We start from the raw sequence: 107,799 nt of genomic DNA on the forward strand, positions 1-107,799 counted from the left end.
TCCTCCAGGATAGCCTCTACAGATTTCCTGTTACCTTTTGACCCCTCAGAGAGCACATCAGACTCACTTCCTACTTTTTGGAAAAGAGTTCTGTTTGCCAAGGTACCAGGAGACTGCTCTGGTAGTAAGACTAACAGCCGGATCGTATTCCCGTGTCGATCCAACAGTTTCCACAAGAGTGAGTCAGTGAAAGGAACCTGATGATCGGTCAACTCAGAGCTCTCAACAAAAACCTGGTGAAAAACAATGGGCAACAAACAAATTAGCAAATTTAATGTAATAATTACATATATATTAACTTTGTGAAATTTAAAACAAAACTGTAACACAATAACACACAAGACAGAACAACTGTCAAAGTTGGAAGAAAACAAAAGAGACCTTGTTGCTCCTGAAGAATCCCTCAGCCTTCAGTGTCTTGTTTGGGACATAGAGAAGCCGGAGGTCATTATAGCAGCGCTCCAGAACCACACGCATGGTCTCTGCAGAAAGCCCTGTAGCCTGGAAAGAAATACACACAAAAACAGGCTTGCATTAATATAACCGACACCACTATATTTGAGAGTTTCCTGGGTAAATGGTTAAAACAAAATAATGTGAAGAGGCTGAGAAGAGTAAGAAACCTGTGCAATAAGCTGTTTGAATTCAGTGATCGTCTGGTTCAAGTACGCCCGAACGCTGACGGGAGACGCGATGGTCTCACTCTTCAGATCAACAACATGAACCTTCACCATCACCTCTGCGAACAAAAGAAGAATCATAAACACACCCACGCAGATAAACAGCAACCAAGTTGCTTGATACACACATTTACACCAGTCACTGTTGTGCATTTGTTTCTGATCCTCACAGACTCTGGTAACTCAGCTTTTATCATGCTGAAAACAGCACTATGTACAACAAGCAGTCAAGAGTAGAAGATTTCTGACCTCCAGGTTTGTAAGGCTGGAACACTTGATCTGGCCTGCGGGTTTCTAGAAGCAAGTCAAACATGTATGAAGACTTGACTCCTCCAAGGAGGAGGCCCATTGGTGTGTCCTCCTCGCCTTCATAAGAGCGCTCCAGGTACTCATGGAACTCATCATATTTTACCAAGCGACAGCAGTCCAGAGGGACGACTCCCTCAAGCTCCATCATCTGACATACAGAACACCCAGTAAAGAAATTAGAAGCAAGTTTTAAAATATAAACTCTAAAGTGAGTCTCTTTTCTTTTGTTATAGTCACAGTAATGTTGTGTTGCAAAGGTAATGAAAGAAGGAAAGCTGAATGCACCACATGTCCTTCAAGATTCCTCCAAAAGCAACTGAAACAAATCTAACAAACCTTGTAGGCCATTTCTGTTGCTTCTCTGAGAGTTTTGTCTTTGTGCACTTCCAACTTGCTCTCCATCATCATCTTCACAGGATGCATGCAGAAGAGCTTGATCTAAAAAGTAAAGAGCATAAGACTACAAAAAAAAGAAACAGGGTATTAAATTATCCTTATAAATTAGGCAAATGGCCCAGCACCTTGCAAGTGTTGCGTTCAATCTCCCTCTGTCTCTTTTCTTGCTCTTCAGACTCTTTCTCCTTCTGAACCAAACGCTTTATGTGCTCTGGGAAGTCCTCCACGGCTAAAAACTCTGCAGACAATTCAGAGAATACACATTAAATCCAGTGGCATGAGAAAACCTACAGAGCTCAGTCTGTTGTATCAGAGTAGGAATAATGGGAAAATTATGACCACAAGATAAAGGCAAGAGGGCAAGCTGGTTCCTTTGCGACTGGTGCAACACAAAGCTTTAAAAATAAGTTACAAATACAGGGAGTGCAGAATTATTAGGCAAATGAGTATTTTGTCCACATCATCCTCTTCATGCATGTTGTCTTACTCCAAGCTGTATAGGCTCGAAAGCCTACTACCAATTAAGCATATTAGGTGATGTGCATCTCTGTAATGAGAAGGGGTGTGGTCTAATGACATCAACACCCTATATCAGGTGTGCATAATTATTAGGCAACTTCCTTTCCTTTGGCAAAATGGGTCAAAAGAAGGACTTGACAGGCTCAGAAAAGTCAAAAATAGTGAGATATCTTGCAGAGGGATGCAGCAGTCTTAAAATTGCAAAGCTTCTGAAGCGTGATCATCGAACAATCAAGCGTTTCATTCAAAATAGTCAACAGGGTCGCAAGAAGCGTGTGGAAAACCAAGGCGCAAAATAACTGCCCATGAACTGAGAAAGTCAAGCGTGCAGCTGCCAAGATGCCACTTGCCACCAGTTTGGCCATATTTCAGAGCTGCAACATCACTGAGTGCCCAAAAGCACAAGGTGTGCAATACTCAAGAGACATGGCCAAGGTAAGAAAGGCTGAAAGACGACCACCACTGAACAAGACACACAAGCTGAAACGTCAAGACTGGGCCAAGAAATATCTCAAGACTGATTTTTCTAAGGTTTTATGGACTGATGAAATGAGAGTGAGTCTTGATGGGCCAGATGGATGGGCCAGTGGCTGGATTGGTAAAGGGCAGAGAGCTCCAGTCCGACTCAGACGCCAGCAAGGTGGAGGTGGAGTACTGGTTTGGGCTGGTATCATCAAAGATGAGCTTGTGGGGCCTTTTCGGGTTGAGGATGGAGTCAAGCTCAACTCCCAGTCCTACTGCCAGTTTCTGGAAGACACCTTCTTCAAGCAGTGGTACAGGAAGAAGTCTGCATCCTTCAAGAAAAACATGATTTTCATGCAGGACAATGCTCCATCACGCGCGTCCAAGTACTCCACACAGCGGCTGGCAAGAAAGGGTATAAAAGAAGAAAAACTAATGACATGGCCTCCTTGTTCACCTGATCTGAACCCCATTGAGAACCTGTGGCCCATCATCAAATGTGAGATTTACAAGGAGGGAAAACAGTACACCTCTCTGAACAGTGTCTGGGAGGCTGTGGTTGCTGCTGCACGCAATGTTGATGGTGAACAGATCAAAACACTGACAGAATCCATGGATGGCAGCCTTTTGAGTGTCCTTGCAAAGAAAGGTGGCTATATTGGTCGCTGATTTGTTTTTGTTTTGTTTTTGAATGTCAGAAATGTATATTTGTGAATGTGGAGATGTTATATTGGTTTCACTGGTAAAATAAATAATTGAAATGGGTATATATTTGTTTTTGTTAAGTTGCCTAATAATTATGCACAGTAATAGTCACCTGCACACACAGATATCCCCTAAAATAGCTAAAACTAAAACAAACTAAAACTACTTCCAAAAACATTCAGCTTTGATATTAATGAGTTTTTTGGGTTCATTGAAAACATGGTTGTTGTTCAATAATAAAATTATTCCTCAAAAATACAACTTGCCTAATAATTCTGCACTCCCTGTACAGGCAAAAGCCTGGACAAGTTTAGTTCAGGTGGATGGCAGATAGGGCACAGTGGAAACTTGTGTAAAGGATCTTCTTACGTATAGTAGGTATCAGAGAAGACAAGTGAACTTGTTTTATTTAAACATTTTCCTTGCAAAAAACAGGTTAACAAAAGGCCAAACACATTCAATAGGTTACAATGAAAAGACAAAAACCTATTACTTTTACGGTTTTTGTGGAAAACCTGTCACTCTTGTTCTAATTTTTACATTTTCCTTAGCAAGATTTAATAGAATGAATTTCTTACTTGCATTCCTTGAAGGATCTTTCAGTCTATAAATCAGCATATATGCGTTTGTAGAGCTGTTGGGAAGAAAAATAAATGTTGAAGGTAAGAGGAAGGCGAAACCTATTACTTCAATAAAAACAAAATTATAAACACAAAACGGGGGAAAAAAGGTTTCACATTTAGAAACAGATGTGAATAACAAGATAAACACCATTTGTTTTCGTCAGTGTATTAGAAGCATTTGATGGGAGTGAGTCCTCAGTCACAAAGTCAGCGACCCCTGGAAAAAACGTGTATTCCCTGACTAGTGGAAAGTGGTTGCTGCCATCCATAAGATGAAACGAATCACATGGAGATACACGGTGCTGCATGAAAATCATCTCAAGATTGCTTTCTGCACAATTCGCCATGCACAATATGAGCAACCAACGCGATCACATGGAGGTTTTTGGTACAGCACTTTATACCAGCCTCCAGCAATCACTCACTAACTAGCCAAGAAACAGACATTTTCCCCTGCAGGCAAATGGGGGTTGCCAACCGGTCTCAAAGCCTGTGACTGCTGTGGAACACAACTGACCTTGCAAAGGCACCGGAGTAATAGCCCCTGCTCCCTGAGGATCCCCCATATGTTTTCCTGATATCATCCTGGGTGATCTGTTGACAGAAATGAACGCAATGAAACAAACAAATGACTCAGTGGTTTCCACCATGAGAATAAGCAGCATGTTAAATGGCAGTCGCATGGCATGCTTTTTTGGTCTAGTATATAGAAATGGCAAGCACTGCCTGACATTTACTTTCAGTAGGGAGCCAAAACGTGCCACTTAAGAGCAGAGGCTGACCTTGCTAACGTGCTGATCGTTGAAACTGTACCACTGGCCATCACTGAAGGACTTGATACAGGCATAATAGTGCCCGCCTGCAGCGCTCCCAGAATGGACCATAACAGAAAACAGCTCAAAGGTCAGCAAACTCTGAGAAGAAATAGGGGAACACTGTTCAGTTAAAACCAATAACTATGTTGCAGATTTCACTGTTGACATACTATATTTTTAGAGATACACACGTTCCCATATTTTGTCACTTTAAAGCAAAAACACTGTAGAGAATAATCACACATTTTTAGAACACTGTAAATGAAAGACAAATATATCATCTAACAAGAACAAATAAGTATGACATTTTTATCTGACACTTACGCAGAATAACAATCCCTCTTATCACTACACTGTTGGCAAATCAGGTACTTCCTTTTATCTGTTGTCAGATACATTCTCACACACAAACTAAGGACACCAAATCCATCTAAGGGAGGATGATCACCTTTGGCTTTAACACCCTCTCTGTGCTGCTGGTGCTGTCCAAGCAGATGCCCTCATCCACACAATCATCGGTGGAAAAATCATTGCTCATCTGGTCGCTGTGGCAACTGCCTTCATTCTCTGCTCCGCTGTCAGTGCAGCTCTCGGTCTGAGGGGACTTCTACAGAGTAGGCAATTTGAAAAACAACACCAGAGTTAAAGGTGACTTCGAAAGATCAATTAGATAAGAATTAATCCAGCATAAAAATGTAGGACATTAAGAAACCAGCAAGTTGGTTAACATCTCGGTTGGTCTATGTACACAAAGCATGGTTTATGGCTTGTCATGGCACAAGATTACACACAGGGCACCTTTACCCTCAACACCTGGAAAAATGTTTTGTGGACTGACGTAACTAAGGTTGTACTGTTTGGGAAAACATACAGCCCTACAATGAAGGCGCCACATGATAACACAAAAATCCTAATCCTAAGGTAATGCAGATGGAGCGTCGCTGGTTCTGCATTACGACTGCCAACAGAGGAAGCAAAGGAGAAGATGAATTCCCAGATTGACTAAAGGGATCCATAGGATGAATCCAAATCACCAATGACAATGACACACAGGTGAATTCAATGGTGCTCTCACCTCATCTTCCACATCAATGAATGGACTCATGTCAAGTTCCTCTGGGAAGGTCATGCGGTCATTAAGTTTGATGCGATGCATAGTGGTGTAGTCAAAATCAAACCTTTTCAACTGTAACGTCAGCAGATAAGGAAAGTGCAGAAATCTCAGCCCCTGCGTAAGATGTCAGAAAATGAGACATTAGGACATTAGCAAAACACTGTACTCTCTAATCATGACTTCCATGTTACATTTTCAGCATACTTACCTTACGGGCATCACATTTCTTTTTACAGCGTTCACAGAAATACTGGTTGGGCCCATCGAGTGTTTCTGGTTGTATGAATGCCTGTAATGCTTCCTCCTGTGGCATTAAAAAAAAAAATAATAATAATTAAAAATAATAATAAAAACAGAAAAATATCATACTTTCAAATCAATTTAGAATGACAATTTAATATCAAATGGTTTGAAACTGTACCAAGTACTGAATTTAAAGTAGCCTTTAAGCAACACTGAATTGCAAAGAGTGAACAAATGTTAAGTGCTGCTGTGATAAAGTATATGCTTAGAAGAACAAAGGGTGAGAAACACACCACACTGCCATAGGCTTGGCTGGCTCCAAAGGGTCTGATCACAAGAGGGATGTCCAGGTAAGTATCAATCCTCCAGCTCTCATAGCCACACTCCAGACAACGGACATAATCCTTCAGCTTTCCCTGGTACAACTGGTTGATCAGGTCAGCCTGAAGATGGGGAGACAGGACAGTCAGGTTTCTCTGCTACATTTCACTTTAAACTAAATCGGCTCAGGATACAAAATGGTCTGCTACCAATGTGCAATATTAGCTGTGAGACAACTTCTCTGTACTTCTGGGGAAGTAAGTGGCAGTTTTTGCCAGTTGCCATCTGTAGCTTTCTCCAGACAGCTAAAATGGCAGACACTGGAAGAACCAGCATAACTGTGTAAACACTGCACAACAAGCCCTCAACTTATTCATTCAGAGAAAGAAAAAAATGCTCAAACAGAGAGTGACAGAAACCTAAAGTAAAGCAAGAATGAACCCAAGAGCTGCAGGAATGATTTTTATTTGATTAAAAGCTTTGCTGTGGAACCAAAAATGTATGTCATTATTTATAAAATTCATTAGGTCATTCTGGTCATGATGGTTTTGTCCCATTATTGAATCTGTCCATTTAGAAACAGTAAAAACACTTGTGTTGTATATTTAATATACACTTTTTCTACTGAGATTAATACATATTTTTTTTCTTGTTTCCATTTGTGTTATTATTTTTATTTATTTCCTAAAAACATTAAATGTTAGGTGTTTTTTTTTTGTTTTTTTTAATTAGTTTCAGTCTTTTCCTGTTCTATGCTTCTTAAATTGCACATTTTAATAAAGCGTCACATGGACATCCCAGCCTCTATAAACTGCACCATAGCCTCATTATGCTGTGTTAACAAATTTATCCAAACTAATCCATCCATCCATCTTCTATTTATCATCTTCGTGGGTTCACTGTAAGCAAAGGTGGCCAGACTTCCGTCTTTTCAGGCATCTCTTTCAACTCATCCAGGGGGACAAAAAAGCATCCCCAAGCCAGCAAAGAGATGCAATCTCTCCAGGGTGGCCTCCTGGTGGGACTTACCCCAAACGCCTCACCTAGGAGGTACCCAGGAGGTATTCCCAGTCCGATGCCTAAACCACCTCAATTAGCTCCTTTTGATGAAAGGGAAGCGGCTCTATTCCGAGTTCCTCACTGTATAGGTGAGGGTAAGATCGCAGATCCAGCAGTTAATTACACAGCCCATTTGTCATTCTCAGCTCTCTTCTCCACAACATATCGGTACAGCCTCCAAATCATCACCACATCAATCCGTCTCCCCTCATTCATGAATAAGACCCCAAGATACCCAATGGGGGCAGCAATTTCCCTCCCCCCAACCACCCGGGGCATGCTACTTTTTTCCAGCTGTTCAAACTGAGACTTACCCATTTTCTGTATCTTTTAAATACGTTTTTATTAGTTTTGCAGGTACTTTTTTTTAATTAAAATGTGTTTTCCAGCCAATTCTAGTTTTTAGTTTAGTTTTAGTTAACTATAATAACTGTGTTAGGATGCCAATGCAAAAAACGTAACTGTTTTCAGATATTTATGAATATACAAACTGCAGATTAGTAGTTGAAGAAAACTGAAGCTCGAAAGAAAAAATGTACGGTTTGTAGTATGAGATTTTTTTCTTTTTTTTAAATAGCGTTCACATGCACTTATGCTTGCGTTTACAGACCACATGGCTGCACATTCGTACACTGGTCTAAGTGTTTGCAGTTTATAACCTATTCCCGAGATAAGAAACAGCTAACCCCAGGGCTTACTGGCACATTTCACTTTTCCCACAGTAGGCCTTTTGTTTCCATTCTGGGGGGAGCATGAGCTTGGATGCAGATTTTTTTTGTTGTTGTTGTTAATAGTCTGAGAAAACTACTTGTTTTCTCCTACCTGCTCTGTTTGCTTCCACTTCTGCTCTAGGGCATCGAACATGACCCTGCACAGCTCCTGGACGTCATGTTGTTGCCAAGCTAAAAGTAAAAGCACAAAGAAAAAAAAAAGTATAATTAAGTGTACAGACAGGGGCACATGGTCTTGTCCTCCATGAACATGCAAACCAGCCATGTGAGCCTACTCACAGGCAAGTACATAAGCTCACCCTCACTGCTGTCCCAGCCAAAGCTTCGCGTCACATCAGTAGTCTCAATTGCCCGTTTCTTACTAGTTTGCAACAGAACAAACAGTCTTTGCAGCTGGTAGGGAATACTGGTGACAGGATCCTCCTCCTGCTCCTCAAACTCCCAACTGAAGTTGGACAGCAGATATTTGAGAATTTTAAATCTATTATATGTGACAAGAAAATCTTCACAAAGTGATCCATAACCATGATTTCTTACTTGTAGAGTGCATTCCTAAACTCTGGGGTCATGAACAATGTTTGCAGCAGACTGTTCAAATAGCAAGTCATCGCTTGGTTGACCAAGCCCACATAACCTGTAAAGGCAGCAAGAGACAAGACGTAAGTGATCGGTTGGAGATGTATAAAAGGAAAGGTGTCACATATTCAACAGGTAACCAAACCTCACCCGTCTCAGATTTGCTAAGGATGGACGAGTAAGAGTAAGATGGACTGCTGTAGTCACCACTGTAGCCAGGAGTCCCATCTCTCAGTAGGGGTCCAATAAATCGTTCCTGGGAACTGTCATCTAGTCCACTGCTATCTGCTGTTCCTGACTCATCCTACAAACACAAACATGCCTTGTAATAACATGTCTTTCTTTTCCAATTAGAGTGTTAAGCATGTTAGTAGATTCTGTAGGGAAATAATTGTAGATTTTTTAAGATTATTTAAGAAATTATGAATCATTATCTTAATTTATTCTTAAACACTCACAGATGCAATCTGGGGCTGCTCTCCATCTTTATCTGTAAGCTGGAGGAAATTCCTCTTACCACCAGGTTCAAACCCAGACTCTGAGAGGGACATCTCACTACTATGGTCAAGCGGTGCCTAGAGAAAGCAAATAAACACAATATGAACAGACAAGTTTCACAGAGGTCAACAACGCCTGGACAACAGTAAACACATGCAGTTTTTTTTATTCAATATTTAGTTTGAGCAAAATGTCAACTTAAGTCAACTCAGTCTACTATACATAAAAAGACCTTACAATATTAAAAAAGACCAAATAAACGACTCCCTTTGCATGAGCAGTGGAGCAGAAAACCTTCCTTTTAGCACAAAGAAAACTCCAGTAGAACCACGCTACGGGCTAGCAGCCATCTGGTTTGAACGGTCAAAGCAGATGGCTGCAGGCTAGCTGTTTACAAACTATAAAGTGGATGAACTTACCAGAAGAGTTAAAGTCCTACTGAATTCATTTTCAGCTAATTCCATGTATTATTGTTAACAAGGAAAGCCTCTGAAGCCAACATGTGAACAACACTACCTAGGTTTCTCCGGGCCAAGCTGAGGATGAGCAAGCAAAGTGCTGCAGTGGGAACAAGCAGTGGCTTAATCCACTGACCTACTCAGTGAGATAACAACAGGCAGCACCTGGGCTTTGGCCTGGGTCAGCAACAGGATTAGCATGGGCTCATTTAAGAAAAGGGAATAATGTGTACACACAGATCCAACAGTACAAACCCATCACTGATTAAACATATTAGGAAAATCAGCTTTAGCAACAGTATTTTTACTTGTTTGTATTTTGTAGCAGTTGTAAAATGGACATTTTCGTGTAATGACAGGGTACAAAAATCTATTATCAGCTGATGTTGTGGTACTGTCCTAGCAATAAAGAAGGTAAAAGAGCTACACTGTGTCTCAAATGAACCATGCGTGAGCATAAACTATAAACAAAGGCTGGGAGTTTATGAATTTATTTTTATGAATCACATCAACGTTCACCAGAATTACTCAAACTCAGCTACACTAAAGCTGCAGCTGATATTTTCTTTTTGGCCAACTGGGGGGCAACAGAGGTTGAAAAGAAAAAGAAAACCCTGTCACAATAAACCATGATATAAAATTGTTTTTACCCAACAAACTGCCAGTTTTCTGCATGTTGCACCACTGCCTAATTTTTTTTTTTTTTTTTACTTGTTTCATTAAAGCCGTTTTTAGTCAAGTGACAAATGATAAGTAAGACTAATAAGTCTTACTATAATTTCTTACTCACTCATATTTTATCTCTTTTGTTTTAACTCTGTCATTGTACCCATTGTACCCAAACAGTAGAGAAGCACTGTGGGATACCTACAATTACCCAAACTAATTTTTTGTGTGTCACTGACTGAAAATCAGGTGCAACAGTAAAAGTTAATGAGAGGAGTGAAACTAATGGCGTTTTGTTTGGTCTGTTTAAACTGATCTCTGGTTCATTTCCCCTCTTGGTGCAGTTAGTTGGTGCAGATGCGAGCACAATAATCGCACTCGATGGAGAAGAAGTGACCATTAGAAGGAGGTGGTTCTTGGTCTGATTTCAAATGAACTCCATCCAGGGAGACTCATTTATGGTGAGAATGTCAATCAACCCAACTACCACTGCAAGTTTGAGCGAAACATCTTCCTGTAGCGATGTAGGCACCAGGGTACCATAGATATCCAGAGACCACAAACTATGGTTACCCAAGATAAACATGATAAACATGAATGAGTAAATATCCAATGTTATACACTAGTTCCAAACACAGCAACTTAATCCTGCATTTACTTTTATTTCTCCTTTTTCCAGACACATCTGCTAATGTCTGCTGATGCTAAACCCACGTTACTCTCCATAGCAAAACAAAGCTAAACTGATGAATTACTAACCATGTCTTGCGTATTTCCCCATGCAAGTCCAAAAGTGCCATTTACATATCCTGCTTTGTGAGCGACATCTTCATAAAGTTTGGAGAGGGTGGTGGAAGCAGGCAGGTTGAGAGTCAGCCGTTCGTTCACCGTCTTCGCGCTGGTGATGTCCTGAATTATACACAGCGCTCTGGGCTCCTCGGCTGCATTTTGGATCTGCAAGTAAATAAAGAAAACGATATAAACATTATTTTCTTACTTGTTTGTTTTCCAATGAAGAGCTAAACATTAACAAAAAAACAAACAAACAAACAAAAAAAAAAACTGTTAAAGCTGTGCTACAAAGGGCATTAGTAACATGCCAGTTAATGCTGGGTGGTATTGTTGGTTGTAATTTCATGCACAATATTAATTTTTTTAACACAACCAAAGCACCCTGCTGTGGATTTTCAAAGGATTTCCATTCCCATATTTTCACCACACCTGGATCACCATGTAGTGTATTGAGAAGGGACCTCTAGTACCCCTCCAACTCACCTTTCTACCAAAGTATAATGGATTCACTCAAATCATAAAAAGAAAAAATAATTTCTTTTTCAAATTAATAATATAATTATCGGGCATATATTAGGAAAAGAAGAAGATATTTAAAATGTAAAAATATATTTTTTCTGTACCTTAAGTAAAATGTATTTATATAGCGCTTTTTAAAACAGGACGTTTCTTCAAAGTGCTTCACATGGGAATAAAAGCATATTAAACGAAACAGTAAAAATGGTATAAAAGAGTTATAAAAGCATATCAATCGATACAATAAAACACTATAAATAGGGTATAATAGCATATCCAATAAAACAGTTTGCTACACATGAATATTACCTAAATGCCTGTCTAAACAGATGTGTTTTGAGTTGTTTTTTAAAAGTAGCTACAGAGTTGATGGTGCGTAGCAGGGGAGGTAAACTGTTCCACAATATTGGAGCCAAGGTTTGAAAAGCGCGATCCCCCTTTGTTTTCAAACGGATCAGTGGAATGGTTAGAAGATCACTATCAGTGGATCTAAGGATCCGGTTTGGAGAGTAGGCCACTTTAACACTGGTGCTTTGAGTTATACACGTTATTATTACAACCAGTATAAAACATGTTTCAAACCTAAACTAAAAGCAATTAAACTAACCACAGTTGGAATATCAGTCTGTTAAAAGCTCCGAGTTTCTTCTTCAAAATTATTTTGTACAACAAAATAACAAAACTGATGTGGTAGACATGCAGTAATTTGGCTTCAAGTATAACAGACTTGCAAAAGTAGCTCTTGTTCTCTTTTTTGCAATTGTGGTTTATCGGGGCTCGATACTGAAACCGCTTTACTGAAACCTCTTTTCAAACAGTGTTTACGACACATGACTGGCTGATGTTTCCTACACTAAAACTTCCAACACATGACTAGATAAGGTGGGCAGTTGGTTGATTCCGGTGGACAGAACAACCACTTGTCAGATTTCTCCTACATTCTCCACAATCTGCTTCAGCAACATGCCATGCAATCGGTCACTCATGCTTAATTTTAAAGCAAAAAAAAAAAAAAAAAAAAAAAAGTCAGGTGGAACAGGAGTTTCAAGAAGCGCTGAGTCACTTCAACTAAACACTCCTCATAGTTTGCTTTGTGACTGGTCTGGTATGTAGTGTTCCCAGTCAGGGACAAATCACCTGCAGACTAAAAGCCAACCTTTCTTAAGAACTTGAGCAGCAAAATCTGGCAGAAAAGGTCACTCACCAAGCAAGAAAAGGTCTAGGCACTGAAGAGTAATGATAAAGTGTTTTAGTTTAGCTTACTTACCTGTTAAGTATCAAATGAAATAAAACAACTAGGTTAAAATAACATATAAACCCCTTAAAGTTTCAGATATGTTAACTAGGAGTGCAGACTGTAACTGTTACATTTTAAACAGTAAAAGCTGCCAAGTACCACCCCGCCCAAAATGACAGTTTTCATTTCTATTACCAGATATTGTTTACAGTTTTCTTTAATTCTACGTTACATAAAACAAGACAAAAATAATGCACTCATTTATATTTCAGAAAAGTATTTACCAGTAGATAAAAGTGACACCAAATTATGATTAGAATGCAACACGAAAATATTTAGTTTTCCCGTAAATGTGCACCATGCTAATAAATTATTTGTCTGCTAATCATTATTTAATTCCCTTTCTCTTTGATTATTGATAAAGGTGGTACTTGTTGAAGCTGGTTTCTAGTTTAACAACATGCTTTGAGCTTTGTTCGAGCATAATAGTCATCATGGCTACTGCTTCATGCATCTATTTACCACCATGCTCGATTGTGTACACGCTCTCCTATATCAAACACACCTGAGAAATCCTCTTCATTTCATCAAAAATACTTTGTCTGCAACTCCAAAATACACCCTGATAATATGTGGAGATAGTTGAGGGTGAAGAACAATTTAAAACACATAGAACAAGTAAATTAAGTTGTAAAACATGTCAGTTGATTGGAAAAAAATTGAGCTAAATTAAGCTTATTTATAAAAACCTACAAATGCAATAATAATAATATATATTCAAATAATTGCACTTTTTGCAGCCTTTTTGTATTTGTGATCTTAGCAAAATGTGACTGCCAGCGCCTACAAAGACACTGCAGCAGCTGACAACACACAAGTGTATTATGAGATTAAAGGTTATTTTTACCATGGATATAATCACATGAAGCCACAGGTACAGCATAACACAGGCGGCATATTACAGAAATATTTAAAAGACACATAAATGAGACATTTGAAAAATGAGAAAATCAGTACCTATGAACTAATTCAGTAACTACAAATGAAGGTTACTTAAATAAAATATAAAGTCTTCACTGAAATAAACAAAGACAAATGAATTTAAATCCACATTTCTAGTAGACTTTAACAAGTAACCATAAAGTTAGACTACAGTGATAAGATATTAGAAGTGATCCATGTGGAGCACTAGTGCGAGAAAAAAAGGTGGGGGGGGGGGGGGTCACATGAGGTGATGCCAATAAACATTTGATGTCACTAGAAATACATGGTGGACAAATACATGAGCTATATCAGCAATCTGCTAAATAAAGTTCCTAGTTGCTTTTTTTGGTTCAACTGTTATTGAAGAGCTATGTCAACTGCCAATTTATAAATCATATTTGAGAACTGCACCACAAAAAAGAAAAAAAGAAAAGAAAAAGGCTTGGTTGTCTACCTTCATCATTTAAATGCATGTATTATACCCACTGTTTATTGTAACGGCAAAGGGATCATTGGGACAGTGCTTTTTGTCATAAGTCTACACAGCAGAACTATTAAATACCCCAAGCCATTCACTTAACATTTACCACAGTTGACGTAGAGCTGCATGTGAGTGTCATTACATGAAAGAGGTTGTTAATTAGCCTTTTCTCCTCACTCGTGTTTTATTTAACTCGAAACAACATATAAATAGAGTTCCCTGTGACTTCCTTTATCCCAGGATATCCCACCTCAACTTCCACCTATTCTCAACACCAGCTGCAGTTTACATTACCTTCACCACAACAGGCCAACATACATCTCAAACATATCTTAATATTTTTATGGGCAGGATGCAAGTTTTAGATGCAAAATGCTCTTTAGATCCAAAATGCACAAAGCTGGTTATCAATTCACTAATGAAGGAAGATAGAACTATAATATTTGAAAACTATGAACAGATTAAACGCATAATACAGACTAAAACAACACAGCAGCTGCAGAAAAAGCAGCAGTAAGTGATGAAAAGCACTGCACGGTAGTTTAGTATTAAATGTGTGAGCACTTTAAGCACTTTGGCCAACAAGACTGGAGATGAGCTACTATATTAATAAAGTTTTGCCAATTTGAAACCAGGATAGAAAGCAAGAAAAAATACCAACTGTACAAGTCAACAGCCTCATCAATATCACAGTACATAATGGTCTAGAAAAGCAAATGTTTGATTAAATTAATATTTAATACACAGTTGGAAAACCTATCCTTTCACAGAGATCCAAGGATCTTCCAGGAATGGTGACGCTATTTTCCTGAGATTTGATCAGTCAGTAGTTGGTAGTTTCATACTTGTTGATTTCTAATCTGGAATCTCATCTGTTCCCAGCACAAGTAGCCATGACGTTATACACCAGTAGGAAGTAAACCTAAACCTTCACAGTACAAAAGCCCAGCGTACATGGATAAGCAGACACCTTGCTCCATCGTACATTGCTCAGGCACCAATGAGGTATCACGGCAAAGAAATAAGTTTTTCAGTAAGAAATAATGTAATCATTATAATGATTACATTATTTCTTACTGGAAAAACTACGGTCAACCTTATTGTCAAAAGACTTGACTTTACTCCAAAAGGTGTATCATTACTATACGAGAAAATGGGCTGTAGGCTCGCTTATCAAATAGGGTCCTAATGTTAAATGGACGCCTGACAAATTGCTCTGAGCCCAATATAAAAGAAACAAAGTAAAAACACACCCTTAAAAATAATGGTGTACCGCATTAAATGAATATGACTGCTATGTTAGCAGTACAGTATATGATGTTTACCTTAACCCATCCTGTTAACATGTGAGCTAACATGTCAGTAATCAAATCTGACTACCCTCACTGCCGTTGATCAAAGAGACTATTCATTTTATTCTTGTTTGAATAAGAAGGCACTGCTAATGTTAACATTAAGACTTTGCACGTTAACTGAGCTCCAAGCTAGAAACATAACAATTCTAAGTAACTTATCTTCAGCAATAAAAAGGGTTATCGACGATGTTAAAAAAATAAACAAAGAACGATCAATTTATTCTGAGATAAACGCTAATGTTATTAAACACACATCTATCTTTCACCAGTAGCGTAGCTAGTCAATTCTGCTAACATTAGCGTTAGCTTGTCAATTTGTCTTGCTAGCATTAACATTTAAAGTAGAAGTTTTACTTAAAAACAACCTGCAAATGACTCCAAGAAGGGTTTGAAATATATATGTCTGTAAAACTATTGCTTGGGGTCGACGGTGTTTCAGCACTGCTTGCCATTTGCAATTGGTTGGGGAACTTCAAAAACATCTAGATTAGCCGGAGTTGTTGCCACTGATCAGATTTAAGAAGCTAACAGCGCTTGCTAGCTAAATCCCACAAGCTAATGTTATGCTAGTAAGCTAACTGATGTTGACAAATGCCTTCGTTTGACGGGACAACATAATGTCATTAGCAACAATGGAAAAGGTTGGGGATTTTAGTGACCAGAAAGCCAAGTCATGACTCTAAACAGTTAAATGGTAATTATGATAACGCTTTTGCTACCTAGAATGTTCTTCGTCTGAAATGCATCGAAAGTAGCCGCTAACTAACGTTAGCAGATGCGTTAGTTAGCCATGTCATGATAGGCCGTCCAAGTCATATTTGGCTAACTGTTAGCAACTCAGAGATAGTCAATTAAAGACAGGGTAAAATCGCAAACTTCAAAAGTGCTGCAAAAAGTTTTGCATCATTAATGTGCATGGTCTGCAAAGGTGACAGGTAATGCCCAGAGAGGCTGACTCTCCGACCTGGACACGGTCCATAATAACCTCACCTCTTTGGGTACGAACTGGTTCTCCTCGCTAGGCACCATTTCCATTTGTGCGACAGTTTAGACAAGCATCTATCCGGACAGGGATGTCAGCGAACAAACTTTGCAGCGGTCAACACAAACATTGTTTGTGGTCGGTTTGTTAGAAGTTTGGATGCTTAAATACCAAAATTAAACTTGCCAAAACTTGTAGGCTTATCAAAGTGAAATCGCAACACTCTCGGTTACACTACCCCCAGCACAAAGTGTCGTGCTATAAATGGAGAAAAATGGCCGGTGTTTTTACTCCGCGAGACTTCACTCAGGGAGCTCTGGCGTCACTTTCCATACAGACAAGCGTGCGTGATGCGGACAGGATGACGTCGGCGAGTGTGCGTGTTTTCGCTTGTTTTCGTTAAAGGGCAGAGATGACAGATATACAGTACAAGCGCACAGTTTGTGTATGAGAGAGATGTGTGAATTTAATATCTACAATGTAATATATTAACTGTCATGTTATTATCAGATTAAGATAAAAAAAATAGCACAAGATGGACCTACTTTCATGGTTTAATAAATTCAAAACTTTATTGATATTATTTTCACTCTAAATATAAATGATGGCGTGGGTCTGACTGTAGGCTCACTTGGCTTCTAATAATCCTCCCATGCAGAATCTTAAGCCTGTAGCCTGTTGGGCCTAAATTACTAATATAATGAGAGGATTTCACTATACAATTGTGCATACATATATATATAATGACATAGTGGGGCATCAGCGTGGTTAGCAGTGGTTCCTTCACAGCAAGAAGGTCCTTGTTTTGAATCCACCAGGCAGCTATGCATTTTTGTATGAGGTTTGCATGTTCAACCAGCTCTCTCCAGGTACTCCAGATTCCTCCCATAGTCCGAAAACATGAATAGAGTTAAGTTAATTTTTTATTCTAAATTGACCATGGGTGTGAGCGTGGGTGTGAATGTTTGTCTGTCTCTCTCTGTTGGCACTGTGATAGATTAGGCTCCAGATCTCAACCTAAATAAAACCCCAGACCTGGAGATGAAATTAATAATGAGCAGAACCGAGTTAAGATTATTGATGTGGCCCTCAGCAGTCCCTTTTTCTCATGTGGCTCCTTGGGAAAATGAACTACCCACCCCTTTGCTTTGTTCTTATGTTTCTTGCATTTTGCACACCTCTGTTGCTTGTGAAGCTTGCACACAAGAATTTCACTCATATCGCTGTACCAGTGTACCAGCACATGTGATGTGACAATAAAAGTGATTTGATTTGAGCTTGGTGGAGCTCAATGACAACAAAAATCACAAGGCGCACACTTAGTATACATGTCTGGGGATGTATTTGGCATGTATAAATTTATATTTAGCTGAATTACAGCACAGCAGCCCTGCAAAAGACTGACGAACTGTCTAGGGTATACCCTGCCTTTTACTTTACTAGCAAACTAGATAAGAAACATGCATACATCAATAAATATGATACAAATATATTATGACACACCATTCTAATCTGACATTCCATTCAGTGTTATAAAATATAAATACGATTGTGTGATTTGTATAAAATATTTGTATGCCTCGTACAGATGTTGGTCTCATGGTGTCCTCGGCAATGTTTGTGCAAAGTTTCATCAAGAATGGTCCACTTGTCTAGGAGGAGATAGAGAACACATAAGCATATATACACTACAGTCATTATAGTATGATGATAGCTGGATAAAAGGTTAGCAAAAGGGATGGATAGATGGGTTGGTACACATCAGTTTGGCCAGCACTCAGTGCACAGAAAAGGGGTGGAACAGGTGTTTAATGGGGTCCCAGCTGCTCGTTTTTGCCTGGGGCTCTCTTTTAGAAGTGTAATAAAGCTGTCTCCATATACCGCAGATGTGAATTCATCATTTTTTAATAGCTTATTGTGGGGAGGGATATAGGTGCTCATTACAGATTGAAGAGTTAGCATAAAAGGGGGAGAGAGACATAAATGTCCCTGCCTTGACCCGTGGTTAGTAGTCGCCATCTTAACCATCTCAGCTGGCTGTGACTGAAGAGCAGATGTGCTGGACAGTGACACAGTAGTTGCTGAACTCTCATCTGTACATTGTTAAACTGGTGTTTTGTAGTTAGATGACCAAAAATATTTTTCCTATAACCGGACATCTGCACTGCAGTGTGGCAGCAGCAATTCAGAGCAAACAGGGGTAAATATTTGACATTGTCACCTCACAAAGGTTCAAGGTGTGATAACAGCTCTATTCTGTGTCACTGCATGTGTCGTGCTAGTTTGAGTTTATTTTTGGCGATCCAGATATCCTCCCACGTTCCAAAGAAAGGTCAGGTGGCAAAAGTCTGTATTTTAAAGTCTGTACTACACAGATGTAGTTTGGTGGATGGGCTAGCGTTTACGGCACCAAAATAGAGGCCTATATTTTAAAAAAAAGAAAAGAAAAAAAAGATGAAGTCATGTATTATTATAGAAATAGTGGTCATTGGTGCCTGCAGTAAGTACAAAAAAACAAGACTGATACTAGGGAACAAATGATGATCTGGGGTCATTATAGCATTTAATCTGTTCTAGAGATACTAGCAAGTCTCTAATAGTTACATTGTAAAATAATACTCCATTTCAATCAAGCTGTGACAGTGAAAATGTTAGACGCTTTAGATTTTTGCATGCACAAAAAATAAATAAATAAAAAATCTGAAAAATTGAGAACAATTGAGCCTCAAGCTCCAGTTTTACCACAGCCCTGCTATGCTGCTCAGGCCTCTTATAGACTGTAGCCAGGAAATGTTTAAACGTTACTCAACATTCAGAACTGCTAGTGCTACTTTTTTTTAGTCAATACATTTTATGACTGTTGTGCAACAAGGGTCCCTCAAACTTGTTGCATTTCCCGATAAAACAAAATGTTATCATTTTGTGGGTTTTGTTGCAGTTTCACACCAATGAGTGTGAAACACAGTCAAAAATATTTCATCAGAAGTTGAAGTGTGCACCAAGGAACTTTCTCATACTTATGTATGCAGTTGCATTAATGTAAAGTGTAAAATGAAGAAATTAATAGACTAAACCTAATGTAGAAAAGTAATGGTGAAATGAAAAAATTGCCAGGAAACAACAGAAGCTTATATTGTTTATTTCAGTGAAATTTCACTCATAATTTTTAATTTCATGATCTGCTCAGTCGATGTCCGAGCCATTGGGAATTGCTTCATGTGAAGATAAAGTTCTTGTATCACAGAGAACTCATATAAAATCCACCTATAGTTACTAATTTGAATATTAGGATTGTTTTAGAACCCAATTAATAACCACAGAGACAAATTTTTTTCCTATCATAGACAACAGGTTTTTGTAAAGTTCTAGTCAAATAAACCTGCATCAAATTGTCAACATCCTTTTATTTAATTTCTTCTTTCCACTTCTGGCTTCAGGGAATGACATATTCACAGATGTACTTTTTCAGGCTGCGACACACCTCATCATACCACTTTCCTTGTGCAGCCACTGAAAGAGCAACACAGCTCTCCCTCTTCGTTCCTGTGGGCTGCTTCTTGGAGCGATCCCAGTTAAAGAAGCGGACTGGCTGGCTGTTGACATCGACATACTGGCCTTCTTTCACTATGTCTGCCACACCGATCCAGAAGTCCTTGGACCCGGGAGCACTCCTCTTTGCATAGTCTCTCAGTTCATTGTTTTCCAACATGTCCCGCGGTGTTGCAAGAGTTCCACCTTGTGCAATGCAGTCTTCATTTGCTTCATGGTAATGTTTGGGTTCCTCAATTGTAAGATAACACTTTCTATGAACTTTGATGCCCCGGAGACACACTGAAAACACAAAGCATTTACTTCATGACTTAATGAATGGTAAAGTAACACTATAAACTAGTCCCATCAAATTACATTGCAAGAACTATTCATGTAACCATCATGCAGCTTGCAAGTGAACCTGTTACTTTGCATTTAAAGGCTTCTTGGAGTGTTGCTGCCCTCTACTGATGAGCTGACACCATAAGGTTCATTCTACAATTAGGGGGTAAGTTTCATGTCCGCAGGCTGTATTTATCAATTTCATTAAATATTAATTTCAAGAAATGATCAATTTTATATTCAGGCACATTTCTCTTTAATTAATACAGAAAAAGTCAACAGTTTTCATAATTGATTTAGCAGAAAATTGGTATGCTATATCAGAATTAGCCTTTTGAGTTTGTGTATTAATTTCATTTTTATTTCTTCAAAGTCTCTTCTGACTCATTAATTTGCATTAAATCATTCACTTTGTGTTCAAGAAATCCTTGTTAACTATTTAACTCACTGACAAATCACCTACAAGTCATCAATAGTTTGCCCCAAAGTCAGTAACAGGCACCAAAAGATTTAAATTCCTTCCGTTGAGGGAATTTTAAACGGAGTGTGATAAGTTTCTTCTTCTGCATTTATTCAGTATTATTATCTGAATGCTGAGAGGGTTCATTACTCATTAACTGTGTTACCAACATGTTCTTGTGCACTTGCTTTAAATGTTATTTTTTACCAAAAACCTGGACAAAGTTTATTTGAAGATGAACTGATGTTACTGTTGGCCATGTCACACCCAGTTACACACCTGACAGGTAACACAGCTGACAAGGTTCAGCCTCATCATAGTTTAAGTTTACATTGAGGATCTTGATTTTTTTTTAAAAATTACTATTATTATTATTTTTTTATTATTAGTAGTAGCAGTAGTTCATAATTATTATTATTATACGGAAATTAAATGGTAAGAATCTGGACAATGTGCAGTTACATAGTAATTACAAGTGTATCTGATCTAAACACTAAAATAATTACACTGTAACTAGACCTCAGTAGCTGATTAAAGAATAATTTGCTCTTCAGCATCCTCAACAGCCTCTTCTCGGCCACAGAAAATCCAGTACTGTTCTCAGACTTCAGATTTTGAAATCAAATAGGTGGAAAACCTCCCAAGAGACTCGAGAACTTTCCATGACACTGCCAATATCTGACAAAATATTGAATTTAAACATTAGCACTTAAGCAGCAGTTGATGGATTTTACACACTACTGGAGTATGTTGTGAAAGCGTCTCGATTTTTTTTCTTCCTTTTTTAGTTGATGTGAAATGTGCATCAGATTACAGAATCACTCTGAATTTTAAACTCTGGCTATTAAGTTATAAATGCAGCACTGTTCACACTCTTGCTCGTCTCGTTGAAGTAACATTTATATTACTTTATCGGGAATGCAGAAAAGCTCTCACTAATACCTGTCTGCAGTGCCAGCATCTCTTTCAGAGAATTCACCTCCTGCCACAACCTCTGGATCTGTGACATCACATCCTCCTCCTCTGTAGCTGCACAAGGAGGAGACAATTAAGAAAAACACACACACACACACACACACACACACACACACACACACACACACACACACACACACACACACACACACACACACACACACACACAGGTCAGATAAAGCCATGATTTGATAGGATTTATACAATTACCTCCAGACTGGCGAGGTGAAACAGCCTTCCTGGTGCGAGACGGATCACTGTTGCAGATGTGGAGCAAGGAGAAGCTGAGGAGGAGGAAGACAGGGAGGGCCAGGCGTGCCATGTCTGCGGCCAGCGTACAGGACACAGTGGCCCACGTTGTGCTGCTGTGAAAGGAACCAAAAGCCCTGCAGGCTGCTCAATATATACAGCCCCTCTGTATGCCTTTCCCTGTATTGGCTCTAAATGTGTTTGTTTTTGCCCAAACATCAGGAGGAGGTGAGGGAGGTAAAAAAGGGTGGAGGCCAATAATGATTTCCTTGTGTTGAGTTATTTTTAGATAAATATTTACTTGGGACAAGGTGCGCTAAGCAGCATTCACTTTCATTTCACAAACAAACCTGAAATCCATTGACTGCTTCAATACTACAGAGTGTTCTTCCTCTTTTCACATGTTAAATTTGGACGTAATCAACTTGAGATACGAAAACTTCTACAATCTCTTAAGTGTCAAATGATGCAGCCTAGCAGTGCAGTGAATTATCATTGTGCTCAGGAAAGGTTTAACCAACGACTTCAATAAATTTAAGCAACTAAATATTTCTGGTACATCAATACAGCCTAGCTCTAGACCTGTTTCAATCGCAGGGACAGTTATGCAATATTTGAACATAAGGCTGCTATTAGAAGTCCAGTTTACAGCTTTAATGCAGGCGAGTTATTTTTAGAGGGAGATGTATACAGATGGGAGTGGGAGCTAAATAAGAAAAAAAAAACCCTCTTGGGCATATTTGCTCAATATAGCTATACAACTGTCAAAACCAGTTCAAGCACGTTTTCCTATTTTAGATCCACACACTGTTTTTTTAAATACATCCACCCCCTGAGTGAAATATTCTCTGGAATAATGCATTCCAATTATTTATTAAGAAATGTAATACATATAGATGCATATGTGTCAACATGATGCTGTGAACATGTGAGAAACAAGCAAGCCTACAAAATGAGCTTTTATAGGCTCATTGCTTAGTATTCAGTGGCACTGAATAAAGTTGTGTAAGCACATTAATGTATGATGTTCAAATGCAACCTCTGCTGGCACTTTTTCTTCCTCTCGAGGCACACTTAAGATGCAGATCAAACACCAAGGTAGACAGACAGCTACGTAGCAGGTTATTTCTGGTTTAACTAATAATTGCTCATTGCTCAAGGCCAAATGTGTATGAATCTTCAAATAAGCAGCAGTTTTGCCCCGAGTGCACTCCTGATTCTGACCAAACAGACTGAGGGGACATCACAGCAAAAGCCAATATGAAACTGAGTAATGTTCGACCGCCATCGTCATCAGACACAAGCACCATTGTCCTCCTCTGAGATCCATATGTTCTTTAGCAACACAACTGTGTTTCAGCTCTCTGTTTAAAGAGAAATCCCTGACTCTGTTGTCATCTGGTGCAACACTGAAGGGTTACAAAGAATCTGATTTACTTGTATGTCACGAGTTTTGTGTTTCAGATTCCTGTTAATATATTTTGATATTATGTTTTTGTTTAGTTTTGGGTTTTTTCTTGCTTTTTCTATCCAGTATATTATGAGTTTTTGTATTTTGAGTGTAGTCCCTGCTTTGATTTCATAGCCATCTCCTCATGTGTTTCCCTGTAAGTCTCTTCCCCCCTCTTGTGTACCTTTTTCTTCACCTCTCAGTCATCTGGTTACTTCCTGTTTTACTTTCAAGATGCTTTTTACCTGCATTTTTTCTTCTTCTTTGTGATTCTCAGCCCCACCCTGACTGTCTTCACTTGTCTTAATTAGTTTCAGCTGTGCCCCCATCCCCACCTGTTTCCTGATGGTGTATAACCCTGTGTTCATCTTTACTTGCAATGTTCATTCCTTTTTGAATTTCTTTCTTGGTGCATTGTTTACTTTTCTTTTCTTTTTTTTTTACTTCTGGTTTCTTGACATTTTGGACTTTTTTATCAGGCAGTAATATCCTAATTTCATCCCCTTTTGTTCTCTTGCCTGTGTTTGGGTCCTCACTCCAGCCTTCATTATAACATAATATTAAAGTTTTAAACCTATAATGTAAGCTAGACCTAAATGTTATCCTGCTGTAGACCATCAGATGGGTACACTGTCGACATTAAAAGACATGACAACAATACTCAGGCTGGCAGTGGTGTTTAAATGATGCTCAGTTGCTACTAAGAGGTCCAACATGTGCTAAGAAAATATCCCCCACACCATTACACCAGCAGCAGTCTAAACTGTTGACATGAGGCATGCTTTCATGCTGTTTACACCTAATTCTGACCTTACCCTTCAAATGTCACAGCAGAAATCAAGAGTTGTCAGACCAGGCAACATTTTTCCAATCTCACGTTGTCCAATTTTAGTGAGCCTATGTGAACTATAGCCTCATGCTCTTAGCAGACAAGAGTGGCTCCCAGTCTGTTCTTCTGCTGCTGTAGTGCGGCTGCTTTAAGTTTCAATATTATGGACATTCAGAGATGCTCTTCTTCATACTGGTTGTAATCAGTTATTCTCATCTGACATCAACTAGACATTTTCACCCAAACAAAGTATTTCTGAAATAGTCAGCCCATCTGTGACCAGATGAGTTCAAAGTCACTTAAATCACCATGTTCACCATAATAACCGTGTCTACATGCCTACATGAATGGAGTTGCTGCCATGCGATTGGCTGATTAGACATTTGCATTAATGAGCACCTGAACACCCAGTCGAAATCGCGAGAACTGCTTTGCAGATAAATTTATTCAAGTAAACAGAGCAGTGCTCAAAGAAAGTACACAACAAAAATGTGACAAAAATATATCACAGGTAAACCATAGTTTGAGGAATTTTGTGAACACACTACAGTGCTGAACAAGTTGTACACATTTTTTTCTTTTTTTCTTTTTTTTTTTTTTAAACGAGGCAATATGAATACACATACATCTGTCTCTCTCACGCACACAGACACTAACAGGGACATTGAAGGCATCGAATTTTAGATTTTCTTCCCCAAATTGTCTAAATAACGCCCTAAATTTCAAGTCTAGGATATAATTTATCTGATCACTTTAGTAAACCCATTGAACATCTTATCTTCACTGTTTATCACATTTAAAGCATGCAGTGTTTACTCATAACTTTTAAGCTACACATTTACTAGTTTCTACTTTTTTCAATTACAAAACACTGACTTCCTGTGTTGTTTTTGTAGATGAGCCTAAAATGATGAAGGATTCAAACAGCTAGCCAATACAAACACACCAAGTAAGCAAGGTAGCGTAATTAGAGAAATTGAAATAGTGTAGCAGATTTTCTCTACTTTAAAAAATAAAATCGTCTGAGTAGGTGGGTGTACTTGCAGAGTAAAAGCAGAGCTTGCCATACTTAACTAAAGCAATGCACAGTGTTCCTCAAACCTAAATCAGCCTCATACACGAGCTCACTGTAAAAATATGTCGTCATTTATGGAGTTTTACGGCACTTTTGTTGTGAGGCACCAGCAAGTAAACAACTTTGGTCAGACAGGCAAGCTAGAGACTCTAAATACCTTAAACTGCAGTCTGAGTCCGACTAACTACTTAATGCTCAAGAAAAACCAGGATTTTGACGCAGATATAAATTGAAATTTGTCCTGTTCTACTCAAGTGTTTACAAAACTGTCCATGGTTTTCTGATTGGAAACAATAAACGTTACAATCGCGGTGTTACACATTATGTAAGTTCTGAATATACAGTTCAGTGGGAAAAATAAGTCCAAATCCCTCTTATTACACGATCCAATGAGGATTTTTTTTTAAACAGATTACACTTCATTTTCCACCTAAAAATAACTTTTTGTTTGTTTGTTCAATGTGAACTGCACATAAGGAATACATTTCAAGTATTTAACACTTGTTTGTAGCTCAAAGGCACTAGTGATCCCATAATATAAGGTTGGCACATTAGCATAAAATGTCATGCAAATATCTACACTCAGTCTTTTCTGCCTCTCCTGGCTTACATATTAGTTAACACAACAAAGGGATGCACTCCCTTAATCGGAAAAATTAGAACACCGGGGTCACTTTCTCAAACCTATTTCAGCTGTTCGCTTTTAATTCTCACAGCTGGGCACAGAAAAATACTTCTTTTTTTTCCCCGTGCTGTGAAATATTTAGACGCGTTTCCTTGTTTCTATTTGACACTTAGGCGCTTTACTTAATCTATTTCAAGGGGTGCTAATCATAAAACGAGAATAGCAGGTCGGCAGGTTTAAATGCTTATGCGGTTTGCTGTCAATTTAATAAACTGTGGGCAGATGCAGTTAACTATAAAGTGAACACAAACCTATTCATATTATTGGCTAGCAGGTAATTACTTCATAGTACAGCATATAATGTAACACTGTGTTGAAAATGGCTCTTGCACATTGTGGCATCCTATCCTTTGCTTTGACTAATCAATTGACACATAATAGAAAACAGACAAGAGGCACTAAAGTATACTGCACATACATACATTCATGCATACAGCACGTGCACACAAACACACACGAGTGGGGTTGTGTTGCTCTGGTGAAACTGTGCTGCAGTGGGTTTTTGTTGGGTCTAATGGATAAAAGGCATTCGCTCCTTGCTGTCGTTGTCTCCCTCGGGCTCCTCTTCTTCCTCTCCTGCTTCACTGGTCTCCGTGCTGTCGCTGGCCATCTACAGATAAAACATTTTTTACTGCCACCATTAACCGTTTAGTGGAAACAGAGGGGGAAATAAATGCGAGCTGACATCAAATCACACAGCGAACTCTGCTAATGGGCAGAGGATGGGCTGACATGACAATGGAAATGAAGAGGACAGGAAATCCAGCTCTTACAATCCTGACATGAGAAGAAAATGTGCTGTCAACAAATTAAAGTCAAATATATATATATATATATATATTGTTTTACTGCAAATGCCACTTTGTAAGTCAGCTAGCAAATAAACTGAGAAGAATACCTTTTGCATTTCTAAAAAAAATCATTTTCATTATAGATTTTCTTAAAAATGTGGACTTGGAATTCATATTTATCCAATTTTGCATCCAGACAATCCTACATAAACTACAGTAGGCTTGAATATAAGGCCGATCCATATGGAGGAATTAAAACTCTTAACAGCCATGTCTGTTTATGTATGCAGTCTGTCACCTTTTAAAAGAGAAAAATATCTATATAGCTATAGAAAAGCCTTTCTTACCAGAGGGGTGGGAGACTTCTCAACATCCAGAATGAGTTTTCCTATGTTGCCTCTGTCATGAATTCTCTGCATCGCCTCTTTTACCTGAGAAGAAAACATAACTTTAACCTCTTCTTAAAAAGCCGCACAGATCTTATTTTCAACATGTAAAAAAAGCTGGATTAACAATAAATGATATGCTGTAAAATTAGATTAAAAAAAAACACCAGCTGATAAAATTTCAAAACCACAAAAAGATTCAATAATTTTCTGCAGATTGTAGACACGGGATCCATTTTTAGCACAGCTATATTACAGGCTTCCTGTGCGAGGAAAGTTAATGGCCTTAACGCTGACAAAATGATGCTGACTCACTCTGCTGGCTGATATTTGACATCACGCTGAACACCTCACTGATGCAAGATCTATAGCAAGAGATTGGATTGAAAATCTGGCAGGGTGGGACAGGCTCTAATAACAGATAAATTAAGAAAAACCGTTTCTGCAGTCTTATTCCAGAAATGGTTTATTCTACACTGCAAAAAATCTTAGTCACATTCTGCAAAATAAATAAAGTCTCAGACCACACCTCCTAATTACCAGGCTCACTGTTTTCCCCACATTCAATAGCTACAGTAGATAGAATTAAAAATAAAGAACAACCCATCTAGGAACTGAACCAGGGACTCCAAACTCAATTAGGCAGCTACGTCTATAGCACACATTATGCTGTCTTCAGAGATAAAATGTGATGCTGTGCACTACACTGCAGATTAAACCATAGGTGACCCATCACGTCTGTTATACTAATACAGGATATCAAGTATCAACATGATAGGGCTCTTAAACTATCTTTAAATGAAGATGAGGCTTCTGCCACTCGGCTGTGGAAAAATACCATGCCACGTTCAAATTTAGCAAAACCCCTCACTTCAGTGCTCCTGCTAGGAGAGCAAAACTGAGTAAGACAGTGAGTCAGAATCTTTTAGGTCTGTGTGATCTTTACTGCCAGCTAAAGAAAATCAGAGATAAGGTGCGTATTGTCGGTAGATTGAGGCAAGCGTGCTGGTGCATAGAAATCCCTGTGCACATCATCAGCGGCTGTAAACAAAATCCCAGCACACTAAGCACTGCGTCGTGGCAAACTCGACGACTTGCATTCAAATGAAAATAATTCAATATCCAGTCGTGACGCAGCAGCTGAGGCAACAGTTTGCCGTGCACTGACAAGGCTCCTGCAAATGTACACTGTTTTCGAAAAACCCACTCTTCATATGCCAACACGGCCTGGGAGCAATGAGAGGCACAACACGTGACAACGAGCGACGCTTTCTGGTTCTGTGTTGCAATCCAGCAGACAAAAGGAGACCAGAAACAAAGTTTATGAATGACTGCTAGGCCATCCAGTCATCATTATTTATTTTGCTGTGACAGCAACTTACTTAACCGGTTAAAGAATCAACTTTATTAGGTGCTACTGATAAAAGGGCAAAAATAAAATCAGACCCACCACAAAAGATTACCATGCCATATCATGCATTCACACAGACGCAGCTGAGTGTATGCCTTTGTCTGAAACCCGTTGTGTCACAGCCATTCAACTGTTAAACAAAAAGCAGAAATCAAGCCAAAAGGAAAACTGGGTCATAAACTTGTACAGCACCTTGCTGTTAGGTAGCAACTTTCCAGAAGAGGTTGGGTGTTGGATAAATTCCGCTTACATTTTGAGTGAATTAGGTCTCTGTACATAATGACGAATAATCATGCAACGTGGGTTCAGTTTTGTTTTTCAGGATTTTTAATAGCATTCAGCGTAGAAGCTGTACAATATTTTCCTGACTGAAACTAACAGCAATTAGAAAAACTCCCATTATTCTGTCCCAGCCATGCATATTGTCCAACTTCTCATTCCGGAAAGAAAGGTTGCCATGGTCAGCATGTAAACTAACCTCTCCTTCCAGGCATATAAACAACCGAGGCAAGCTGTGCCCCTGACACTACATCCCACGCTATCCTCCCCTCTAATGAGATTCTTCATGGGCAATGGTTCCAGTGAATAGCCTGAACAATCTGCCAAAGTAATGACAACAGTACATGGAAAGTTTCCCATGAGAAATCATTTCACAAAAATATCTCTCCGACTGTAGACAGAGTCTAGAATAACTTACAGTAAGCTTTTTGTGATTATTACTTGCACCGCCTCTGCTTTCATCTAAATTCCTGAGGTATTTTTCAGTGTGAAACAAAGTCCAAGGATAAACTTGCTGCTTCTTTTTCTAGCAACCAGGATATCAGTGGACTGGGGTGGCCATGGCTCAGGAGATAGAGCAGATTGTCTACTAATTGGAAGGTTGGTGGTTCAATCACTGCCTGCTCCACTCTGCATATTATCGTATTCTTGGGTTGCTCCCATTATGTTAGAGTGAAACTTAGATGTTGAAAAAAACGGGCCTGTTTGCTTAAAGTGCTTTGAGTAGAAATACACTATACAAAAACCAGTCCATTTAGTCTCAAGTCCCCAGCTGCAGGTTCTTCATTGGTTCTGACATTTGTTAGGTCTGAAATGGTGCCGAGGTGAAGTCAGTCAGAGCTGCAAGGCTTTGCCGAATTCATTAACCTACAAGAATATTAAAAGTGCAGCTTTTCCGCCCCACAGGTGCAGCAAAATGAATAAATCAACCACCATCTGTACAGCCCACACATTCCTTGTTTGCAAATGGTTTAATTAAGCAAATAAGAGAAAACAGCTGTGGCGATGGGCCACGGTTGTGCCCATCTTTGTGTATCATTTAACTACAGACGAAAAACACTGAACTGTTTCTGCCTTACACCGGTCCCCGTTTTACTGTATCCACTGCAGGTACACGTGGACATCAGAGGGGGGATCACAAATATAAAGCAAGAGGTTAAACTGAAGCTGTTCTCATGAAGGAGCCCAGCACTGGTCAAATGACTAAACCTGCATCACAAGCCGGAGCTTTTATGGCTAAATATGGGGATTGAGTGGATGAATAAGCACGATGGCCCTGCATACAATTAAAGTAGTGAGTGTATGTTACCTTGTTTAAAACAAATCAGTGCATTTTCTGTTATTTCGGACCATTTTAATAAACAGAAAAGATTATTATGCTTGGATAACTAAATCCCCCAATTAGCAAACTTGCTTTAAAAAAAAAGTATTTCATTATGATGCCAGTGATTTTCCTTTGGCTTGGATTTAAGCCTTTTTGGGGGGCACTAAAAATTCTTCTAGGCAGGAAAAACCCTGTAAGTAGCACAGGTACGCTCTCTTAAAGTGGTACTTTTCCATTAGGCTTATGTACCAATGGGGATGTGAGCCACAAATGCCCTTGTAAAAATATAGCAGAGCGAGTAAAGTAAAAAGAGGAAATCGAGCATAGATGTGGTAATATTCATCTGTCTGTAAAATTGCCTGTGTGATGGAAAGAGTCTGGTTTTCAATGCTTCAATATGTTCTACACACAACCAATTGTGACGGTGTATTTATGAGTCTCTCTTTTTCCACTCATGGGTCTTCATTTACTAGTGATGTTCACCTGAACTCAAATCCCTTTTAAACGTTGCACAATGCAGGAAAAGACTGATCCAGATCTCTTAATGTAAATATCAAATTATTAGAGGAAACATGCATCTACTGTACAAAGGTTCCTGAGAAACTGAATGATCACAGTTATAGGAAGACTTAAAGAGTCTGTAGAAATCGAGTGTCAAGTGATTGATGTATGGGCTGTTTGGCTTTTTGTGTTGGTGTGACATAATAGTTGAACAGGAAGATTCAACCTACCCACCATCTGTGGAAGAATGTCCAAGGACAGCTGACAACGTTCCACAGATGCAGCACGACAAACAACAGATTATATTCTGTCCAGGATGTTTAAATGAATTCTTCTTAAATTTTTTTCTGGCATCTGGGATCGCGTCGCCAGCGTGACCGGGTCATTTTTAATTTGATCCTCATCGATCTCTGTGTCTTAAACCCTCTGATTACTTCAGGTTCTTACCTCCTCCAGCGCCCAGAGGGAGTCCACTACAGGCTTGATCTTCTTCTCTTCATACAGACACAGTAGTTTGTCCATCACTGATTTCACAAGGCCACATCTCCCTTGTTTGAAGAGCAGGTTGAGGAGCGAAAATCCAGCTATGACTTTGTTCTCTTCGTATAGCTTAATAGGATTCACCTTCTCCACCTGCCACCACTGTAAAAACAAACAAACAAGCAAACTAGGGTGACGGAAGTGGGCGTTTGTTTCATTTCCTATGATTTATAATTGATTGGGCAGTTACAGGGTGTAGTTTCCGTTCAAATATTGATGATAGACTGCATCTCTGACTCACAGATTTTGCAAAGCTGAAGAAACTCTTTGTTTCCCCAGTTACCATGTTTGACGCGCCTGAAAAAACAAAAATAAAAGGATTTCTGTATACTGGACAGAAGTGACTAGTCAATAATTGGCAGCCATGAAGCATGAAGGGAGAGTGGGGGAGGATCAGCTGGCACCTTTAGCCCTTAAGATCTGCGCAAGTATGCCTTTGCACATTTTGAGTATGGCTGCAGATAATGAATTAATCTCCCTGTAATCATGTTACTTGATTCATGAGGCTTGACAGAAGCTAAAGTAATTAACGGAGACCAGATAAGACTGGTTGCTGTGAAGGACAATACATTCAATTTGCAGGCTCTGGAGTATATATTATTCAAATGACACTCACTATTTTGCGACTAGATCTGTGCCACTCTTATGGGTGTGTGTAAAAATTGAAGCTGCAGCCAGAAGACAGATAGTTTAGCATGAGAAATGTAAAACAGCTACTCAGGCTCTGTGCAAAAGTAACAAAATCCACCTAAAGTACCTCTAAAGCTTCTTTAATCCACACGCAAACTGGTATAAAAATCTCTGCGTGTTTGTGCCAGACTGCTTTTTGGGCCAAGGAATTTGACTTGAGAGTGAGACTGTACTTCTCAATATTTGAAGTAAGATTTACAATGTAGTTATTTTGACTTTGAAGCGATACATTTTTGCACAGTAAAGGAATACATATCATCCCCACCATACAGGATGTAGGTTCCCAGCGGTTTCAGCAAACTCAGGCCTTTGCCTGTGTTCTCCCCACACAGGCAGTCAAGCACAATGTCCACTCCCTCTGGAGAAATCCTAAAACACCAAGAACAAAGGAAAAGTTACAAATATTCAATTCAGCTAATAAACATGCAACATGCAGAGATTTAAACACTTCATTAGAACCAGTAAATTATTTGAATGTTGTCTCATAAATGAACAGATGATTATAAACACAGATTTAAGCTGAAACATTTAGCCTCAGTGGTATGATTAGCAGAAAAAGGATTTGGACACATTTGTGACGAATTTGAATCGATTTTAGACATAATACTTTTTTCCAGATTGCCTTCTTAATGTAGTATTCCACTTTTGACTGAGCAAACAAGTGATTTAAGGAATGGAGGCGTTTATATAAAAGGTTTCTACTCTTACCTAGCCCTCAAGAAACTTAGACGCTACAAGCCACATTCACACAGCACTATATTTTATCTGTCACCCCCACATTCATTTTGGGGTTAAGCATCTTAACATTTTGAAAGGCAGACCGGAGGAGCTGCGGATCACACTACCCACCTTTCAGCCGGCGGATAACCCACTCTACCTCCTGAGTCCCAGTCACCCAGATTTAGAAAGCTCACAAGGGTAAAAATATAACCAGTAGATTAATCTAAAATCCAAATAACAGGCAACATTCAATTACCATTAATCAGTTAAGCAAGTAATTGTTTCAGCTTTACTGAAAATGTCATGAAGAATTCGAGCAGCTGACATAAAGTACAGTGAAAGGCAGAGATATGACTGCACTGGCTTGTTTGTGTCCACAAGCACTAAATGTAAAAGTGCAAAACATACTCTGTGAGTATATATACATATATATATATATATGTATATACATATACATATATATATATTTAAAAAAAAACACCCATCTCGCCCCTGCGGGCGGTTTATCCTTCAAGCTCGGGTCCTCTACCAGAGGCCTGGGAGCTTGAGGGTCCCTGCGCAGTATCTTAGCTGTTCCCAGGACTGCGCTCTTCTGGACAGAGATCTCCGATGTTGTTCCGGGATCTGCTGGAGCCACTCGCCTAGCTTGGGAGTCACCGCACCTAGTGCTCCGATTACCACGGGGACCACCGTTACCTTCACCCTCCACATCCTCTCGAGCTCTTCTCTGAGCCCTTGGTATTTCTCCAGCTTCTCGTGTTCCTTCTTCCTGATATTGCTGTCATTCGGAACCGCTACATCGATCACTACGGCCGTCTTCTTCTGTTTGTCTACCACCACTATGTCCGGTTGGTTAGCCACCACCATTTTGTCCGTCTGTATCTGGAAGTCCCACAGGATCTTAGCTCGGTCATTCTCCATCACCCCTTGGGGCATCTCCCATTTTGACCTCGGGACTTCCAGGTTATACTCGGCACAGATGTTCCTGTACACTATGCCGGCCACTTGGTTATGGCGTTCCATGTATGCCTTGCCTGCTAGCATCTTGCACCCTGCTGTTATGTGCTGGATTGTCTCTGGGGCATCTTTACACAGCCTGCACCTGGGGTCTTGCCTGGTGTGATAGACCCCAGCCTCTATGGATCTTGTACTCAGAGCTTGTTCTTGTGCTGCCATGATTAGTGCCTCTGTGCTATCTTTCAGTCCAGCTTTGTCCAGCCACTGGTAGGATTTCTGGATATCAGCCACCTCCTCTATCTGCCGGTGGTACATACCGTGCAGGGGCCTGTCCTTCCATGATGGTTCCTCGCCTTCCTCCTCTTTCTTGGGTTTCTGCTGCCTGAGGTATTCACTGAGCACGCTGTCAGTTGGGGCCATCTTCGTGATGTATTCGTGGATGTTTCTTGTCTCATCCTGGACTGTGGTGCTGACACTCACCAGTCCCCGGCCCCCTTCCTTCCGCTTAGCGTACAGCCTCAGGGTGCTGGACTTGGGGTGAAACCCTCCATGCATGGTCAGGAGCTTTCTTGTCTTTATGTCAGTGGCTTCTATCTCCTCCTTTGGCCAGCCTATTACCCCAGCAGGGTACCTGATCACGGGCAGGGCGTAGGTGTTGATGGCCCGGATCTTGTTCTTACCATTCAGCTGACTCCTCAGGACTTGCCTGACCCTCTGCAGGTACTTGGTGGTTGCAGCTTCCCATTTGCCTGCGGGATCCCCAGGTACTTGTAACTGTCCTCTATGTCTGCAATGTTGCCTTCTGGTAGTTCAATCCCCTCAGTTCTGACTACCTTGCCTCTCTTTGTTACCATCCGACTACACTTCTCCAGACCGAACGACATTCCAATGTCATTGCTGTATAGCCTGGTGGTGTGTATCAGTGAATCGATGTCTCGTTCACTCTTGGCATACAACTTGATGTCATCCATGTACAGGAGGTGGCTGACAACCGCTCCGTTTCAGTAGTCGGTATCCGTAGCCAGTCTTGTTAATGATCTCACTGAGGGGTTCAGGCCTATGCAGAACAGCAGTGGGGACAGAGCATCTCCTTGGTAGATCCCGCACTTGATGGTGACTTGTGCTATGGGCTTGAGGTTGGCCTCTAGTGTTGTACGCCACATCCCCATTGAGTTCCTGATGAAGGCTCTTAGGGTCCTGTTGATCTTGTACAATTCTAGGCATTCCAGTATCCAGCTGTGGGGCATTGAGTCATAGGCCTTCTTGTAATCAATCCAGGCAGTGCACAGGTTGGTCAGTCTGGTCTTGCAGTCTCGGCTGACTGTTCTGTCTACCAGTAGCTGGTGTTTTGCGCCTCTGGTATTCTTGCCAATCCCTTTCTGTGCCCCGCTCATGTATTGACCCATGTGCCTGTATATATATATATATATATATATATATATATATATATATATATATATATATATATATATATATATATATAATTTATATATATATGTATATATATATAATTTATGTGTGTGTGTGTGTGTGTGTTTTCAGCCTGTGAATCATGCTGGAGCAGCTTCAAATTTTGTCTAATCATGGATTCATAAGATAAGGAGCTTGGTTCTCTGGAGTATTACTCTGAGAAAAAGTTGCAGCCCACGTTTTCTTATACAGGGATTATTGATATGTTGCAGTGCCCACGTAGCTCCTCATCGGTAACATATTTTACACTGTGTTACAAAAAGTTTCTGATCTCATCGCACACAGAATCAGCCAGTGAACAAAAATGGGGCATAATGAGACTTTTTAGTGGACGGTATATGAAAGAATGAAAGGCATGTTATTATCAAGGGGACATTAAGTCCATACTTTCTGCCTTGTGGCCCCGAACACCCGCTTGGCTGAACAGCTTGGTGGTCTTGTGATTCTCATGGTTTTTTGCCTTTTGTAAAAGGGCTAATTTAATTGTACTTTGCACTTGATCCTGAGAAGAATGTGTGGACCAGTGAGATGAAAGGCATATTAATCCACTACCACTGCTGATATGTATGCAGAAAGCACGCAAAACCATTTCCTAATCAAGCCATTTGAATCTGTAAGTATTACAACCTGCCCAATATGGATTTTCATACATCATACTACTGCGCATCTACCCTGTTTCTAGTATGGCCACAGATAATTACTGCCAGAGCTCTGTGAAGCAGAGGAAGCCGTTTGGTGATGAAATAATCAAAAGCTTTGCAACATTGTTAGAACTACATGAAACCTGCGCAGATTAATTGCAGTGGACCTGTGGCATACCGCATCCAATCCCATGAATGTTTGCAACAAGCGGTCTCTTTGTAGCGTAAACCGTCTCACAGCGCGCTCTGATGTCAGTGTAACATGTAAGAAATCGCTCCTCTGGCCTAATTGGCTCAGCTGTTCCACATTGCCGCTACAGACCTCCACCCTACACAATGCTGCTGCTTGCTGAGATGAGCTGTGAGTTGCCATGGTGACCACAGCCACACATGACCAATAAGGCAAGCGGTAACATCTGCATCCTCCAGCAGGCCTCTTACCCTCTGCTAAGTAAGCGTTGTCACATTAGTTTAAATGGGTAACCGGCAACATCATCACCTGACTACATCTCCACATTCAGTCTTGACTCAAGGAGTGAATGTTGCCAAAATTTGTCAAAAAGAATTAAAATCACTTACACGGCACACTTACTTTTTGACTTCTTGGATGTAGTCAACATTTCTGTCAAAGAGGTGAGCCACGGAGTCTCTAATGGCCGCGTGTTTGAAACACGAAGCGATCCCAAACACAGTGACGTTAGGCACGGTGGAGCACAGCTGAGCCACAGCTTGACCCTGAAAATAATAACAGTTATAATAATGTATCAGTGGCCGAGAGCACAGAGGATAAGGAAAGCAGACATAAACACAAATCATACCACAGCATAAATAGCACGATTAATAGTGGGGATTAAACAACAATTCCATATGTGTGCATTTGTTTAGAGGGTGTGCAATAGTCATATGAGAACTGGACTTACTACACCACCTCCTGCTGAGTGGACCAACACTGACATCCCCTCTCGCAGATTGGCAACCTCAAAGAGCATCATATAAGCAGCCACAAAGTTCAGGGAGAAGGCTGCTGCTTCAGCGAACGTCATTTCATCTGGCATCTTGTAGACAAAATCCACGGGTGCGCAAACCACCTCCGCCCAGGCGTCGTAATTCACAAAAGCCATGACTCTGTCGCCTATCTGAAAGAAACATGTGAGGGAAGGAGGTCAACACACGGCAGACACTAACGTGAGCCTGTCATGTGGCAGTACATGTTAGCAGATTATGAATTAACAGCAGTATATTTCTGATTGTTACGCTTACAACACTTATTGCAATCTGCATCCTTTCTAGTTTTATTGGTGTACTTCTCTGGCAGCATGTATTCATAGAACAACTGCATCAACAAGCTGTAATTACACTAACCTCAAATCCCTTTGTGTTTTCACCCACTGACTCTACTATTCCAGAGCACTCAAATCCAGGGACAAGAGGGGGTTTGGGGGGATTATCGATAGTCCCCTGACGTACCATCAGGTCCAGGAAATTCAAGCCACTGCAATAAAGAATAATTATTGTTTGTTTACACTGGAATCCATCTGATTCGATATCTGGAGGACGACCATGCCCCTGAACAGTCTGTAACAGCTTTTTAATATCAAATATTTAGCATGAGGTGTTAAGAGACGTAGGGATTACCCAGCACTGTTTATTGCATTATTATGAGCAGTGACTCACAGGCTTTTCCTCTGTGGATAAACAGTACACTTTAATTTTCCCAGTGTCACACTGCTAACACTGGCAAAAGCTCAGCTGCAACCTGGGGACAAACGACTTGCTCAATATCTTGTAAACAAGCGCTTAGAAAATAGAAAGTGTGACATAGAATGACTGGAAACTGTGGCATCACATATGCTTGTTATGAACATCAGCCACCCAACCTCCTGTACCAGAAGAGACCTGTGGATTCATGACTGCGAATTTCTGTGTAAGCCTTGTTGATCAGCGTTTAGACTTCTCAAAAGCACCATGCAACGTGGGAGTAAAAGACCAGATCAGACCGCAGCTCACAAGTACAAATAAAAAACAGTGACACCCGCATATTTACCATGTTTTCACGCGGATCTTCACTTCACCATCCTGAGGCTCGGGCATTGCCTTCTTGGTCACCCTGAGTTTGTTAAGACCCCCAAAACCTGACAATATCACCGCTCGCATTTCTTTGGCATTGCCAGACGTCTCCACGTTGTCTATTTCTTTCTTCACATTTTTGTCTATCATGTACTCGGTTTCCTCTGTCATGTCTGCTCCTTCTTTAGCCATGTCGAAGACCAGCTGCTCTGCCTCCCCGTTCCTAGTCGAGAGTGATTTGGGCGTGCAGCCGGTGCAGCCTGCACACAGGCAGGCGCTGTACGGACGGTTATCCACAGTGGAAGCTGAATCCTCATCATCTGCAAGCGACGTGCACTCACGCAGGTTTAAAGTTCCAGTATTTTAAGTCTCACAGATGGCGATTAATTCAACAAAAAACTTTGCTATTTCAAATCAGGGAAATTATTTCATCCAGGTGAATTATCCTTCCTTGCACCGGTACGACTTATAAAGTGCACCATCTGGTGGTGAAGCGCCCGCAAAACTTTTAAGTCTGATGAACTCCTTCAGATCCCTCGGCAGTACAACAAAGTAGGATATAAATATATAATCTTTAACCTCATAATAAAGATTCAACGTTTTATAGTTTAAGGGGATGTTTTTTTATTCTTCTTTATAGGGTTAAACTATAAAAATGACCAGAGGAAACAAAACAAACCTGGAAGAATTAAAGAAGAATGAACAACAATCAGTCATGGCATGCATGAATGTTTGTCCGAGTGCATCATTTCTGTTTAAAATAATGTATTCGTGACTTGTAGACTTAAAGTTTCTTCGAAGGTATAAAACATTTTTAATTTGGATACATATTAATACAGACATATAAAATACTATTTTACATCCCTCGAAATGTCTGTTTAAATTATCTATTAAACAGGGCTAAACAGTGTTTAAATGACAATATCTTAAAAAATAAATAAATAAAAGACAGATTTAAAAAAAAAAAAAAAAACGAAATATGTCAAAATTAACTTACTCATAAGTAACAATGTCAACACATTATTATTATTATTAATTTATTATTTTTAGATACATAACCCAAATTCTGAGATTAAAAACTCAAAATTTCCACTTGTCTTCTTTTTTTCTCCCATTCGTAAGTCAAGATTTTGAGATAATAACCAAAAATTTGTAGATAATATTTTTTTCCCCCAGTGATGCAAACAAGCGTCTGTATTTAAAGCTCTTGGGAAACTAAAATAATTTTCTTTATTAATTTGTATGTCAGACGGTTGCAACCTAACAATAAGACTTTTATTATGAAGGTAAAAAAAAATACTGAAAAAGATTTTCAGCATACAGAGGACACTATGGAGTCTTTATGTCTGGCTGAAAAGATTTATAGCTCTCTCTTAAATATGGATAAAAATAGATTCAACTAGATTCAACTGAAATGTAGCCTGGAGTGGTTCAATGTCAGGTGGTACAACTAATGAAAAACTAGGAAAATGTTAATTTATCATTGTGTTTATTTCCTTTAACAAATGTGTGTTTGCTACCTAACACAAAAGCTAATACATGTGTCAAAGTAAAAGCCTTTTTACAATTAAAAAAAAATAAATCAGGTGGTATAATGTTTCTTGACTTCTGATTTTCTTCGTAGAATAAACTCCTACAAGTCATGGAGAAAATAACTTCATTTAAAAAAAATGTATACTGACTTAAGCGTTTAAATTGGTAACAGACACAAGAAGCAACAACTGTTGCCAAGGTTACGGTGCAAACCTGTAACCCTGGCAACATCTTAAAAACCTGATGAAACATTCAACTTCCTGCATCATAAATTGCTACACTCGCTCCTAATTTTATCATAACTGTTTTCTGTTATGATCCCACCTCTTTGCAAAAGGTTTAAGCTAAAATTTCTCAAGCACAAAAAGAAGCCAATTATGTGTGCCAAGCATAAATAAATAATGAAATATTAATATTAAATATTAAAATAAATAAAGTTATTATAAGCGTTACTGCTTACTACACATTCTGAAGAAGCCATAAGACGCCACAATAACACTTGTCTGACATTCACTTTTTGTACTTCTTTGAATTTCTGAGCTCAAAAACATGCTGGCTGCTTCGGCGGCATCCTTGATAAATAACAAAAAACTGCGAACGGAGTGGAAAGGTCTTCAAACAGATTTGTAAAACTACAGATCAGAGCGATGAACTTTGGCATGGGCTTTGGATGTTCAGCTAAAAGCTCAGTGGGTTTTGTGTGACCCTGGGTAAAGGTCTTATTAACTATAGGCCATGTTATCATTTAGAGGGTAAACTCAGGTTTGAATAACATTAACAGAGCAGGATCTAAAGTAATTTAATCATAAACGTCCATGTTACTCCTGGAAAAAAAGACTTTCCAGGTTCCAAAAGACCCCAAAAATCATCCTTTTAACATCGGTCCTGAAGCTGACTTTTAGAGCTCTATCAACAAAATATATACATAATTTCAAGCACATTGTTATCACCAAATATAAATATGTTAAGTTACATGTCCTTATACACTGGTTCAAACTGTAATGATTTAAGCCTATTGTTTAAGGCTTCCACTTGCTTTCTGTCATCATTTTTCAGCATTCAACAGCAGCAAAAATGTTATGAAAAACTTAATATTTTCACTTTTAATCCATGTTTAATATTAGATTATAATTTAAGAGGCAGTAATAGTGAGCGCATTTTCTTTTTAACATAAATGGATATTTTATAAACTTAAGCAACAAAAAACAAAACAGTCGACAAAAGTAGCTTCCTTTTATTGCAAGGTACATTAGAAAGTAATAGGTAGCATAAACACAGGAGCAAAGTACAATCCAATGCCAGTAACCAATTTAGAAATTAATCATCTTAAGCTAGACGGTAACACAGACTGTGGTCAGAGTTAATGACATTGCAAACTAATGCTCCATAAACAGATCCATCCCCAGTTAAAAATAGAGTCTGTAGCTATTCTCCACCATTGCGAGACTGTCCATTATTACACCAGCATCACCATCAGCCCTGAGGAGACCCCACAATGGGAAGAGCCTACATGACTTGACACTTTGCTAACAATTTAGCAAGCCATTTTGTGCGTATCACAGCTTTCATTGGTTCAATATATTATCTCAGAGTACATGATAACTCACTCAGCAATCATACATGTACTACATGTTTCACACTGTCAGTGTGTAACTGCTACAGATAAGGTCCTGTGCGTTTCTGCCACTGGTACATTAACATCTATGTCACAGAATTAGTTTAGTACATATCAGCTTTTTTTCCTCCCAGGTGTGCATTCATACTAGACAGGGTGAACAAAGGAAAGGTTTGTGGGCCAGAAATAGGAGGACTTTTTCTAATGTTTTGGAACATCTGTGAATATTCGCAATCCATGCATGTTTTGAATCTCATCTTTGAGTGCCTGTGGAGGACAAGACATACGCAGTACTTGTGATTAAAATATCAACTATTGCAAATATAAACACCTACAAGTTTTTTGTTAATTGAAGCTAAGAGGACAGACTTTAAAGAGGAAATGAAACACTATATCTGTGAAGGTTAATTTACATCATGGAGTGCTTTACAAACCCAGACACTACAGCTAACAGCTGGATTTTCCTGTTTCAGTGCAGCTAGCCAAATAACGCAGAGCCAAATACTGCTAGAGACAAGACGGTAAAAGCAGACAGTATATCCTCAGCTTCTTAACATAAAACTAATTGTTACACCCAGGGGCAGCACAAAAGTGATCATGATTCTGTCACTGGTTAGCAAACATAAGACTATTAGCTGCAACCAACTCAGTGACATCACGTTCCATACTAACAGAAGATGGCGCTAAACATATTTAATCAGCTTCACAGAAAGTTACATCTATGTCAGTTTTTGAGAGCAGGGCTCCATGATGTTAATTATCCTTTATATGTGTAGCGTTTCATGTCATCCTTAAAAAAAAAAAAAAAAAAAAAAAACACAACACGAATAACAAGTACATACAATGTTCAACAGACTAAATAAAACATCAGCAATTTTAGATTTAATATATCAGTTTAGACAAGGTTTCTAGGGGTTTACCTGATTGACTAACTGGTGTTGCTGAACAGTCCTTTTTCCTTTGAACTCACTGGATTCTATGTGGATCTCATACATGGCCCCACAGCCACCTAATAACAGCACAGAAACACAGAAACAGAGAATACTATGATTCGCTTTGCTTGTTTGCTTGCTTCCTTGGCTTTCAGAATGTTTCTCAGTTCATATACACGCCTTCAAAGAAGACCTACATGTCCTACCAGGCAAATTCATCATAGCTGGGATTTCTTTGCATTAGCTGATTCTGCAAACCTAAAACCACATGAAGTGGGTGGGTATCATGAAGACAGTTAAAGACTTAACCTGGTTTTTTTACTCCAAGATATCCAAAAAGTGGTGTCTGCTGCATCATTTGAGTCATTAAGTCTTTTTGAGTGGTTCATAAACAAAACAACAATAAAAACAAACAAGGTATCAGAAAAGGGCCACACTATTGCTACGAAGAAGTTGAGAATAATACCACAGAAAACCAATTATTTTTGTGAATTTTGACTTAATATATTCATTTTATAACTCAATGTGCTCTCGGTGTTGTTCATTAGAGTTAGTTCAAAAATGATACACACATCAAAGGATAATCAATGTAATCAAGTCAGACATTGTCTCACAGCCTAATGAAGAGGGTATTAATAAGTGGGTGACTAGATCAAGGTGAAGTTAATTTTACTGACTGATTATTCTTGGTATTAAATGGGCTACAAATACTCTAATCTGTTGGATGTTTTTTGCCATCCATCAACTTAAAACAGGCTTAGCAGCAGAGTAGGACCAGGCAAAAACAATAAGCAAAAAAATAAACTAAATAGAATAAAAAAATAGCATCTTTAAGATTGAAAACGTTAAGCTCACAAATCCTTTAATCCTGCCTTGGAGTGTATCCCTCTGAGGGTCTTTTGAGTTAGCTGACTCAAAAAGCTTAAAATCAGTGATAATGGGTATCACATGATGGAAACCAGGGATAAGTATTTATCCTTTGTATGTATTCAAATAAGAGAAAAGTTATTTGACACTTTTACACAAAATTAACAAATCAAATACCGCTAACCAGAGTAAAAAGGAGCAGATTGGGCAGAGCTGTTCCTTGCAGCAAAAAGAAATAACAGTGTTGCTGATAAGGGAAGAGAGGAAAAACATGTAATCCTGTCAATCTGGGTGATGTATTTGTTTATAGCACTGTCACTGCCTGTCAGTAATTTCTCATGTGGCAGCTGCACAGTAGATGAAACCTTAAAAATTTAAACACTCAATAAGGTCTGATACTGTCCCCACTGTGTATGAACCAAAAGTTTTGTGTAGCTTCATTTCCCACGTGTCAAGCCGTGCTATCTGCTCCCGTCCCGAATAACATGTTAAGCGGATCAGGATCATTTCAGCGGATTTACCAGTGTTTACCTGATATATCCACAACTTTAAGTGACGAGGCTGCAGGGAACTTCTCCTTCAGTATCTCTGCGATGCGGACCTCTCCGTCGGTTTGCGTGGACAGAGGTCTTTGCAGCTGTCCAGTGACGGCAGTCTGAGGAGGCGGAGATGAGTTCAGCAGACAGTATCATTTCTGCAAACTGGCGGCTAGCATTAAGCTAAAGCTCGACCCTCTGAAATGCACTGCGGGTACTGCTAAAGGTGTTTTTACCTGATTACTGCGCAGAAGACGGAGTGCAGACACCACAGCGCTGTTCAAACTGCGACTACAAGCCAACATTGTGAAAACGGAGGCACAGCTTGATCAGGGGGCGTTTGTGAAACACACACCGGTCACTTAACTGTCATGTCCTCAGACAGCGCGGTCGCTCAAATATGACGTCACACATCCGGGTCACAAATCACTTGGGGGGTTTTTAACACGTTTGAGCGCCTTTGTTGCTGCTATTTCTAACATTGCCATTGGATAAATATAAAATTAATATTTTGAATGAATACAAGATTCATACATGTCATCTATCTATCTATCTATCTATCTATCTATCTATCTATCTATCTATCTATCTATCTATCTATCTATCTATCTATCGACATTTTAACTGTTTCCCCTCTCAAAGTCCCTTTACATGTTACCAATGTACATGGTTGCAAACACATTAAAAAGTAATTATTGTATTTTCACTTTTATTGCTGCTTTAATTATTCATTAAGTAAATAATAATAATAATTCCAGGTATTTTCCACAAAATACATTTTGACATGTCACAGCAGGTAGAAAAAGCAAACTTACTGTTTTGCTATGACTGTTTGCCCTTGAAGAGAAGAAAGTCATTGTCAGTGTGATTAGTAACAAATAAAAATCTCAGCTCTGAAGAATACTGAGCTTTCTGTGCAGGGGAATTCATTAGTGTAGAATTGCTCCGATAACTTTTTTGATTATCCTTAAAAGTGTGTTTTAACTTGAACGAGTCTGAACAAGATCAAGCTCACAGTGATGGGGGTTACATCAGGTCTGACTGTGAGGCTTATCTCACTGTGCAGGTTGTGAAGCTCTGCAGTAATGGAGACAGAGGAGCAGTCTGGCTGTTGACAGTGAGCTTTTAACCCTTTTCACTGCACAGCCAGGCTTTGTTTGACTCCAAGGATTATGGCCACATCACAAAGCTCTACACCCATCAAGGAAGCCATCCCTGTCAGAGCTACTGACGTCATTACTCTTTAAAAACAAGATGCTACCAGAGAGTCTGAAGAGTGTTCAGCTTCAGAGATGGACAGAACCACTTCAGCTACGCTCACTTTGGTGGTTTTCTTCCTCTGCTGGAGTTGTCACGCCAAGGACGATGCCGAAGCTCAGTCCTGCCCAGAATACCAGGAAGGTTTCGATGGCTCATGCTACGAGTTTGTGGATCTGCAGCGATCCTTTCGAAGTGCTGAGGGATGGTGTGAGCGAGGCGGAGGACACTTGGCCTTTATCCTGAACGATGAGACGCAGCAGTTCCTTCAGAAGCACCTGAAACCTGACAGGAACTGGTGGCTTGGAGTGGCACCTGCTGCTCCCAACCTCACACTTGACTCTGCTGCCACTGAGGGTGAGAGGAGGCGCTGAATGACTTCTTATGATTTTATAGACTGTTTGTGAAGCCACATGCATTTCAGTACTAATATATATAAAGAGTTAAAGGTTTTGTAAAATGTTGGTAAAATGATTGCTTCTTTATAACAGTCAAGAACTTCTTTGAAACACACTATAAATTTTAAGTATTCTGGTGCACTTATTGACAGAAAAGAGGTATAAGTGATCATTGATTGTATTACAAAATGCACCATAAATTTCAGAAATGAAGGCATTATAACCTCTACTGCTATCTCACTGGGCAGCTTGAGTGTGCATTGTAAATAATTGTGATGTGTTTGTTTACTGACATTTGCAGAGAGAGGAGCCCAGTTGGATATCTCAGCCAGCAGGTGTAATGGGAGATAATTCTCACTCTTTTGAACTATTCAATAGGGTGGCTGTCACAAGGCCTGATTTACAGTGGTGTGTTTGTTTCCCTTCACAGAGGACAAGACTTTACCCTTTATTCACCCCATCTGTTCTTTACTGCCGGAAAGAAAACAAATGGGGATGCAGGAATAACATTTCCGCCGCATTTCGCTTGATTATCTAAAGTAATTGTTGTGCTTTTTCAGGTGTTCTTGCATGGTTGGACAGCTCAGATGTCAGTTACAGTAACTGGGTTAACTTGCCAGATGATCAAGCAGCCTGCGCGTATGTCCTGAGACACTCAGGCTTTCAGTGGGAGGCTACAGGAAACTGCAGCCAGGAATTTAACTTCATTTGCCAATTTGGTACGCGCCCTTAAAAAACTTCATATATGACAATACAATTATGCTGTGTTTGTTTTTCTTATGTAATTTTCTTCTTTTTTTTTCTCCCTCCAGATTCTGGGAGATCAATTGCATGTGATGGCCAAAATGTTACACTGCAGTGTGGCTCTGGTCAAGTTATAGAGATTGATGACAGTTTTTACGGTCGTAAAACAATCCACTACTGCCGATCCCAACTCACACCCTCACCCACGTCTTCCCAGGAAGAGTGCAGCTGGATCGATGTAACGGATTATGTAACGGGTATTATGGGTCACATATTTTTAATTGACATGATCTAGCTTTTGATAGCAGCTATGATACAGAAACAGAAAAACATGTTTACAATAGGTTGGGCTACTTGTCATTTACTTACCAGTTATTTACCTTGTTACATTTTAGAATGGTAAATTCTGCGGATACGTGTAGTGTTTGTCTTTATTAAAGCAACATCATCCAAAAGCCAAGAAAAAAACTTATCGACACATATTATGTTTTTGTTTCACGATTCGTGTAAAACATAAAAGCCATCATTGCTGTGTGACTGCAGACAAAAGGGTTATATTGCCAGAAACTAAATTAGTGTAATCCCTCCCTGTTGGAGGTGAAAGATGGGGTACAGTGAATCTACATCCAGCCAGCATAACTAATAGCAGTATTAGTTATGCTGGAGGGGTTAGTAAGCTTCTCCCTCTTTAAAAAGCTATTATCCAGTCTCACCAGAAGCTTGTAGATACATAAGGAGGATGTTGAAATTTGACAGTATGAACATTAAATAGCAGCATTCTTTTTAAACATCCTTACCAAAAACAACCTGGGCAAGATTTATTTAGATTTAAATCCCATGTATGGTAGATGCAAGAAATCGGATTGGAACACTTATTCATACTTTTTTGGACTTTCCCTGTCTCCTTGAATTCTGAAGGGAGGCACTCATTGGATCAGAGACTGAATGCATTTCCTGACTTTGAAGAGATCAAGTGATAAGTTTTATAGGGTCTCGTAGCCATTTATCTTGGTGAAGAATGCCAATTTAGTGAAACATTTATTTAAAATAACAAATATTTATATCTCACTTGTTTATCTAGCTAACTCGATTTTAGCATTTATTGTTTTTATTTGCTTTTTGTCTGACTTTTTCTGTGTTCCCTGTAAAGTCTTATCATTAATGTGCAAACCCTAATAAATAAAGTGTGTTTCATTGCTGTTTGCTCAGCTTACTGTATGTGTTATTGCAGCTCACTGCCACGGACTGCAGGCTTGCCAGGCTGGAGTAGATCTGAGCACTTTTGGTGAACCATGTCCGGCGCTGGGAAGTTACCTGTCTGCAGAGTATCGCTGCAAAAATGGTCCGATGCACGATTTCTTTTTTATATACACTTTTTGCACTAAACCTATCAACATAAACTCAGTAAATCATAAAGACCAGCAGATCAAACAGATTCCATGGTGCTTGTGATGTTATGTGCAAAGATCTTTGACTGTATGTTTCCACAATTCTAATTCAGTGATGTGATTTCTTCCTAGGGCTTCAGCTGCTGATGAGTAAACTTGCAGCTGTCTTTGATAATGTCACCATCACTGTGAAGTGGCTCCTTCATCCATTCCAGGGAAACTTAACATGCACAGTGAATGCTGGGGATGGCCACACTATTGATCCGTACAGCCCAGAAGAGTGAGCAAAGATTTGCAGTTGACCAAATATGTTAGATGGATCTTAGTGCTTTATATATATCACAAACACTGCTGCTTTGTCACAGGATGGAGAGCACAATTATACACAAATTCACACATCCTGGTGTCTTCCTGGTTGGAGTGGAGTGTACTACCAGTGACTGGACTGTCGCAGCTCAGAAGTCCATAACCATTCAGGAGCCAGTTGGAGACTTCAGTGTGATCATGTGTAATGGCCAGAATATGTCAACAGGTGGCGCTAAATGCAATGCCCTCTTTAATATTCCAATTCAAATCCAACTTGCAGTGGAGGCAGGTGAGTCAGTCTGGCAGCCCAAGGGGCACGACAATACGTCTAATAAGCCATTTCTCAAAAGTAGAAGATCATTCTGTTCTTATTTTCTGTAACTAGGTACAAATGTTTCCTACACAATTCATCGTGAAGCCCATTTAGTCGGAAATCTATCAGTGGGCAGCGGAATCATACCACACAATATTACCCTGTATGCAAGCATGGTGGAGAAGCTCGGTCATGGCTGCCACAACTTCACCTTAGCTGCATCTAACAGGGTCACAACCCGCACGGTGTCTGCTCATCTAGAGCTGTGTCTGCTGCATCCCGTTGAAGGCCTGCAGGCCTCTGTGATTGCGGAGGAAGACGTATGTCCTGACTCCGGTGATCTCATCATTAACATTTCACTGGAGCGAGGAGCCCCTGTGGAGCTGCTCTTCACACTCACTGGAGCTGAGGACACTCTGTCGGAGAGCAGAGACATGCTCGCTGATGGCTTGCAAACTTACACATTCTCCAGCCCACTTAAAGGTACTTAAAGCTTGAGTCATGCTCCTGTTAAGATAAAACAAGTACCAGTTATATATGATTTGTGCCCGATTTGGTTAAACGTGATCTCTTTTGGTAAAGGATCTTTGCAAGTGAACGTAAGAGCCACCAATGGCCTTTCATCCTCTGATGTCGATGTGGACTTAGACAAGATTCTTGAGGTTTGCCAGAATTACTCTGACTTTTCACTGGACATCGATGAACATACAGTATGTAAAATATTATTTTAAACAGAAATAATGTGGGAACTTGTGCAAAATATGTAGCCTGTTGCACAAAAGACTGCAGCACAATGACTCTGTTTTTATCTCCAGGCAGATAATGTGAGTGACAGTGACTCTGATGACTTAAAAATAATTGCTACTCCTGACACTTTGGTTGACTACACTCAGAGGGTTACACTGACAGTAACTGGAACGGAATCACTGCCTAGCAAAGAACTGGCATACGAATGGGAATGCAGTAAGTACAACACTAATTCCCTGATCACTAAATTGTGATATGATGCATGGGTCGAGGGAAACCTGGTCATTCAGATCCTTGTTGAAACCACTCAAGCTCTGCCTCTGCACCATCATGTGCAGTTGGCCTCTGTTATATTAGTACCATGTAGTCCTCTACCGGCTGGTGTCTTCTGGTTATTTACTTATTTCCCAATCTGATCATAAGAACCTGTAAATGATAGCACTGATGCAATTTACCCTTATCTGTGTTTGTTCTTCAATTTGATTGAAGCATTATTGCTGTCAAAGTTTCCCTTAAATTCTACCTCAGAGATCATCTGCACATTTTCCTCATTCCACATTTTGTTTGTTTTACTGACTATCTAGCACACAGTCAAAGGTTCCACCTACACCTGCAACGCAGTGAATTATCAGAGAGTTGGATAGAACATTTACATGGCACAGAAAACACAGAACCAGGGTAATCCAGAAACTCACTGTGTCAACTCTGCAGACAGGTTGGCCTTTGTTCACCTTCAGGGGAAATTTGTTTTGGATGTATCGGGAACACACGTAGTCACACAACAGTACACGTACAATCAAACTGCACCTAACGTGCTGGACTGGAGCCAAATCTGTGGTCATTACAAGACGAGACACACCTAGAGGAGTGCATTATGCCCTAAGTCAAGACAATTTGAATGGAAAATAGTGTCAAATTGCAGTTTTAGCAAACAGAGCTGATGCTTATACAAAATGTTTTATGCTTCATCTTGCTACACTCCAGCATTATTATGACATCATTATTATTGTGGTCTTATATTGAGACTGCTTCTGCTTTTTTTCCCACACAGGAGGAGATTGCAAATGCAAAAACAAAGCAATGGATGAAACTCATGTGATTGAACGAGACTGCCTCCCAGATCCATTTGAAATGTTCAAATACATTTTAAGAGTGAAGAGAAGGACTTGGTTTAGGAAATGGGCTGAACTTGGAACAGCTTCTAAATGTGTCTCTGTTGTTCCTTCAAAAGAACTCACAGATGTCACCATCAGGTAAAATGAGTTTATTTAGAAACAAGAAAAACAGAAGCATGTTTGTGTCTATTTTTTTAATGGTATTTATACAGGATTGCAAAAAAAATGCATCAGGAACTACACCAGTATAAAAAAAACTCAACTTACTTCATCTTCTTAATTCTTGCAGCTGTGATAATTGTGCTTCAATAAATGTGAATGACCAGGCAAAGCTAAGACTGAGCTGTGTGACGACTTGCCCGCCTGTAGTTTGGTATATTGAGGACCTTAAACCTTTGACAGTAAGTCTGAAACAACAACAGGAAATGTGGCTTAATAAACCCGTGTGACAAACAAGTAATAACTAATGAGTTCTCCTCAGGGTAGCCTCAGTAGATGCTACTCCAAAGCGGGAAGACGGCCCCCTACGGAGAAGCACGATGGCAGCACTGAATATACCATTCACAGCCAATATCTAAAAGTCTCAAGGGACATGCAGCAAAACATCACTGTAATTGCTTATGGTGTGTTTTCATGTCATAGATGGACACAGAGTGTCTCTTTTAAAAGATATTTTTGATCAAAATCTAGAAAAACAAATTATACCTAATACTTACTTCTTCTTTTTTTAAAACAGACAAGAAGGAGCCCAGTTTTGTCAAGTACACACTTCCTATACCAGACCCCGAGCCAACTGAACCACCTACAAACCTAGTATTCACAACTGATGCACCGATGGATCCCTCAGTGCCCTCATGTAGCATCTCCCCACCGTCAGGAACTGTGCTCGATGCTTTTGACATTACCTGCAAAACAACTTCTTTCTGCTCTACCGGCTGTCTCTATTGCTTCAAGACCAACACAGGTGAGAGTGTGGTGGAGTGTAATTAGTGTTATTGAAGAAAGCAATCTCACAGCTTTTCTGTTTCGATAATTTTATTTAGCTTTTTGCCACAAGAGGTCGCCACAGCAGACAGCAACCACATGTTTGATTTGGCAGTTTTATATCTGGAACTAGTGACCTTTTGTTTGCCAAGTGAATATGTAAACCACAACACTATGGGGCCACTAACTCATGAGCAGAATATAAATAAAGCTTTTGTGGTATTTTTGGTCCACGTGCCAGCATCACCTGCTGCTTTATCAGCTCAAACAAATTGAACGTTAGATCGTAGAACTTTAAAATAAAAATCTCAGGATGGTGTGACTCAGGAGGTGGAGTTGTCATGATCTGGGTCAGCTGACTCAGCATTTCTCAATTTGAACTTTCTAGTGTTTATTTAAGAGTCTTTAATTCCAGGGTTGCTTAATGTTTATGGCTTTCTTGTGTTTTCCTCTTTGCGTATTCAGTTTGTTCTTAGTTCCCCATTCCTTCAGAGCTATTCCTCCTTCCTGTCTCAAGTCTGTGTCTATAGTCTTTGTCTTGAAACTTACTTACTTAGTGCGTGTTATTAGCTTTAGGTTTCAGTAGTTACGGTTTTCAGTTTCCTCAGTACAAATCCCAAACATAAAGCACAAAACTGCCAACAGCTTATAATAAATGGTTCACAGTCTGCGTTCGGGTCCTCACACTCCTCTCCACTACACATACTTGACAGGAGTGGTTCGAAAAGTTGGTAGTTGACTCTCCGGAGAAAGTAAATTAGTAGTAGTAAGTAATAATATTGATACTTTATCAACCGATGTTTCGGTATGTAATTGAGAATCGAGTGCAACTGTGCTAAACTGCTTCTTTTGTCCTTTAGGCACACATCTACGATGCAGTACTTCAAATGAGGTGAGGTCACTCTTCCTGCCTCTCGGAGATGCCAACAACAAGTACAGTTTGTCTGTTGTGGTGACTGTGAAAAATGAACGAAAAACAGCAACGTCAACTGTCGTCACTCAGGTTGGTCATCAGTCAATTATTACATTTTCTCAAATACAAAAGGAAGATTAGAGAAATGCTAATGATTAATTAAATAACGTCAGTTGTGGTTTTTCTACCTTAAGGTACGGAAAAGTGACTCCAGTGCCTCCGTTAGCACTCTCCAGTCTGCAGTGGAGGACTCTGTGAGTCAGTTAGAGCAGCAAGGTCTGCTCACTGGTGAGGCGCTTGGACAAATATTTGCTTCCGTTTCCGATATGCTGAATATAGTGAGTGGCCAACATCAGAAGGACGAGCGGTCAAAGGTAACAGAATTCAGTTAATGTTATAATTGGACCAGGTAACACTGCTGTGATGTTTACGAGGCCCACAACTTGCGAGTGGAGAACATGATAATCATCGTTTCCTTCTCTTTCAGCTGAGAGAGCAAATGCTGACCAGAATGAGTACAGTTCTGCAGGACTGCCCCAGCAACACGACTCAGGAAGTGCAAGTGACCGCCAGAGCTGTGGCTGGACTCACGCAGCGCTCAGAGGAGCTCAGTCCTGCTGCTCAAGTATAATACATTAGATATGCAATAAAGTGCAGTGCAGACCACCTGCTTTGATAAGGCTGTAACAATACCTGCTGTCTATTTGCATTATTTATTTAAGGATCAGTCTAAAGTGTTTAATCAGTCAACGCTAATTAAAGACTAAAAATGTGATGTTGGCACAGATGTGTAAAACACAGCAGGATTAAGTGAAACCAGTATTCAATCATTCTTGAGTAGGACACTTGAGAACTTTGTTTGTTTTTTGGTCAAATAACTGTTGAATTTAACTGTGCAATGAATATATTTTGCAGCAACACCAAGCTAAAAAAAAAACCTAACAAATTAAATACCCATTTAAACTCCAGGTTTAGTGTAATCATCAGCCCTTTTTTGTAGGCTGAAGGCAAATCAACACTGACCCTTTTGTGGTTTCTGCTGATGCATTTCCTCTCTCCAGGAAGAAGCGGGTTCTCTGCTGGTAGACCTCAGCTCCTCCCTCAACAGTATCAGCATCAATCAGCACAGCACAGATGATGTAGAACTGGTACAAGCAGCTGCACCCATAGTTGAAGCAGCCAGTAATATTTTGAATGTTTCATCAAATGTGAGAACAAAGTTATGACACATCATGCTGGATGTCATTCCTACGTCCACTGCGGTCTTTACCAAACAAGATGTTGTATGTTCTCCTTAGAAAAAAGTCTCAGAGTTTCTTCTGACTGGGATAAATAATGTCCAGAGTGCTCTGCTGAATAACAAAGAGCTGAACGGAGAGCCTGCCATCATTGACTCTGGTCAAATCAGTGTGTATGTGAACAGGTAAGACATAACATGCTGACTTGGACATGTGCTCAAGAATTCCTGAAGATAATTATAACACCGTCTTCTCCAGGATTTCTCCAAAAAGCATGCAAATGCTGGATATAAATGCTCAGAAGAACAGCTCCTCAAGCTTTTCCTTCCCTGCTCTTCCTCCTCATATTGTCTCTCCAGATGAGCCAGTGGACGTCAGAGTAAGTGTTTGCACACTGGAGGGAAATGGACATCATCATCAGTATATTTTTGAGAGGTGTTTTTTTCTGTTTTCTGTTCTAGTTTTCCTTTTTAGTCAGCATTTGCTTTTCCTATAGCTGAAAGTCCACAGTTTAGATTTGATGAACGCATCCTTTTAGCTCCAGCAATAAGAAATACAAACAGACCATCTTAGGGTTTTCTCTCTTTTCTGGCTTTGTAAACTACAAGATGTTGGAACCATTTAAAAGAATTACAAACAAGTAAAATCATGGAAATAAAAGCGAGAAGGAAAAGGTACGACCCAGGTTTCCAGAAAGCAAAAGCAAAGTTTTGTAGATGGAAAAAAAGGCTTCACCAAAAACATCTGAGCGTCTTTTTATTGTATTATCTACTTTCTAGATGATGAGTTTTGAGAAGAATCCATATTCTTGGAAGGAGGAGAACATCACAGGAACTGTGGGATCCGTTTCCCTCACCAGAGTGAATGGCAACGTCATACCTGTTGAGAACTTACCTGAAGAGATAGAGGTACTATTGTATAAGAGACACTTTTTATTTACTTTAGTTTAGGAAGCATTTGGGGCATGACGTCCTTTCTGGAGTTTCAGATTCTCCTACCCCGGCTTGACAGTGGACAGGAGAACAGCACAGTCCTGGACCTCGCCAATTTCAGCACATTAATAATTGACGTGCCCTCTCCGGATGTAACACTGGTGTTGAAAATTGATCCTTCTGAAGACATTTCCGTCATGCTCTTCCTGGGATATAAAGATTATCCAAGTGATAAGAATTATGTAGCCAAGACAAAGATCCCTATAGAGAACGCAAGAGAAGGTCAGTATTTTGTTTTTAGAAAAGAATATTAGGGTTGCATATAATTAATGTAAATTCTTTTTATCTGGGCTTCTTTCTGTTTCTTAAAATAACTGACATCCCTAAGTATCATGATCACACAAACACTTCTGTTGTGTGCTGCCAAGTTCAGGACAGTACAATTAGAAAAAGACTGAACAAGCTTGTTTAGCTTGTTTGGAGGGGTTTCCAATAGAAAACCTCTTCTCTCAGAAAGAACATGACAGCACAGCTTAGGTCTACAATGTTTCATCTGAACAAACCACAAGACTTCTGGAAGAATGTTTGTAGAGATGAGACCAAAGTGCAGCACCATGTTTGGTGAAAACACGCAGGATATCAGCACAAACACCTAATACCAAACCTCAGCCTGATTGAAATGCTGTGGTGGGACCTCAAAGAGCTGTGCATAAACTAATGCCTACAAATGAAATGAAGAACCATTGTAAAGAAGACTGAGCTAAAAATACGTCAGAGATTCAATCCAATCAATGAAGCCAAGCAGAAAGTGATTATTTTTTAAGTCACTGCAGCTAAAGGTGGTTCTACAAGCTCTTGCTGGGCGTGGTGATTCAATAGCTTTCTTTTTCACGTGACTGCAGAACAAACATCCTTTTCATACTTTACAGATAACAAATAACAGTAGATCCTATTCCTGTGTGGTCATGCACAGTGAATAATGTACTGTATAGTATAGTGTACATGTAAATCTGCATTTAGTTGAAGAGAGCTCTCAAATTGTGGGAACCAGAGACACATTATGAGGGCATCTCTACCTCATGGAGACAAGGATTAAGCATTAAGGTTATGCAAGCAGTAATTATGGTTAAAGTTAGAATGAGTCTTCTTAAAATTGTCTCTGTCTCTCTGTTGTAACACAGAAGAGCAATTTACTTGGGTGCTGAGTCCCAAAGACAGAACAGAAGATGTTGGTGTGCACTACCTTGTTATAAAGCCCATTGTAGAGCCAGGAATCAAATCCATCAACGCCAGTGTCACTGTCGTCTCCATTGCTGCCCAGTGCAAATACTGGAATGAAACTGGGTCTTTTTGGAGTGAGGATGGCTGCAGGGTAGGTGGAAAAAAATCACATCCAAACTGATTGCATTATTACTTCCTTAAAATGTGGAGTGTGAGGTTTGATCACCTGGCTTCCTGTTTTGTTCACAGGTTGGTCCACTCACCACACCTTTGGTCACTCAGTGTCTCTGTAACCACTTGACTTTCTTTGGCAGCTCCTTCTTTGTCATGCCTAACTTGGTGGATGTGTCACGCACCGCTGAACTTTTCGCTACATTCACAAACAACCCCGTGGTGGTGTGTTTTGTCGGAGCCATTTTTTGTGCTTATCTATTGATGGTGGTATGGGCGCGCAGGAAAGACATGCAAGATTCAGTCAAGGTAAAGTAGAGCTTCACCAGTTTACACCTTTTGCTCTGATCTTTTTCAGAATTTCCCGCTAAGCTTCAATGCTTCATCTTGATTTTAATTTCATTTTGTCTTGAAATTTAAATTTTACCATTTTTTTTTTTAAATCCCTAAACGTTGCCCCTTTGCATCCACTTCCAGGTCAAGATAACAGTTCTTGAGGACAACGACCCCTTGGCTCAGTATCGTTACCTGCTGAGTATTAACACAGGACACCGACACGGTGCATCCACTTCCTCTCAGGTCAGTGATGTTGATGCAGACTTAGATGGACTCACAGCAAAAGCAAAACCCATCTGATGTTTTTGTTGCACAACTTATTATTGTGGTGTTCTGACGGCTCTCACCATCCAAGCCCCGACTAACCATTTATTTATTTTTTTATTTCAGGTAACCATAACTCTGCTGGGTACAGAGGGAGAAAGTGAGCCCCACCACCTGACAGACTCAGAGAAGCCTGTGTTTGAGAGAGGTGGGGGGGACATGTTTCTGCTGACCACACACTTTTCTCTTGGAGAGCTGCAGAGCATAAGACTGTGGCACGACAACTCAGGAGATCACCCTGCATGGTGCGTGGGTTAAGGTGAAAAAGAATAACAATAAGCTTGAGTTGTATCATTATTTTTAAGGATCTGTACTTCAATCAATGTGCAGGTATGTTAGCAAAGTGATGGTGCAGGATCTGGAGACTGGTCAAAAGTGGCACTTTCTCTGTAACTCCTGGCTGGCTGTAGATATGGAAGAGTGCACTCTCGACAAGGTATTCCCAGTAGCAACGGAGATGGATCTGAAGAGATTTAGGTGAGATTTGTCATTTATTCATGGGAATTTGAATTCACTCTGTTTTTGCAGTTTGTTTTCTTGACTTTAACTTCTTGAATCGCTTTTCTTAAAAACTTTTTAGTAATCTGTTCTTCATGAAGACAGCCAAGGATTTCCGTGACGGCCACATCTGGTTCTCTGTCATTAGTCGACCTCCGTGCAGCACTTTCACACGTGTGCAGAGAGTGTCCTGCTGTTTTTCCCTACTGTTGTGCACCATGCTGACCAGCATCATGTTCTGGGGCATCCCCACAGACCCCTCTGAGCAGACGATGGACCTGGGTGAGTAACAAAATATACACCGTTCAAAGCTTTCACAAAGTTGAAAAACAACATTAGATGATTAATTTTGTAATGCCAAATATTTCATATTTAATACAAGAGTTTTTGATACTTCTGCATCATAAGTGTAATTTTCATTTTGTTAAAAACTTTATGAATACAATCAGACACATGCAGCAAATTATGCAAATTAAAATTCATATATGCAAATTGATGTTTAATTTCTTTTTTTTAATAATTTGTTACAAGATTCAATAAACACAACAGGTTCAAATATTTTGATTTTGATGTGATGAGAAATATCTCATGGTTGATGTGGAGTTTGATCCTCATGTTTATTGTTTATTGTGAATTTTGGATTCTTGCATTAATTTTATTATACTCTTCATGAATTCTTGTGTTTTGTTTCTTGTTTGGTTCAGTTTTTGGGGCCCTGTTCCCAGTTCAGGTTTTAGAATTGAGTGTTACGACGTGTTTCAGTTTTTTCTAACATTTTATTTCAGTTCATGGCTTGATTTTAGTCTGTATTCCAGTCTGTATTCCCATTTCTTTGTTTATGCACTTGCTCCTGCATCCCTGACTTCCTGCTTAATGGAATCCTTTATGTTTTACTATTAGTTGTATTTCCTGTTTTACTTTGAAAGGTAGTTTTTCTCATTCAAGTTTTACTTCCTGCCTTTCCCTACCTCATGATTGTCTGCTCCTCCCTGATTTTACCTGTTGTTAAAAACTTTCCCATACATCCAGCTCTCACCTGTGTCTTGTTTCTCTATAGCTCTGCTGCATATTTATAGCCCTGTCTTCCCTTGTTTTTGTTTTGGACTGAATCCCAGATTACTTTGCTCACTTGTTTTTTAGACTTACACTTAGTTTTCAGTATTAAAAGCTTTCCTTTAATTGCACATCTCCTTACCTTCAAATCTATGCACCATCAAAACTGACAAGATTTAAAAATTTTACATACGTGTAAACGAAAAGAAGAATATCTGATTGATTTTTTACAAAAGATTTGGTAGCAGGAGTTAGTCAAAGACCTACATAAAAAGATTTAATCTTTCATCAGTGTTCATTAAAACCCAATTCAAAGTAAGACTTTAACTTGGCAGGTCACATCGAGTTTACCTGGCAACAGGTTATGATTGGAGTTCAAAGTTCAATCATCATGTTCCCCATCAATCTGCTCATCGTGAGTATCTTCAGAAACACTCGTCCTCGAGAGAAAACCACCAAAGCAGATGCAAAACAGGGGAAGACTGTCCGAGTTTCTCCCTCTATGACGTCGTCCCCACAGAAAGAGATGAAGGACATCACACCAGATACTGTGATGAAGGTGAAGTTTATGTTATTTGTACCTCTTCAGTGTAATACCGGTAAATATTTTGTTCTCCATGTCTGAAGAGCTTGGTGTGGTTTCTTGATTAGGACATAAAAAAAATCGCTCAGTCACTCTCAAAGGCCATGAAGAGCCCACTGCCACATCTGGAGCTCCATCATGGTCAGCATGCTGACATCAACAGTCTGCTGTCTCTGGTGGAGGACATCATCAGACAGCAAAACCAAGCAGCTGAAGACTTCTACACTGATTCTTCAAAAAAAGATCAAGCTACGATCCTTAGTTTGGGTGCAGTGAATCTGCAAGGTAAACTGCACCATAATATTATAAATGCTTTTAAATTCTATATATGATTTATATCCTCCTTTATGTGTTTGCTTGGACAGAAACCAGTGCGTGGGAGAGCTCTGAAAAAACTTTAGATCTAGCTCAGAAGAAGAGCAACAAGAGCCGGTACCTGTACAGACAGCTGCAGCTTGTCGAGAAGGAGCTTGGTATGTTGGGACCTTCTCAGTTTCTAAATCCAGAAAGCTACAACCGAGCCATGCAGCAAGTTCATGGAATGAAGGGGCTCCTGCAATACCACCTACCCATGTCAATCCTGGATGGAGACAAGCTCAGCTGTTTCCCCGGGCCAGATGAGAGTCATGCTGGGAAGAAGAAGTGCTGCCAAGGAGGGCTGCCGTGGTGGTTTGTGTTTATCGGGTGGATACTGGTGATCGCAACCAGTGGCGTGTCAGGATACTTCACTATGATGTATGGGCTGACTTACGGGAAAGACCGTTCTATAAGCTGGCTTATCTCCATGGTGGTCTCCTTTTTTGAGAGTCTCTTTATCACCCAGCCTTTAAAGGTGAGAAACATTACAGTATATGTAGGAGCAGAAGACATTAGCCCACTTTAGAAGATTTTTTTTAACTGATATTTTATTCTATTTTAGAAAATTACTAAGCAATGTAATCAGTTTTTGTGCAAAATACTGCACTGATATACCTGTATACTGAAATAACTGATTCAATTATCGAAGACAATGCACTATAGACAAGCCAGCTTTAAATAGGAGAGTCTGTAAATCAATCTCTCTATCTTTCGTTGCAGGTTCTTGGATTTGCTGCTTTCTTTGCCCTCGTCCTGAAGAAAGTTGATCAGGAGGAATATGGAGAACCAGCCATAGAAGAAAGTCTCAGAAGCCCAGGTAGTTTTATTTTGTATCCTTGACTTTTTTTTTCTTTTTTTTCCTTGCATTGCATCTTTTGCATTGTTTTGTGTTGAAGAACAAAAAAACGCAAGACAGCTAAAATCTATAATCCTCCCCCAGACAATCCTGATGCAGTCCAGGCAGCAAGAAGAGACAGCACCTGCAGTTTCTATAAACCGCCACCTCCCACTGATATCGAGAAGATGCGGAACAACATGATTAAAGAGCAGAAAGTCTTTGCACTCATACAGGAGATTGTTGGTAAGGAAACCACTTGGATTCAAAGCAAGAACAGGAACTAACATTTTAACAAGCTGATGTTTGTTGTTTGTTTGTGTTTGTTGCAGTCTATATGGGATTTATGTGGATGTTACTCCTGGTGGCATACGGTCAGAGGGACCCCAATGGCTACTTTCTAACCCAACACATTCGCAAGAGCTTCAGCAAAGGCATCTCAGACACAATGAGCATTCAAGATGTGTTCAACTGGGCAAACACGACTCTGCTGAGCAACTTGTTTGGAGAGTACCCAGGTCAAATATAAGTGACGCTATTAATTGGCACACAGAATGTTATACATGAATCCCTTATGAAATCTGAAAATATTTTAGCTTAGTTTTGATTGTTTTTTTTAAATAAATAGCTGAAGCTTATCTCAATTAAAAACAATTTTAAAAATGTATCTAACAATAACAATTAAAATACAAGATGTTAAAAAACTTCTGAGAATTTAACAACAACATTACCCATGTGAAACTAACTGTATATTTATGCAGTAAAGCATAAAGATTCATTAAGATTTCTTCTTGTCATTTGGAAATTGTTACCAGGATTTATCACTGATGGAAACTCAAAGCTTATGGGCAACGCTCGTCTCCGCCAGGTGAGGGTGCAGAAAAACTCTTGCCACATAGCTCGATCCATGCGGGAGTCTATCCCGGACTGTCACACTACGTACTCGTGGGAGTTGGAGGACATGGGCTCCTACAGCCCAGGTTGGACTCGACCTGTAGGTCATAATGCTTCAGCGAACATTCACGACCCGTGGAAGTACAAGTCTCAGCGTAAACTGAGGGCCTACCCCATCTGGGGAAATGTGAAGCTCTACAGAGGAGGAGGGTTTGTGATGGATCTGGAGCCAGATTTACAAAACTCCAGCAGGTAGCTAATTTTAATTGCGGGTGAAATTATTGCACTTAAATGGTATAAAGACTAAACTGAAAATATTTAGAATTTAGAGCATTAATCAAAGAAAAACATTAAAATTAAAATGAAGTTGTAGTACAAAGCTGTAGTAGAAATGACTGACAAGGAAGCTAGTACTAAAAAGTAATAATATTCATGTTTTCTTGTTTTATACATAATAATTGTAGTTGTAACTTGTGGGTTGCAGGTTTAATTACTCTTATTAAGGCAAAGTAAACCTAAATGTTTGATGAATAGACAGGAGACACTGCATTGGTCTCCAGAAATATGACTAATATGACCAAATAAGTAATTTGCTTCTCGAAAAAAGATCTTGACACTGACCCACATCACTGATGGCTCAGCTGATACTCTTCTCAATAAATATTAACTTTATAAATCACATCTATGCTACACTTTGGGCTACTTTAGCCTGCCCAGAGTTGCGGCATGTAGCAGCAGGCAAGTTTTCAACCATCTCCTTCTGAGCTGACTTAATCAGTGTCATATCTCTTAACACTGATAGATGCTTTGCCCTTGCTGGTCAGAAGATCCCATTTATACTGGCAAATCTAAATTTCTGCAGATAGAAAAAACTATCTTATCTTGAGTGTCCCTGACTGGTTCTGATTTGGCTTTTTTTATCCTCATAGGAAAGAACTTTTAGTCTTGAGTCACGTTTTAAAGTACAAAATCTGTAAATGACTTTGTTTATCGTTGCTTCTGTAGAACCCTTCAGTATCTTTATGAGAACACCTGGTTTGACGTGTACACCCAAGCAATCTTTGTTGAGTTCACTGTGTACAATGCCAATGTCAACCTCTTCTGCATCGTCACACTCATGCTGGAGACCACAGCAACAGGTCAGTAGACCTGATGCAGATATTCTGTGTGAGTCGCCCCAATCCTTAACCGTTATGAGAACTACCTAATCTGTCATTCCGTCTTTCCAACAGGAGCTTTCCAGTTCCGCAGTGAACTTCAGACTGTGCGTCTTTACCAGTCGACCGGTGGCCTTCACATCTTTGTCATGGCCTCTGAAATCATCTACTTTCTTTTCATCATCTATTACATGTTTGTTCAGGTGCACAAGCTTTATCTTTTCTTTGCTAATATAACTACAAGTTATTACAAGTGAAGTTATACAGTAAAATTGCTCACCTGATTCTGTCTCCTATGTGTTTACAGGGAAAGCTGATGAAGAAACAGAAATGGACTTATTTCAAGAATAAGTGGAACCTGCTCGAGTTGGCCATCATCATTCTCAGCTGGAGCGCCCTGTGTGTTTTCATCAAGAGGACTTTACTCGGGAACAGAGACATGAACTACTACCAGAACAATAAAGAGCAGTAAGCAATAAGAAATGCTGTAAGTTTATGAACCACTTATGTATTGCTCTGCCCACCAGGAGCTGCACAAATCAGGTGTTTTTCTATTTCCCAGCATGCAAGGTCACAATTTAATGGCCTTCCAGTAGCATGACCATGCATTGATGAAACTAAATCACTTTGGCAGAGAGTGCATACATCATGCTGTGCTACCGGTAGTTTGGGAACACTAATGTTTAGCTAAAACAAATTATTTGTGTGTGTGTGTCTGTGTGTATGTGTCTATGCATGTGTGTAATCCCTGTGAGCCAAAAGCTCAGGCTTCAGGTTTAAATGCTCTGTTTCAGACAGTTTTTATTTCTACTCTTGGACATGTATGATGTGAGGGGCAGCCGTTCAGAATCCAGATGCTTTATATTGATGGGAAAGGGAGCTAAAATGGTTTGTTTTTGACAGTGGATGAACAAAGGTCTAGTATAAAGCCTTAAATATATCTTCCACATCTGTCCCCCAGGGTCTGCTCAGATCAGGGTGAGGACAACCTCATCGTTAGACAGCGAGCGCTAGAGTCCGTGTGGATGTTTGTGTGTCTGTCTGCTATTTGTGACCACGTGGGCTCGTCCACAGAGAATTTACATTACACCAACAACACATCCACCCAGGCGATGGATTTCAAACGGACTTCAAAGAAGTGTAATAGGGATAACTACTCAGCCGAAGAGTATCCACAACAAAGACTTAACATGCAAAAGCATTATTTTGAACTGTTAATCAAGTGAGGCTATCTAAATAGAGTTCAGGACTGATATGGAGTTGGAAACGAGCATCAGAGGTCCACTTTAATTCATTTTTAACTGGTCTTATTTCTTATACAATAACAGCATCTTGTTCAAGTAAGTTTTTAATCTTGTGTGCACAAGATAACACAAGAAAAATAGCTTGTGCACATAAGATAAAAAATGTGTTCACATGGGGAAAAATCACCTTAAGGAGAGGAAAACACATGTAATCCACATCATGATTAACTGTGCTATGTGACATTTTAAATCTTGACTTATGATTGTGATAGTGAAAATATTTATTTGTATTCTATGGTGAGCAATAAAGGCTTTAAAAATAAAACAATTTAAAGAAAATAAGTCAATTTTTTTTTCTGTTTCTGCTCTGTCCAGATTCGTCAGTTTCCATGAAACAGCCAAGGCCGATGCAGTGCTTGGATATCTGATTGCCTTTCTGGTACTGCTGGCTACAGTCAAACTGTGGCACCTGCTGAGACTGAACCCCAAGCTGCACATGATTACAGCCACACTGCAGCGAGCTTGGACTGATATTTCAGGCTTCCTGGTGGTCATGACCATCATGTTTCTGGCCTACTCTATTGCTGTGAGGAGTTTCCCACGCTTAACATCAACATGCTGCTGGAGTCCATGTTTCTCTCTCTGTTTTATGTTTACTTTGTGAAATAGAAGTCATTTAAAGGTGGTCACTGACACAGAGGTGAACTTTCTATTTTCCAGTCTAACCTGATGTATGGCTGGAAGCTGTACTCCTATAGGACTCTGCTTGATGCCGTGCAGACCATGGTCAGCTTGCAGCTTGGTATTTTTAACTATGAAGAGGTCAGTATGAGACAATCATAATTCAACCACAGCTCACTTTTGCTGCTCATCCTCCTTCACTATAGTTCTTGCTTCTGGTCCCACAGGTACTGAACTACAATCCAGTGCTCGGTGCTTTCCTCATCGGGTCCTGCATCGTGTTTATGACCTTTGTGGTGCTGAACCTCTTCATCTCCGTCATTCTGGTGGCATTTACTCAGGAGCAGATACATCACAAGGTAACTCACCCACACCGGGTTTGAAATGCTGCTGATGTTAATGTTCAGTGGCAATAGAGGCCTGATTGTTAACATGTTTTTTTTTATGACCTGAGATGACTTAATAATCCTTGAGTTATACCGAATGCTCACTGTTCTTGCAGCCATCAGAAGAGGATGAGATTGTGGACCTGATGCTAATGAAAATCTGCAGTTTGTTTGGAATCAAATGTAAGAAAGAAGGAGGAGACGGCCTGTCCGGGAGGCCAGATACTTCCTCTGCGCCAAATAACACACTCTTGACTGTTTCTTCTGGGAATATTCATGATGGATGATAAGTGGGACAGGGATAGAAGGTTAACATTGTGAGACCCATCAAATGCTTTGCTCTAGTTCCTGCTTGCCTTCATTAGCGTCATTTAGTTGTCATGTTGTTGTTGCTTTGTGACTAAATGTTTTACCCCTTGCAAGTGTCTGTATAAGCTTTTTTTCTGTGCTGCTGCAGAGCTGGAAACATTGTACGAGAAGCTGATGCACTGCAGATGCTAGAAACTGAGGTGATCCTTATTTTATTCACATATGAGGCACTGTACATAGAAATCAGTTTGTTGTGATAAAAGAAATAAATTAGCATTTATGTGACTAAATTGTGGACAATATGCATTTATTCCATAAAAGTACTCATGGATATTAGTGGAAAATTGCACTGGCATTACCCTAGCAAGCCTAATCAATACTGTCATTACTATCCGGTAGTCAGCAGCCATGCCCAGTAGTTAATAGTAATTTACTGAGCATTGTGTTGTACTTAGCATTATATCCCCATGACCAATTCCTCTGAGAGTATCTCATATAACACAAGTTTAGACAACATACACAAGACAGCAGAACACAGAACTTGTTAAAAACAACATTCAAGTTAACGTGCAGGTTCTTTAGACTGCTCATAGCATCTTCAAGACCTCTTAAAGACGTTATCGCATGAAGTTCCATCCATTCCAGCTACAAAAAAGGGAATTTAAGACACTAAACCCATATAATGTCTTTTTCCACACAGTGCATATGGTAAAAATCAAAAGATCAGTGAACCATAAATACCAGAATGCAGTTCATATTACCTGACAACTGAAATTCTTCTGTTGCTCTAATGTGCATTAATATAAAAGTCAAATTTTCTTTCTCTCCTGTCATCTAGTCTGGGATAACTGGTAGTTCTACATCACCTGCAGATGTAATTCTTGTCTGTCTCAGCTCTTTGAGTGAGATTTATAACCCATAAATGGATAGACAGATGGATACAGACTGCTTTAGACAATTCCTCTGTCACTGGGACTTTACCAACAACACCAAAACAGTTAAAATGAGAAAAAGAATCAAATATTACATTTGAAAGAATGTCAAAGTGTCTTTTGAAAACATGCCAGCAACGGTATTGATGACTTGATGATCTGAAGGTTCCCTAGGTGCTGTGTGCTTGCTGTAGCTGACCAGGCTTGATTTTAAACCTTTGAATTGAATTGTGGCACTACAGGGCTGACCTCAGGACTGGAAGCAAACGTAAGAGGATGCTAAGGACTTTTTACTTTGTATCAAGTCCAGAAGCCTACAATCTGGAGATAGTGGGAGAGGAGGTTGATGAAGGATAGGATAAAACTAACCTGGAAAGCTTTTTGGGCGCATCATACAACAATTTGCATATAGATGGGGTTAGAATTACATGAGAGATCATCTCCATCACAGCTGTAATGGACAGGATGACAGATAAAGTTAGGCCGGAGTCTCCATGGACAACGATTTTTTTCTTTGCAGATGACACTGTGATCTGTAGTGAAAGTTCAAATCAGTTGGAAGAGAGCCTTGAGAGGTAGAGGTATGTTCTGGAGAGAAGAGAGATGAAAGTAAGTAGAAGCAAGACAGGATACATGAGTGTGAATGAGAGCCAGACTGCAAGGAGTAAAGGTAGGGAAGACAGATGAGTTTAAATACTTGAGGTCAGTCATCCAAGGCAACAGACAGTACATGAGAGGTGACGAAGAGAATGCAGGTGAGGTGGAGACAAATGTCACAGGTGATTTGTGACAGAAGGATAGGAGCAAAAATGAAAGAGAAGCTTTAAAAGATGTTAGTGAGACCTGCTATGATGTGTGGTTTGGGGAGGCAGAGTTGGAGGACAGAGGAGGATGCTGGGGATTGGGTAAGATAGAGGCAGGTGACCTGTTGTAGTCACACCTGAAGGCAGCTGAAAGAAGAAGATATTGTGAAAGTTGTTAGTATTCATCAGATATCATGAATTATACTGTACTCATTCCATATTTTACTTGCTATTGTTTTGCTGCATTTCCGTTCAGTAACGTACAATATATCATGTTACACTGAACATTTTATTCATTTTTCAGTCTATACTTTCAGATTTTGCACAGTATACAGTACGGTTGCTGTTTCTGTTCTTTTTTTGGATTTTAGGTTCCCCAAAACATTTCGCTTGTATTTCCATTATTAATCTATACTATTTTCTATTCATATGCTGTCTTAACTGTTTTACACGCATTCATATTCTCCACATTCAGACACGAATTTCTTCAGTCTGTGCAATATAAGTCTAAAATAGTTAAATTAGACATCCTCAAAAGTTGATTCTGTTTATCTGGACCTAGCGTTTTCAGTGGGAGAAACGTGACTTCTTCAATCTAAGCTGACTGCAGGTTTCCCCAATCTTATAAACAGTACATTTGCATAATGACTGAAACTAGCTCCACTGAAGGAACAATGGGCTGGGAGCTCAGTTTCTTGATCATTAATATGCAAATTCTCATGACCAGTGATCGACAACCACTGATCAAAGCCCACTGATCAAAGACCATGAGTACCATTCACAGAGAGTTGGGGATTGGCTGCACTCACAGCATTGTAAGATGGTGAAAGATGTACCCTTAGGCCCCCTCCTCGATTCAGAGATGGTCTTTCCCTTTTCACGTAAATGGCCTCCCCGCTCAAACCAGCGTTCCTCCCTGTCCAGGATGCGTACATCCTCATCAGTGAAAAAGTGTCCACTGGCCCGTAGGTGTGACTGCGGAGTTCTGGCTCTTCTGTGTTGTGCCATCCGCTTCGCCAGAGGTTGTTTGGTTTCCCCGATGTATAAATCCTGGCAATCCTCCTGGCACTTAACAGCGTACACTATATTACTCTGTTTGTGTCGGGGAGCCCGATCTTGGGGTGGACCAATTTTTGGCGCAACGTGTTTTGGGGTTTAAAATAAAATTAGACATCTTTACAGTGTAGCTTACAAAAAATAAATGCATTCGTAGTATGCAAGTATTATTGGAAACGTAAAGTTAGAGTATTTAAATCACATAATGAAGGGAATATTAATCTGCATATAAATAAAACGCCCGTGTCTCTGGTAAGGGACACAACAACTCCCAACGATCTTACGTATGCCCGACGGCACTTTTTACGTGTTGCGTCACGGCGGTGGGCGTGGCTATCCGCGTGAGCCAGTGATCTCGGCTCGTCCGCTGACAACAAACATGCGTCGTTGGCAGCCGGAGGGGGTACTCACCAGCAGAGTGGCGGCAGGGACAGTTAACCAGCTCTAAGGACACTCTCACGCTAGTTGCGACCGCTGTGTGGTTCAAAGTTTTGGGGCTTTCTGTTCGTCACAGAGAAACAATTAAACGTTTTAGCGACGCGACGCTGTCCGGTTTCCTCACACTGAGGGATTGCAATGCCCTCTGACTTTATCTCCCTTTTCAGCGGGGACCTCGACCTGAATTCGCCCAGATCCTTGTACTCTAAAGGTAAGCAATTTTTTATTCACTTTCTCTCTCGCTTGTCACTCTCATTTGGCACTTTTCGGAGTTTACATGTGCGACTGACCGCCTGCCGCGTTTGTGTGTGTGTGTGTGTGTGTGTGTGCGTGCGCGCGCGCGCGTGTGCGTGTGTGGGTGTGTGTTTTTTGGAGGTTTTTTTTTTTTTTTGTGCGGTGGCTGAACGCTCTCCTTCACTCTCATTCATCTTTAAACCATCTTCTTTAAAGCGCCTGCTCAAAATAAGGTACTGAATCCCCTATAGAGAATTTAAAGGTATTTTCATGTATGTCCTGTGTGGACCCTGAAGCAACGTGAAGCAGTGTTTGTTTTTTGTTTTTTTTAAATTATTATTATCTTTTCTCAAAACTAAAGCCCTGGGCAGCTGCATGCACACCGGTCAGACCAGTTTACCAATTCCCTGGCAGCTGGAAAACAGTGATATCTATGTTCTGTGGGTTGTTTGAATAGGCCATCAGTGACCCCCGCCCCCTGAAGCACTACATATGCAGGGCACTGCCCCCAAAGTGACTCTGTAATGGGATCATGGACATGAACTGTGAGAGCCTCATGCAAGCCTTTACATACCATAGCCTAACTTAAATGAGCTTAATTACGTGTAAATTTTGAAAAACACAAAACAAAAAAAGCGTTATTTTCTGGTATCCTGTTAATTACATGTGGGGGCTTGCTGCTTTGCATGATACCAACGCGAGAAAAGTGGAAAAATATATCTCCCAAAACTGTCATATGCAGAAATATCTTTTGGAAGTGATTTCATCCAACAGGGGGTGTGCAAAGCCAATATCAGTTTTTAAGGTTAAGAATAGTATGCTACCTTTTTCTCATAGCAGTGGGTTCCAGCAAACGAATTAAGTGGGTGGCTTCATTCATGCTCCTGCGGAAATTTTGCATCATTAAGAATCTTAATTGGAAATCTGTTGCCAGTTTTAACCTGAAAGTCTGAGTCGATGGGATAATAATATAATTAGTGATTTAATTTATGGGTCTTTGTAAAACATAAAACCAAAATGCCGTAATTCTGTAAATCAACAACTAATTTTCCTGACAAATGCTTCTTTTAGAATTATCTTAGACTGAAAAACATGTTCTTAAACATGAAAGTCGTGATGCAGAATTCAACACCCAACCTTACTGTGCTTGATCGTGAAGAGAAACGATCATGACTCAAGATAAGATGCAATAATGACACATTGCCTGAAAATATATGTATCATTTTTCTGTACAAACTTTTTGCAATAAGTTGGAGAGAAAAAGTTGAAAAATGTAAAGATTTAGGTGTTATGTTTTAGTGTCGTGCTTCCATTGCAACCTCTGTCCAGAATTGTGAAATGCTTCCACAATTCAAATTGTCGTGCTGTGGTTTTGGTTTGTGTCAAACTTTGAAACTATTACCCAAATGGGTGCTCACAAATTGTGTTATATCATCTCGCTGGCTCAATCGCTGGAAATGTGCAGCAATGAAGCCCTCCTCTGCCTTTTCTCCCTGCCCTAGCATATTTACCAGAATATTAACACCTTTTCATCAGCTGCTTACCTAGATTCAGGAGTCCATTAATGGAGTAGTAAACAAGTTTAACCCAGTATTGCTTTTATTTTACCAAATATATGTTGCACTGGCTGCTCATATTAAACAGTACTAAAGTTTAACATGAAGGCCACCACATGTACGAGTAATTGCTGTGAATCAACAAAGTTCAGACTGCTCTAAATACTCATTTTTAGACAGTTTCTTCTAAGAGAAAAGTGATAATAAATATAGTAAAAGTATTCAAGTAAAGGTAATTTTACTTCAACACTTTTCTAAGCAGCATTGATCATTTCCAGTCATTCACAAGGATAATAGGAGAACAATTTATTTTTGCTGTCAATTTTATAATTGAACTTTTTACTCCTAACTCTAGACTGTGAACTCTTATGTCCCACATAAATCAGCTGAAACTCCTTTGAGATTAAGGCCAGTGGTAACTTGTTTTTTAAACCTGTGTTGGGTATGGTCCTGATAAGGCCCACTCTTCCACAGTTGATTTGTTTTTTTTTATCTTTTAACTCCTTAACATCAGCTTAAGTCGTACCCCAGCCCAGAAATAAAATATACTGTCAATCGGAATTATTAGCTGGTTATTGTTTTTTTTGTTTTGTTTTGTTTTTTGTTTGTTTTTTTAAAGTAACGCTTATCTGTAATATGCCTTTCTCAGACAAGACAAGATGGAGTAAGATGAGTAAGAAAATAAATGCCATTTAAAACAATAGAAAAGCTGCGTTAAACAGCAAAAAATGATGAGGAACATATTTTTAGCTTGCTGTTATGACAGAGAATGTAAAGGAAATTCAATAAACAATAGCACTCAAGATAAGACTGCTTGCTATCTTTTACTGATGGACTGTAAGTTAGTGGATGTAATAAAATGTCTCTCCACCAGTTTCACATTAAGGTTGAAGAATGTTATGGGTCTTCTGTGTTCTATCAGTCCCATTTAACAATTGTAAGACCCTCAGATCTTGACATAGTTTTTTTTCTCTTTTTTTTTTTTCTATTGACACGACCAAAGCCTGGTCAATCATTACCTTGCTGGTTGCTCTGTGTATAAACCTGGGCTTAAATAGCACTCTATTAATATTGACTCTGCTGTGTTAAGCAAACTTAGCGGCATGCGCTTAGAAATATTTGACTGCCTTGAAAGCTTGTTGAGATCTGATGACAAAAGAAACAATATCGTAGAGGGGAAATGTCTGAAAAAGCAGTGCGTTAAGAGTTGGCGCTTCACTCTGAATGTTTCTGACGCAGACACGTCGCCATCTGTGGACTCTAAACTCATGTATTTGGAGATGTAAATGAACGGTAAACTCATGAGTCAGTGGTCTTGGGAACTTAAGCTCGTTGTGAACACGGTGAAAGGCACAGTAAGGTAACTCACAATCTTCATCTTTTTTAACATCAACCCAGACCTGTTTGACGTACTTTAAACCGTCGCACTTGTTGATATATTTTCGTGTGTCAAGTTTGCCAGGTGTCATGATAAGATCACGCATGACACCATACCAGCAGTATGCTGATTACATGACATGGATTTCCTCCTCAGCTTTACAATATTCAACACAGCTTTGTGAGCACAATTTGCATTGCGTGCACTCAGTCTGCGAAGCCAGGAGGAGACAACCAATAGGAGTCCTATGAAACTGGGTGAAATGGGGAATGTCTACAAACTACTTACTGGTAAAATCCTCTCACTTTTCACTCATACCCCTCTTCCTCTGCCATTTATAAGTGCCTATCATAACAGTTTTCTATGTCGGTCCTGCTGTATAATGTGCAGACTGACTCTGTCTCAAAGGACCTTAACGTTTATTTTGACTGAAGGCCATTGAAGCTCCAGTTATGGCACCTCGGCCTACAAAATTACTACTCCTGTAGTTATACTCTCTCTGAGGCCTAGCCATGTTCACAGAGCTAGTGGCGGTGTTTGTTTGTCTTTTGTGGCCTGGAAGTGTTTTATGATATTAATTGTTATGAACAAAGCTACATGCAGCTGGCAACTTGACTAATCTAAGGAAGAAGTAGATCAGAGTCCACTAGCGAAAGAGGAATGCAGACAGACAGGCATCTGGACTAATGGCATATTCGGTCTTCTTTCCCCCAGTGTCTCTGTTTAAACATGACATGGCTGTGCAACTGTTTCTTTCTGCACATACTACCAAAGTAGCTGCAGTCTTGCCCTTAAAATAGAAGAAATGCAACACTGTTATTAAAGTTGAGATCTGTTTAGTCTGGAGTAGTGAGCTGTTTAAGAGTTAGGAGAGATGGAGAACATTTCATTTTTATGATCATCTTCTAGTAAAATACGATCTCCTATTGTAATATAAATCACAAATGCTAGTGCTCGATACATTCATCTTCAGGGTTAACTGTTAATGAGCTCATTCAGTGCTCCTAAAAAGCCATAAAGTAATTCAGATTACTCACATCTAAATGCGGCCCAAGTGTTCTCACTTACCTTCTTTGAAATCTCTTTGATCAATCATTAACACTAACCAAACTTCAATAAGAAGTCTAATCAGTGTCGGGTCAAAATATCGCCTCTTCTGGTATTTACTGCACACTTGTGACTTTGTTTTGGCTGTGGAAAATCAATATATGAGCTTTTTAACCAATCAGAGCACTTGAAGTTTATACTAAAGTGTCTTTTTGTGTGTGTATGATTGTTGAGGTCAACTATTGAACTACTTTTTGCTATACGTATAGATCTCCAAAATCTCCTTTGTTGTATTGCATTGAACACAAAAGCCGTGTTGAGATTTAATCCTTAAAAAAAGAGTGAAATATTTCACAAAAACGAGCACGTTTGTAATAATTAGCACTAGTATAACTTTAGTATCACATTTGTGTCATACATATATAAAAAATGTGTGTTTCCAAAGTTACAAATACCTTTTATAGACATTGAAAAGTGTTAGTTTTTGAAACTGCAATTCGACAGTTTTGCGCGCACCTTTATAGGTTTTACGACGTGCAATGAAGTTGCCGAAATCACGGAACTTATAAAGTATTATACCCGTCTTTTAAAGTTTTTCCGTTCTGCCAGAAACCGGCCTTTAATAAGTAATCAAGTAAAGACTTTTTTGTCTCCTTGGCCTATTTTAGGTGAGCAGGTTACTTGTGTTCATGAATTGCTGCTCTCAGCAGTTGAAGGGAGATTATCTACCAGACAGGTGTTGCTGTGCAGCAGGATAACTCTGAGAAAAATACAGTAGTGGGGTACAAAGTGGAGCATTGTATTGTATTTGTCCCACTTAATTTGTGTCCAATGTTTCACAGAGTCCTGTCCGTTGTACTGTAGTGTCCCGAGTTCAGGATTTCCAATGCAAAGTAACAGGAAGAGGACTCGAGCATAGCGCCTGAACATTTTTGCTTGCACAGATCTTGGAGAATATTTCTCAACACTCTTCTGTGAAAAGCCCAAAGCACCTGTGACATCTTACAGCCTGCCCTTGCGTTTCTGGCCCAAGCAAGATGATTCTGAGCGAAGACATTAAATATTGAGTGCGGTGAATCTTGGCTTGCCGTGCTCTTTCCATTGGCAGGTGACATGCGGCAGTTTAAGGTGTCAGAAACTCATAACTAGGCTGTAAGCAAGGTGTGTGTGTGTTGTGTTCTGGTTCAAAGTAAGAGACTGTTAAATTGAATTCACACATTTATTTATTTCTTTTTAATTCTTTCCTGTTATTTCTAAATAAAGCAAATGTGCATGCAAGGTCCTATCAAGCCAGTCAGTGTTTGTGTATAAATACATAGTGGTCAGTTTACAATAATTAACAAATAATGAAAAGAAAAGACTTTATTGTCCAATTGATAGACAAATAGCAACCCAAAACGTGTTTACTTTAGAGTATGGTGTTTTAAATGTACACTGAAATCAAAAACCCAAACACGTACTTTGAGTAATCCGATATACCAACCTTACAACAAACCCCTTCTCCACAGAGCTTATCATATTCAGTTTTTATTGAGACAGTGCCAGAGAGCTGTGGATTCAAATGGTCTTTAAGGACCGCTCTCCAAAGTGGTTTGACTGTCCTGCAGCAGTCGTCTTGCTGCGTTGTTGTTCCGACCACTGTTATAGCCCACAGTTACTGCACCATGTTGGTTGTGTGAATGATGCTTTTATTAGCTAGCTGTAATTAGCACATTTATCATCCCATCAGTTTTCATATAATGCAACCTTGGAGGTTTTTTTTTTTTTTTTTTTTTTTTTTTTTTTTTTTTTTTTTGGGTGGTGTTGCAATACCAGTTGGCAGCGAGGCATTAAACATAGTGCTATTGAAACATGATAACATGCACAAAGGACCTGTTGACTAACTTCATGTATGTGTTCACACATGTTTGCTGGCACGTATATTTAGGGTTGGGCTTTTTCTTTCAGGCAGTTTCACACAGTACATAGTAATATCTTGTGTTGTTCTAAGCCCTTATGGATTTCTACATTTTAACCAAAGCTGTATAAATACATCAAATTGAAATTGCTACCCCCCCCCCCCCCTTTTGTCCGCATGCTGTTTGGGCTTGATTGAGACTGCACATGTGGCTCTCTTTTGAGACTTTGAACTGCATCCATGGTTTTATTTTCCTGCAGATCCAGAGCCAGAGCTAAGGCAATTTTCCTTCAGCGCTGAGTCAGTTTAATCACATCTGTAGCCGTTTGTTAATATCCTTGCACCAAATGAAATGAAAGGTGAATCTGAGGCTGTGTCAAGGTCTGCAAGCCAGTTCAAGTAGAAGAAACGTTACTTGGTCATGAACATATGATATATGCTCTGAGCTTTTATTTTTCTTTCTTTTTTTCCCCTCCCCTGCTGATACAGCATAGCTGCTGTCATTTAGCTTTAAAATCCTGTTGTAGGTTTGTGATGCCTGTAAGGGATATATCTCATTAGCGAGGCCTTTTTTCTTTCTCCTGCGTTTGACACATTTTGTCACAGCTCTGAGTTTCCTCACACAAAAAGGTATTTCATAACATTCAGTAATGACGAATTCTTTGTCACAAAGTGCTCAAGCGATCCACCCCGCAAGCCAGCAGTTGTGGTATGCCAGTATCCTGTGTTTTCATTTCTTCTTTCTGAGTCATCTGGCTTCCCCAGCAGACTGGCAGGTAATTTGTGCTGGAATGAACTGGAGCATTGATGTCCTCCTGTATCCTTTCATTGATTGTATCCTTGCTTGTTCTTGTTGTTGTGCACTCTCACTTGGCCCACATTCAATCCAGTGAAGCCAAGAATATACTTTTTACGCCACACAGATGCATGCGCAGTGTTTAGAGTAGCGTCTGCACAAACACAACAAGTTGGAGTGCATGCAAACATCTGCACGGAGGCTCGTCTTCACCCTCTGATAACACTGTTTGCATCAGACATAGAACCCTGACCAAAAGTATCAGCTTTTTCCCCCTTTTACCCCCCCTTTTTTTTCTTACTGTTTATAGTAATGTGATGAAAGGTTTAGAAGGCTCAACCACTAAACTTAAGGACTATCTGAAAAATTAAGGCCCGAGTCACACAAATCGAGACACTGGTTGGTGACTGCCTGGCAACCACCAGTTGTGAACGCTTGCTGTGAAATCAATTTCTATAGTCCCAGTCTTGCAGGCCTAAAGACCACAAGGGAAAAATCTCTGTCTTTGGTTTGGTCACACTTTTTCAAGTTTCACTACCACTTAGTGGTTAGTTAGCAAGTGTTTGCTGTAGTGCATTGACTTTGATGAGGTTTTTGATGCAGCAACCTCTTTGTCGTTTGTTGCTAGGTGAAACTGTTACCAGTCTTCAGGAAACCCTTGCTTACTGGTTGGGGCATACACATTTTTCCCTAGATACTGATGGGTCTCCAGACCTGTGTGACCTTACCAAACAGTTTTTCCTTTTCCACTCTGACATTGAAAACATTTTTTTTTTTTTTTTTTTTTTATACTTTGGCATTATTTTTACTTCGTCTGTGGTTTACCACAACAATTTTGCCCTCAGCTTTAAACCCCACATTATTCCACAAAATTCAAAGAGATAAAGACGTGCTACACTTTTTTGAGTTTTTGAAACTAAATCTGATTATAAAAGTATAATGATGTTATTATATAGACGATGTCTGTTGCAAAATAAACCAGTGTACTTAGGTTGGATAATCATTAATCGTGTCAGTTTTTTATGATAAAATCAAATCTTAAACATCTAGAGTGTGACATCTGGTCACAAGGCTGCTAACTGCATGTTTTTGAAAACATTCGGTAGCTATTTAAAAGTCACTGCTTATCTATTTGATTGCATTATGGTCTTTTTAACCTTGCGGTGCCCTGCCATAGTTTCTTGTTAAATCAAAGGTCAGGTTTGCCCCCCCCCCCAACATACACAGTAAAAATATTTCCCTTGATACACGACAAGACAAGATACAGTGAACCTGGTCTCACCATACGACTGTAAAAACTGTAATACTGTATAGAACTAATCCTCCTTATGCAGGCCATACTCATTCATCATTGTATTAATGATAAAAAGCATTTTATTATGTCATTATTACTGTATAATCTGTGCAGTCCCTGTTGCCACTCCTTTATTTATTAGTTTGGCAGAGTTTTGTTTTGTTTTTTTTTTTTTGTTTTTTTGTTTTTTTTTTGATGAGTCAAATACCAGGTCATTAGCAGAAAAAAAAATTTTCATTTCTCACCATATCAACAAGCCACAGCCTGCTCGAACAATGAGCAACAGATATGAGTCTGCAACTTTTTTTCTCCTCTTCAGTGAATAAAGGTGCAGACTTAAGTGTGCAGTCTGACGTAAACCTGTTTGAGCACGTGGGGCAGAGTAGTAAGCATGCTATTTGGAAGGAATTTTAGCCTTAGGAGTCAACAGAAATTACATAAAGAGGGCTTCTGGATCAAAAGCTGTTGTTGGGTGCCAATCTTTGCATGTCCAGGCAACTAGACTAACATGCAAACTTCAAATTTCAACACAAGTTCCAATATCCCAATATCACCCCTTATTTTTGTTTTTCAACTAGTGGCCTCAACCCTGCCAGAGCAAACTGCATTTTGCGATAGTGGAGTTTGATTAATCTTTGCCATGCTGTTGTGACTTTTGCCTGACAACTCATTCTCAATCCTTTTTTGGAAGTAAATCTTCCTATATAAGCGGTAAAGTTATAGGCTTAGTCTACAGGCTGTCTCACAACAGTTTGTCAATAGAAATCTTGAAAATATTACAAAGAAATAAAATCTACAAGACCTAGGATAAGAATTCAAAGCAGTTATTGTTCTGAAAAACATTGGTATTAGCAGCTAGTCCTACATTCTGGACTTTTTCAGTGTAGATTTAGTGCACCTCAAGACCTTCCCAGTGGACTCTAAATGTTGTCTCAGTGCCAGATTATTATTTTTTTAACGTTTATTTCCCCCTTCTTATCATTAGAGTCAACAGCTTCCATCAGAAATCAGCCCACAGAGTTTCCAATACTAGACCTTTGTGACACTACAAGCTGTTTTTGCATAATGTTATATCTGACATAATAGATTAAGTACACTCGACGTGCAGTGGCTCTGTGCTAATGGAGATTTATTAGTATCTTTGAATCATTATCTCCATCATTTGCTCACAGATGCTGATTTTATGACGTGCATACATACTTTATATTAATTATGAAATGAGTTGTTGCATTAAAAAGTCTCAGGGTAGTCCAGGATAGTATTATATTAAATAGACTGGGAAGGTCTTGCTGATAGTGACTGTTCCAGTCTAAGAAGCTAGGGTGCTGCCCTCCCCCCCCCCCCTCCTTTTTTTTTTTTAAACACCCTTGTGAACATATTTAATTGTCTGTCAGTATATTCAAAGACACTTCCTGTTGCCTCATCACTTTTCCTGTGAACCTGTCAGAAATCCCTGTTTTACCACATCACACGTTGTGTGTGTGCGTGTGTGCGTGTGCGTGCGTGCGTGCGTGCGTGCGTGCGTGCGTGCGTGCGTGCGTGCGTGCGTGTGTGTGCGTGCGTGTGTGCGTGTGTGTGTGTGTGGCCTCTTCTGATTCACTGGAAACTGGGACTTGGAAAACTTCTCATCAGCAGTTAGACATGAATTCACTGGAAATTTTGTGGTTTGATCTTTTTTTGTTTTTTTTTAAGTAATTATTTTCTGCGACATTGCAAATAAAACACGTTTTTCCTTCTTTCTTTTTTCTTTCTTTTCGAAGGGTGAAAAGAAAGAGGTTGATATACAGACATGCAGTTTCTACAGGAGTATATACCATCACTCTCTGATAAGTTTACTTAGTATGTTACAGCTGGCTCATAAAGAATATGAATTCAATTTTATTTCCAACACTCTCTCGGCTAGTGTTTGCACTTTTAGTATTTTAATTCAGGTGAACACACATGGGCCACACACTTAGGTTGCAAAGGGGTGCATATGTGATATGTAAAATCGAGTACTCAGCTATGCAAATAGGATGCCACGATGAACCAGGATGTAAGTGATTGCAAACCATGGCAACTCGGCCACCAAGTGGTAAACCGCTACAGTTAAGAGTGAGGTCCCCCAGTTGTAAGGCCAATGGTGCATAAAAGCCACCAGTGTTCTGCTCACTTAATAACTGCAGAGCTCCAAACCTCCTCTGAAATTAACACGAGCGTAAAGGTATTCTGTAATCTGCATGTGGTACACTGATTTTGTCCATATAATGTAAATTCTACATGCCGTCGGTAAGAAAAGATTCTGGACTCCTTGTCAGTTCAAAAAATTTACCTATTTGTTTGGAAACGCAGGACAATCAAAACGTGTACATGTATTAGTAGATGTAAATATACACGTTTTATGTGTAAAATTGCCACAGTGTGTCTGTTAGGCTCTCAAGTGGCACCATCATGATGATGCACTGGTATTGAAGATGAACCTTTTATAAAAGTCTTTTTGTTTTCCTTCAATAGATAACACTCCAAGTTTTTCAGAAACATTAAAACATCCTCGATGACCACACATATGTGAGTAAAATGTGAATGTCACTCATTTAGTGGTTGCTGGGGGTCGCAAGGATTGCGTTGCCATGAGGTTATTGACCGGTCTCTAGGCCAGTGTGACAGGCCTTTCAGCAATGTCATGGTGTCTTTGAGTCTGCCGACCAATCACAGGCTGCGCAGGCTGGTCTCAGTGACACTGCACAAAATAATGGGTAATATGATTCTCCTTGCACATTTGGTTAGAATTGAAATTCACCCACACTATGTGTGTATGACGGTGATGCAACTGAGAGGCATCTACGCAGACATAGATATGTTGTGTCAGTTGTCCCTGATCATATAAATATTTATAGATTCATATGACATTACTGCAACCCAGGTTGCAAGGTTATAAGAATCCCTAATCTCACATTCTATAATTGACTTGTTTAAAAACAAGGTTTGACCAGGTTTAGGGTAAATTTGACAAACTAAACGGTAAGAATCTGATATTGTGACAGCCTTACTTTCAAAGCCGACCGTGCTGTATTCGCGAGCCTTTGTGTGAGCCGTTCACTGCAAATAGTTTGAATTCCACTGCTTTTTGAAGTCACGCTGCCAGATTAAGTTGAATGACCATTTCATCTTTTGGGTCCACTTGTAAGCACAGAGCTAAAGGTAGATGGGTTTAAGAGCATTAAGTTCAGTCAGATTGTCACTATTTTCTTTTCCAGTAGTATCTGCTGACAGTAAAACAGACTCCATTGTGGTACTGTTTAGATAATAAATATGATAAGTGACCTACTTTGCTTTCAAAGATGACTTGTGGATGTGTGGTTTGGCCCTCATAGAGTCTCAGTGGGCTTTTTTGTAAAGCCAGCATAGTGGTAGGTGTCTGTTGAAAACAAGCCATGTAAGATGACGCATGGGGGTTGTTCCTGGTCGCTTCAGGATTAGCTGGGATAAAAGGGCTACATGCCACAAATGCTGAACCTGGTGTGACACAAATAACTTGACCCGCTCCAAGGCTTCTCTGGCTTTTACTTTTTTAGATCGCTGTGTGGAAAGAACAGTCTGTAAGATTTATTTTTTTTTCTTTTCAAAAACATGTGACAAGGACGAGGTGATGGTCAAAATAGAAAATGTTGACATAACTCAAGTGAAAACATTGTTTATTTCAGATGCATCTAATTAAAAACACACATTCTAAATTTGTACTTGGATTTTTTTCCTTTTTAGGCCAACTTTTCCAATATACACTGAAACAAAACAAAACAAAAGTTGGGGAATTTATATTTCTATTGAGAGGAAAGATGATAACTTTGTAAGCAGTTGAGATCTTTTTAAGTATTTGGGTAAAAGCAATGTTTTTTAAGAGTTAGATGGGTACAAAGTAGTTACGGTTAAAGTGAGAAAAGTTGGTTTATGTTCCATGTAATCTCATGCAAACTCAGGTAAGTGTGAAAGCGTCTTTACATATGTCACTGTACACTTTGCACTTTACATGCATTATGCAGCCTTGTGAAAAACTTAGTGCACCTTGTGATTCAGTAGCTTTAAGATGCACCTTTAGCAACAATAACATAAAGCAATCATTTTCTGGAAGATTGCCAGTCTTTCATGTCACTATGTCGGAATTTTGGCGCACTTATTTTTACAACTTAAATTCGTTGAGGTTTGTTTACTTTCGTTTTCCACAGTCCTTGTCGGGTCCTGGCACAGCATTTCAATGTGGTTCAGGTCTGGACTTTGGACCACATTGATTCTTTCCTTTTTCCATCATTCTGTTGCAGATTTGCTGCTGTGCATGGGATCATTGTCCTGTTGCATAACCCATTTTCTGCCAAGCTTTAGCTGGCAAACCGATGGCCTCATTTTTACTCTAGAATACTTTAGTATACAGAAGAGTTTGTGGTTGACTGCAAGTTCTGCCAAGCCCAAATCATCAACCTCTACCACCGTGCTTGACAGTTGGTATGAGGTGTTTGTTCTGATATGTTGTTTGGTTTTCGCCAAACATGGAGCTGTGCATTATGGCCAAAAATCTCCTCTTCAGTTTCATCTGTTCAAAGAACGCTTTCCACTTGTGGTCAAACTGGAGAAAAATGGCCTAAATTATTTGGAAACCTCCCTTCCCAGATTGATGGGCAGCAACAGTTGTTTCTCTAAGATCATTGCTGACATCCTTTCTTGTTGTCCCCCCCCTCCCCTATTTTGTTAACACACATCTGAATGCTCCAGACCTAAAACCTGCTACAACTTGTGCTTTAAAAAAGGTGCTCACAGTTTCTGATGATCAGTTAACCAAGTGCATTTGATTGTCAGCACCTGGCTACTACTTATCATCTTAATTCCAATGGAAGCAGTGAGGGTGTACTTAGTTTTTCCACAGGACTGTAGCTTAGTATTACTCCATAAAACACACATGCAACAACTGTTGTTTCACAAATAGTTTCTTCTTGTGGTTTGGTAAGTCTTGTGAGTTTCTTCATCAGGTAAACTGCCAAACACAATGATGATGGTGTTGTGATTTTTTTTTTTTTTTTTTTTTTTTTCATTTTCCCAAATGCAATATGTGGTTAAGTGCAGTCATAAGTATAAGTATCATTACTTGTATTAGTAGGGTATTCGATTTCATATGCTGGCAAAAATGAAATTGGAAAATATGCCAATTTTTTTCCCAGTGGTGATGTATGAAATAAAATAGTATGTTCTAATATTCGTGGGAAAGTGGTTTAATACTGGGTGGGGTGGTTGTCGTATTCATGATTACTCAATTAGCCAGGTACTACCTTCTCTGTAATTTTTTTTTTTTTTTTTTTTTTTTTCCCCTTAAATACGTGGCACTAACCAAGAGTTCTGAGAAGTTTATGGACAAATACATTGTAGCATTGAAGAGTATGAACACATTGGCTTATGCTGTACACAAGTAAGTGGTGGTGGCAGCCTGTCAAAATGCTTTGTCCGGACATGCCTTCACAGCATCAGGATTATGACAAGAGAAAAATGGTGGGCTTGTCAGAGAGGTTAATGAAAACAGCGGAGAAGTGATTGTAACACAACATTCCTTTCTATGGGCTGCAGCCATAAAGAAAAAATGGAAAAATTAATTGAACTACTTAATTTGTTATTCAAATCTGAATGTAGCTAGGTGCAGCAGAATTTGGTTAAAATACAACTTTGATTTTTGGGTTATTTAATACCTATGACCTGTATGCAATGCGACAGATGCACTATGTATACGGTCATGTATCAAACCAATGCTTGTTGGTGGTATTATTTTGGGCTCATGTGACTTTTCCTATGTAATTACTGCAGAAGGAAACCCTGCAAAATTATTTCACTTATGCGCGAGCACTTGTCTACTCGTGCGTCATTCCTGCATATATATGCTGACATACTACACTGATATTGTGCATAGGTGTGTGACAAGTTTTGCTCAACATGCCAAGAGGCTTTTGGGGTCAAGTTTTTGGTATTTATTTTTCATCCTGTGGTTTGCGTTGCTGTAAAACTAAGTTTTCACACCTTAATCTTCTGATAATGTAAATGTAAAAACATAAATCTCAGTCTTGAAATATAAGCTAACATTTTAAAGATGACTATTGCTGGTTTCAAGAAATAGTCACCACAAGGTACAAATAATTACCTTTTATAAAGTATTAGCTACCATGTTGCCTTTTTTAGCTTCTTTAAAATGTCCAGTGTAAGTATAAAACTGGGTCATTGCTGTCATCTATTAGTAGTGGGTGGTAACAATAACATGGAGTGAGATTTTAGTACGGTTTTATAAACTGAAGCCACATACTGATTTTTATTTATATGCATTCGTACGTCATTGCTCGGGTATAAGCCTGTATTCATTTATGCCTTGATAATACTGCTTATTTTCTAATTTCTCCATGTTGGCTCAGAAGCGAGACAAACACTCAAAAGAGTTGTCTCTCAATCTCTGTTGCTATGGAGTCCCTGGTAGCCTACATGTAGGTCGGCTGTAAACATTTCAGGGTTGCTGTAGATGGTTTGCTGCAGGTGCCTGTCGATTAAGCTTGTGCTCCTCATTGCATTTTGTGAAATCCCACAAAGTCTGTGCAGCCTGAAATTTTTTAGCAAGTAGGTTGCACTACTGCTTGGTTTCTGCATGACAGGATTCCACATGACAATACCACTAACCTGTTGAGCAGGATGCACTACAGCAAAGGGTCTGGAGCACAGTAAACAAGACGGGGAGAGAGGTAGGTGGAGTGGAGGAGGGGGACAGAAGTGAGTTAAATCAGTCACTCAGCTAAAAAAACCAGTGCCACGCCCAAGGTGCCAGGGCTAGTAAGAGCAAGCAGGAGGAATGTGAGGGAAATGAATGGGATTGTAAGTCCTACCATTCACATGGTGAGTTCTTTCTTCTTCTTTTTTTTCATCTTAAGTCTGCACTACTTGCCACATACTCATCATGCCTTGTGATATGTTTATGAGTCTGTGCAGAATTACTGATGTGAAACTCAGATTGTGAGTGTGTGTGTGGTTTGTTAGTTTAGCTGTGAGTCAGTTCAGTTTTTATACACACATATTTCAGTGCATTGTTAGCATGAGTGCTACTGATCAAAACTAACCACATGTGTCAGTGTGAATTATTCTGGTTGTTATGATTATCACAGAAAATGAAAGGTTTTCCTCTGTGGTCAGTGGACTGCACAACATCGCTGTAGTCTTAAGGTAAAATCAAAACATCACGTGGTGTGTGAGGCTGTACAGTTTATTGCCCAGTTAGCAAGGCTTTATTTTTATTTTTTTTAATCTTCAGAGTGAAAGGGACAGTGTGTTGTCACGTGTAAATAAAGAACTACACTCTGTCTGTATGTCAGGAAACCAGCATGCAGGAAAATAAGAATTTTCATTCAGCCCTTTAGAAAAAAAAATGTCCAAGGGACTGTGGAAACACTTTGAACAGGCCAGCCAGTGATTCGACACTACTGCTGTGAGAGAAGAGTACATATTTTCTGTCTGTGTGGTTGGCAATCTGTGTACTGGAAGGGCTTCTCACTGAGAGCACATGTTGCTGCATGTGCAGTCAGTGAGGCCCAAGAAGTTAAAAGTGTAAATGCAGGGGCAGAGAAAGTGTTTTTGTGGCAGCGGTGGGATATGTTTGTGTGCATGCATGCGTGTGTGTGTGTGTGTGTCTCTGAGTTTTGTTTGGAGAACGAAGCCAAAAAAATTTATTTTTTTTTAAACCCCAGGAAAACCACACTAGAATCCTCTGTGTATGTGTGGTTCACTGGGAGTTAGGAGTTTGTTGGGTCCACTTTTAAGCCTCTTTCTGGGAACCAGCATTCCCTGCTCTTCTAAACCGAGCTGTAAGAGACTGGAGGGCTTTGGGAATGAAGAGGCATGGGCTGGTTTCAGTATGTCCCAGGTTTGTCTATTGTACACAGCGAGTGGTAACAATGGGAGGGTTACGTATCTGATATACACACCAAACCCTGGGACTCAGCTGCAAGTAATTAAAGCTGGCAGTTGGCAGAGAAGAGAGTCAGGCGACTGTAATGGCCGCTCTAAGTTCATACCATAATATTTGGATGATGAATCAGGCTGCTAGTAAAAGTGTTGTCATGCTGTTGACCCAAGGCTTTCTCCCTTCTCCATGTCCTGTTGCCCCAGAAGGGGGCACAGAGGAGAGAAAAAGGCTTTGTATGACCCTGTTTTTGGTGTGTAATGAGATCTGCTATTTATTTTGCATGCTACAGCATTTGATTGTCTTAAGTGTCTTGTCAACCTGTGTGAGTTTTTTTTTTTTTTTTTTTTCCATGTGGTTTGAGTTTTCCCAGAAGTGTACTCTTAGTCTTGACTAACTACTTCAGATATGATATGATTCTACCGATCCTCTGAGAAAATATGCAGCTTTCAGCTTTGGATGCTGTATAGTAGGGGGCAATGGGTGTATGCACAAAGTGCATACACACAAATCTGTGCTTAAACTGTGCGTACAAAAGTTTCACTCACAAATTTTCTTACCTGAATTTGTTTGTGTGCTGCAAACAAATGAACTGCCTCAGACTGTGAGCACAAATAATCAAAGTCCTGCTGTCTCGGAAATGTAAACAAATGTCTTTATATTGAAAATAATGATGGCTTAATTCACCTCCCACCTTTATGAAACATACTTTGAGAAATTTTTAAAAGTTCCAGATATTTCACACACAATCTTGAGTGAAAATGGGCATCATTTCATCCTTGATGGATGTCATCATTCACAACCTAATTTCTTGGCATTTTCGCACTTGTTTTTTTTTTTTTTTTTTCATGACTGTAGTGATTCTCTCATTTTTAGCTGACACAGATGTCTTTCCAATTTCTTCTTTATCTTCTTGCCTTTCCTGATTTTTATTATTATTCGTATTTTGCAGCAACTTTAATGATGAACTTCAACGATGGCGTCATTTTTTTCATGTTACAATACAGTGTTGGAGTGCTGTTGCTTATATGTGAAAGCATGGTGGATAAAGGCTCCTGTGTCAGTAAGGAATGTGCTAAATTACCTCAAATGAGGTCATTTAAGCACTACAAGTTGCTAGTTGAAAATGGGAGAGGTGTTAAAAGAGAGTGAACTTCCATGACCCCTGTAGCCACCTATCATCTCTGTTTACAGCCATTAGCCCGAGGCAACATTAGTGCCTTAGGTAGTATAACAGAACACACCTGAATCTCTGGCTGGACTGTTAGTAGCGTGTTGCATTATAGCTAATGCAGCCGTCAGGCTTTGACAAGCAAGAAGAATGTGGGAAATTGGATAAGATCTTTGCATTGGCTGCAGCTATGCTATTTTTATCTGTCTGTTGTGACATTAGAAGATAAGTGATAAATTAGTAAATCTTTTAAAAACTATGATGCTGCTTTTCTGATATGCAAAGATTCTTTACATACATTTTCCATCTACTGTCAGTCACATTATATAGCTTTGAATTCCCCTTGAATTTTTAGTCTGTCAGCAAATTGGGTGAAAGGTGTGGCATGATTATTCATACTTGCGGCCTGTGGCAGGCTTTGGCTTTAGTGAAAAGGTGAAGACGCGTTTGGCATCTGAACTGATGGTGAAATATGTTCCAGTGCATTGTTCCAATAGCCCTAGCTTTGTATCATGGGTATTTGTTTGTCATTGTGTTGGAGTCATTGCCAACAAGGTCATGGTGGTTCTTTATAATTGTGTAAGAGTGGTGATATGACATTGCTGTGTAATTAGATAATTTCAGAAGAACGTATGAGCCAAAACCAAAAAGTTTCATCACTTTCAGGTTTCCCGTTTACAACTCGGTCATGGAGCTGACACATTTGTTGGTGCTCAACAAAAGCTGTTGAGATCCTGTAAATCTGTCACCTTACTGTCGCTTTTATTGGTTCCCCCCTCCTTTCACAACAGAGTCAGTGTATGACCTTCTTCCCAGAGAGCTGCAGTTGCCTTCATCCACTCAGCAAAGCCCAAAAGTCATGAGTCAAAAGAGCGGCGGAGAGGCAGGGCCTCTCCCTTCAGCTTCTATAGCATCAGGTAGGATCCTGCTTCTCTTATCCTTATTTCTCCTCTGCAAGCAGGACTGATCATGCCCCACCCTGAAAAAAGTACAACTCATGTTACAGTCTGTACCTTCAGGCAAACAAACACCTGCATGTGGCAAGAAAGCCAGTCAGGCAACCATCGTGCTCCTCTGTGATTCTCACATGAAGGGAAAAAAAAAACAATAATAAAAGGCTGGTGAGGGAAGTTAATGGCAACTGAACATAGCTTGCTGCCTGTACTCACATGTTGCTATGTACTATATGTTGTGGTCTCTTGTAGCAACAGTTTAGAAATATGGTTCATGCACATGTTTTAAGACAATGATACTAGTGCGTAATGTTAATAAAACTGGAAAGTAGAACGATTGTAGACCATATGAATATGAGGCCCCGGCAAAGGCCTGTTATTCATTACCCCACAGACTAAATCTACTTACCCATTTTTTTTTTCTTAGCCTTTTTTTTTTTTTCCCAGAGAATTAAGAAGCTTTGAATGGCTGTAATCACCTTGTTGACCATTCTGCAGTTCCAAGGTGGAGCTATTATTTACAGAAGAAAATCTTATTAATAGACCAACACGGAAGTCCAGCATAAATTAACAGCTAATGACTATTTCCTGCACAAGTAAAAGTTACCCATGTTTTTTTGAGGACTGTTAGCTTGTTGAGAGCTCCAGATTTAGATCCTGATTGGAATGTTTGGAGGGTGAAAAATACTTTTTCAGTGAGCCACAGATTGTTGAATGTGTGAAGATAAGCATATCTTTTACCCGCCATTGTTGCAGTTGGGTTTATGGTTTCATGGTGGAAATGAACACACGAGAGTTTTGCAATGATTCTAGAGATTAATTCAAAATCTCAGCATGTGCTTCTAAAAACGAACAACAAAACAAAGCGTTGTGTCACTGATTTAAAAAAAAAAAAATAAAAAAAATAAATTTACCTTTGACGTTTTAACTTTGTGCTCTATGTTCACTTGATACTTGTAGTTATTCAAATACTTCAGCTGACCTGTGACTTTTAGATGACTGTTCCAGTAGTTAGTTGAGGAGAGATGAACAGTAAAGGGTAATAATGCAAGCAAGGTAGACTCAGAAAGTCCAGGAGCTCCAGACTCCAAAATCAAGTCCGTTGTGATACTTTTGCATGCATGGGAATTTGACAGTACAGACTGCTATGATACAGACTTTATGGTAGGTTCTTCTCATTGCCTGATCCAAAGCTTTCTACCCCCTTTTTGGTTTTTATAAATGTTTTCCTGTCTGCCGACTTTTGATTATTTATACCCGTCCTAGGTCACTGCTTCCACAAGGAATGCATGTAGACCAAATACATCATTAATAGATTTTTGCTTATTGAGGTTTTGCAGTCACGTGACTGCTAACCATGTGACATTTAATTGTCTACCATTTTGGACATGTGACAATATTAGGTCAAGTGAATAAGATCCCAGTCACACAGGCCAGCTAAAAATCCCATGGTCTTTTCCCATCACTTGTGAAATTTTGGCATAAACCACCTTGCACTTGGTTTGGTTGGTGACAGATTGCCGTGGTCGCCTAAAGTTTGCATGGAACACACACAATCTTTTTTTACAGACACTCACCGGGTGTTCTAAAAGCGGTAGTAAAACTCTGAAAAGTGCAAAACCAACCAGAAATGGAGACCTTTTGAAATGTTTTGGCTCCAATGCTGGGGTAAAACTTTTTGCTCAGAAAGTGAACGTTTTTCATTTTCGTTACACTTTTTCAAGTTTTCCTACAGTTTGTCACTGCAAATCCAGCTGCCTGTTACATCTGTAGTAGATGTTAGTGTTCCAGATAAAAGTAGGGAGACATCTGTGAAGATTGGTTACAACTCCAGTTTTAACTCCTGATTATTGCTTTTATATTCCTACGATTGACTTGTCATGGGTCATAACGGGATATGTTTAAAAGGTTTAAATGTCTCTTTCTATCACTCTGTAAAGCATTCTGAATCATCTGGTGTCTGAAGAGGGCTATGCAAATAAATTTCACTTAAGTAGTTAGCGAGCATCTGAAGACAAGTCGGCATCGTCCATGCAAGCTACAAGCAGCCACTGCAATCTGATAGTGAACAATGCAGTCGCAGAGAGGTTTTTGGTGAATCAGCCTCTTTCTGACTGATTTCACCTCACCAGCCAGTCAAGGAATACCCCCCCCCCCCAGCGTGACATGTGGTTGTCTCACGTCCAATATGGGTGACTACTATCGAGCAATTTGTGCATGATGTCCTGCGAGAAACAGCCATAGTTTTGATGTTTTCCTGGTTGTTTGGAGGAATAATTTGTTGTTTGAAGTATTTAAGCATTTGCTCTCATTTGTTTGTTGCCAATTCTGTATTTTGGTTTCTGATCATGTGTTTTTTTTTTTTTGTCTCTTGATACTTGCTCAAAATGACACTATCTTCATGCGTTTTATGCGCTCTTTTTTTCTTCCAACTGTTTTTTGTTTTTGTTTTTTTCTTTTAAACCAGTGATTCATCAAAACGTCAACAATGTCAAGACCAGTCTAACTCCTTGTTTCCAATCTGCCATTTAACCACCCTTTTTCCGCACTCTTTATATAGTTCATTTTAAACTCTTTTAAATGCTTTTGAAATAACAGTGTGCACCAACCAGCCACAACATTAAAACCGCTTGCCAAATACGATAGCTCTGCAAAACCTCTAAAGGTGTCCTCCAGGCACCAAGATGTCAGCAGCAGAGCCTTCGTTGTTGTGATCTGTAGATCATGCTATTTTTTTTTTATTTATTTATTTTTTCATATCCTTCTTCACTGAGATTGTGATGTGGGGAATTTTCAGGCCACACCTTGATCTATTTATGCTTCTCAAACCATTCCGGAGCATGTTTGCAGTGTCAGTTCTCCTGGTGGAAGCTGAAATGCAGTGAATGTGTTTGCATGGTCTCCCCCAGTGTTTAGATAGGTGATATGCATCAACGTAACAATACACAAGATTGTTAGGTGCTAGCATTGTCTGGAGCGTCACACTGCCTCTGGTGGCTTGCCTTTTTTTTCCATAGTGCGTCCTGCTGTTACCAGGTGAAAGAGGTGCACGCACCCAGCCGTCAAGAGGACTCATGATCCGGTTCTGGTGCCTATGTGCACATTATACCAGAGACATGGGACAGGATGGCCACTGTATTAAATCACTCAGTTCCTTGTGCTTGCCCATTTCCTTCACTTCTAACACGTCGGCTCAGAGAACTTGCTGCCTAACGTGTCCCACCCCCCTGACATTTACCATTGTATTCCTTGTTATGTTGGTGGTTTCAATGTTATGGCTGATCAGTGTATATAAGCATGTTGAAGCAACATTATTTTTGCCAAACAAATTTCCCTGTTCTATTGATTTCTTATTTCTCTTCTTTTTAATAAAATCTGAATAAGTTTTTTTACTGTTCAGCTTTTATTGCTTATTCGCTGTCTCATTTTTATATTCCAGGAAGTTCCCTTTGAAGCAGGGAGTGTCTGCATTTTATATGCAGAAAATGGTCTGCAGTTCTCTGCTTCCTAGGTCAGAAGCTTGTTTATTTTGTCTCAGCGGCTACGCTCAGTCCCCAAAATGAACACTGATAGAAAGCAAGATATAAATAAATGAAAAGTTCCCATAATTGGCATGCCTCATATTGTACAATATTATCATTTGTCCAGATTTTTATTTGAGCATGCACAAAATGCTAGCAATAATGAATTTTTGTTTGTTTTTGAAGTTGATTACAAGACATTGAAATAAAATATAGTGGCCTGCTCAACTTTTGTCTTTGTTTTTAGTCTTCTTGACATAACACCACTCTGCTACAAATACTCCACATTTACAGCTTCATCAGAATCACATGCACATTTATATGTAAGATCTAGTAACAACACAGTTTCTTTTGTGGATGACAACATATTAAAAAAATCTTAATAAAATCAGCAAAAAAATGAAAGAGGACAAAAAAACTATTTTGCTGTTTAATTGGGACTACTAGCCAACATTAGTTGAGATGCCTTTATTAACTATCTAATTATTTGCACTATAGATGCCTCTTCTCTGACCATGGAAGGCCCTCGCAGTGCTTTTTCCACCTCTTCCAGCTCCACCATGCATTCCAGTAATCTAACCAATGACCAGAAACCAGTTAAAGCCAGTAATGTTGATCCAGACGACACCAGGAGTACCAAAGTGGTACCAGAGGCTGCTGGAGCAGAACGTGGAAATGGTAACGGCAGGGGCAGCGGCGAGCTAGCAGGAGGAAAAGGTGTAACAACCCAGGAAGGCGCACTGCATCACCCACTGACCCCATCAAAGCGTCGCACCGTACTGAACATCTCGCCACCTCCAGAAGATTTGTTCGATGACAGCCGAATGTCCTGCCAAGATGACGGGACCCAGGATACAGAGCAAAGTAACAGCATCTGGATGGATGAATCTCTGTCCAACTTCAGTGTGACGAGCACGTTGTCTTACAATGACAACACAGAGGTGCCACGGAAGTCCCGCAAACGTACCCCTCGTCAAAGGCCCGGCCCCAAGACGGTGCCACCAGGGGAGGGCAGCATGGACGTGTTTGATGCAGACAGTGCCAAAGGCCCACACTTTGTCCTGTCACAGCTAGGCCCTGACAGCAAGGGAGGACATAAAGGAAGGTTTGTACTTTTTGTATTATGATCACCAGAAATTTGTCACATGCCTCTCTACATTTCATGGAGTTGTCAAAAATATTTCCAGTGGTTTCTTCCTGATAAAAGGTAGTTTTTCCTTCCCACTGTTGCCAAAGCGATTGCTCATGAAAGTCATATCATTGTTGGGGTTTTCTATGTTTTTTTTTCTGTACTATTGTAGCACCTTGAGGCAACTGTTATTGTGATTTGGCACTATATGAATAGAATTGATTTTGAAATAAATTATGTTACATTAAGTAAGTAAAGAAAACACATTAATTTAGGACATTGTTGACTCACATGTTAGCTAACTTTTTGTTCATTTAATAGTTTGATAGTTGCACCAGCCCTTTAGTAGTTACTTGGGTACTCAGCCTTTCTCTGACTATAGCTTTAAAGACCCGTCTTAATAATTTGCTCAGCCCTCATCGTCATTGTAGGAAGAGGTGGTATCAAGAAATGACACGTTGACACACACCGACAGATGGAAATCTTTACCAAACTGATCTGGCTCTAAATTTCCCACCACACTTTGACTGAAGGAGAGCGGTTAGATCAGAGGGGAGGGAGGGGCAGGATACTGAAGTACAAACAATGGTCAGCCACAGTGAATCACAGAGCCCCTCTCAAAGACCTAGGATAAGCAGAGCAGATTAAATAAACAGATAAGGCTGAACGTTTTAGGAGCTGGGGATAGAAAATGTTTGGTTGATGGAGACCCTCTTAACTCTGTATTGCTTAGAGCACCATGGCAACTTCAGAGCAGTTTCACTGTTGTGACTGAGAGCTATGTACTGCAGCAAACCCCAGCCAATTGCATACAGATATATATAATACTGTTAGGGTTCTTTTTTTTTTTTTTTTTTTTTTTAACTGGGGTTCTGAACCTAACATTGCTGCAAACATTTGCATGGATTAAGTTGAAGACTTTTTAATCCATCATAGGCTACATGAAAACATTAGATTTGGAGATCATCTGCTTGTGTCTCTGTCAAATCGGTCTTTGCTGCAGCTCTGATGAACCTAGGACTACTAATCAGAAAGGAGGAACTCTCTCGATGCAGTTCCCACAAAAGAATGAGGGGAAAGAGTTGAAGATCCTCGTCCAGCCTGAGACACAACACCGAGCCCGCTATCTGACTGAAGGCAGCAGAGGATCAGTGAAGGACCGCACTCAGCAGGGCTTTCCTACTGTAAAGGTAAGAGTAAACCTTCTCTGTAGTTAATGTTGAAATTCTACTGCTTTAGCATCCCTGTTTAACTTTAGCTTAGGGTCAAAGTATTTGCTGATATTGAATTTATTACTGGCAACATTTTCCAAAGAAGTTGGAAAAAATTGGCTCTATTTTTTAACAATACTGTATTAAATTTGCTGTCATTTTGAAAGCAAAATGCTCCCTCAATTTTCATTTGAGCCTCCTAACAGATAGGCCTCTTGTGTTTACATACATCAAATGTTTTCTCCAAGTGAGGGGTCTGGACTGTGTTCACTGACAGTGGTTTTGTGAAGTGTTCCACTTGTGTTCAAGTGGATATCTACGTCCTTGGGAGGATGAAACGAAGTGTCAGAGTCTGTAATATTTCACGAGACTGTTAGTTCTCACTGCTGTTCACAAACGAGGAAGTTGGATGAAGAAATCAGCTCCTTCCAACTGTCCATCGGTTATCAGGAATCCAACTTTCACTTGAGTTCACGTGTGGAAACAGGGACCAAAGCTCTAAGGAGCTGTAGCTTGATGAAAAAGGAATTAAATTTTATGTACTCGCTGAGACTGAAGCTATAACTGTAGTTAACCAACTTCAAAAGCAGACAAAACCCAGACATGAGCCAGAACAGGCACATTGTTTTGTGTTTGATCATTAATTTACCCAGCTTCTGGAGATGGCCACAAGGCAGCCAGAGCCCAGGAATGACAGGTAAATCATAACTAATAAAACAATCACCAAAGCCATAAAGAACAAAAGCTGACCGTCTCTGCATCTGAAAGCAGAACCTAATAATAAATTAAGCCAACAATGTACTTGAGCATTGAGACATTGACACCATCACTTGGTCAAGTAAGTGAAGATGCACAAGTTCAGCTGAAAGCACAGAACTGATTGGGCATTACATGATGGAATAGTGTAAACTTGGAGCTCATTAGTCTCCATAGTTTTGTATGAAAATGTTATGACACAGCAGATCTACCAGGAGCGTTATGTGATTCCTCATCTCTTTTTGCCTTGCACAGTTGGAGGGAGGGAACGAGCCAGTGGTTTTGCAGGTGTTCGTTGGCACCGATGCCGGCCGCGTGAAGCCTCATGGGTTTTACCAAGCCTGCAGGGTTACTGGTCGCAACACCACAGCCTGCAAGGAGGTTGATATTGAAGGCACAACTGTTATCGAAGTGTCCCTGGATCCAAGCTCCAACATGACCCTAGCGTACGTGCTTTTCTTAAAACTGAAATTGTGTCGTTTTAGTGATAGTCGTTAGTCCAATTGAGAACATTTCCTTATAATTGACAAAATCCTCTTGAGAGCAAGTTAAACCCAAGTTAACACTGCACCTCACTGCAGGGTGGACTGTGTTGGGATCCTGAAGCTCCGCAACGCTGACGTAGAGGCTCGCATTGGGGTGGCCGGATCAAAGAAGAAGAGCACACGTGCTCGGCTCGTGTTTCGGGTCAACATCCCCCGTCCAGATGGTTCAGTGCTTACACTACAGACTCCCTCATCTCCAATCCTGTGTAGTAAGTTATTTTTCTCTTAATTTCACTGTTTTACTAGAAATACTGTGTTGTGAAGTCGGTATATTAGTTAAACCACTTAAGAAAAACTTTATGCAGAAAATTACCCAGCAAGGTTTAATTACAAGGTGCTGTTTACTATATTCATGTAGTTATGACAGGTTAACTGTGCGAAAATGTGTAGCTGACCTGTAACATGTTTGTTAATAATGACTATAATACTGTAAACTGAACTTTTTTTCAGCTCCTGTTTCTCCATTTTTAGAGTCAGAGGTCAGGAGACTATTGTCTTCTGATGTCAACATTTGGAGAGGAAGTAGACAAAGATCCCATTAGACTTAGTTGTTTAATAATGCCTACAGTACAAAGGTGTGGTTGGTTTCATAAACAGGAAAGACGCTTAGGGCCATAAGAAAATATCTGTGTCAGTGGATTTGAGAGAATTTGCTCTGAGAGTGGCAGGGGAGAAAGAGAGGGCAAGGACGAAACAATAGGTGTGTGAACTTCTATTGTTTACATGGAGCCAGCATACAACCCAGGGAAATATCTTTCCACAAAACAAGAAAAAACCGTAATCCTGCTTGGCATCTTAGTGTGTGTGCATGTCTGTACGTGTGCATGTGTGGGGGCGGATATTACTCATATCGTGGGGACTTAAATCTGTTTATACAGTCATGTTATGGAGGCTGTAACTCGTGACCCAACGAGGTAGTTATAAGATTGGGTTAGATCTGAGAAAGTAATGGCTATGTTTAAGGTTGACATGGTTAATAATATCCTTTGAAGTCAGAAATGGGAGTGTGTGTGTGTGTCCACACATGTGCGTGTGTGGATATGGGTGTGGTGTACAGTAGACAATGCCCAACAAAATCAATGTTGAAGGTAAAGTGTATGTTAAACATTTGCAGTTACAGTTTTCTCAATACTTGGTGATCAGTTTTTCTATTTTGATGAAATATCTTTGAAATATTTAAATTTATTGAAAGTTTTAATTTGAAAAGGCAAAACAAAGCTGCCAATCTACTGCACTTCTATGTTTTCATGTTAGTTTTTTGAATCACTGCTTCAGTCGTTTCAGCATGAATTTCTTTACTGTTACTGTTGGATGTCATTTTATTTCTGCCTGGGTTGCGCGTATAAAGAAAACTTTAAAAACGTAAATGCATGACGTGTATCTGCTGTGTTTACAGCCCAGCCAGCAGGAGTGCCTGAAATACTGAAGAAGTCACTGCACAGCTGTTCAGTGAGGGGTGGAGAGGAGGTCTTCATCATTGGAAAAAACTTTCTTAAAGACACCAAAGTCATATTTCAGGAGAATGCCTCTGGTCAGTAGTAAACCTTTATGTTTTGCATGGTCATTATAGGTAAGGTCATTTCCCTGGTTGACACTTTACATCTTTTCTGTGTTTCAGATGAGAAGTCATGGAAGGCAGAGGCTGAAATTGACATGGAGCTTTTTCACCAGGTGTGTTTTTATTTATTTTTGATATTTTTTGTGCCAAACAATTATGGTAATGGCTAATGAGCTCAGTAGATAGATGCAGCCATTTCAGACTGGTAAGTGGCTTTAGATGTAATCATCTTAAATGGCTGCTGTTCAAAGGTTTGAGTAGTCTCATTGTGTTCTGACCTAATTACACTCCATCTTAGAGGCTATTACTGAGTGTGTCTCAACAGTCCAGTCTGAACCTTTGCTCTTGTTAAACAAAATGACCAGAGCGATGAATCTGCAGCTGCCAAATGAAAGTATTCACATTTTGCTAAGACCTTGACACTCTCTCATAAACCAGTTTTACAGTTATCTGAAGTTGTGGTGAATAAACATGATTGAATGAACCAACTCTGCTAACCATGCTTTGATAATTTGAAAGATAATTTGGCATTACTTTGGTTGGTTAATGGCCTTCTGTGCTTCTTCATTATTGAGCCAGGTTTTACCGCCACCAGCTGCTGGTAGCTGGAAGTGCTACTGTCATTGATATTTAGTTGACATGGCTGCATGTTAGTGGCTAACACATCCACCTCAGACACAATCAGATCCCAGGGTCAAGGCTGGAATGCTAGTGGACTCATAGTGCTGGTCCCAAGCCTGGATAAATGGGAGGGCTGCATGTAGGATAAATATTAATAGTAAAATAATATCAATATCTGGTAGCTGCAAATCCATCGTCTACAGCGAGAGTAAGAAACATGATATATTGCCCATTTATATTTGATTTCACTGTGACGTCAGATGTGTCATAGAAATCTCTATAACAGATTCTTTATCATCCCAAAGAATCACCTGATAGTGAAGGTTCCTCCCTACCAGAACCAAGCCATCACATCTAAAGTGTGTGTAGGAATCTATGTGGTGACCAATGCTGGGAGATCCCATGACGTTCAGCCATTTACTTACACCCCAGATCCAGGTAGGTTTGAATCCGTTTCACACTAATTCACATAAAGTGTGTCCTTTTTACAATCAGCTGATAGAAAGATGACCATGAAAATGTAATCGAGACTGTGGTAACCTTGCATGTAGCCTTCAGATTACTGGGTCATTTCTCACACATGGCTGATTAGATTTACTGACTGGTACCAAAGCAGATCAACCTAGTTAGAAAAAAAGCTGTATTGTATTTAACGCCCCAGACACACAGGCCAAATTTCATTCTCTAGGTGTTTGGCCTTGAGGCATACACATTCTTTTCCTGGTGACCGATGGTTGCCAGGGGTTCGCAAACCAGTCTATTGGCCTGCGTGTTTGGGCCTTAAACCTTTGAGTATATCAGTATATTGTCATTGTTAGTTTTAGCAGTCATTACCTTTTAAATTGTCTCTTTACTAGTTAATTTGATATCCTTGAAGTCTTCTGAGTAAAACACTGAAAGGTGTGACAAAGTAACTAAACTAAAATTTAGTTGCTAGCATTAATTAGCTGTCCGTCACATCATATGTAGCTTTACTTAAGTAACATTTTTGCTGTGCTGACATTTTGCATCAATTTTTGTCGTTTTGCTGACACTTGCAGCAACACTCGATGTTCCCGTGAAGAAAGAGTTGCCTTCTCCAGTGAAGACGTGTTCTTTTGATGAGCAAATTAAAGGTTATTTTTTTATTTATTTCAAATTTTTTAACAAAGCCACCAAGGTTTCCTATATATAGTTAAGTGAATACATGGAAAAAGATGTAATATAATCCTTGCTACTCATACAGTTGTGGATGGATCCCTGATGCCTTTGTTGTCTTTAGTGAAGAGAGAAGATGTCACTCCAATGGAGGTGACAAGCAACCTTCAGTCTTCAGGAGTATTTAAGGTGAAGCTTTTATCTTATCTTGCTTTCATAATTTGTTTTAAAGTCAAGTCTTTCAATCCATTCATGTTTCATTGTCCCTGAAATAAAGCATAAAGGTAGTATTCTTTGTGGAAATATGTTTTGAAAAAGAGAATAACAGTGATGCATAACTGAAAAGCAAAGTGAAGCACATCTTTTGTATTCTGTTTTGTGGGTTACCAGCAGACTGGTGATCTGCGTCCAGCCCAGCAGAACTCTGATATGACGGCAGGACATCTAAATAAAAACAGAGTATTCTCCAGCAACCTGTCTCAGCCTGCAGGTGATCCTGACAAAGGCCAGGCTCCTGTTTTTACCAGCACTGAGCCCTTAAGCACCATCCAGAAGCAGGACATTGTTGCGGGCAGCTCGTTCTCTGTGCCTGCAGACTCTCTGCTTCAACAAGGATCACAGCAGTTCCTCCTGGAGACCAGAGATGGCCTCAGGCAAGAGAGGCCAGGTGTCAGTTCTGGAGCTGTGGGAAGGTTGTGTGGGGAACCTGCATCTCAACCGCAGCAGCTGCCACTCTTTCCTCCAGATGAAGTAGCCCAGCTGGAAGAAGCAGTGAGACAACTAAAAGCCAAAGGATATTGTAACTTATCACTTCAGTCTGACAACCCTATAACCAAACAGCAGCAGCAACACATCCAGCATCAGCAGCAGATCCAAAAACAGCAAATTCAGCAGCAGCAACAGCAGCAGCAGGTTATGGAGAATCTGCAGCAGCAGCTGTTTCAGTCACAGATTCAGATGCACTGTGCCATGTTTCAGGATGCATCCCAGGCCAAGAATGGAGAGCTTCAGGTCTCATCGCCAGGTGTGGTGACTAACCAGGGGTCGCTTTTTCAGCCGGACCAGCAACAGCAACAACAGCAGCAACAACAGCAGCAGCAGCAACAGCAAGCAGCTCTTTTTCAGCAGGCAAATGATCTTCTTTCTATCCAGACCAACTTCCTCCAGCAGACCCCCTCTCACTCTTCACCACCGATGTTTCACAATCCCAGCACTCTGGCAGAAACGCAGGATCCACAGGGGGCGCTGTTTCAAAAAGCCTCCCAGGAACAGGTCCAGGCTGCACTCTTCCAAAGCACCATGACAGTGCTACAGTCTCCAGATCAGCAAGCCTCATCCTCTGGACTTTTCCTCCCCCAGACCTCTCTGTCCAATCAGCTTTCAACCAATAGTTCCCAGCAACAGCAGCAGCAACAACAGCAACAACAGCAGCAGCAGCTGGCCTTCCTTAGCGCTTTACAATCCTCCTCCCCTGAGCCACAGTCAGTATTTCAGAACCAGATCTCCCCCATCCAGCAGAGAAGCCCCATGGAGCAGGAGCAACCATCTCAGCCTCAACACCACACACAGCCAGCCCAACAGGCCACCCTGTTTCAGAGCATCTCCCCACATTCATCTACAAATTCACTTTCTCCAGGCCAGCAGCAGCAGCAACAGCAGGCTGGCTTGCTGTTTTGCAGCAACACCCTTCCCACACCAGACCAGGGCTCTAGCATCCTTTTCAGTAACCAAGGCCAGATGCCTCCTTTGACCAACAACAGTCTAGTTTCTCAAGAGCCCCAAAACACCCCTCTGCCCTTTTCTCAAGCCAACATGGTGACGGTAACCCAGCAAGATCGCCCAGAACCCATGACCTTAGGGAACCCTGGTGAACCACCACAGCAAGCCATGTTTCAGGAGCAACAACCTATGCAGCTGGGGAACAGCAGCAACAGAGAGGAGCAGCCTGTGGGTCTCTTCATGCCTCAGTCCACTATGGCCTCTCTGCAGGGGGGTCTGGCCGCTCAGGAGCTTGCACAATCAGCCGTGTTTGCCTCCCAGAATGGCGTGGCAAACCTCCAGACAACTACATCCTCCCCTGTTCAACAGCCAGGATCTCTGTTTCAAACAGCTGTCAGTGGGAGCGTCAATCAATCCAGCCAGCCTCAACAAGCTGGCCTCTTCCTTTTCGGTATCCAGAATGGTAAGGAATTTATTAGGCAAGTGCACGTTGTTCAAACTGTTGAAATGACACAAAGTGAGAAGTGAGGAACAAGATTATCACTCAGCTGTCCGACAGCAGTTTTGGCTCATTGTTCTGATTTTAGCGTTTAGCTTTGCTCTTTTCGTTCACTCTGGTTGCTCTCATTAGAGTTGTTTCCAGATGCAGCAAGCAGTTGTATATGGCAAGAAAAGATACAGTTAGTAATTAGCTGATAAACCTAAAGGAGTATTACATAGTCAAAAAGCCAATTTTTTTTTTCTTCATTATTTAGCAGAGCTGAAAAAGAGCTTCGTCGAGTGATCAGACTCACAACTCTGACTACTGAGCATTGCTTTGTATCTGCTCAGTATTTTCACCACATCAACTTGGTGATAGAACGTTAATGTGTTCATTGCATAGACCAGGGGTAGGCAACTCCAGGCTGTGTTGGATCAAGGACACATCTAAAACCTGCAGGACACCAGCACTCGAGGCCTGGAGTTGCCTACCCCTGGCATAGACTGTATCTCTCTGTTTCACTACTTGTTTCTGCTGCCCTCAAGTGACAAAAATTAGTTACTTCAGATTAAATTTCACATGTCTGTGTTAGAATGTATCCTTTTTATTTTTTATCAATGTTCATCTTTAACATATTTGTAAAGTTGTTGTTTTTTTATCCCCGTCCCTTAATTGTCCAATAAAGGGAAAAAAAAATACAATTTTTAAGTCGTATTTATAGGTTGCAAATTGGCAAGAATTGAGTACAGTCAAAACTGGATTGTGAGGAATCATTATTGACAGTAAAGTAGTGGCTGTGTCCACTTGTCAGTCAAATATATGACCAAAGCATAAGCAGTGAACAGATTATTATTACTTACTTTGTTCAAGGGCCTGTGGTTTGTTATTTTCTTGAATATGGTTTCTGTTGAGTCATGAAGCCCTTTCTGTTCCTTCCTTGCAGAATGCGGCCAGTTGATGGAAACTCCTGGAAACACGCTGTCAGATCAGATAATAGCAATCAGCCAGTCTGGTCAGAACCAGAGAGAGAGTGAAGTGCACATCCAGTCCCTGCTCAGCCAGTCCCTCTCTCAGTCTGGTACTGTGCCGAACACCATGTCTGCCTCTCAGAACATGGAGAAGATTGACGATCTGCTGGTCAGCCTGCAGGAGCCGGGCAGCAACATAACTCGTTCCTACTAATTTTAATGCAGGTTTATAACTTTTTCTTTCTTTAAAAAGTTTTATATGTGGAAAGATTGTAAAAATTTGTAGGTCCAAATATTGTCTCTTAGGAATTTTATGTAGCTTAAACCTTTAAAATTAACCCTCAGTAATGTGTTTATTTCTGGTCACCTAATGTTTTTTGTTTTTTTCTGAACTATATGCATATGATTTGGTCTTCTTTTAAGGGTGTGTTAGGAAACAACAGTTAAGATGAGCTAAAGATTTTATAGTGACCATGAAGATAAAGTGGACAAATTAATATTCGGATAACTAAAAGAAACGAAACGCAAACATCTCTAACTCAATGACTGAATGGCTGAAAATGGCAATGGACTCCAGAGAAGGAAACTTCTGTGAAACTTTGAAAGATGTTGAATTTAGTCCTCTGCAAAGACACTAACCAGCAAACCTTGGAATTTGTTAGATTTCTATCTGTAAGTAGAATTTCACTAATGTTATTTGCGGTATCTTTTAGTTCTTGTGGTGTCTTCACAAATCATGTTATTTATTTATTTTTTTTCGTTTTACTTTTTTAAAAACTTTTGTATGTTGGTTGCACGGAGCATGGATTGTGTGACACAGTGAGAGGAGTGCGGTATGTAGGGGTTGAAGGGGTGTCAAACTCGTTTTAGTTCAAGGACCACATGAAATCAGTTTGATTTCATTTCAGTGGGTGTTAGGGTAGTTGAATTACTGAACTTCAACTTTAAAAAGTTTAAAAAACTTAAGTTAATGAATCCTCCATTTTTCAAAAAGAAAACAAAAACCAACAGTCTGAGATGTTTTTGGTTTAACTTCAGTGTAGCGTGACAGGCCATGGGTTATTTCTTTTTCAAGAGGGAGTTGGTTTAGACAGCCACTCTCATTAGTTGGATGATTTTTAACTGACTTTTAACTACTGCTATTAAAAAACCCAACAGACTGAAGAGGCCAAAGATTGTGCAAGTTTTACAGTTTGTTAAAGTCTTCTAGTGGGCTGAATTGGCTCCTCTGCCCTCATGTTTGACACCCCTGGTAGGTAGCTTCTGTTGAGTCATGTGATCCAACAGTGTAGAAAGTGTGAAAGAAGGCTGGAGCAGGCAGAGAAATGAGAGACAAAGGACGAGCTGTAAAAACGAATACACACTAATCTTATGTAACATCACGATTAAGTTTTTATGTTTGTGGGTGCATAATATGTCATTGTTGTAGCAGCAAGCTTGCACCCGATAATGTAAATAAATCCGCTTTAGTTGTCTTTGTCACAAAGTGACTTTGGTTTCATTGATGATGGAAGCTCAGATGCTCACTAGGTATACTATACTTTTATGTGTTATGTTTTGTTGCAAATCAGTCTTGTCAAGGCCAGTTGAGTAGACTGATGACTATAAACTAAAATATTTGTAGTTCAAGCAAAGTTTGTCAGTGTGATGGTCAGTGCAGATGTGAAACACACACCAGTCAGCCACAATAATAAAACCTTCAATAGTTTGATGCTGTTTATCGCCCTGCTGGAAGAACTTGGTTCCTGGCATTCATGAGGATATAACTGGACCTGTTGTTTGACCAGCGTAAATGCAGCTCAAGGAACGTCATGCTTCCCAGATCTCGGTCAAGCATCGACAGTTTGAGCTGGAACAAGCCTGGTCTACGGAGTCCTCAATTTACTACCCACCAAGTCCCGAAGGATCCTCGCCACCAGAGATCAGGACTCCGTCAGAGGTGTTTTGGGGGACCCATGCAATATTAGGAAGATGGGTTTTAATGTTGTGGCTGATCAGTGTCTTTTTGAGTATGAAATACTTTGCAGTATCCACCACAGTGTACAGGCTTTGTAATGAAGGCGTGACACAATTTAAGGCATTTAAAAAAACCAAAAACAAAAAAACCCCATCACTTTAATGATGCCGGTCCATTAGAGAACAGTAAAGCCCACAGGAGGCAGCAAGTTTGCCTGAAGCTGCCTCTTCTGCATTGTTTACAGTGAATATGAATATGGATCATAAAAACAAATTACCACGAGAGTCTGATTTAAGCCAGTATCGCTAAATGTGTCCAAATTAGTTACTGTATAACAAAAATATTTTATAACAGTGTGTCTTTTTGACATCCGTATTACAACTGTCAGTGTTCATTCACAGAAAAAGCTAAAACTTATTAGATTCCTGAAAGCCGTGCTGGAAAACTGGACAAATCAGGAAAAACTTTAAGCATTTAACATTTTAATGCAGGTAATGTAACTTCAGATGACCTATATCTCATATATCTACATGCACCTAGAGCAGAATATATTATATATAGAATATATATATTATATTTTTTATGATGAGGGTTAGATCATTGTGTGCTTTAGTGTCATTTTGGTGGTGTCATTCTGCGGCAGGCACGCATGAACAGGAGTAGTATTCTTTTTTTTTTTTTTTTTTCTTCTTTTTTTTTAAAGCCTTTCCAGCAGGTTATTAATGTGATTGATTCAGTGAATGTTGAAAAAGCAGCAACATTCATTAATGCTACTGCACATCTCATCCAGGATAGTGTATTAACATGCACGAACAGAGCCCGATACTTATGTTTTCTTGTAAATGGATATTGTACAGTTTTTACAGACTTCATGTCGCCGTAAGCAGTTGGCCAGTAACCTCTGGACCAAAGTTGGACTCAAATCTTGCTCTGAATGAATCCAGGAATGATGGAAGGCCAGTTTTATGGCTCATGAGTTTTTATTCTCTTTTTACAGACTTGCATTTTAGCTTTAAGATCAGCGTAGATTTTTTTTTTTTTTCTTCCTTTACAGAATTTACAGATTTTATTGTTAGACATTGTTCTACTGTTCACGCTTTTCCCCTTAATGTCATGTCTAGTTTCCCTTTAAAGTGTGTGCACGAACAAGGGGCTGGTCTCTGATAGAATCGGCTCCGTTTTACGCCTCGTTGTTGCCGTGTTTTCTGTGTATAGTTTGTCAGAAATACATCAACGCCGTTACATTTTATATGCTAGGATGGAGACGCTGTAAACTTGACTAATGTAATGTGTGGAGCTACAGTGCGTCAGTTGGAAGAGTTGGAGTGGTTTTTAAAGGGACCCGACTCCTGAAGAAAACCGGTCTTTGGAGAAAAGAGCTTTCTGAGATTGGCTTTCTTCAATTTGTGACATTGTTTAATAACTAATATTTCCAGTGTTGAGTATTTATGATTTAATTTCCTTTTGTTTGTAGATACTACTACTTTGTTTTTTTTGTTTTGTTTTTTATCAGTTTAGTACTTGTGCCTTTTTTCAGAGAAGTATATGTAATTTATTTGTGTGTTGGTTACTCTCCAAATTGTAATCAGAGCTGTGTTTCTAACTTCGTGAATGACACCGATTGTGATTTGGCAGCCACCCCCCAAAGAGACACGCACACATGCTGATACAGGCACCTTGCAATGGATATTTCTGTGCACAGTTCCTCCTGTGACTTGCAGAAGTTGTAGCTACAACGTTAAGCTGACGTCACATGTTTATTTATGGTTTGTAATTAGACCGAAGGTCCCATGTGACCAAATACTTAAAGACAGGGCAACAGTATTTTTACAATGAATATAACAAATGTGCATCACGGTTGTAAAAGTCTCATTTTGAGCCACAGTGAAAGGTACACATATGGGGGAGGTGATTCCTTTTTTTTGGGGGGGGGGTAATTGTTTTCCTCAATTATGTATATTATGTGTAATTGTTGATCAGATATGAGTGTGTTTCGCACATTTACACCGTCGTGTATGGAAAAGAAGAGGGAGGTTGTTGTTTTTGTTTTGTTTCCAAAAAAAAAAAGTTCTCATGTTTTTTCTCATTTTATTTAATTTTTGTTTTCAGTAGAACAAGATGTGGTTTTCTTTTATTATTACCTATTAATATTATGTCAGCAGAGTCACACACATTTTATTTTTTTTCCATAAACACTGCTTAAAACACCCATAACGATTGTACACGTGCCTTAACGAGATGTTGTAGGAACAGTCAGATTGTCGTTTTACCACTGGTGCTTGTTTAACATCCCACTTGCCCCACCAGTGATGGTTAGTCCTCATTAAATAGAATGTTTCAAGCCATAACACTTTGAGTGCACTTTAAGTGCTCGACAACAGTGACCAGATAAATGAGGTTGTGGTGGATTCATGTGTTGTGCAATTTGTGTCATATCTGACTTGTTTGTACTGAAGTACCCATTGCATTTATGTTGTTCGACACAGATGCAGAAAAGATTTTTCTCTGAAACTGCTATGCAGCTAATAAACCTTTTTAAATGTAGATCTATTACTTTTTGAACATATATTTTTCTATATTTCCTCTCCCATTTTTTAGACTAAAGGAGAAACCAAAATAGATGTTCTTTGTTATTTACAATTGCTGCCTGATTTTAATTCTGTTAGTCAAACTGCTAACTTTTCAGCAACAATTAAAGATGCTTTCTTGTGTTTTGGTTGAGACAAGGGTCACAAATGTGTGTTTTCTTTGTTACCATCTTACTTAAAGGCTTTGTCGGGAGATGTAAGTCATACCTCCGTCTATACCAGTTGTTTACTGCGCAGTGGTTCTCTTTCTTCTGATGTCTCTCAGGGCATCCTGGTAAACAGGATGTCATTTTAATTGTCACGAGTCATTTTGCTCAGACCTGTCAGACCAGTAAAAGGTGGTGCACACTTGATTTATTCTGCAATTTGAAAACTGTGTGGATAATTATCCATGCCACAAATTCTCTACAAATTGTATTTCCCATTTCTCTGCCATATTTAAAGCCTAACTGAACCACTCTTCTAGTAAACATATGAAGGTGTAAAAATCTTCCTTTCTGTTTCTAACCATGTGAACAACTATCAAATCATCATTACCCAATATATATTTAAAAAAACAACAAATAACTAACTTTTATATATCTGGCTTTAATTGGGACATTTTTACTCTCTTGCAATTAATTTTCTGTTAAACTTGCTGCTAACTGTAATAAATGTATTTACTTTAAGTTCTAGTTGGGTTTTTATTTCATGTTTCTGGTGTAAAACTATTGCTTGGCAATGAGAGGAGGACACAACTTTTATTAGTTTTAGTTTATTATTTGGATGCCTTCTTAACACAAATTAAGGTATTCCTAGTATTTGTTTTTCCACACTGACTTCATGTAGATTGTTTTCTGATGAAACATAGGATTATGTTTCAGAAAATAATAGTTGTATCATTTGGTATATTGTTACCAAAACACCCCTCTTTTAATGAAATAAGTAGCAACAAAATATCAGATAAAGCAATCTGTAACTGAGAGTTAATTTAGTTACTGCGCCATTTAATGGAATAAAGTCTGGCAAAATCGTTTTTAAACGTTTCTCCTAAGCATAGGATGGAGGGAGAATAAACTGGGCCTACCTTATTCCAGCTTTAAATGTGTTGAAAGAAGATCTCAATTAAACTACACGCATTCATGCAGCATGAAGGCGACATTATACAAGTTATGAAACATTTCTGTTAGATTATGTTAGATTTATGCTAGATTTCAGAACATATAGTAATGTTGGTATGCAATTGAATCTCGATTTATGTATTGATTTATTAATAGACTATAACAAAAACCCCCAACACTGACGATCTGTCAGCTCTCCACATTCAGCAGGCCGTAATTTGTTAACACTAGAATTACGTGTGTGTGTGTCTGTCTGTGTCTGTACACACACCAATATTTTTCAATTTGTGTCCATATTTATGTTTCCAGATTGTTTGTATAGTGCACTTTCTATACTGTACTCTTTGTACAGTTTTTATTTTTGCTGCTTTTGTCTTGCACTGTCCACTTTTCTGCAATGACAATGCAGATTTGCTGCGTGTGTGTGTGTGCGCGCAACATTGGCATTTGTTTACTCAGATCCAAGGCAGGCCAAACCTCTGTGTTACAACCTTCAGAAATTCCTGCCATATCAATACAAAAGACACACATTCACAATATATGGGTACACAAGTCTGTTTTATTTCAAAGTGTTTCAAACTTTACAGCGTTTGCAGACCCAGTGTCCATCATCCCTGCATTTGGCACAGGTGAATTTCTTACATGTTGCACAGGTAAACCTGCTGCGATTCCTGTTGCAGCTCTCTTGCACCTGGCACTGCGTTGTCTTTACAGTCCCTGGCACAGCAGCTTCAGCAACCTGCCTCTGTGCTAATATGTCCTTGTGCTGCATGAATCGGCAACGAAGTTCCTGAGCTAGAAGACTCAGAAACAATCTTCTTTTGCCTGTCCACCCTGTACATGCCTTGTACAAAATGTAGGCATTCACCGCCGCCAGGTCCAGCATATTGTAGAAAACCGCTACTGGCCACCTGCGTGTTGCTGCTCTTACGGAATACATCCGCGCAAGTTGAGGAAGTTCACGCCGGACTTTATTCACCGTGCCCAGTAACGTTGTTTTGCGCTGCAGCAGTCTGTGCGACAGTGACGGTGAAGTAAAGAAATTGTCCGTTGTGACATTTCTCCCATCATCCAAAAACGGCTCCATCAGTTTCATGACCACGTTCTCTGCCAGCCTCTCTCCCTTCTGACAACTGGGGTCCTTTCCCAAGTAAGGAGATGCACTGCAGACATATTTGGTGTCCAAGTCCGTGGCCATCCAGAACTTGATCCCAAATTTGCCTGACTTGGTTGCGATATACTGTGTGAATGGACAACGAACCTTGGTAGGGAACAGCTGTTCATCTATGGTCATGTGTTCTCCTGGAGTGAAACTCTTAGCACAGTTCTCGTTGAAGCGTGTCCAGATGTCAGAGATTGCCGCACATTTGTCTGTTTTCACCCGTTCTGCCCGCGTGTCTTTGTCATCAAATCGAAGGTGTTGCATAATTGAAATGAATCTATCTCGGGGCATTGTCTCTTTGATTACTGGCACCAGAAATCTTTCTGACCAGCAATCCACAATGGCACCAACGGGACACATGATTGCTCTTACAAACAGAATTGAAATGAATGCCATCAGTTCATGAACTGACAAATTCCAGTCCGGCTCTGTTCTGCGGGCTTGATGTACCGTGCACTTTCTGATGGTCTGCAGCATTCCCACGTCTAACAGGCAAAGGAAGCTTTGGAGCACACTTGTAATCTTACGCTGTCGGAAGATAAACAAATAGAGAATGGTAAATTTACATGAACCTCACTCTAAATGGGTTTATATAAATATCATATGTAATATGGCAATGACAAACCTTAGCAAACTTTGTGGGTCCAGCTTGCGCAGTGAAGGACGAGCAATTTGCTACTGCACTGGGCATTCCAATGTCCTCCTCTACCCACACAGTGCCGTCTTTTGCTGTGTGGCTCTGGCTGGGCTTCCCAGTACCACGGGGCCTCTTCCGTGGAGGCATGTTGGGTTCTTTTTCCGTCTCCTTTTCAGATTCTTCTGAGGAGGTATCAGTGGCCTGCTGGACAAATGAAACCTCTCCTCCATCAGAGTCTGCTTCGTCCATTTCCTGAAGCAAGGCCAAAGCCTGTTGCGTGGAGAGGTTCTTCCTGCGTGGCAGTGATACGGAGGCCATCCTGATGTGCGTTCTCAGAAATGCGAAGAAGAAATGATTGTAACACAGAGGTAGTGATGGGTCCTGCAACACTGACGCACCGACGCATGTATCAAGCTCACCTAGCGAAGCCTGTATCGGTGCGTGCGTCGCTTTAAGAAAAAGTCACGTGATCGATACAGCCGCTTTATCGCTCATTGCCAACGCGCCAAACTGTGTTTAGTCACCACCAAAAAAAAAACACGAAATTACTCTCGCAAAGATTAAAAAAAAAAAAAAAATACACATCTCTCCATAACAAAATGGAGCCCGAAAGAAAAAGAAATGTTTCTGCTGTGTGGGATCATTTTGATCTTTTAACTGCAAATAAGGTAATAGTTTGTCTGTCTTTGTTTCAGTGTAATCTATCAGAATAGGAAAAACAGCAATGTGAGTTGAAGTGTAAATTATTTATTTCATTTTATGCAGGTTAAATGTCGCATCTGTTCTGCGGCGCTTTCTTACACAAACAAAAGCATCTCCTCAGTGTTTTGGCATTACAGAGCCAAACATGAAAATGAGGAGACAAACACACCGAGAATGAACACAGGTCGGCCTATATTGACACTGAACAGCTTTATCATCTTTTTTTTATTTTTATTTTTTATTAATATGTGTTTTATTATTTTGAAATCAAGCATCTAGGAAGACTGTTCTGGACCAGTCAGTCCTGAATTTTATTATAAGGGACTGCCAACCCTTAGTATTGTGGAGAGTGTCGGAGAGAAACATTCCAAGATCAGAGGATCCTTTAAGGTACTGGGGGAATAGGAAGACATCTTATCAGAACTTTTCCCACCTGGCTTTACAGTTTTTGTGTACCCCAGCTTCATCTGTGCCTGTGAGTTTTCCAAAGCTGGGGAAATGGTGTCAAAAAAAATGCAATAGACTGAATGCAAAAACACTGGATAAACTTATTTTTCTGAATAGAATTTTATAATAAACTCTGAGTCAAATGGGTAATATTACATTCACAATACTTTCATTTTAATTTTCACTTAGTGTCATTCACAATATATTTTATAGATGTCTACAATATTTGAAATGTAAAAGATATAAAATGATTCCATGAAAAGTACAATACCTTACAGTGTACAACTATGACGAG

General features: G+C 39.8%; 6 protein-coding genes across 13 annotated transcripts in view; 2 read left to right on the plus strand and 4 right to left on the minus strand.

Moving 5' to 3' along the window:
* The window catches only part of usp47 (ubiquitin specific peptidase 47), a 21,972-nt gene extending 5,397 nt beyond the window's left edge, over positions 1 to 16,575 (minus strand). Inside the window, exons 1-20 of the mRNA XM_031736350.2 lie at positions 16,531 to 16,575; positions 10,935 to 11,129; positions 9,012 to 9,128; positions 8,704 to 8,857; positions 8,515 to 8,611; positions 8,277 to 8,422; positions 8,069 to 8,148; positions 6,160 to 6,309; positions 5,832 to 5,927; positions 5,585 to 5,737; positions 4,958 to 5,116; positions 4,477 to 4,608; positions 4,212 to 4,288; positions 3,650 to 3,705; positions 1,511 to 1,623; positions 1,326 to 1,427; positions 930 to 1,137; positions 624 to 739; positions 382 to 501; positions 1 to 233 (exon numbers count right to left, since the gene is read on the minus strand). The exon at positions 1 to 233 is cut by the window's left edge and continues 569 nt beyond it. Of these exons, the coding sequence (XP_031592210.1) occupies positions 1 to 233; positions 382 to 501; positions 624 to 739; positions 930 to 1,137; positions 1,326 to 1,427; positions 1,511 to 1,623; positions 3,650 to 3,705; positions 4,212 to 4,288; positions 4,477 to 4,608; positions 4,958 to 5,116; positions 5,585 to 5,737; positions 5,832 to 5,927; positions 6,160 to 6,309; positions 8,069 to 8,148; positions 8,277 to 8,422; positions 8,515 to 8,611; positions 8,704 to 8,857; positions 9,012 to 9,128; positions 10,935 to 11,129; positions 16,531 to 16,575 (2,549 nt within the window). The remainder of the gene's footprint in view (positions 234 to 381; positions 502 to 623; positions 740 to 929; positions 1,138 to 1,325; positions 1,428 to 1,510; positions 1,624 to 3,649; positions 3,706 to 4,211; positions 4,289 to 4,476; positions 4,609 to 4,957; positions 5,117 to 5,584; positions 5,738 to 5,831; positions 5,928 to 6,159; positions 6,310 to 8,068; positions 8,149 to 8,276; positions 8,423 to 8,514; positions 8,612 to 8,703; positions 8,858 to 9,011; positions 9,129 to 10,934; positions 11,130 to 16,530) is intronic.
* A 3,082-nt stretch (positions 16,576 to 19,657) lies between these two features.
* clec3a (C-type lectin domain family 3, member A) lies at positions 19,658 to 22,190 on the minus strand. Its single transcript, XM_031736415.2, has 3 exons — positions 22,041 to 22,190; positions 21,798 to 21,884; positions 19,658 to 20,353 (listed from the first exon to the last, which is right to left on the minus strand). Exons 1-3 carry the CDS (start codon positions 22,150 to 22,152, stop codon positions 19,956 to 19,958), a joined length of 597 nt encoding a protein of 198 aa, XP_031592275.1. The 5' UTR covers positions 22,153 to 22,190; the 3' UTR covers positions 19,658 to 19,955.
* Positions 22,191 to 24,775: 2,585 nt separating this feature from the next.
* Positions 24,776 to 38,336, minus strand: vat1l (vesicle amine transport 1-like). The gene is made up of 9 exons (XM_031736418.2): positions 37,873 to 38,336; positions 37,191 to 37,320; positions 36,749 to 36,964; positions 36,421 to 36,563; positions 32,306 to 32,409; positions 31,592 to 31,647; positions 31,258 to 31,452; positions 27,257 to 27,340; positions 24,776 to 26,728 (listed from the first exon to the last, which is right to left on the minus strand). Exons 1-9 carry the CDS (start codon positions 38,085 to 38,087, stop codon positions 26,630 to 26,632), a joined length of 1,242 nt encoding a protein of 413 aa, XP_031592278.1. The 5' UTR covers positions 38,088 to 38,336; the 3' UTR covers positions 24,776 to 26,629.
* Positions 38,337 to 40,642: 2,306 nt separating this feature from the next.
* Positions 40,643 to 43,789, minus strand: bola3 (bolA family member 3). Its single transcript, XM_031736391.2, has 4 exons — positions 43,615 to 43,789; positions 43,374 to 43,497; positions 41,964 to 42,052; positions 40,643 to 41,310 (listed from the first exon to the last, which is right to left on the minus strand). The coding sequence occupies exons 1-4, from the start codon at positions 43,681 to 43,683 to the stop codon at positions 41,245 to 41,247; spliced, it is 348 nt and encodes a 115-aa protein (XP_031592251.1). The 5' UTR covers positions 43,684 to 43,789; the 3' UTR covers positions 40,643 to 41,244.
* Positions 43,790 to 44,670: 881 nt separating this feature from the next.
* pkd1l2a (polycystic kidney disease 1 like 2a) lies at positions 44,671 to 64,052 on the plus strand. The gene is made up of 41 exons (XM_039613690.1): positions 44,671 to 44,992; positions 45,594 to 45,752; positions 45,846 to 46,034; positions 47,009 to 47,119; positions 47,298 to 47,445; positions 47,531 to 47,760; positions 47,857 to 48,267; positions 48,367 to 48,494; positions 48,600 to 48,747; positions 49,583 to 49,784; positions 49,936 to 50,047; positions 50,128 to 50,269; positions 50,383 to 50,610; positions 51,491 to 51,633; positions 51,738 to 51,917; positions 52,031 to 52,168; positions 52,605 to 52,751; positions 52,842 to 52,966; positions 53,040 to 53,160; positions 53,561 to 53,689; positions 53,770 to 53,995; positions 54,895 to 55,085; positions 55,184 to 55,414; positions 55,583 to 55,684; positions 55,832 to 56,010; positions 56,096 to 56,242; positions 56,346 to 56,545; positions 57,652 to 57,875; positions 57,968 to 58,184; positions 58,265 to 58,731; positions 58,977 to 59,073; positions 59,197 to 59,337; positions 59,424 to 59,609; positions 59,907 to 60,237; positions 60,991 to 61,124; positions 61,218 to 61,345; positions 61,450 to 61,610; positions 62,762 to 62,972; positions 63,107 to 63,208; positions 63,295 to 63,426; positions 63,570 to 64,052. The coding sequence occupies exons 1-41, from the start codon at positions 44,671 to 44,673 to the stop codon at positions 63,738 to 63,740; spliced, it is 7,491 nt and encodes a 2,496-aa protein (XP_039469624.1). The 3' UTR covers positions 63,741 to 64,052.
* Positions 64,053 to 66,927: 2,875 nt separating this feature from the next.
* nfat5b (nuclear factor of activated T cells 5b) lies at positions 66,928 to 103,412 on the plus strand. 8 transcript variants are annotated; one of them, XM_039610581.1, is made up of 13 exons: positions 66,928 to 67,202; positions 85,104 to 85,229; positions 89,285 to 89,891; positions 90,919 to 91,105; positions 92,138 to 92,328; positions 92,464 to 92,636; positions 93,824 to 93,958; positions 94,046 to 94,098; positions 94,912 to 95,044; positions 95,647 to 95,721; positions 95,832 to 95,932; positions 96,134 to 97,925; positions 98,887 to 103,412. In XM_039610581.1, the coding sequence occupies exons 1-13, from the start codon at positions 67,130 to 67,132 to the stop codon at positions 99,123 to 99,125; spliced, it is 3,885 nt and encodes a 1,294-aa protein (XP_039466515.1). In that variant the 5' UTR covers positions 66,928 to 67,129; the 3' UTR covers positions 99,126 to 103,412. The 8 variants fall into 8 exon arrangements, with proteins under 8 accessions (XP_039466515.1, XP_039466520.1, XP_039466524.1 ...); XM_039610586.1 differs by having other exon boundaries at positions 96,137 to 97,925; XM_039610590.1 differs by having other exon boundaries at positions 95,868 to 95,932.
* Positions 103,413 to 107,799: the final 4,387 nt, after the last annotated feature.

This window comes from Oreochromis aureus, linkage group 1, assembly GCF_013358895.1.
Source record: "Oreochromis aureus strain Israel breed Guangdong linkage group 1, ZZ_aureus, whole genome shotgun sequence".
Classification (NCBI taxonomy): domain Eukaryota; kingdom Metazoa; phylum Chordata; class Actinopteri; order Cichliformes; family Cichlidae; genus Oreochromis; species Oreochromis aureus.

What these genes read in the sequence shown, in the direction of transcription:
- clec3a (XM_031736415.2), bottom strand. Translation starts at nt 22,152, where the DNA reads ATGGCACGCCTGGCCCTCCCTGTCTTCCTCCTCCTCAGCTTCTCCTTG. An exon ending in TTCACCTCGCCAGTCTGGAG is followed by an intron (nt 21,885 to 22,040) that starts GTAATTGTATAA and finishes CTCCTTGTGCAG; the next exon opens with CTACAGAGGAGGAGGATGTG. An exon ending in GATGCTGGCACTGCAGACAG is followed by an intron (nt 20,354 to 21,797) that starts GTATTAGTGAGA and finishes TTGTGTTTTCAG; the next exon opens with TGTGTCTCCGGGGCATCAAA.
- vat1l (XM_031736418.2), bottom strand. Translation starts at nt 38,087, where the DNA reads ATGGCTAAAGAAGGAGCAGACATGACAGAGGAAACCGAGTACATGATA. An exon ending in TACATCCAAGAAGTCAAAAA is followed by an intron (nt 32,410 to 36,420) that starts GTAAGTGTGCCG and finishes TTGGTGTTTTAG; the next exon opens with GATTTCTCCAGAGGGAGTGG. An exon ending in GGGAACCTACATCCTGTATG is followed by an intron (nt 31,648 to 32,305) that starts GTGGGGATGATA and finishes TTGTTTTTTCAG; the next exon opens with GCGCGTCAAACATGGTAACT.
- bola3 (XM_031736391.2), bottom strand. Translation starts at nt 43,683, where the DNA reads ATGTTGGCTTGTAGTCGCAGTTTGAACAGCGCTGTGGTGTCTGCACTC. An exon ending in TAAAGTTGTGGATATATCAG is followed by an intron (nt 42,053 to 43,373) that starts GTAAACACTGGT and finishes TGCTGTTATTAG; the next exon opens with GTGGCTGTGGGGCCATGTAT. An exon ending in AACACCAGTTAGTCAATCAG is followed by an intron (nt 41,311 to 41,963) that starts GTAAACCCCTAG and finishes TGTCCTCCACAG; the next exon opens with GCACTCAAAGATGAGATTCA.
- pkd1l2a (XM_039613690.1), top strand. Translation starts at nt 44,671, where the DNA reads ATGGACAGAACCACTTCAGCTACGCTCACTTTGGTGGTTTTCTTCCTC. An exon ending in ACATGCAAGATTCAGTCAAG is followed by an intron (nt 55,415 to 55,582) that starts GTAAAGTAGAGC and finishes ATCCACTTCCAG; the next exon opens with GTCAAGATAACAGTTCTTGA. An exon ending in ATGGATCTGAAGAGATTTAG is followed by an intron (nt 56,243 to 56,345) that starts GTGAGATTTGTC and finishes AAAACTTTTTAG; the next exon opens with TAATCTGTTCTTCATGAAGA.
- nfat5b (XM_039610581.1), top strand. Translation starts at nt 67,130, where the DNA reads ATGCCCTCTGACTTTATCTCCCTTTTCAGCGGGGACCTCGACCTGAAT. An exon ending in CAGATCCTTGTACTCTAAAG is followed by an intron (nt 67,203 to 85,103) that starts GTAAGCAATTTT and finishes CTTTCACAACAG; the next exon opens with AGTCAGTGTATGACCTTCTT. An exon ending in AGCTCCAACATGACCCTAGC is followed by an intron (nt 92,329 to 92,463) that starts GTACGTGCTTTT and finishes ACCTCACTGCAG; the next exon opens with GGTGGACTGTGTTGGGATCC.